Genomic DNA, 121,896 nt, shown 5'->3' on the forward strand with positions numbered 1-121,896 from the left:
CAATTCTTGGTGCATCTCATCTATGCAGTACTCTATCTCTTGAGGCTCACCTATTAGTGTGGCCAGATTGATGGCCAGATTGCACGGCCTTTCGATGTACTCGATCGCTGGCTCGTGTGGCTTTAGTTTCACCTCAAAAAGTTCTAAGAGTTGGAGTTTCCTATCTATGTCACAGAAGATCTTAAGGAACTCTTCCTCTATTTGTGCCCATGATGAGATTGATCCTAGTGGTAACTGAGAGTACCATTTGAATGCTGCTCCTGTAAGGGTTCCCACAAATTGCCGAAGAAATAAACGCTCATTGTTTCGCTGTATTGCCACTGGCTACAATGAAATGGGCTATGTGTTGCTGCGATGAGCTAGTACAGTCAAACTTGGGGAAGTCAAGTCTTTGATAGCCTGGCGAAAATGGAATTTGGTCAACATACGCTGGGTAAGGTTTTTGATAGCGATTTGGCTCTTCCATCTCTGGGATACCATACTTTTTCAATGCTTTGACTACCATGCCTTTCACTAATTCTTCGTTCCCAACCTGAGCTGATGGGGAGGAGAGCGGCAATGAGGGAGGTTAGGGTGGTAGTACCCTTTCTTCTGATGGTGTTGTTTGATGAACGGATACAGTGCTTGAGCGACGGTAAAGAGGGTTTGGTGCCTTGAGGGGGTACGCTTAGGCTTATGAGACACCAATACCTCTTGGCATAAAGTTTCCATCATTTCATCCTTTGATCTCATTTCAGCTTGTAACTGCCTCAATATGGCCTTAAGCTCCACAATCTCGTCTCCATAAAATTCTGGTACTTCATTGATCACCATGCTTGAGGGCTCTTCTTCTATTGGAGGATTGGGTTGCTCACCATTGGGAAGCAAAGGGATAACGGAGGCTTTGGGGCCGATTGCTTTGAAAGCTTCTTTTTCATTCGGGGCAGTACACTCTAATAAAGTTTGCTCACCATATGCCTCTTGCTTAATGGAGTTCTCAACCATAGGCTCAACCGCCACTACTTTGACAGCATTATTAATGAAGGTCAGTGAGCCTTTCTTCAGGTTCTCTTCATCTTCCGAGGCTTAGGTAGCCTCGTCATCTAAGGAGAATCTGAAACTCTCACAAGACGGTGAGGTCATTTGATCATCATTGGGGGAAAAGTTTTTGAGACACGGGGTGAACACATGATCAACCTCATAAGGAGTCATGACGTCTTCAAGACATGGAGGCCGTACGTAGTCAGCCCCGCAAAGAATCATGGTGTTTTTAGGAGCTAGAGGCATGATTTCATTGGGGTGGTCAGCGAAAGGAATGTTGTCCATCTCGTCCTCTATTAGGAAATGACTTTCCTTGAATGAGAGTGACGAGATCTCATCAGAGGTAGGAGTCATTGGATGCATGAGGACGAGGGATGTCGCCCCATCAGAATTGAGCTCTTCATCCCCGAACAGGAATGCGAAACCCTAATAGGACGAGGCCGTATTGTCTTTGTCGAGAGCGCACATGCAGCATGCATGACATGGGGGAAGCATGCAGCTGGCTTTGCGAGGAATCATGGTGCCTTCAGGGCATGGAGGATCCATTTCAGTAGGGCTGCCAATAGGGGGAGTGCGGCTTATCCCATCCAGTACTGGGGAGAGGCTTTCCTCGAATGAGAGTAACAAACTCTCATCAACGGTAAGAATATCTGGTTGAGAGAGACTAAGGGAGGCCACATCCTTAGAACCACCCAGAGGGGGCGGGAGTCCATCACTTATCTGAGATTCTAGGATGAATCCCGATGAAGGCTAGGAAAGGTGAACGACGGCAAAGTCCCATTCTTTTTTATGAGATCGATCTCAACAGTGAGCTTTTCAGCTCTTTGAAGTAGCTCAATAGTATCGGTTCTCTTTTTAGTTTCATCTTGGGAAGCTGGGATGTCGAGGTTGACCTTAGGAGTAGCAGGTGGATCATTCTCTTACATCATGGAAAGAAGACCAGTCCTTTCATAGTTCAAACTTTCCACCACCAAGGGATCATGGGCAATGCCCTCGGTGGGTTCGACTTCTGTCTCATTTGTGACATCGAGACTGCCCCGCAGGAGTACTTCTCGACTTAATAGTACTCTAAGGCAAACTGGTTCGGGGACATGAGTTGTCCCGAGTTCAGTCTGCTCAAAGATGCCTTTGCTCTCGGTGCCCCGACTTGAAAGGAGCTCAGGAGTTTGATCAGATGATGGCTGAACTGGTTAAGGATTGATGGGGTCACTAGGGTCAGAGTGGCTCTTTGCCCCATCTTGAGACTTGCCATTGCCCAGAGTCAAGCTTGGATCTTAATAGATAACATGCTTCATCATGCCTCGATCAATCTTTCTGGTGTTTACCTCACGCCATGCTTTTCCAGCGTCATCCGCATCAAGGGGAATGAGAGGGGAGAATGGGTTCTCCTCATTAGAAGGGAAGTCTTCAATCACTTTCTTTCCTTTGCCCCTAAGATGGGCCTTCAATATCTTGGTCTCCCGACCCCATTTTTGGGCCCGACCATGATTCCCCTTCATCATGGCCTGGGAGAACTTTCATCGAGCAAAGGCGAACTATTCTTCCAACCCATTCATGTGATTGCCCTTAGGACTGGGTGGAGTGCTAGATCCGTGTGTGAGTGCACAGTGCAAAGGTGTGCTTAGGGAGGGTGGGCAGATTAGCACGTGTGCACCCCTTGCAGAATAACTTCGGGTGACCTAGGGGTCAACCTAGGCTCGAGTACCGTGTCCAGCCTTAAGAGGCCAAATGCCGTGAGCCTGTGTGTGCGATGGAACGGCCGTATGACTATCCCTCATAGAGTGAACAGACATGTGCTGAGAGGGGGTACTAGGAGGTTCCCCTTCGTGTGCTCGGGCAGACGCAGCAACAAGGCTGCCCCGAGGGATGCAGTGCATATGTAAGGGGTGTGCAGGGTTAGGTTCAAGAAGACCCGAACCCTGACAGTGTCCCGAGGTAACCTGAGGGTTGCCTCGAGTGGTGCGATGTGCATGCAAAAGAGGTGCAGGGCTCAGTTCATGAAGACACAAACCCTGACAATGTCCCCAGATAACCTGAGGGTTGCCTCGAGTGGTAGCTAGAATGGAGTGGTAGCTAGAATGGATGGTCCACTAGCTTTGGTGAGTGTGTGTGCGGTGGTGGCTTCAGAGCTGCCTCCTCCTAGTGTCGAGCATCCCGTTACAGGGGCTCAAAGGGATAAAGAATGGGGGTAGCCTCGCGGCGACCCATAGGAGCAATGACAGATGGACAGCCAATCATGGGAGAGGGAAGGGCGGCCTTCAAGCTGCCCCGAGCAGTGGGATTGGCAAGTGAGTTGTTGCTAGTAGGGTGCATGCTGTGTGTGGTGGCATGTGTGCCACCAATGCAGGGTGCATTGGCAGAGGGTCCACCATTGCAAGGAAGTTAGGGAGAGAGGGACTTTCAAGTCCATCCTCACCTCTTTGCAGGTGATTACCTTGGAGCGCGACACAAGGTTGATCCTCAAGAGAAAGGTCGGGAATGAGGTTCGCATAACCTATTCCTGATGAAGACTCACGAGTACGGGGATTATGAAACCCCCGACTCGGATGAAGGGGTTAAGCAACCCCAAAGACAGGTGTGTGTATAGTGAGCAGGAATAAAAAGAAAGGAAGGTCAAACAAGAACGATCCAACGGTGGGGTAGTGTGTCCCCAGTCGAGTCGCCAAGCTGATTAGATGCCTCGATCTCGCCCTCCAGGTCAGGTTGACCTGGTGGCGTGGTTGGTTGCACAAACGGTGATGGGAAGGAAAGTTTTGGGAAATGGTGATCATAGAGCATGAGAGGGAAAAGGAGAATGTCAAGACATAATGGGGGGTAATATGAGGGTACACAACAAAAGAAGGGGAAGGGAGGTGGACTTGAGGGACTACCAGAGAAGAGAGGAAGTGGACCCGAGGGTGCACAGGGAACAGGTGGACATGCAGAAGATAAAAGACTCAGAAAAGAGAGAAATTGTGGCCATGCTGGACCACAAGGAGGGAAAGGAGAAAGTTATCGTCGTGAGGGACTGCACGAAAGAGGGAAGAGGAGGGTCGTGATCATACGAGACCACAACGGAAGGACAGAGAGAAGAAGAGAAGGAGAAAGAGTGAAACACGGACGGCGATGGGGTTCCACCATCTGTAAAAGAGGAGAGAGAAAGAGCAAGAAAGAGAGAGGAGAGAGAAAGAGAACAAAGAGAAAGAGAGAGAAAGAGAAGAGAGAAAGAGAACAGAAAGAAAGAGATTTATGTTAAGCCCAGGGGGGGCACTAACTCAAAAATTTATCTCTCCTTCCTCTCTCTCTCAAAACATGGCCCAACAATCGAAATTTTATTAAGCCAAGTGGTCCCCCCTGTACAATGATATAATGTGAGATATATAAACTTTTGCCAAAACATGGGTGGATTAATCAAAATCTACCCTAAATGCCAAAAACACAACTTTGTTTTAATTAAAGGAAAATATAAAAATAGGAACAAAATGATGATTTTTCCCCTGCCTAACAATACATGAAATTCCAAAACAGTTCCTGCTGCTGCTCTAGAACGTGCGTGATCTTCCATGACTGATTCGGGGTTACTCCGACATCCGTTTGGCCGAAAGATTTATTGCTTTCTTGTCGGGCTTGATATGACGATCTATTTGATACCAACTTCAAACTACAGATCCTATTTTTAGGCCACGATCACACAACTAGAAATTTGGATAAATCTTGAAAACTTCTGATCGATAGTGTGTTTCTTTTTTATGTTTTTCTTTGGTTTCTTTGCTAAATTGCACCGAGCATGCTGTCACGATTGTGTTGCAACAAACGCAGCTCCATTTCATCCTCGGACGAATATTTTGCAATCGTTGAGGTTTTACTGGAATCTAAAATCTGACAAACAGAATCTGTAGCAAATTTCTCAGCTTCACATGAGAAATCCAACCATTCATCACATACGGGGTTCAGACCAGACAAAGCCCTATACCTTACACACATGATGGAACTAGTCTCGTGTCGATCTGTTGTGCAAGCACCGTGATATGGCCACTCGAGCGAGACGTGTCACTGCTGAATTTTCGGCACCTTTTACCACGAATCACCAACTTCTCTCTAGTGTTTTCCCTTGCTCGGGCATCATCATGAGGAAAGCCATATTTTTTGGCGAGACGAACACGCTCAAAAAATTTGAGCAAGATCCGACTCAGAACGAGGGAGATGTTGCTCCCGGAAGTCACTACCCAAAACTATAAAAACAGTCACCATTAATGGTGATTTGGTGCATTAAGGCCCCAGAGAGATTCTCAGAAAGCTTTTCACTCCGCGCAGTGAACTAAAATAACTAAGTAAGGTAGTGAAACTTGCTTACAAAAATGAGTAAGGAACGAAGTTACTCGACTATAAAGGTAAGCAGCAAAGGCTTTCGCGCACCGCGCTCTCTCTCAAAGCTGCTTATGCGGCTTATGCTTCTTTCCGGCCGACGTTCTTGAATTCTAAAACCTTCCGACGAGTGGATGCTTTACTCTCTTTTTTTCCTATTTCCCGTGTTTTTTGGATGCAAGCCAATTTTCTTAAGGAAACAACTTCAAAACTTGATTTATTTCCAAAAACCCGTGTTTTTTGGATGCAAGCCCATTTACCTAAGGAAATGACTTCTTTATTTAGTTTTTTTCTTAAAACCCTTGTTTTTTGGATGCAAGCCCATTTTCCTTCCTAGAGTGGATGCTTTACTTGATTTATTTCCAAAAACCCGTGTTTTTTGGATGCAAGCCCATTTACTAAAGGAAATGACTTCAAAACTTGATTGATTTCCAAAAACCCGTGTTTTTTGGATGCAAGCCCATTTTCCTTCCTAGAGTGGATGCAACACTTTCTTTTTTCCCAAAAACCCCTGTTTTTTGGCTGCAAGTGCATTTTCCTTCCTAGAGTGGCTGAAAAACTTGATTGATTTCCTATTTCCCGTGTTTTTTGGATGCATTTTCCTATTTTCCGCGTTTATTGGACGCAAGCGTTCTTTAATGGTATTTATAAAACCTAAGGTCTGCGAAAGAAATCTAAAAATTCGTTAATTACTTCTTTACTTTCTTTTTTCAAATAAAATTGAGTTACAAGCTATATGCTTAACACTTCCAATCTGATTGGTGACATATGGGGATGGCAGTAAGAGAACAAGGTATCTCATATAGATTGCTTGGGTACCAAACTTGGGATTCTCGCTTCAATTTTATGCGGTCTCCTCATTAAGTCTTCCCTCTGCCGTCTGTGGTTAAAAGACTAGCAGCAGATTCTTCTTCAATTTGCGACAGTAGCTCATTCATTCTTCTTTCTTTCATCTGCACCTGACACCAGGAGCTTCGTCAAGAACAGTAACTGCAGTAAAGCAGTCAATCCAGTAGGCACTAATAAGAGCGGCTACTTAACAGCTGATTCGATAGCAGTAGCAGCGTAGAAGATCCCAACAACGACTATTTGAACACCGGTTACTGTACTAGCGGTTGCTGATTCAATTGGACCAACTATGAAAAGAACTGATTTTATACCAGCAGTTGATTTTGGGTGTATTCCTCTGCTACTATTATACTCGTCGAAAATCTGGACATGAAAAAGAAATGAATTGATAGAGTCAAGTCATCAGGTAAGGCATATCCTGCAAGTCCCAGAGCCTATTCGATGCCATCCTCATTCCCTTCCTTCTAGCCTTTGAAAGCTGTCCAATCTTTCTTCTCTTATGATTTCTCGAGTTACAGGGGCTTTAGCCTTACAACAAGCTTGATTTAAGGGGCAGACCGCTCGAGTGACTTTCTCTTATATAAGAGACACCAATGAGAAATGTAACACTAACCCAATTTGGAAAGTGGAGTACATACGATCGATGATCTTCTGCCCTTGAATCTAGCCTACAATCCTTTCGCAAGCTCATCAAGTGGGCTTGGAAGCCTCCTTTCTATCTTCTCTTAGGAAATTGATAGAAGAAGGGTTCGTATCAATATATGGCAATAGATGGGATTCCTGATTCAATTGAAAGTGGTACTTTTGATTGAATTCAACCAAACCAGGTTTTGAAATATCTGGTTCGAAAGGACCAAGAACTTCTTCTCTGACATCAACTATTAAGAAATATCTGATCCGCTCCACTTTTGCCTTTCAAGCAGGGTTCCTCCTCGTCTTTCTCATCTCATTCCTTAGCTTAGGTTTTCGAGTGAATAGGCAAAGTATCACAGTACAAGGATCGAACTTTCATCTTCCGAATCCGATGCTAGCTAGACTGACTCAAAGGATGGGATGGGAGCTAGTCAAGTTAGCCCAGTTCTGTTAGCCCTTACCCTGGGGACTCAATCAAGGGAGTGAGTAACCTAATAGGAGTGAAGTTTGCCCAGTTCTCTTTGCCTAAACCTATAGGGAATCGAATGAGCTAGAAGAGAAGGCAGAAAGCCTATAAGTGGTTCGTCCCTTGATTCAGTCAGCCTTGCTTGACCGAAGGAGATAGAAGGCTCATCAATCACTCATAGCCTTAACTGAGGCATTGGAGGGTTTTTTTTCCGAGAATTTCAAGTATGAATAAGGTGAGCAATCCGATTTGGTCAATCTCATATCTTTCTTCTTCAGGTAAAAGCCTAGAAGTAAGAAGGAAGTCAAGATTGAATTGGATAAGAACGGCATTCTGCTTTTGTTTGGATCAAACTCCAAGGGTTGCCATTCTATCGAACTCGCAGGTTAGTATTGTTGTGGCAAAGGTACGACATTCAATCAGCTTGGTGAAAGACTTTCTTTGTCTAATTCCACAGTGCTTTCAAGAGGAATAGTAAATAGACAGTACCATGGATCAAACGAGAAGGTTTTTTTGTCAAAATGATTGGAAATCTTCCACGTTTGCCCTTAGTCGATAATGATAGGTATAGGTCTAAAAGGAAGGCATGCTGGCAAGAAAGCATTCACCGAAGGTAACGTAGTTCAGAGAAGAGAGTGAATCTAGACTTGCATCTTCGAGTCTTATTAAAAGGAATAGATGATGTTAGGTTAGAAAAATCCCAAGATCAGCTTTGTTTTTATCGGCATATCCGCTAGTTAAATCACCCTAGAGCTAGAGGGTATTCCCCTCACTAGTGGTAGCTCTAATATGTCTAAACCTCAGGAAAACTTTCTAGGCGCAGTAAACGAATTTTGATGGGAATAAGTACGGTAAGCCTGAAGCGGTGGCATGGGAACTTCCTTTCAGAAGGACTGAGTCGGCAGTTTTTTTTTCTTTCCTGGGCTTTGGAATCGAACTCTCACTCTTATCTTCCGAACATTTTCCGAATCCACTGAAAGCGAATGCCTAAGTCATGGGACATTCCAGTCTGAAGAAAGGTTCTTCGGAGCGGGCAAGGCATGGTCTTTAGCCAATCGATATGTTTGTAAGTCAAGGCTGAATCCAGTAAAGTAAATCTGTACTTCCTCAGCTATTCATTCAAGTAGGGAATCAGAGTCAGCTTTGGCATAAAGGAATCTCTGTCTTGGGACTTGCCCAAATGAACTGCCTTAGGAATAGAAGCGATGCAGGATGGGAAATTCAAAAGTAAGAAGTAATCAGTGTAAGGCCGGTCCCAGTCTCAGTCGAAGGATAGGAGCCAGTGAAGTGATCCGTTATGGGAAAGGAAAGTCTAAAGTAGAGCGTGAAGTTGTGCCTCTAAGTCAGCTTGGCGAGTCAGACTGTTATCTTATATTACGTAATATCGAGTGTTAAAACGGATTCCCCTTTATTAGCTAGTCGAAGATGGTTCACCTGGACTTGCATCCTATGAAGTATTAAATGAAGGAAGCCAAAGCCAAGCATTGAATTACTTGTGAAGAGAAGCATGCCTAGCGCTTTCTATAAGAGTAAAAAAGAGAAAGAATCAACTGTCTTAGACTTGACTACAGAGATCGAACTCGAACTCTCTGGATTGGATCTAAACTTTCTCGAAAGCTTGCTAAAAGTGATTCCCTCGAGAGAGCTTGCAAGTCCAAGATCTGGTCTTCCCTTTCTCTGTCGGCGAATACGCTGCTAGCTGGACTTCCTTTTCTCGCATCAAAGCTTGACTTCCAGCTGCGGGAAATCGAACTCATTGGATTGGCATCTGGATTTGATTTGGATTTAAGTTGGTTCCATTCAAGCTAGAGTCACTTTTGGCAATAAAGCCCGGAAGAGGGAGGGGAAGCCATTCAGTCAGTAGGGTTTAGCATTGAATAAGCTGTTTGCATTGCGGCGAATCTGCTCTTAGTTAGAAAGAATAGGTTGGAACTCTTGTTGCATGGTACGGCGTTCTAGTCAGAGAATAAGCGTATGAAGAAGAGTTTCTAGTAACTTTCCAAAGGATCTCCTTCTTAGGATGGAAAGAAGTACGCAATAAAGTTAACTGTCCTTTCAAGGGAAGTCGAAAGCGCTGACCTTGGTCCAATTCACCCATAGGAGGACTGATTCGAAAGAAAGGAAAGATGGACTTGCAGCGTATTATAATATAAGGAAGAGTTGCTTCTCTAATTCAACTGGACTTGAAAGCAAAAGCAGTCATGCCCTCTCCCCTTTGGTCCTCTTTTGCTGTGTCCAAGTGAAATGAAACTCAGGAATGAAGCAGATAGGTCTCAGTCAAAGACATTCCGCGATGAGATTGAGAAGATATGGAAGAAGATTCAGTAATCCCAGCAGGGTCAATCTCATAGGGGAAGTCAACTAGTGCACTTAGCGGTTTTCAAACGACTTTATAAAGGAAGGAAAGCAAGATCACAGAGGTATGGACGCCTAAACGTTAAGAAGCTCCAATCATCCTACTTCAGCTATATGCTTAACAATCGATTTTCAATGGGATAACAAACCACTATTAGCAAAATGAATGGAAGTAGATCCGCTAGTTCATCCCGAGAGAAAGGGAGTGAGTAACCTATAACTTGTCAAGGAAGGCCTTAATTGTCCCTTATTTTCATACTTTTAGAGCCCCATTCTAAAAAGAAAAGTCTGTGTCTGTTCCCACCTATGACCAGACTGGGACCTGTTGAAGAGTCTAAAAAGCCTTACTAGCTTACTCGAATATATTATTTTCACTACACTAATCCGCGGAAAGAAGGCCCATTATAGTATTTGAGTTGACCTCTCCTACCATAATAATGTCTGCCAACTGGCCTCAGTCCACAGTCGGAGCTTGCTCCGGAATGAGAATGCTTTCGTCCCACTCTGAAACAGTGGACCACTCTCTGGCAGCCGACTTTCCGAACTAGTGGTCGAATTGCAGCAGCTAGGCGATAGGGGAGAAAAGTGATAGGTGAGAAGGGAGAAACCTTCTATCTAAGACATTTGATATGCTAATACTCGAATGGTCATTTGTCCGAGCCGCCACTAAAGAAGGCTTGAATCTCACACGAAAAAAGCAATTCCTCCAGTTGAAGCTGAAAGATTCTCATTTGTTACCATTCTAGCTCGTGTTACCTATTGAAAAGACAGATATGAAGCAAATTGCGCTTTCTGATTAGCTTGCTCTAGGTTTGAAATCTATAAGGGAAGAATGAAAGTAAGTTTGCCAAGTCAAGCCTCACCAATTCGGACTACTCTTGCTGATTTCGCAATGGGATTTCTTTCTTTTGTGTAATAGAATTCGCATAAGTGAGGAGAAGGACTTTTCGTCCTCTAGTCCTTGCGAAAGTACCACTAACCCTACTCACCTTAGAGAAGAGAAGCAAACTAGTTCTAGCTTTCTGCCTACAACAAAGAAGATTAGCTCAAAGGAAGCCAGCCTCATAGTATCATCGACTTTCATCAGGTTTTACCTTAAAGAAGGTTCCAGGCACCTCTTGTAGGTTGCCTGCTTCAAAGCCATCTCATCTCACACAAGAGGTCAATTCAAATCAAATGCTTGCAAAGCCTTTATTTCAGTTTCAGCCTATTTGTGAAAATCAAAGATTCGGGTAAGCTAGTCAGCCTTTTCTAAGATTCTAACCTTCCATTGATTGGCATACTCCTTCACACTGGAAGACGTGGACCTTTCTTTTATGTCTTATCCCCAGGCAAAGTCAGCCAGCATGCTTCACAACACTTCGATTCTAGCTTGGGAGTGAATTTTTTATTTTCAATGGCCAAATCAAAAATTGCAACTTAGTAATGATCAACACAAGGAGGAGGAAAGAGAGCTGAGCCTATACAGAAAGAGGAAATGGAATCAGTATCGCTAGAATCTCCGAAAGGGCCAGAAAGAGGTGTAGCAAAAGAATTCTTAATAGCGGATCCCCTTTGGATAGAACTATCTGATCCAGCCGGGTTGGGTTCTTATCAAACAAATAGGAGATAGTGGAATAGGAGAGACTTGTGCATGCATCTTAGATAAGCTTTTAGGGAAGAGGTGGTATCCATTTTATGCGCCTCCTTTCTCTGTGACTCTATGTATAGGTTCTTAGGTGGGATTCAAAATCTCTTTCACGCAAGCAAGCTCTGGACTTGCTAGTAAAAGCAAACCACTAAAGGAAGAGGATGTGCATCTTTCTTGGTTGAGATCTTTGATACCAATTTACTTCTTTGGTGGGTTCCCGGAAGGGATATTGAATGCCATACATTTTGGGTTATCTCGCTGCAACAGAATTTAGTTGAAAGCTAACCGTCCCTAAAGTACACGTGTGCGATCCATGCTTTCTTTTGAGTCAACTCAACAACACATTCCTCAGCCTGATCTGAAATCTTAGGGTGCTATCAGAGCCGCAGGGGTTGAGAATTCATCTATTGATTCCACATGCACCTGAATCTATCTATTGAGGGGATATTTTCAGTGAAAGCCGGGAGGGGGAACGCAGCAAGGTCATCCTCTCTTTTGAAACAACCATTTTGGTCTTATTTCCTTCCTAAGTGGGGTCAATTCCAAAGTAAAATCATAGTATTTGTTGCCTCGGTTGTCTACCTAAGTTGCTAGATTGGGCAGGCGGAATTGCTAAATACCAGATGAGTCCCATCGTGCTATCAGAGACGGAATGCCTTTCAATTACTAGAAAGAATCATGAAATGGGGCACTTTAGTAGACTTTTTTTGTCTTTCTGATTGATCGACTGAAGTGCGGGAATTGTCCTCTTCTTTGTAGTATGTGCTCGCTCTGACCTTCTCATTGGAGCTGGGGTCTTGAAAAGCATCCACTGCCATTACTATAGAATCCAACTCGCCAATGATCATCCCGGTAAAAAGAAAAAAGAACCTTCTCGAGACCATCTATAGCACCCCATAAGTGATTTGAAAAAGATCGAAACAACAAGGTCTTGGTTATTTCATTATTATGACCGTATGTCATTTGAGATTGAAAAGTAAAAAACCGTATGCTCGTATCAAGGTTTGGAACTGATGGAAATGACTCCTCAATCCGTCCCATCGTCGAAGAATTCCCGGCTATTCGTGCAGTTCTAGATCATCACCATTGGAAGTTACATCAACGGATAAGTTTTGAGATACTTATATAAGGTTCAATTTTATGATATATCGTCCGATGCACTTGGTGTCGGCTCTGATCTCCCTTTTCACTTGACAACGGGGAATACTTTCTCTCGACCAAACCTTCTTCTATCGATTTACAGAGTGAATCAAGTCGTGCTTGACACATCTATTTTGGAGGGAATTTCACTCCTTCTATTGGTTACGAGAGGCAATGTCTTTCATCCGAAGAAGGGAGTTAAAATGAATATCCCACGATGTGCATGGAATCAAGCTGTCGAAAAGGAACTGCCAAAGACTCCTAGCCGCTGTCATCAAAGATGGCTTTCAATTCCAAGGGGGTGAGGTCTCGGTCTACCCGCGCACTTCTTTCATAGCCCTTACTTAGCCCTTCAAAGAAAGGAAATGAGGCTTCTAAGCCCGGTTCCCGAAAGAAATCTAGAGCGGATTGCATTTACAGAATTGGGCCTTAGGCCTTCCTAACTAGGCGAATACGAAGCACATGGATACAGCTGGAAATGAAGCGAAATCAAGTAAGTCAACCCCCCGGCTCCCGCTTGTGCTACTAAGAACTAGAACTCAGAAGTTTTTTCACACTTACGAACTGCAGTTCTTCCTATCACAAGAACAAGAACTCAGGGGTCGAACTCGGAGCACACTTACTTGTTATTACTTGTTAGCTTCAAGTCCCATCCGTCCAGAACTCGAACTGCCAACTACAGCTACAGCTTAGTTTCCCTTCCCTAGTAGTCAGTGAAAGAAGGATTCGAAGGTTTGTAAGGAGTTGTCTCAGATCGCGGTAAGAAATCTTCAAGAGGCGAGTTCACCCGTTCTCTGTCGAGCCCCTTATTTCGGATGCAAGAAAGATAAGAAAAGAAGTTCTTCAAGATAAGGGAACGAAACTCCGATCGAGCTTCCTTTATTTTAGAACAAAGCGTAAACCAATGGATGGATGCCTATTCTCTTTAAGGAGTCTAACTCAGAGAGGGAAGAAGGAAAGGCGCCAGAAGGTTTATAAAGAAGGCAGGCCGATGGAAGGCATTGAGGGAATAGTGATTATCGACCGGTAGGGCTTTCGTCTTAGCTTACCATTCACTTGATCTGCCCTACTGAAGAAGCAAGGGACTGAGCGCATAAAGAAAAGGAACCCCATGATCTATCTAGCAATGAAGTTACCGGCCGCCTGTCTTGAGTCAGGAGTCGCAGATGCTTTACACTGTTCAAGGGAAGGTGACATAAGGAAGCCAAAAGAAAGGTTCGATGAAATTGAGTTACAAGCTATATGCTTAACAATCGAACCTGTAAATCAAAGACAAGTTCTACCAAGGCCAGGATCTGAAAGAGAAGATGAACTTTCCGGAATTCCAAGTGACATGATTCCTTCAGAAGCTAAAGTTGAATGATCGAAGTCTCCTTCAGGTTCAGTCGAAGAGATCGAAGCTTTGTCATCAATTCAACCATTCGCATGGTCTCCCCTAAGACTGACCTCTTTTCCAAATGAACCGAACCTTCTCCAGTGAACGCATTCAATGAAATTCAAGAACATGAATCGAAAATCCAAGATGGAAGAGGGGGTGGTAGACCTAATGAGTGTTCAAGTAAAAAAAAAGAGAAAGCAGATGAATAACAACGGAAGGACGGTATATTCAACGGGGATAAGGGACCCCCCATTGGAAGAAATTTCTTGATACATGTTAGATTTGAAAGTTCTTGATACATGTTAGATTTCTCTGGTCGACTCCGGATAGTTTGACAAATAAGAGAATTCATGTTCATGCTAACAGAAGAGCGGATCCAATACCAAGACGACTTCTTTTCTCATCTCAGGAAGTGCAGCAAGTTTAGGGATTTTTGAATCTCGTGCCCCTTTTTCTCTAATGAGTTGTCCAAGTGCCCCCTAGGAGGGTTTTTTTCGAGTTGGAGCCTGAAACCCCACAAAGATACGGAAAAGCGACGAGCTCCACTTTACGCAGCGAGAACAACAAAGTGATATAAGTAGCGCGCTGTTGTTTTTCAGCAGCATTGTAAAAAAACCATTTGAGTAGTGGCAGTTTCATAAAGTAAGCTAGAAGTTACTATAATGAAGAAAAAAAAGCTCCAATTTGCGAGCAAACTAGTAAGGGCCAAAGCAATTGATCAGTGCCAGCTTGCCTTCCATAGAATTCAAAAGTGCCTTCTAAATCCACCCAAGCGCCCACTCCAGGGCCGACCCCAGATTATGTATCTTTCAGTGAACGAGAACTCAATGGTAAATGGTCAACATGACGAGACAGGGAGAAAGGAGCGATCTATTACCTAAGCTAAGAAGTTCACAGATTACGAGTCTCGTTATTCATCTCTAGAGAAGACCGCTCTCACGTGGGCCACTCAGAGATTGCTTTCGCCACTACCTACTATACTAGCCTACCCGTTGATTCTAATTCTGATGTTCGAGAGGAAGAAGGTTTTTTTCTTAAAAAGCTAATGTTCGAAAAAAAGCTATCGCAAAGCTTGAAATAAGGAAGAACGAAGTGAAGCAGTTCCGGACCCATCATAGCCATTTCGATCAATCTGGTTGGGGATGTTGAGTATCGAATAGATTATTGACCCTTCGTCACCCTGACCTTTTTTGAGTAACCAGGACTCAGTACCGGGGGTAGTCCCGCTTCGAAGGCTAGGCTAGAAAAGCACTCCTGTCTATGAATGCTCAAGCACAAAGTCCTGAAATTACTAGCCACAACGAAACCTTGCGAATGAACAAGTGAGTGTCAGAAGCCTAGCACAACCATTGGATTCATGCTTTGTTTGCTGCCTGCTCATGTTTGCTAGTCCCCTGGAATCTTCTATGAATGGATGGGATCTATCAGCGGTGGAATTCGACCTTGAGTACTTTCTCTCGTTGAACCCATTTTCCATTTAAGTGTTGTTTTTTCCTCATCTGAGGAATGAACTGACCTATGGGAAGGCCGACTTTTTTCAGACTTAAAGAAGGCGACTGAAAGGAGTAGCGGGATAGGTACGCTAGTAGTCAAGCCAGCAGTATATAGAGTTCCCTTCGATTGGTTCCACCAGCGATCCCCTATAGATGGCCAAGGCTAGCATGAGTAGATCCAGATGGAACGAAATGAGTAGTTTCAGTAGCTACAGAGGACGAACCATTTGTTCCAATCGGGGAGAGCCATGTGGATGGTCATTATTCTATTCATGGATAGATGCCCGGGTGGATGGCCCAACGACTCGAAGCTTCGCTAGCCTCCTGAAGAAAAAAAACTGTCAGACAGTCACTTCGGTTTAGCAAGCGGAGCGGAGGAGCTGAACGAAGTGAAGGTGCTTTAGCTTTTTCAGTCATCGATAGTTAAGCAAGCGAAGCACCTCCTGAAGTTGCCCTTTGTCAAAGCTCCAGTATAGGCTTCCACTGGTTGCTATCCAATCCACTCATGACGTACCAATCTTTTTTTCTCTCCGTTGCGGAGTTACCTTTTGCAGTCTTGACAACATGGGTTCCGTACCCTTCGTTGCCCCCTCATTTCCTCCCGATGGACCTGAAGCGCCTCCCGCTCAACCCTGCGAACGTTCATTCTAAGGACAACACCATTCTCCCGTGCCTTGAGTGCCTGCCATTGGTGATTTCGTCCATTCTAGTAGGATTAGTAGCGGAAATCGAGGTAATCAGAGATTCTCATCAGAGGTGCGATTTGAATCAAAGAAGCTAATTCCCCTCTGACCGACAACTTTTTATGCAGAGGTATCCACTTTCCTAATTCCACGCCTAATCGTAGGAGATTTGCTATATGCATTACTGATCTAAAAAAGATCAAAGGATCTCTTGAGGAAAACGAAACTCTTTTGAGCCGATCAGTAAGCAAACTTCCAATACCCTCCGCCTGTAAGTCGCTCCTTTCCTTCAGCTACTGAACTGAGTTAACGAGCTAACTTATGAACTAACTTCCCAGGTCAACACCTCTTCCGTCAGAATGGCAAACAAAGTTCGTCCGTCGCCTCTATCGATAAAGCTAATCCCCGTCACTATTCCCTTTGTTTCTCTAGACTAAGCTTCTATCTTTTGTTTGAACAATAGGTAGGTTTGATTTCTTCTGCCGAAACGGATTTCTGAATCAAACCGAGTTGGGAGTTCTACAGTAAAGTAGAAAAAAAGAGCAGAGATCTAGCAACGCATTCTAGGCACAGATCATTTGTATTGGATGTATCGTTAGGTTGTGCCGAGTCAAATCTGCTCCGTTTTTTTCCGTTGCAGAAAAGAGCATAAATCCCTTACCCCAGCGAGAGAAGTGCGTAAGCACGGAACGAGAGAAGTGCGTAAGCATGGAACGAGAGAAGTGCGTAAGCACGGAGCGAGCCTAAATGCGAGCCTTTGAGCGAGCCAAAGAGTAAATGCGAGAGAAGTGCTTTCAAAAATGATGAAGATGAATATGAAGTCCGGGAGGCTGCAGGTACTATGGATCCTCTGACTCCCAATCGGGTTGCCTTCCCAGGTCTCGCCGGTGTTGCCTGTAGGTCGTGATGTGCCTCGAGATGGCCGTCTCCTGTCCCCCTTAGGTGGGGATCCGCTCCTTTTAAGCTGCGTCTTCCTCTAGGCACCTTTATGGAAGACAGGGAGTTTTGCCCTTTTTTTCGCTTCTCGTTCACCTTCTCATCAGTTGCAGGGTTTGGTGGCCTGAAATTGACTTGGCTTCGCCTTCCTTGAAGCCCCTCATCTCTAGAAGCCCGGCTCGCATCCATTCGTCGTTCGTTCGCTCCTTAGTCGCCCTTTTTTTAGCAGCCTCGTTCTTGTGACATGCTATGTTTCCCCTCTGCATTCCCAAGTCAAGGGTGAGTCCCATGCGTCAGTTTGTGGATCGCGGTCTCAGGCACTAATCCCTACAGGTGCCCGTAGTAGGCCGGCCGCCCTACCTAAACCAATCATCATATCGGTCCCTAAGCCCCATTAAAGGCTCGGCTTCAAAACCGTATGTGGAGCTTCCGCCTCATACGGCTCCTCTAAATGGAGATAGGCCTAGCCCAGGCTTGTGCGGTTAAGGTTGTTTTGTTGTACATGAAAGAAAAAACGTTTTCAAAAGGGATGATAGCCCTTACACTAACTACTATCTATAATCAGAAAGGATTTACTTATATTAGGGGATCGAACCTCCAGATGCTTAGACAAGTATCGACTTCTCTGCTTCTGCTGGTGAATAATTCGGCGAATTCTATCAACAGAACAAAATAGGGGATTTAGAGTCTTTTGTTGATCAGGCGACACCCGGATTTGAACTGGGGAAAAGGGATTTGCAGTCCCCCGCCTTACCACTCGGCCATGCTGCCAAAATGAGACAAAATAGATTGTTTTCCCCTTTTCCAAGAGTAGACAAGTTGGGATGCGGTAATAGGATCCGTTCCTTCGCTCCCAACTCCTTAACCTAAGCTCCAACTCAGTCGTCAATAGCTTAGAAAACTTTCAGACAGTCGCCCTACTTTTGCTTTTTCAAACAGTTGCTTCCCTTAGAAATGACTTCTTTTTCGATTAGGTAAAAGATATAGGGCTGCCCTTTTTAAGTTGCAAACTCTCGTTCTATCACAGTTTCTCAACTGTACATAAGGTAGGCTCAGGTAGTTATTAGGAAAGGCTCTTTGGAAGTCCCTTCGTTAGCCAACGAAGCTTCAGTCGCTTCCTTAGGTAAAAAAAAAAAGTAGGCCTATGGTCGGCCTACACTTGTAAAGCCCCTTAGTGAGGGAGGCGCTTTTTTTCAAAGGATCTGTACAGAACTAAGCTTTAGGGAAACGTCTGAGAAAGCTAAACCGACAACTGAGTTGGAGCTTTTGTAGGGAGCGAACGAAGTGAAGCTAGCAAAGAAAGTTATTCTCTATACAGCAACTCATTCTATGAACTGCTCAGGCCAACTTGAATTGGGAGCTAGCCCAGTTTCCTCTGATAAAAAAGACTAAGATCGATTTATTTATAGACAGATATCGTGTGTACTGATTGACTAGATGTGAGGGGAAAACTTTCTTGATGGGTCGACACAGGGCGACTGTAAGGCCGAGCAAAGTGACGGTTTTCAGACTTTAGGAGGCCGAAGCGACTGAAATAAAGTAAGGAGCGAAACGAAGTGAAGCTTTGCTTGCTCAGCTATCGCAAAGCTTGCTCAGTTATCACTTCGCTCGACTGATAAGGAGCAAAGCTCCTTTGATAGGAAGAAGGAAGTAGCGACGACGGCGCTCTGTCGATTTCATACCATTCAGCCTCTTAAACAGTTTCATCGATAATAGACTTTTCTCCCAATCCCCACAGGCAGCGGTGGCATCACGGCCCCAAGCCAACCCTTCACCAGCTCGATAAGTTGCTCCAACCGGCATATCGATTGAATCAGCCTTAGCAGGTTCATCTGGTTGCCAACTTCGGCTTGCTCAATCGCTCATTGTATAGACGCTGGGTTCTATCTTTATTTAGGAACCTAAGCCGTACCAGTTACACGTCAAGCATTATCCGCTCTCAAACCATCCTATTCCTGATCAACTGGAGTGCAACTAGAAGAGAGGCCTTTCAAACAAATTCGTTAAACTCGTTTGGTCCGATATTCTATAGGAACGAAGTAACGACGAGCGACTTTTTATAGGAAAGAAGTCATCTTCTTCAATGCCAACAAATGAAACAATCCTTATGGTTTTGCCTAATCTTTCCAACATCTGCTGATTTGCTACCAGAGATCTATTTTATTAACAGTCTCAAGCTCCCATAGGGAGAAAACCTGCCGGATGCGTTAAGGCTGCTTATTCTTTCGCGCTAGGTCCCCCTCGCTCCCCACTCCTTAACCTAAGCTCCAACTCAGTCTTCGCTCATCCCTACTTTATTTCAGTCGAGCTAGCTTCACTTTGTTCAGCCCTACATTAAGTCAGCCTAGGTTGTGAGGCGATAGTGGCTGCAGCAGATATGCCGTTTCTTGAAACATCCTGAACCAAAAGTCGTTGCCGTCTCCAAGCCCCGGATTCCAACAATAGGAACACCCCCGACGAACCCTTTTCTTTATTGTTCATTATGTAAACGCCTTCTAAAGAAGCCAACTACCCCCACCGGCCGTTCTCCGCCTGATTCGCTTTCTTTGGAATAGCACTTTCTAGTGAGTCACACTGAGCAAACCCTAGATCACTAATGCCAGCTTTTCATTCGATAACCAGCACCTCTGGGAAAAAACAAAAACCCAACCTCGACCTCCAAAATCCCTTAGCAAAAGCAAGTAAAAAACCTTAAGAGAGTTTCATTAGTCTTTTCAGATGAGATGTTACATCCTATCCCGTAATGAAATACTCTTTGTGCAACACTTCCTCTCTCATTCTAGTCGGCTCTATTCCAACTGGCTACTCTCACTCAAACCTATCTCATTATTACCATTATATTGTGTATGAATTGGGGAATTCCCCAGAAACTGGTTATCGGTTGGTTTTTTGTAAGTCTAACCCCAATATTAGTCATCCTCCCCAAACCTAAGACAATCGTTTTGATACCTGTTATTCTCTTTTTAGACTAAATAGACACTAAAAGGTTCCTGACGAGTACTGGAACTCCGGAACTTACAGCCAGGGATCCAATTCTCAAGCAGATTGGAGAGCTTCTCATACTTTTGGAGAACTTCCAGCTATCAAGGAGACAAAAAGCTATGTGAAGTCAAAGATGAGTTCTGAATGATTTTCAAGATGGACCCCAGGCAAGTGGTTTTATTTCATGGTGTTTCCAGTAGTGAAACGACCTAGGGTGAAGAGGGAGCTAGCGACTGTCTTGTTAGAAGCTTGCTACAGGGAAGGCGACTGTCTTGCAAGATTCGAGGTGAAGGATATCCTTTCATTGGGTGTGGAACCGGACGACATCTGGTCAGACAATGACTAATCTCCTATCGTTAGGACCTCTTCCGGATAGACAAAATCTATATGTCGTCGCTATTCTTATTTTGCAATGAGCTCTTCTAAACCGAATTCACCTTTCCAAAATCAAACGGCCGTACTCGTCTATGTATATCAGAGGTAACGACTCGAATGGTGTTTTCTATCTCTTTACTCGTTTCTCTCTAGCTCAGTGGTAGAGCGGTCGGCTGTGAACAACTCACCGGAAAAAAAAGGTTCGAATCCTGCTTGAGATTTCTATATAATACGGTATATAAAACGATATCTCAATCCAAATTCTTTATATACATAATATACGCTATTTTATAGAGCCTTTCTAAATCACAGCTACTAGTTTAAGGGTGAGGTGCTTATGGGTCCCCTCTACCTGAGTATCCCGGGTAAAGTGTTCAATCAGGAAATCCCTAGTCTTCGTCTTCGACCCAAAGAGTATTTCATTCCTACTAGAGTTCTCCTTGGAGACTAACCCTAGGCGCGGAATATGTTCTATCCATGCAAAACAAATCCAACTGAAATAAAGTAGGGAAGCTGAACGAAGTTCCGCTTGCTCAGCTATCGCTTCGCTCAGTCTCTTATCAAAGGCAAGCTTAGAAAAGTTGAGTCGATGAGAGACCGAAAGGAAGGAAGGGAACTAAACCAGGTCTCTAAGCGTGCGTTCTTTTTCTTAGGTTGAAAAAGGATCCCTCAGTACCTTAATTAAGGGGACTTGAGAAAAAAAGACAGCTTCACTTCCCTTCATTGAATGGTACTAGACTGGGATAAACCCTCCTTCCACTTGAGAACTTATTGAAAGGCAAGTCACAAAGCGGTTGTTGACATCGATGGGTTGAAGGCCCAATAAAGCCGTTAGTTGGTCATCAACAATCGTAGCTTCAACTCAAAAGAGATGTCGAACGGCCTTTCAGAAAGAGGGAGACCGACTTGTGATATTTGGTTCAGTGGTCCATAACCAGGAGGTCAAAAATGGCATGATACCTTCTACATCTTCTCAAAACTCCTGCTGATCCCAGTAGGCTACACTTGCGAGGGAACGAACGAAGTGAAGCGGGGAAGCTATGTCTTTCCTTTTTGTATTACACGCATGTTCCCTTGAACTCGCTGAAGGCGAATGCTCCATAAGGTGGAAGCCCACCTATACCTTTACCCGGTCATAGACATAGATGAAAAAAAAGGAGTGGTTGAGGAGAATTAGTTTGAGAGTGTTGGGAAGGACCCGAAGGGCATCTATTAGAGAAGTGAAATACCTGTAGTTAAGATACCGAAGCGTTAGGTCAATATCAACAGTGAGCTAGCCTATCGAGTGCAGGTCCTTTACCATGAATGGAACGGAACTTACAGATTTCAACAGTTAATACCGGTTAGGTAAACAGTAGGATATACTTTGAAAAGTGGAGTATGATCTTTTTTTAGCGTAAGCTAAGATTAGACGGGTATCGACATTTGGCTTCTTACAGTTAGTGACAAGACCTTGAAATCCAACTAGTGCATCATCGCTCTCTCGCTATCGCTCATTACTGATTGAGAGGTGCGCCAGCGGCGACGTAGATATATATGGGAGTAGGCTATGCGACCCCTTGAAGAACAATATCGATTAAAAGCAGTATTCGTTTTTCTTCCTTGGTGACGGATGGCTTTTTTGGATCGGACCTCTAGAAAAGTGGGAGACATTAACTTATCTATGAGGGGAACCTAGAGACTTATTTGAATTGCGAGAATAACTGGCAACTAGCGACTAGGACCTGCCAACTACAAACTGCCTCATTAGGTGAAGTCGAATAGCGCTTCCTCATTAGTCTCTATCTACTGACCTTCCCTAAGATTCAGAAGAACACTCGGGTGGTTGTTTTAAGCTAATAGGAACGACTTTTTTCAGACTGAAAGAGGCCGAGGCAAAGGAATGAAGACCATAGGGATTAAGGTGCGAACAAAGTGAAGCTAGGCGACTCATTATGAGTTAGATCCTATTATCACAATTTCCGGGTTATTGGGATTGTCGAGTTCTAAATAGTAAATAGTGGGAAGGCCCCATTCTCCTAGCTCATAATCAGAATCTAAGCCCAATAGTTCAAGCTCTTGTAATGAAATCACATGATATTACGTATATAAGGGTGAGTGCTCAATCTAATCCCATCTCGTTCACCCGCTCCCTAAAAAAGCTCCAACTCAGTCGTCGATAGCTTATTTCACTTGAAGACAGTCACTTTGTTCGTCGACTCTATGAACAGAAACCCGTTCAGCCTCATCAAGGTCAACTTACACTGACGGTGAAACCACTACTTAGTCAACCCACTTTTATGCCATTGGATTTACCGCTGGGTAAGCTGCTTCTTAAAGGAAACTTGCTCTTCTTATGAATAAGGCTTCTCGAACCAGCCCGACGTATAACGTATTAACATGTGAACCGGAATTCAAGAGGGCTTTAGAAGGCGAGGGAGGCCGAATTTACCAGCTTAGCCGCTCAACCTCATAAGCCAATGACTCGAGGAGCAGCTGATATACCAGTGCCATCACCGGTAGTAAGCCCGTTGACCCAGCTTCAGCAGCAGCTTAAGCGCCAATAGTTGGGAAAGTCAACTTTTCAGTGGACCGCAGCAGTAGATTCAGATGTCGATGAAGCAGTGGTTATGAAGGCATGGTGAATGAACAAAGTGAAGTTGGACTTAGCTGCAAGAGTTTAGTAAAGCTTCCTGTTCAAAAAGTGAGAGTTTTGAAAAGAAATAGTAGGGGAGGACTGTGAAATTGGCTTATGTTGACGGCACTTCCGATTCCATAATACGAGTTATTGCTCTTCTGCATTAGATCGATCACAAATGATATGGGCCGACCACTTAAACAGATGCCCTATCAATAGGATCGGTGGGCACCATTCAATATCTCCCGGATAGTTCAGATCTCAACCTTAGTTGTTCTGTACGATCACTACTAGTAACCGCTTTTCGGCCCAGGAAGCTAGTAAGATCCAATTTACCCCTTATGGACGCCGCATCGTCGGTACATAATCAGCCAAATCAGATCTCTAATGTCCAAGTTTGCTTCCCTCTCAACAAGTACAGTCGTCGATAGCTAAGCAAGCTTTGCCTTACTTTATTGAAGACTGTCGCTTCCCTTTGTGTCATCCTTAGGATAGCTATCAATCGGCCTTCTTTAATCGTCTGCAGGACCATACCCAAAATAATGATCACACCCATATAGTCCTTCCTAGACTTACCTATTAATCCATTTGATAGGAGAATCGATTCTATTGACCACTCTCATTGATTGCTCGCTGAACCTCTCTTCAATTCCCTGCCTCACCCCCTCGCCTTCCAAAGCTTTGCTCACCTATGGTCGGCTCACTTAAATAGAGGCAAACCTTTTTTTCCGCTCATTTCCACTTTGGAAAGGAGTGGCAGAAGTCATCAAGGGTGAGCAAAGCGAAGGGAAGCGACTGTCGCTTGCTAAACCGCTTGCTTCGCTTCGCTTAGGGGAACTCTAGACTCATTCGCTCCTTACGCTCGCTAGATCAGTGAAGTCTTGTATGATTAGACGGGGCCGAGCAAAGTGAAGGAGGGGGAAGGGAAGACCTAAGGGAAACGACTGTTTGAGCGAAGCTAGCTCGAAAGTAGTGCTCTTCGCTCGACTGTACTTATTGATAGCCTTTTGTCGCCCTTTGTCAAAGCTTGAAATAAGGAAGGCGAAGGAAGTTGTTTATAGATACAGATGTTTCTGAGTGTTAGCAGTTATGAGAGCATATTAAACTCCTAGCTCCTTATCAGTCGCTTCCCTTGAAAGAAGCACGAGCGAACAAAGTGAAGCTAGGGCCCGGTCTTTTTTCTATTCTTTTTTGAGTTAAGCAATGAGTGTCGGAGATAAACCTCTACTTAACAACTTAGACTTACTACTGCATGAGACTCTAATCCTTAGTCAGAGAGTAAGAGTAAGTAACCAGATAATAGAAGTTATTAATAAGTTAGTAGTTAATATAGATTATTAGAGTTAAGTTACGTGTGAGCAAGGGTAAATTAGTAGCAAGTTATAGAGAGTGGATTGAGTCAGAGTAGTTAGTAGTGTGTGTAGTAATGTTGTGAGCGTAGTATAATAAGTAATAGTAGTTTAAATAAGTAGTAGTAGTTTTAGTAGAATAAGAAGAAGTAGGGTTAGTAGTAAGTAAGTATGTATTATATAGTAGAGAGAAGCTGGAACAACCCCTTGTTCATAGAAGAAGCTAACTACAAGCTCTGTGTATAGTCGTCGTTCAAGCTAGTAAAGAGCACTATGTATGTGTGATACGCTAACGGGGAAGCACACACAACGTCGTCCATGGCGAGTAGTAAGTAAGTACATATGCGAATAATTCAAACGAGTTCCGTACAAGGAGAGGAAGAAGAACCTTGCGGGCTAGTATAGATGTTGGTTTACTACGTCTACTGTTGTTAGGAAACCTCGTCTCTCAGAACTGGACGGGCCAAGCAGCTGTTATATAGAAGCACAGGCATGGGGCAGCACCACTGACCACTAGAATTCATAGCTCACTTTATATACTAGTACACAACCAGACACTCGTTCCTACTGCTTCTAGTATAATCTTACCTTGTTGCTTATATAAGAAGTAGAGCTGGTTGGAGTTGTTGAATGATAGAGAGCTATCCAGGAGTGAAGAAGAAAAGGGAGAGAGCAAGAGGATAATAGTAGGTTGAGGTTGAGTCGGAGTCTGATCTTCTTTCCTTCGTTAGTCCGATACACAAGAAAGCAACAATTACATCTCTCCTACTACCTATACCCTATACGTATACACTATAAGACTATATACTACTTATTCTGGGTTGCTCACCTCGTTAACTACCTGACCTGCGTTCGTCACCTGTGTGCTGCTTCATCCATCTCTTACTAGTTGTTCACTACCTATTCTAACTGCTCTTGCCACTCCACCCACATCTTCTATCGTATCCTTCCCTTTATTATATAGTCTATAATATGTATGCACCAACAAGAGAGCTCATACTGAATGAACTAGTAGTATTATAAGTAGTAGTGTAGTACTTTGAGTACTAGTAGTTTTATAGTAAGAGAAGATATATGCTGACCCTTGCGGTGCTTCTTTGCTGTCCGAATGAAACAACTAGCACGACTGAACGAGATGATGAAAACGCCTACTACTATATTCTAAGATATACTAGACTTAACTTACTACACGGATAGGCTGCACATCCACTAGTGCGCGCTATAGCCAGCCAGACTAAGTAGGATATGGAGACAACAGCAGCCTCTCTGCTTCTGTCTCGACTGATCTTGGACACTGTAAGTACGAAGCACACTATTGTCTCTCCAGTACCAGTAGGAAAACATGCCTCTATCCGGAGCCAAGGGTTTCTAAACGAATGAAGAGTAGTGGTCTTCGTACGATATGCTACTACTTGTTGTTGTTTGCTGCTTACGATAGACACAACTATGGCTGCTTACCTTCCCAAGTGTGTTGTATAGTAGTGTTGCACACCAGTAATACTCTTGGCATCGATGATAGGTTGTTTTATTAGTACTAAGCCTGACTCCGATATAACTGCTTCACTCCTAGTTGCTAGCTATCCACTACTATTATAGTTTGTTTCTCCCCTACCTGATACCACATCATAATGTGCATGCTTCACTGTAGTTCTGTCCACTACTTATAATAGTGTTTGATAGTTCATCGACAGTTCCGTAGTGCTTTCGTAGTCTTGTCTGTGTTTTGCTGCTGTGTTGTTGATACCAACCATTGGATTAGCCATACTAAATAGTAGTAAGTAGTGGGACAAGAGCAGCTTACTAAGCACCAACAATGGAAGAAGCATAGACAACACATTCATGTACGTAACGTTACGACCTACTAGCAGCTAGTGGGTGGGTTCGAAACAGACCTATGGGCACATCTCGACGGGTCTCTGGCTTAGCGAGATACGAGACAACTACTAGAGACTGCATTCGAACTGCTCTATCCTTTTATTATACTAGTAGGAGAGGGGGGCTGCTTCATGGGCCTATACTGACATGGTAGGTTGTTGGAGGGCTGCTTGCTACTACACATAGCTTCTCTGGCTCTGGAGTTCTATTTGCTAGTAAGAGAGAGATCGGGCTCTTATGGCTGCTGCTAAACCAACACCTGCATGCAACCAGCTACTACACACTAGTTAACTATCGGACTAGTAGAGTTACTCGAATGACACTGGTGCTACTGCCCTTGCTTCCTCTCTCTATACTACTCCTATTATCCTTGTGCTACTACTCTCGTGCTATTTGTCTCTATGCGTTCAGCAACCCATTATAATACTACTTGTTAGTGTATACTACTTACAGCTTCTTGGCTTAGCTCTCCTCCACACACTCTACTCTGCTCGTGAAGAAGCAGCACAACAGCTGCTGATTTCCCTCACATCTTTGTGTCTTCACTCGTAGACGGCACACTGTTGTGTTCTATTATTTAGGTAGCAGAGCAACAGAAGAAGGAAGTTGTAGTTAGGGTAGTGAGTTGTCTCTCGGTCTGGCATAAGCACTAAGAAAAGGAGGCTGGTAGTTGTTGGCAGAGATATCTTGATGAAGGTAGGGTGGTAGTTGTTCCAGCACGAAGTAGAAGGTGTGTGATGCGGAGGAAGGAAGAAGAAGAGCAGCACCAAAAGCAAAGACTAGACTCTTAGCAACTATACTACTAACTAACCCTGCACCCACCATATAGTAGTAGGATATCAATAGCAACAACCTTTAACTTCGTCCACACTAGACTGCAACCCAACTTATGCACACGACTAGACTGCTCCATCCGCAGCTATACTATATTATTGGGCTGCTCCAAAGGAAGACGACTACTAGACTGTACTCTCGTCGATAACCTTCTTCCTCCTCCTCATATGGGCAGCACTACTAGCGCAACTAACCTCATCCACTATGTCTGAAATGAGGTGTGGTGAGGAGTGAGGAGTAGTACTGATGATTGCTATATGATGAACGATCCAAGCAAGAAGAATTCAGTAGTACTAGACTACCCTCCTCTACAACTGGCGGACCTGTGCAACTGGCATCGAAGCAACCCCACTACTACTATTATAGAGATCTGACCGAGCAACTACCGGTTTCTCTCAGATCCTCCACTACTGGGCAACTAGATGACTACTCTTGGAGCTACTTGCATCATGATGAAGGAAGCTACCACCACCTCCATATGCATCCAACTACTGTACCCACAACCTGCGAGATAACTGTTTTTTCTCAGATCCTACTAAAAGCTACTGAGATGCAACTACTAGGGCAACGACTACTAGCTACCCAGCGATAGAGTGTGTCATTGTATACACTACTAGTAGGTTATATAGGTATGTGAGGGATAGGATGGTGGTGAGAGACAGAGGTGGAAGAAAAGATGGGTAGGGCTTTCAAGAAGAGCGGTAGTACGCTGCAAAAGCTACTTCATGGACTAGACTGCAAGCACTATACGCGCACCTCTGCACACTGAGAGACTAATCACATAGCACTCTGTCCTGTGAACTACAAGTGGAAGAGAGGGGTAGAGCTTAGGGAAGGGTTAGCAGGAGGTAAAAGGCATACTTGGGTTGTGGACAGGTGGAGGGTAAGAGAGATAAGAGTAGTAGTTCACAACGACTCATGACTATAGTGTGATGCTTCTTCGAATGGGGTCAGAGAGTCAAGGTATCGATAGTGGTTTTTTCTCGAGGCAGGGACGAATGGATATGATATGAAAGTACCTACGAGTCACACTGCCCCACCTAAGCTAACTAACATGACTAGTCCCATCTTGCTAGAGAGGTTTGTTCCTCCAGTGAGAGTAGCAAAGGCTCAACCAAGAGACTACTATATATATACTCTTCCTCCATCAAGCAGAATCTTAAGAGATCGAAACCACCAACGTTGTTTTGTTCCCGTCTTCGCATCCGGCTATATATCTTTGTTCTAAACGTAGTTAGTAAAGAAAGCCATCTAATTTAATATATGATGATGGAGTAGTAAGGTTACTTAGATGCACTAAAACGGGAACACAAATATTATTTTAGAGTTAGTTGTTTATTTTCTCTCCTCTTACGACTGAACGATTATATCTATGAGAGCAGCAGGAGGAAGAAGCAATCCGAGGACGTCATGATGCTACCGAGAGATTACACAGTGCATCACACTTGTTTCGATTTTATGCTATTATCGTGCTGCTATAAACGAATGAGAGAGCATAGGGAAACGAATGGATGAAGATCAGTAGTCATATACGTTTTAGTAGTACTAGTAGTAGTTTTAGTAGTATAGTAGAGGGAACAACTGGAGGAGCTACACTACTTGCGTTATGTTCGTTGTGAGCCTCTATCTCATAGCAAAACTAGTAGTCAGTGGTTCTGTGATCAGTGGATAGGGAAAGAGAAACAAGCAGAGAAAATAGAAAGAGGAACAACACAACCGGTAGGGGAACTAGGATGCAGTCCTATAGCTAGTAGGTAGTAAGAGAAGCAAGGGTTAGTTAGTATAATAAGTAGTAGTAGTTTGAGGTAGTTGTTTTAGTATTAGTTTAATTAGTAACGGATAGTAGTTTCGCTGGTCCTACACTACTAATAAGAAGCCCTCCCATCAGACCCACACACTGTGAAACCAAGATGGAGTAACTAGATAGACTCACACTAGAGAAGAAGGTTAGGGGCATTGCTTCATAAGGGACAACAGTTCCTCATTCTATCTTCTCTACCTCTCCCCTCCGCTAAGACAGGAAGAAAGGTTAGTCAGTAAGCTATTATAATCGAAGAGTAGTGGCAGAGCAGGCATGAGAGGATGAGGTTGAGGCAGCGGAGCAGTAGCGAATGATGAGGTAGTAGAAGGGGAGAGAGGCAAAGGCATTGGAAGGTAGTCGAGAGTGCAACGTAACCCGTCCTATGTTGCTTCGCAGTGGAGCAGCCAAAGGTGGTAGCCTATAATAATAGATAATAGTAGTACTGCAGAGAGACAGACACAAAGAGAACGAGTGTCACCTGCATCATGGGTTACTACCTTCATCAATCAGAGTGGAAGCAGCAGCCAGTTCCATCAGTTGTGGACATTGGTATAGTAGATTTATGATGATGAGCTAGGATGGGATGATGAGAGAAGCCACCCATCATGGTATAACCAACCTCCAACAAGGACAAGCATCATTATAGTCGTGTAGCAGGAAGAAGCAGCAGCAGCCCACAACTACTACTAGTACTAAAACGTATACAACTACCTACTACTAACTAACTCATAGCAATTCATTGCCCCTCACCACAAATGATAGTCGCAAAGCTAAATAAAGTCTTGCACCCACTAGCAGCCAACAAAAGTGTACTAGCAACAAGCAGTATCGCAGTTCTCCAAGTTTATAGAGAGTGCTCTTGTTCGTATCTTCTTGCAGCCACACCCACCCTCGTCCATAGTGCTATAGTTCTCCTGCCGTTAGCATCACAAGAATTATGGGCAGACTCTATAATAGTAGTTTGAGTCGTGAGAGCAGAATGCAAGTGTAGTCGTGCTAGTCTTCTGGTTGCTCGGATGCTACACTGGCTGCAACCTGCATCGATGTGTTAGTGTGCTTCGTTGTGTTGCACTCCACCTATAATACAACAACATAGACTGAGTGAGTAGAAACTTTCATAGTTGTCTCACGGAGGGCCAGAGGGCAGCTCTATGACGGCTCTGCTGCTTGGTCGAGATGCGGTACGGAATGACACACTCATGAAGGAGGTTCATCAGTAGTAGAATAAACAACTACTGGATGTTTGTTGTTCCATGTGAGTCAGTATAACTAGTGGATGTGTTGTAGGTAGTATTCGGTTGTTTCTTCTACCATCCTTGTTTCCTGTCTAGTTGAAGTTAGCGCTCTCTAACCTCCATCATTCAGCTATCTAATATAATATAATATAGTAGTAGAGAACATGACAGCGTACCTACGTTGTGTGAGTGCTTGTGGTTGGGGTAGTGGGTTAGAGCATCCTTGGTAGCTCCACTCTCATACCTACTACCTGACTAGAGCAATGAGGTTACTGCATTGGAAGCTCCTCCCCATTCGATTCGTTCTGTCAGTATAAAAGATACACTACGACAGACCACCAGTAAGAGAGTCCTTGTCATACGTCATCATCTGCTGCTCTGTCCCTTTCTCTCTCCACCCGCAGGCATAATAAGGATAAAGAGGGGGTTGTTGACTTGTTACGACTACTACTACTACGAACTACTAATACTAATACTACACTCACTGAACGACTAGCTTGTTTCTCTTGTTGCTCTCTCTGAGATGTGAGTATCTTTTACGGAGTTGGCTATAGGGATGCTCTACCAGCGCAGAGTAGCTCATGAGGAATAGCCTTCGATCTACTAGTCATATTGCTGCTCCCCCCCGGTCTGATGCAACCATGCAGTCAAGTTGTCTCTAGTAGCACAAGGGCACTACTAATAATAGATAGATGGTACCACAAGCAAGAGTCCTACTAATAAGGATGGTGATCCCCACATGTAGCTAGCCCCATCGTAGTAGTAGTTGGTTTCAAGCATGACTCGTTGTATGCTTCTTCATCTTGTTACCGTGTACTCTTTTACCTTGGCACAGATCCTCCAACAACCTAGAGAAATGATCCACAATGTAGTAGTCGTTGTTGTCATCTGGAGAGTAGTTATTGATGATGGGGTTGTTGGTTAGTCTAGAATCACACTCTCTTTTCCACAACTTCAAGATATCGATGAGAAGAGAAAAGATGGATATTGTTTAGTTAGCAACTGATCTTCTTTCTTACACTACCTAATTATTAAACTGTATGCCTCATTGAACAACCACAACAACAACCCTCTCTCTTCTTACTTCTTGCTTCACTCCCCTTGACGATGCTAGTAGTTTTAGAGGTTGAGTAGTTAGTTTTTGTATATATCTCATGCTTCGTTTGAGAGTGAGCTCTATGAACTCAGTACTTATCTAGGTTGTTGTCTCATCCGTGACTCGGTGGAGGTCACCACAACAAGGAACAACTGGAAGCTAGTTCGATACACTACTATTATTATGTATGAGAGATGGGTGGAACGACTGGAGCAACCACCTTTATAAATAGTAGTATTGGACCTAGAGGATATAGACTAGTGTTGGTGTAGCATTCGAGTCTGAAGAAGCCGCCAGTTCAAGCTATTAGCTTAAGAGTATACTAAACCTCCTATAATAATAGTAGTATTAAAGGCGGGAAGTTTCATAGAGTCAAAGAGAAAAGGATATGCTTTCTTTGTTTCGTATGCATATTAGTAGTAGAATAGCACAACAACCTATATAATAGTACAACAGGTAGTAGTAGCAGCACCTCTTAGTCTACTCTCTTGAGTCATGAAACAACTAGAAGGAACCACACTGGCTTATTTCTCGTGTATAAGTAAAAAGAGGCTCAAGCTTTCAGTAGATCACTTCTTCTTATTACTAGTACTTACTGATGGTCAAACACCTCATTGTAGCATCATCTCGTACTCGCACAGCTATAACAAGTAAAGTACCGGAGGTCACATATGATCGGTTGCAAGGTTTGAAACAGCAGTAGAACGATGTAGTGGTGTATAAGTAAAAAAGTATGGTCATCTTTTAATAGTCGTTACAGAAGCTATATTAAGATATTCGTAGTCGAATGGGTTAGTTAGTTATAATAGTCGTTTTAGTTGTTTTAGTATTAGTACTAGTAGTAGTACTAGTTTGAGTCGTAGTACTAGTTTAAATAAGTACTAGTTTGAGTCGTAGTATAATTCTTATTATTAGTAGTAGTATAAGTAGTATAAGTAGTGTGGCATCGTTCATGGTGTTTGAGAGTGAACCGGGTAGTTGTATACGTAGTAGTAGTGTATAGCTAACTTGTCCGAAGGCAAGAGTAAACACGATGGGGAATCAGAAGTGGGGCATACACAAGTAGTGGGAGTTACTTCGCAGTCCCCGGGAGCAGTAGAGTAACACGTTTTAGGAGATAATGAGATAAAAATCAGAGGGCCTTCTAGATAGAGAGACTTATATGGTACTTGGGTGAGGACTGAAGCGACTCATCCGAGTATCGTATAACTTGTGCTAGTCAATACAAGTTGTCTCGAGTTGTAAAATACTCGGGCGAGTTTTTGCAGTACTTACTCTGTGCTGTCACCCTCCCCCCATTTTGTCCGAGACACTCGCTTCGGCACCTTGTCGAGGCCAAGTAACTCGGCCGGCTTGACTAAGTCTGAGTCAACTTGGCTGTGTTTTCAAACACTAGTTTTCCTCATACGAGCAATAATGTGGGATTTCTTACATAGATGCAGCATTTTTCTTTATTTATTTAGGGGCATTTTGTAGAGGTTGAGAAATGGATCTAGTGGAAAAAGTATCTAGTTTCTCATAAAGTTATTCCATAGACATAATAGGGGAGACCTGGGTGTGACTGTTGTTTGTGAAATTTTGAAGAAGAGCTATCATGCCTGGATGTGAATTTTTTAATGAACATATGCTAAACTAAGGACTGGTAAAGAGTAAAGATGAGAGGGAAACTGCGAGTTATTTATCCTGATGGAAAAGGGATGGTTAGTCCTTCTAGAGCTCTCAATGTGAGTCTATCTTGGGTTATCTTTTCAGAAATTCATTCTTTAGTGTGTTGTGAATGGAGAATATAGATTTTCCTTTTTGATCAAAGGAGAATGTTAAGAAGGTGAAGGATATAATTGGGTGTACGGAGTGACAGTTGTCGCTCCAATCACTTTAGGGAATATCTTTTGTGTTCTTTAGTGTGTTGAGAACGGAGAATATAGATTTTCCTTTGTTGATAAGAGGAGGATGTTAAGAAGGTTAAGGATATATGGAGTGACAGTTACTGCTCCAATCACTATAGGGAAGATTCTTCAGCATTGATGAGTATCCATTTAGTAGTTGAATTGGCATTTTATTATTTATTTTTACTGTTGATTTGTTGTCAAAAACTAACCTCTAGACCTTATCTGTTTGTTTATTGACGGTCGTATGTGAAGATGCTCCAATGTACATAAAATGCCATTTATTTGTGTGTCTGCATGTCTTTTTGACCCGACTCACTTTATAAACTTAAGTATAATGAAAATCTGTTCAAAGTCACAGTCCTAGGAAAAAAATTTCCTGTTTCTATAGCTCCACCTTATTTTCTGGAGATTTCACTCTGAACTTTAGATTGCTGTAACTATTGCTTTTTGTATTTGGCCTATGAACCTAGGTGTCATTTGGATGGTCTGTTCATAAGAAATATCGTTGTTTTCTTTCTTCACTCATTTAGGAGTGAAAAACGGTGCAGCTTGGTCCCTCCACTATTCCCTTGTGATGCCTTTCGCAATCCTGTTTACTAAGAAATGCCACGAAAATGTCTGTCACTCTAAGTAAAGAGAATGTTTTCCCTAATTTCAAATACCGCTCTTCATTAATTTTTTTGCCCATTGAAGCAGAGCCTTAAATTGCAAGTTGGCTTGGAAAATTGGTTATTCAGAACCCACTAGACGGAAAATAGAAAAACAATGGAAACTGTTGGCATAGGGCTGCAACTCAATTCTTGCCAGAAATTGCTGACACAGAACTGTAAAATGATCAAATTGATAACATTTACCTTGACAGTTATGGATTTGAAAGAAATAAAATGATTTGAAGCCCCGAAAATAACTTCTCATGACACATTACTCAAACTATCCATTTTTAAGTGTTCACAAATCCACCAGATCTGCGCCATTTTTGGAACTTCAAATTTCATAGTTAAGGGCCAATATAGATTTTTAGGCCATTGTAGGGGTTTCCAGTACCAAAGCTGCATTCAGGTGGGTGCAGCTTACTTCTTATTGTGAAGCCAAAGCCTTATGCTAACGGCACTTGGAAAAATTTGACTTTTGTTAATGATCATTGTTTAAATTTTTGTGTTCATAATTCTTTTGCTCCAATATCTTTTGTTTTTCTTTTGATCTACCTGATCTTAGATATGCCTATTTGTTATTTGAAGATTTGTCCTTTAGGAAATCTCTCTCAATTTAATTAGGGCTGCCATGGTCTGATTCTTTTATCTTTAGAAGGTGATTTCCAAACTTTTTGTTGTATTCAAGGGTTTTATTATGAACCTGCAACCATCTGAGGCTGAGGCAGGCTTTGATATCCGGGTCCCACCGAATGCTGATCCGCTTTCTCTTGAAAGGAGAATAGCAGAAGAATGGGCTCCTACGTCCCGTAATATGACATTTCAGGTATGTAACCCCAGAACAGATGTACTTTCCACTTTCCGGAAAAGGTAACACATGACTGGTTTTTACCTATTTTCTTTCTGATAATCATGAGACTGAAGTTTACTCCTACAGTTTAAGATTAAAGCATTGTGAACCCATGCTCTTGAAGGAGCTGAACTTGTCCTGCACATCTAAATATCTTAATTCCGAGCCCCTTCTAGGCAATGAAAGATATCATGCACATCCATAACATATGCATATACTCACTCTCTCTTTTCTAGCCTGTAACACATGCACATGCAATCTCTCTCTCCCTCTTTTTCTTCCAGATGCATAACACACAATCCCCTCTCTCTCTCTCTCTCTTCCAGATACATAACACAATCTCTCCCTTTTTTTCATAAAAACACAATCTCTCTCTCTCTCACACATACACACGCACACACACATTTATATATCTTTTCATTATTGGTTTGCACGGAAACTGTATTGAACTCCGGTGGTTCAAATGAAGTTTGCCACTTGTCTTTGACTGCTGACACCCACTCTCTCTCTATATATATATATATATATATATATGTGTGTGCACCCACAAATGGGAGGGAGGGGGCCCATGATTAATTGATTATCAGCACCCACAAATGGGAGGGAGGGGGCCCGTGATTAATTGATTATCACAAATGCTCCATACCACTTGTTCTCTGCTCGTAAACGGAGTTCATCTCATAAAATACAAAGTTCTGTCGATGAAGGTTGTTGCTTGGTGAATCTTACAGGGCGAGAGACTATTTTCAATGGATATAATCAAATGCTCCATACCACTTGTTCTCTGCTCGTAAACGGAGTTCATCTCATAAAATACAAAGTTCTGTCGATGAAGGTTGTTGCTTGGTGAATCTTACAGGGCGAGAGACTATTTTCAATGGATATGTGTGCCATTACTGGATCAATTTTTATTTTTATTTTTGGTTACTTTGTTTTGATGTCTGATTAGTGATGATTCATGTATGATTTTTGGACAGTTTAAGCAAAAGGTTCCAATTGATGACAATTTTGGCAACCCTGCTGTAACTGCAACTGATGCCTCAAACCCATGGTGGGGCCTTTTGGAGGGGGCCATAATGGTAATCTTGCAAAGCCTGAGCTCTTTCCAGCCTCAACCGATTCCCGCTATTTTAGACAGAGAGCCTTACCAGCTATCGGCTTTTCTCCTATGGCAAACACTCCTATACTGCTCCATGACCACAATGAGGTACACAGTCTTATTTTTGTTTCCTTTTGTTTTCTGTATCGGTCCATGACCATACCGTTTGTTGTTGTTTAGCCGTTCTGTCTTCTTTCTCCTCAGCAGTAAGTTCTTTTTTGGTGTTAAGTCTCTGCCTTTCCTTCTCCATCAATCCATGGATGGCTCCCACTTATGCATGTCTGTGTACTGGTAGATTATGCATGTCTTTTTTATGTTGGACAGAGAGAGAGTGAGAGAGAGAGAGAGACTCAGAGACTCATAATATGTATTACCTTGCAGTTTCTGAACCAGGATGAGTACTTGAAAGGTATCAAGGTTTACGAGTCCATCATCGAGGCTTTTGCCTCTTACGATGAGGCTATAAAAGAGGATGACACACAAGATGAGTTATAAGAGATCTGCAGATCAACCATGTCTTCCATTTTCTTTTCTTCATGTTGTATATATGCTTTGGTAAATAAAGCCGTTTTTTCCATATCTGAAATGGTTAGTCTGCTTGTACAAGAATTTTAGGAGCTTGTCTTCTCTTGATGATCTAAGAAATAGACTGGAGATTTAGGAAATGTTCAGTGGGATGAAACTGGTAATCATTCAGTCCTCTTGTGAAGGAATCAATTGTCCAGTAATTCATGATTTGATCTCTGTTCTTTAGCATGCATTTTATTGTTTTGGTAAATGGAAAACACGTGTTCACCTACACCCTCCCCTTCTCTATCTAATTGATAGACATGACAAACACACAGACATAACTCTCTTTCTCACTTAGGGTTCTAAAAAAATGCTGATTCAGAATCATAATCGCCCGATTCAGATTGAGAATCGGTGCGACCAGTCCGGTTTCCACCATATATCAAGAATCAGCTGGTTCCCGTCAGGAATTCACAGGTTCTTTAACATAACTGGTTGATTTTGTCAAGGACCTGGCCTATTCAGTCCCACTTTTTATTTTTATTATTTTTCAAAATTTTATTTTGTTCTCTAGTTTTAAAATTTTTTATTTACCAATCCAAACTGCCGATCCGGGCCAATTTTCTGGATGGGCGATCGGGTCACCAATTCATTTTTTTTTAATGCTGCTTGAAAGAGCAAAAATAGGAGGTTTGGTCCAGTCCCGCCATCTTGGAATAGGACTCATTACCCCATTGAGATTAGCACTTCATGTTACTTCAGCCTTCAGGTGATGTTTGGGTGGCCTTGAAAATGGGCGAGCCTGGCCTAACCTAGATCCTCTTATTTATATATATATATATCGTCGGGTTAAGTGGGGCTGCCATGAAATGCCTAACCTAGGCCTGACCTTACCGGCCACATGGTTTGGTCTACCTATATTCATAGAGATCATATAACACGGATATGTGCGTTGATGGATGTCACTTGAGATCCCACGCCTCTTTGTTTTTAAAAGGTGTACAGGTGTGTTGCGTCTGAAATAAAATGACAAATTTTGATATGAATGTTTCTTATGCTTGTTTTCGTGTCAAATACTAATACATGATTCCGTGTCTATGTATTTTATTATAGAAAATACTAATATGTTATTTTAAAATACTATCATTTTCGTGTTATAACGTTTTGAAAAAATATATTTTGTCTTATTTGAAGAGTGATAAGTAGGGGTTTATTTATCACAATGAAGAGAAATCATTCTTAATTATATGTTATCCTCTTCACTTGTTTGTTAGTGAATATTGCAGTGTATATAGTTATCCTCTTCGCTTGTTAGTGAATACGGGAGTGAGGTGCACTTTACACTTCACATAAACTAATTGCGGTAATTTGACACTAATTGCGGTAATTTGACACCTCACCTTTGAAGACGAGAGGTGACAAATCGCTCCTACTTTTACCACCGATGGAGGCTGAAGGACACTTCAATAGGATGGTGCGTTTTTGGGACTTCAGCTGTTGGGTATCAAGTTGCAACCGAATCAGTTTCAATGATTGTCATTAAGGATCAAAATGTCAAGTTGCAACCGAATCAGTTTCAATGATTGTGATTAAGGATCAAAATGTTCGTGATTTAAGGATCAAAGAGTTATAATTCTTCATCTAACCTGTGCATGGAACAATCACAACTTTTTCCTCTCGTTTTGCCCGATCCGATTTTAGTCCATTTTCGTGGCCAAGTTCCAAGATGTTGAAAAAAATTCAAAAAAAAAATTTTAAAAACCAAAAAACTAGGAAACTTATTTGTATTATATTTTCTAATATTTTTCATCAATTTTAAAGAAATAATTACGTACCTCTAATATTTTCTATCAATTTTAAAAAGTAATTACATACCTTAAGAAAAACAAGGTGAAGAACACCTCAAAAAATACTAAACATAAGTAATACAAAAAAGGAAAAAATACGACGACTACCTTCAATATGGAATTTGTTAAGTTTTATTCAATGATGGCAAATAATAACTGAAAACTTACTTTCAATATGGAGTTTGTTAAGCTTTATTTAATGATGGCAAATAATACCTGAAAATCACAAAATCCATGTGATAATATGAGAGAGAGGATATGAGATTTCTTTACAATTATCATTGCATTAATACTTTGTAATGTATAACTAACCAACCATTGCTATAAAGCATATTAAAAATTAAGATTAATAAAAACCAAAACGAATAAATGTTGAACCATAACAATGAAACCCACAAGCCCAAAGAGCATTATTGGTTGTATAGCAGATTCACATGCACTGCATGAAGACATATAAATATGCAACATAATATTAAGAGTTTGTGTCCACTCAAAGTTTGTGGATATGGAAACAATCTTTTAAATATGTATGCATATATTTCTCTATCTTGAATTTGAGTGGAGGATAGGTACAAATTTTAGGAAGTTTGAATATGAGAAAAAAAAGTGGGGCATGCATATATATGCATATCACTCTCTTGAACTTGAGTTGGGGATAGGTGTATAGATAATTTATTTATTTCATATGTGCATAATAAATTGTGTTTTTAAATTTTCGAAGGTGTGGGTAGGTGGTATAAGTAGAATTAAAAACCACGATAGTATGGAGGTGCTACCACCACGACCCAATCTCTTGCCAAAAATTATGTTTTGTTAAAATAAAATTTATGTGCTAGAAGGAGGTTAATTATGTTTGGTTTTTTTAAAAATAAAATTTGGGAGAAATATCTTCGTACTCCCTATTTTTTGTTTTCATATCTCAATAGATCCAAAGATTTAAAATATACCTCCTAACCCTTGATTAACTTTATCCACTTTTAGCTATTTTTTTAACCCTAACAAATATAGAAAAGACATGCTCATTCTAAACTATTATTCTCTCTACGTGATACATTCCCCCCAAATCTCTCTCTCTCTAACATTCACCCTCTTTGGCTCTCTAAGAGGGGAGAAAGAGTGTGAGAGACACGAGGGAGAGTGAAAAAATAGGTAGAGAGAGAGATTTAGGGAAAAATAATGTGAAGAGAGAAAAATGATGGTGTTTAGAAATGATTTTGTCTTTTTTATATTTGTTGAGGGCCAAAAAATAGGTTTAAAGGGAATAAAATTAGCTTAGAAAGTTAAAAAATATAAAACTTAGAATTTTTATGATTTAATATATGTTTTGAAACTTTGGGTCCATTGAGATATAAAACTTAAAAATGGAGAGTATGGAAATATTTTCCCTAAAATTTATGCTAGAAGGATATTAATTATGTTTTGTTTTTGTTAAAATAAAATTTATGTGCTAGAGGTTAATTATGTTATGTTAAAAATGGGGAGTATAGAGATATTTTCCCTAAATAAAATTTTAAATTTATGCTAGAGGGATGTTTTGCTTTTGTTAAAATAAAATTTATGTGGTTAATTATGTTATATGTTAAAACTGAATTTTTATATACGCTAGTAGGAGGGCTTGAACCTCCGACCAGGTGGTTAACAGCTACACGCTCTAGCCAACTGAGCTATTCGAGCATACAAGAAATTATGGGCCCGGTACTTAAATTCTTCTATCCAACACTGAAAGAAGCATTTGCTAGCTCTCAAAAAGGATTGCACAAAATCCAAGTCGCATTTACATACTTTCTCTTCTGTAAAAACATAGGTTGAATACTTCGACGGACCCATCTTTTCTGTCAATATAATGGATTGGATCCTTTAAGTGTGAAACATATATTTAACTCAAAGGAAATTTTGATTTGGCACTTCAAATGCTGAACCCACCCAGCAATTTTAGAAAATAATACGGCAAGAAAATAGGATTTGGGTTTGAGATAAAAAAAATGCAGGACTATATTTAACTTAAAAAATTATGTTAATTTCCCTCAGTTTTTGCATCAAGATTATTACTTTCAAAACATTCAAACTTTCAATAATTAGGCTTACTGAAATTAGTTTAACTTTCTGATCCTCCCAAATCCCCCTTTGTTTCACTTTCTTGGGCTTCATATGTTGATAAAACAGAGAGTGTTTGTTAAGGGTATTACAATTTAAGGTCTAGACTAGTGGATTTACTTGCATTGCTTCAACAATATAATTAAGTGATTTTCAAACAATGAGCATATGAGCATTGTCAAGCATAACGATTTTAATATGAATACCTGCATACCAAATTACTTAAAAATTTATGAGAATAGGAAAATCAATTAAGAAAGCTATAAAATAGATCGATGCGGAATCAAACAAAAATAACTAGTAAAAAATAAATAAAAAACGATAATGAATAATAAACATTAGAGAGATAGTGATGAGAAGGAAAACTTGAGATGAGGTGGAGGGGAGGACTGTATGAGGCTATAAGAAAGAAATTGCTTTCTCTGATGCTTTGAGGATATTTGAAGGGGAGAACTCTGTCTCTCTCTCAAAATCAATTTCTCTTCCCATATCACATCTCTTTTCAGCAATATCTTTTTAATTTTTATATCACTTGTCTATCAGTATCCTAACTCCTAACATCATCTAAATTGTTAATTGTTTTTTTGGTCTATGAAGAAAGGACTGGGGATATATTATATATGGGTGCAGTTTCTATATGGTTGCAACCTTAAACAATCCAATTAAGGTGCACCTTAAAATTTTATTATAACATGTAATTTTTTATAAAAAAATATTAGTATTATCTTAAAATCTATTTTCATATGTAATTAAAAAAATTTAAATTTCAAAAATGGTTAAAATTAAGTAGATCTATAAATATATGAAAAACTTGAAAATGAATGGTCTAGATAATGTGTTGCAAGATGCACTATCTTCGAGACTCAATTTTTTTTTTTTTTCATAGACAGATTTCGATGTCGAGATGATTGATTAAAGGGCTTTTTCAACATTAAAACGACATTTCCGATAGATTTATAAGGTGTATATGTGAGTCTACATTTTAAGGTTGCAACCTTATATAGACTTTTCCTATTATATATATATATATATATATATATATATATATATATATATATATATATATATATATATATATATATATATATACAATACATTATTAAACAAGAGTTAAGGGAAGGACACATGTCGTGTCGTCAAAATAAGAAGGGACCCTAATGTTATAGAGGTTATAGAGGTTGTAGGACCTATTCCCCACGTTTAGGGGAAGAGAGAGACTAAGTGTCGCGACAATAAGAAGGGACCCTAATGTTATAAAAGTTGTAGGACATATTTCTTATATTTAGAGGCAAAGAGAGAGACTAAAATTTTGTGTGTAGAATAGAGAGAGAAAGTAGAGATTATAAGAGAAGAGAAACATTGTTTCTATATCTTATTGAGAAATAGAAGAATTTTTTTTATCCAACATTTTCCTAAAATTTGTGCATGAAGAGTAGAGAAAAGAGGATCTCCATCCTTTCCTAATATTTTATGGGTAAAGAGTATATATTTTAGAAAGAGAGATAAAAAATAGTGATTTTAGGAAAAGAGAGAAAATGTAGAGATTTTAGGCAAGAGAGAGAGATTTTCATAGAAGCTTTTGAAAAGTAGATAAAGAAAGAATCTCTCAAAACATGATTTTAAGAAATCAAGGTTTCAGTAAAATTTATTTTCATAAAAATATTAAGTGGTTAAAAATTTCTTACAAGAGGTTATTTGGTATTTATCAAATTTTTTAATAATAAATTTATTTTGATGGTTGAATAATTAGTTAAAGTTAATCTGCTACAAGTAATTGCATACGTACAACCCACCTAATTATCACTCCCAAATGATCACATGTTTAACAACCCAAATGGGTTGAACTGGAACCGAAATCGGCCTTTTACCGATCCAATTTTAGTCGATTTTCATGGCCAAGTTCGAAGATGTTGAAATTTTTTCCCAAAAAAGTATTAAAAATCCAAAACAATAAAAAACTTATTTGTAATGTATTTTCTAATATTTTCCATCAATTTGTGAACTTAGGTGTTTGGGCCATGAATGCATATTTTTACATTTTCCTTCTTTTTTGGATTATTTGAAAAATACCCCTTGATTAAAAAATACCCTGTTCATAAATTGCCTTTTTCAATAAAATATTAAAAATCAGGAAAAAAAAAAAACTTATTTGTAATATATTGTATTTTCTAATGTTTTCCATCAATTTGTGAAGGGGATGTTTGGGCCAGGAATGCATATACTTACATTTTCTTTACATTTACTTTTTTTTTTTTTTAATTATTTCAAAAATGCCCCTTGATTGTTTTAAAAATACCCTCTTTTACCAGGTGAGCAAGCAATTCAGAAAAAATAATACACAGTTACATCACTACCGACTGATATAATGTTTGACAACCCAATCGGTTTGAACCGGAATCGGCCTTTGGCCAATCAGATTTTAGTCGATTTTCGTGGCCAAGTTCCATTATGTCTAAAAAATTCCAAACAAAGTATTAAAAATCCAAAAAAAAAAAAAAGAAACTTATTCAAATATTTTCCATCTATTTGTGAATGGGGTATTTAAGCTATGAATGCACGTTTTTTCATTTCTTTCTTTTTGGATTATTTCAAAAGTACCCTTTGATTATTTAACAATGGATGTGGTTTCTATAAGTTTGCAACCTTAAATAATCCAATTAAGGCACACTTCCGAAATTTATCGTGCAATTTTGGTGTAAAATTTCTTAGGATTATCTGAAAATCTATTTTTATATAGTCCAAATAATGTGTTGCAAGATGCAGTATTTTTTAGGCTCAAAATACTTTTTTCTTTAATATTCATGCATCTCGATGTCGTGATGATCAATGAGATAGTGTTTCAACATTAAAACAATATTTTCCGATGGATTTTTGAAGTGCATCTATAATTTAACAATTTTAAGGTTGCAACCTTTTATAAACTTTTTCCTTTAAAAATACCCTATTCATAAATTGCCTTTTTCAAAAAAAGTATTAAAAATCAGAAAAAAAAAAGAAAGATATTTATAATGTCTTTTCTAATGTTTTCCTTCAATTTGTGAAGGGGGTGTTTGGGCCATGAATGCATATTTTTACATTTTCCTTCTTTTCAAATTATTTCAAAAGTACCCCTTGATTGTTTTAAAAATACCCTCGTTTACAAGGTGAACAAGCAATTGAAAAAAAAAACGTAGTTCCTGAATAAAACTTTATTATCTACATATGAAATAAATACATTATTTTGATATTTATAGACACAAACTTTGAATAGATACAAAGTTTCAAAAAAAACTTCTGACTTCTGAGTGAGAATAATTGTGTCGTTTTTGTACAAAAGATATGGTCTCTTTATAAACAATCCCTATATTTTTTTAATGAAAAGAATATGAGTTTAACACTTAAAGCATGTGGTCATGTTTTACTCAAGGAAAGATATTTTGGTTGGGCACCTCAAGTTCTGTCTGAAGTGATATGGAATAAAATAAAATAAAATTAAACATTAAATATAAAATTACAAAAAATATTTTTTGTTACGAAAAGTAAGTAGGATTCTTACAAGAAAACAATGAAGAGATATGGAACATTAAAAAAAAGGAACTATTAATAAAACATTCAAAACACTTCAAAAAAAGTCAATGAGGCAGTTAAATTAGCTATTTGACGCCTGATTACAGCTTAAAAACATTTTATTTTAGTATATCATCAATTATTTTATTACAGAATATCCATATGTTTGGAGAACCTCTGTATGTGAGGACATTTTAATAATTTTTTTCTAAAAGTTATTTAAGTTAAATGGACAAATGGCCAAAACAACTACCTTAATATATTTTTTTAAAAAAATACAATACTACGACTTATATTTTGGTACATGAAGGTCACAAATGATCTCGACTATCGGACGTAAATTGGGGGGGACTTGCATATACTTCATTGAAAAGGCCCAATGTTCAAAATAAATTTTTTCAAACTCTATGATACACCAAAGGTATTGGATTTTGCATAGGATAAATTTTGAAAGGGTAGAATGTCAATTTGTTTTTATTTGTTTTGAGTATGTTCACGCCATCCAAACAGTCCAGCATAATAATAAAAAAAGATGACAATATTTTTTAAGAGTAATGACACTACGAGACCCTCTTACACCCATGGGAGTAGGACCCCAAATGATCACTATTAAATTTTGACATAAGTTTTTAGAAAAGTTATGACATGGGTGAATAGGTTTATTGATAACTTTTTTTAGAGATCTGTGTCAAATTTAATGGTGATATTTTGGGATCCTACACTATTGGTGTGGGAGGGACTCATAGTAATATTACTCATTTTGTAATTAAAAGTAAAAAACTTACAATTTTTTTGTTTTTTTATTTGACATCCAAACCGGCAAAATTTGCACTCTTGAGAGAGAGTGGACGTGTGCATGCAAAAAGAGGCTCTCTTTGTGTAGTTGCATGACTGAGAGAGGGAGAGTGTATTTTTCAAGAGAGAAAGGGGGAGAGAGTGGAAGTCTGCAAAAAAGAAGCTCTTTATGTAATTGCATGACTGAGAGAGGGAGAGAACTTTTCAAGAGAGAGATAATGAGGGGAGGTAAGTAGCCATTATACACAAGTGAAAATGATCTTTCAATATAATTTAATCTGTTCTAAGAGCATTAACAGATAATCAGCCCTTAAATTTCTTAAAACAGGCACAATAATCACCAAAGTATAATTCACCATCTTTTTCTTTGTCTCACTTTTTTTTTTTTTGTTCTTTTTTTTATGATATAAAAAAGTATCACTCACCCTCTTTTATGGGCTCATCGAAAGAAGCAAAAGTCTTGATGATCGACTCATAAACCTTGATTCCTTTCAAGTACTCTTCTTTGTTCAGAAACTGCAAGTCCAAAACACACATTAATGACTCTCTCTCTTCCCCTGCATGGCCAAAACACATCGACGGTCTCTCTCTCTCTGCGAGGACAAAACACATCGACGTTCTCCCTTTCTCTCTCTTCCAAAAAAATGAAGCAAAAAAAGAAAAACAAGAAAAAGAAAACGAGGCTAACTTCAAAAGGAAAAAGGGATTATTAAATATGAACTAATAATAATGAGCCTTGAAGTGCTAAGCATATTTTTGACTCAAAAGAAATTCTGATTTGGCACTTCAAATGCCGAACCACGGGCAATTTGTAAAAAAAATATGGCAAGAAAAAGGGATTTGGGTTTGGGATACAAAAATTATGATACTAATAATAATAATAATGAGAGGGCGTGAAAAGAGGGAATTCTATTTAGAATTTTTATATAAAATAATAATAATAATAATAATAATAATAATAATAATAATATTATTATTATTATTATTATTATTATAGAATCCAAACAAGTGGTTAATGAGGAGGAGAGAGAAGCGTAAGAGGGTGTATAATGTGGAGGAGAGAGAAGCGTAAGAGGGTGTACCTCATTGTGGTGATGGTGCAATATAGGTGTATTTGATATGGGAGAGAAGGCTATAACCGGTAAGTTTCTCTCTCTAAAATAGCGAGCATCACTCCCACCCAGGAAAATTTCGGGCTCTGCGAGGTTTCCATGGGCTTTCTTCACGGCCTCCTCAAAAAGGGTCCACCATGAGTTGGAGGCATCAGTTGCCGTGAAAGCAGGGTTACCAAACTTGTCAACAGTTGGAAACTTGTCCTTGAACTGTCCAATAATCAGGTCAACACAGCACTCGAAGCCGACTTGCAAATTTCATTGGAATTCACTTTAATTTTTATGCGCGGAGTTGAAAATTATTGTTCCCCAATAACCAACAAAACAACCATGAGAGTAGAGTAGCGGAGGGTAATTTTCGACTTCATCACTTTCGCACAGGAAAATACCAGTCGTGTGTTTAGTTATATGTTTTTAAAAACTAAGAAAGTAGTGTACGAAAAATCGACTCGACTGAGATACTTTGTTTGAGCTGAGTAACTTGGTCGAGTCCACCCCTACGAGTCACTGTACACAGGTGAAAGGCAAATCATAGCTCGATTTAAATACCTGAAATGTCATATTACGAGAAGCAGGAGCCCATTCTTCTTCAATTCTCCTTTCAAGAGAAGTAGAATCAGCATGTGGTGGCACCCGAATATCAAAACCCGCCTCAGCCTCAGATGGTTGTACGTTCATAACAAAACCCTAAAATGAAACAAAAACATCAGAATTTCCCTTCTAAAAGTACAAGAATCAGGCAATGAAAAACGGAATTCAATTAGGGCCTGTTTGGATCTTGAATTTTTCGATCTTGGAAAAAGTCAATCCTCGAATTGAGATTTACTGTAAATATGGTGTATGCTATTTGGATGGCATCCGGTAGAAGAAATCAAATAAACGCAAATTCTTTGTTTGGATTTCTTGGAATATCTTTTACTTGAAAATACAAATCCTTTTTTCTCACTCTTTCTAAAAATTTTGATATGGTTTCCCTCTCTAAAATTTTTATACAATCTCTTTCAAAAACTTAAAATTTGAAACAGTTTTTCTCTCTAAAAAGTTTGAGATAGTTTCTCTTTCTAAAAATTTTATATATTTTTCTCTTTTAAATTTGATATATTTTCTCTCTCTAAAATTTTAAGATACTTTCTCTCTTTAAAACTTAAAATTTGAGATAATTTCTCTCTCTAAACAATTCAAAAAGATATGATATAGTTTCTCTCTCTAAAATTTTAAGGTACACTCTCTATGTAAAACTTGAAATTTGATATGGTTTCTTTCTAAAAATATTAAGATAGTTTTTCTCTAATAAATTTTAGTTACTCTCTCTATAATTTTAAGATGCTTTCTCTCTCTAAAACTTTTAATATTCAAGTAGTTTATCTCTAAAATTTTCAAGTAGTTTATCTCTCTAAAATTTTAATATACTTTCTCTATCTACAATTTAAAATTTGAGATAGTTTCTTTATTTAAATTTTTTCAAATAGTTTCTCTCTCTAAAAATTTAAGTACTTTCTCTATCTAAAATTTAATATAGTTTCTCTCTCTATAGTTTTAAGGTATTTTCTCTCTACAACTTATAATTTGATATAGGTTCTCTCTCTAAAATTTTCAAGTAGTTTATCTCTCTAAAAGTTTAATATATTTTCTTGCTCTAAAACTGAAAAAAAAAAAACCTTAAAATTTGAGATAGTTTCTCTATCTAAAAAATTTTAAATGGTTTCTCTCTCTAAATATTTCAAATACTTTCTCCATCTAAAATTTGATATAGTTTCTCTCTCTAAAGTTTTAAGATATTTTCTCTCTCTAAAATTTAAAATTTGAGATAGTTTCTCTCTCTAAAAATTTCTTAGTAATTTATCTATCTAAAATTTGATATAGTTTTTAATCTCTAAAATTTTAATATGCCTTCTCTCTAAAAGTTAAACTTTTAGATAATTTTTCTCTTTAAATGTTTTCAGATATTTCTCTCTAAAAAAATTTTAAGTAGTTCCTCTCTCTAAAAATGTAATGTAGTTTCTCTCTCCAAAATTTTAAAATACTTTCTCTCTTTAAAATTTAAGATTTGAAATAGTTTCTCTCTCTAAAATTTTAATATGGTCTCTCAAAAAATTTAAATTTGAAATAGTTTCTCTCTCTAAAAATTTTAGAGATTTTATCTCTCTAGTTATATATATATATATATTCTCTCTCTAAAAAATTACATAATACTTTCTCTCTCTAAAATTTGATATAGTTTTCCTCTTTAAAATTTTAATATATTTTCTCTATTTAAAATTTGATATAGTTTCTCTCTCTAAAATTTTAATATTTTGTTTTGTTCTTTAGCAGCAAAATGATGAAATGTGAATTCTAAGTGGAAATGAAATTTCCAAAATTTAGGCTTAAAATGAGTCCCAATGGAAATATTAATTCTAAGCGAAAACACAATTGGCCCGGCTTTACCTGAAAATTTGAATACAATGACCCAAACTGGTCCTTCTTCGATTCAATTAAGAGAGAATTTTTTTTTTTTGGTTGCTCAACTGGGAAAGGAATCTATGCCCGTGGAAAACATGAAAACTTGCATTAAGAGGGATTTCCAAAACACAAACCTCAATTGACGAAAATGCATAACGAAGATTGCATGGATTGAAAATAAAAACAAGAAATTTTTTTACGAAAAAAATTATGAACATACGAGTTTAAAAAATGCTTATTTCTAAAAGAAAGTCGAGGGTGCAGTTTGTGTAATGCAAATCAAACATTCGGTGGCTACAAAATTTTAATTTTTCTTTAAAAATTTTATTTTTATAGATTGTTTAGACGTTTTATTTTTATTTATTAATGTTAGTTGTTAAAAATAGGATTTTTAATATATATATTGATTGAATATATTTTTTAGATCATAAGGTACAATATCTTAAGAAAAGTTGAACCATATTTTTGGTGGGATTTATTTAGGAAACTATTCGTATTTTTTAGTTGGGGGATTTACTTGGCCTTTATTTATAAAAGATAAGTACAGTATTATGGGTTGGTAGTTTAAAAGGAAGTTATTTCCTTAGTTTATGGGAGTAGATTAGGTTGTTAATAAAAAGATAGAGTTATATTAGGAAAGTTTGTGTTTTTAGTTGGAGGTTGTTTATTATTTGAAGATAAAGATAGTCATCTTTTTATTTATAGAAAGGAAATGCACATTCTTTTTGAAAAGTGACGTGGTAAGAGTTGACCAATAGTCTTTGTCAGTTATCATTTTTTAGTATTTATCTTTATGTTTATGACGGCAAACTCCTTTAAAACGTGAGTTGGAATACAGATTGACTTTTGGTTAATGAAAAATGATTGATCTTCATAGATGGTAGGGAGAGAGCGAGAGAGGCTTTTTTGTGAGTTTTTTTTTCTTATCTGTGTATATTGCCATGCCGGAATACTCACATTCACAAGTTAATGTTCTTTCTTTTTTTGATTTCCTTCTCTGTTTCTTCTTAAGTTAATGTTCTTTCTTTTTTGATTTCCTTCTCTGTTTCTTCTTAACTCTAGGTTGAGATGATCAATTGGTGGATTTTCTGTCAAAACGCACAGGTTGAGATGATCAATTGGTGGATTTTCTGTCAAAACAGCATTTTCATTCTGGATTTTTAAGGTGCGCTTTATTAGGATGAGACCTTATATAATTTTTTTTTTGAATTTCTACATTCAAATTATAAAGAATTAAAATAAATTGTGCAACAATCTTTCTAGCTCTTCCATCCTAACAAAAGCAACTGCAATTGTAAAAGAAGTAAATACAGTCTCGTGTACAAAAGAAGGAAATGCTGTCGAGAGAGTGAGTACCGTAGGTGAAGGCATGCCGGCCTTTAGGAATACCGGGTTCACTGAGATCACCTCCCACTCTTTCTTCAACCCAGATTTCACCAAATCAAACTGTGAAGCTCTGAAACTCCAAACACTCTCCAAACTCTTCTGCAAATTCTCCATTGCGCTCTTGTCGTAAAGTTTCGAACCATGACCAGGGCTCCCTACTGCCTTAATAACCAGCCACCATAGGCTTCTCTCCCCATAAGAAACCCTGTAATTCTCGTCGGGTGAAGCTACACCCTCATCCAGAACAACCCCAACATTCATTTCCTCGAAATTCTTCGAGTTTACGAGTGCTCCGGTTCCATCTTTTCCCCCGATCTCTTCATCTGGTACAAAAGAAAGATACACAGTTCGAACTGGTTCGAACCCATTTATTTTCAGCCTTTTAATGGCTTCCAAATATTGTAAACCCACACATTTCATGTCCTGTGAGCCCCTCGCATAAATATCTCCGTTATGATCGATGTGAGCCGATAATGGTGGGTGAACCCATTTCTGATTCTCTGATGGAACAATATCAGTGTGAGAGCTAAGGAGTATAGAGGACAGATGGGTTTTCTTCCCAGGCCATTTGAGGATGACTACTGGTTTTCCCTCAACGAATTCTAGGGTTTCAGACTCGAGACCAATGGCTTGGGCTAGAGAGAGAATAAAAGCTGTAGAGAGAGAGTAATTAGGGTTTGGGTGTGCTGTGTCTATCTGAAGATATTGTTGAAACCTAGAGATAATGGCGACTGTTTCTTTCTCTGATAAGAATGAAGATGTTGTGTTTAGATATTGTTGAAACCTAAAGACAATGGCGACCGGTTCTTCCTCCGATAACAATGAAGATGCTATGTTTGTGAAGAGGAAGAAGATGAGAAGGTAGGGAGCCATTGGAGTTATCGATTTGGAGGTGGTTTACTCAGGGAAGCTCTTGTCCTCAGGGTAGAGAGAGAGAGAGAGGTGCTAATGGAGCTTTCTCTCTCTAAAATGATAAAAAGACTTTCTCTCTCTAGATTAGTGAGGCTGAACATGCTTAAGGGGTTTATTTATATAAGAAAGTATAAGGACGGACGTTACGAATTCGGAAAAAAAAGACAAGTTAACAGGGTATATTCCGCATATAGAACGGTCAATAGGTTTGTTCCCACGTGGCGATCAGAAAATAACTTCACAGCTCCGGCGTCTGCTGCGGTAATAGGGTTAGCTTCGGATAAAGATATAGAACCTCTTGACCTCTCTCGGCACATACATATAAAAATCTAGTTGCTATATAATTTTAACTTTGTCTTTTGTTAATTTTCTTTTTAAAAATTGAGTAGATTTTTTACTTTTATTTATTAGGGTTAATAGTTAAAAATAGATTTTTTTAGTTTAGTTTGATTAAATTTATTTTTTTAAACAAGTTTTTTTTTATCTTAAGGTATAATTTCTTTAGAAAAGTTGAAACCATATTTTTGGTGTGATTTATTTAAAAAAATATCCGTATTTTCTAGATAGGATATATTTAGGCAAGTTATAGTATTTCTTTTTGGAGTCTTGTTTTAAAACAAAAGATAAATACAATAGTTTGGCATAAGGGTAATTGTTGGTGCGTGAGAATAAGAGATAAATGGTATAGTTTTTTTTAGTTGCTAAGATAAGTATTTTTAGAGAGGAAGTAAATTTTTCAAAAACAGAATATTCTAGGGAAGGGGGAAAAAACTAATGGGCAGAAAATATTGGATAATACTTTCATAGTCCATTTAGTGTTTTAAAACTCTGGTCTATCGATGGGTTGGCTCTTAAAACCATAAAACTTCTTCCTCTTTAAGTCGTACCCTCCATCCCTACTGTTAACTTGTCAAAAACAAATAAAAATCATCCTCCCTGACTCCCTTTTTAATAATATTATATATTGTGACCAATTTAACATCGGTTAGCTGATCCAAATCATTGATTCGGTAAAGTGGATGGGCAATCCAAACCAGGAAAATTTTAAAATGAACTCCTGTATTACAATTTTACATTATTTTTCCATTTGGGATGTTTACATAAAGGAAAAAATTATATAAGGTTGACACCTTCAAATCTACAGGTGCACACCTAAAATCTTTCGAAAAAGGCTATTTTGTTACTAAAAAATGACTAATTGACTATCTCGACATCGAGATGTGCAAATATAGAGAATAAATGAAATTTTATATCCTAAAAATAGTACATCTTGCAAAACATTATATAGATCATCCATTTTCAAGCTTTTTATGCCCTTGTAGATCTCCTTGTTTTGAATCATGTTTTTAGTTTAAAATTTTATAATGAGAGATAAAACAGATATTTTCGCACTATTCTAAGAATCTTTGACACCAAAATTGCATCTCATGACAAAGTTTGGAGGTGCATATTACTTTGATTGTTTAATATTGCAACCTTATGCAAACCACACCCATATAGAAAAGCCATAGCACTAATTTATCTATGGGAATATTAATAAAAGGCAAAGTATACAAAGAGACCATTTACTTAGCACAAGAAGATTACAATCAGTCTTGTCCTTTATATTTTAAAGTTGTGAGCATGCCATTAACTAAATTCAAAGTAAAAAAAATAAAAAATCTAATCGATCAACTCAGCATGTAAAATCCTTAGAAAAAGGATATTTTGATACTCAGAAAATGTCTAATCGATCATTTCAACATCAAAATGTATAGATATAGAGAAAAAAAAATTAGATTTTAAGGCCTACAAATAGTACATCTTGCAGCACATTATCTCAATCGTTGATTTTTTAGATTTTCTTGCATTTATAGATCTGTTTGGTTTGAAATTTTTTTTAGTTTAAATTTTTTTAATTAGAGATCAAATAGATATTCTTGCACGTGCGTTTGGTTCCATGCGTGCACGTGCGTATCGCACGCGTGCGACACGTGTGAAGTTACCCTAATATTTCTACACAAACATTTTAATCTATATTACATAGGTATTAATATACCAAAGTGGAATACCCATCTTTCGATGTGGGACAATTCCCAAACATCATTAAATGAAAAGGGAATTTAAATATATTCTATTAATCATCAAGTTATAACCACATATGGTGAGGTGGCGTGGTGGTTAGGACCTTTGTTTTTTTACCTTGACCTCTCAAGGTCGAGTCCTCCTGTGGGCGTTCTTTTTTTGTGTTGTATAGTTTTTGTTGTATATATTATATAAATATTTTTGTAAACAATATAAAAAGCATAGAAAAATGAAAAATAAAAAAGTTAATTTTTTGTATAGCAATTAATTTTTGTTGTATATAGTGGTATAATTATTTTTTTAAAAGCATATGGATATCGTAAAAAAACATTTCAAGTTCTAAAAATAATATATTTTGTAAATATATTATCTGCACTGATAACTATTAAAGTTTTTTAGTATTTATGGATCTGTTCATTCTTAACATTTTTTTAACTTCAAATTTTATAGTTAAGGGTAAAAATAGATTTCTAGGTTGTCCTAATATCTTTGGCACCCTATACCACATCTTCTAAGAGGGTTTAGAGATGTGCATTGCTTTGATTGTTTATATTTGCTGTAAGGTAAATGGTCTTATTGTATAACTTTTCTTATATAAAAGGTGTGGTTTAACATTAAACAATTAACGTGAGGCACACCTCCAAACTTTATCATTAGATGCAATTTTAGTGTTCAAAATGATATGGCCCGGGAATATGTTTTTATCTTTAATTATGTAATTTTAAACTGTAAAAGTAATTTAAATCAAGCAGATCTATAGCCTGGAAATCTTGAATATGGATAGTCCAATTAATGTGTTGCAAGATGTACTATTTTTGGGACTTGAAATCTTTTTTTTCTCCATATCCATTCATCTTGTTCTTGAAATGATCAATTTAAATGGTTTTTCAATGGAAAAATAACATTTTCTTTATGGATTTTTGAAGTGCACCTAATTATACGATTTAAGATGTTAATCTTATATAAACTTTTTTCATATATAAACTACTGCCATTTCTGGTTTAAAAAAGATGATTCATGCATCATGGATAGAAGCGGCGAATAATTATGAAGTGAAGACCTTGTGTTCTTCAACCAAAAGAGATCCGGTGGGCACACAAAACATACAAAAAAAAACCCTTATTTGATATTGTAAAATTAGAAAACGAATTTATTTAGTACAGAAGATGCCAGCGTTTCAATAGTGACCATATTCTCTCTTTTGCATTATACCATCAATTGTAGATGGAAGGTGGATGATAAGCAACAGAGTCATAGTAACTGCTATGTTGCGTTTAGGAATCTGGACTTGGGTCAAAACTTGGTAAGGCTTGAACCCAAGTCATATTGTCCGACTGGATCGAGTTTGTAGAAGATTCGACTGAGTCTACAACATATTAATATAGGAATGCCAAAATGGATAAAGACTCGGGGGAGTCCATGGCTACTAGGTCAGATTGGAGTCCGAGCCGAGTCATAAGTTGACTTTGTGAGTTTTGAAACACTTGGTATTTTTTGTACTTAAAATGATCGAAAATTGACTTGAAAAAAGAAAAACGGTTGGCCTATTTATGATAATTTGCGGGTTGAATTTTGGCCGGATTTCAGATTTAAATTTGGATTGGAAGGATAATTAAATTTTGAATAAAAAAATACTTTTTATTATGCTGTCAAAAAAAGCCTTGTCATAAGGCCTTTAAAGGCCACATAAACCTAACATAAGCTACTGCATATAATTTGATTTTCAGAAGGGATTTATCAAAGGACACGGTTAGCATGCGGCCAACCCGCATATTATAGAAATGCGGGCTTGGCAATAAATATATTTTTAAAATATAATTTGATATTAATTTTTAGAGTATATATAATTTGATATTAATATATTAACCAAAAATCTGATGTCCCAATAAATTAATAAATTAGTAAATTAATAATATCGAAACATTAAAGTAAACTATTTAACATTTTTATTTATATTTTTTATTTAATTTTAAAATACCCATAAAAATATACATCATCATGAGTCAGGATAGTTATAAAAGTGTAAATTGTATACAAGGTTGGCGCTTTAAAACGTAGATTTAAGGTGCACCCCTAAAATCGTTTGAAAACTGTTGTTTTGATGTTCAAAATTTATCTAATTGATAACTTGATATCGAGATTTATAGATATGGAGAGAAATAGATTTCAAGTTTTTAAAATAATACATCTTGCAAGTCATTATTTGGAACATCTGTGTTTTAAGATTTTAAAGTGTTTTATAGATCTACTTGATTTGAACTATTTTTTGCATTTAAAATTTCTAATTTGAGATAAATATATATTGTCAAAAAAAATTGACACTTAATTTGCACATGATGTTAAAATTTAGGGGTACGCATGAATTTGATTATTTAAGGTTGCATCTTTATGCAAACCACGCCCTTTGACAAAAAAGCGCGGTTTATATAAGACTAAGGCTTTAAACAATCAAGGTAAGTTGCACCTTCAAATAGTGTCAAAATATGCTCTTTTAGTAATGAAAAAACTTATGATAACATGAAAATTTATTCATCTCTAATTATAAAGTTTGTTTATTTACTTTTTAAATATCATCATCATTTTAGCTTTTTTTCAATTAATTGGGGTCGGCTACATGAGTCATAGTTCTCCATTTTGCTCTATTAAAGGTCATCTCCTTAGTGAGGTCATAAGTCCCTATATTTTTTTGGACTATTTAAAACCACGTTATTTTGGGTCTATCCATTGCTCGTTTCAGTCCTTTCACTTGAACTAACTTGCACATTGTTACCAGTGTTGTGCTTGGTCGTTGCCATACATGACTATCTCATCTAAGTCTACTATCTCTCATTTTATCGCCTATTGGTATCATGCCTAAATTCTCCAAAAAATATTCATTTTGAATTCTATGCATTCTTATTTTATCACTCATCCATCTCAATATCCTCATCTCCGCTACATTCATTTTATAGGTACATTATTTTTTATTCGCCCAACATTCCACCCCACAGAGCAAAGCGGGTCTTCCCATTGTGCTATATAATTTTTCTTTCAGCTTCATTGGTATGCGGCGATCACATAAAATTCTAGTTGCACATCTCCACTTTGCCCAACCAGCTCTAATATGGACAACATCTTCCTTGATCTCTCTATTTTTCTGAATTATTGACCCAAGATATCGAAAGTACTATCTTTTTTGTACTTCCTGGCTGTCAATATTAACTACTTCCTTGTCTCTATTCTTATTATTATTAAATTTACATTTCATATATTCTATCTTAGTCCGACTAATTTTAAAATCTTTAGATTATAGTTGTTTAATTTTTACATATTTTTAAAATATTTAAAATATTATTTCTATTATAACTTTCTTATTAAAATAGTATTTTTGAGATTTCGAAACTGTAAATAATATATGGAGGACCAAAGATCAAGCCCACATATGTATGTCTCCTACCACTCATAAGGAGCTGATGTTCATGTTGAGTTTTAGAGGCAGGGTAGAGTGTGGCCACGTGCCCCCATAGGGACCACACACGTTTCTTAAACAAAAAAGGCTCCGCCATTTTATTGAATTGAGGGGAGGACAGGGGAGAAGAGGGGAGGGGAGGGGAGGCGGACGCCCTTATTTTAATTTTAAAGGAGGTGGACGGCCCTTATTTTAATTTTAAAATAATATTAATGTGGCACACTACTTTTTGTGCTAAAAAACAAAAAAAAAAAAAAAAAAACAAGAAAAGAAAAAAGAAAAAGAGGCCATCCCACTACTCAAAAAAAAGGGCACACCTCATATTTTGGTTCTTATGTTTAAAATAAGTTAAAATAGGAAATTTAATTTAAATTAAATTTAGTTTAATAAAATCTAGTTTAAATTAGATTTAATTTTAAAAAATCTAATTCAAGTTAGATTTAGTACTGAATCCACATTTCCAAAACTATTTGAATGTAGGTTCTAATTTGATTGTTTAGAGCCTAGGCTCTATACAAGCCACAACCCGATAGATTAATCTAATTTATTTTATTAAGAAATGATATAAATTGGATATATTTCAATTTTAAATAAAAATAAATTGTATTAAAATATAAAAATAAATAAGATTCTTATTTCTTAACCCACTCCACAGCTAATGGTATGAATCTTAAAAGGGTACACCACATTTGGTGTAAAGCCTTACTTTGCACAACAAATAGTTGACCAAAATATACAAAAGATCGAATAATTTCTATATTATTTGTGAAGACATTTTAGTCCGTTATAACTATTATAATTTTAAGTTCAAATTTTTCTCCCAAATCTCGCTCTTCCCAACTTCCCACATAGTGTGTATGTCCCAAAAGTATTCTCCACAGCCTTTGCCCACACCCCATTTGCAATGGCCCTACAATACCTGACCAAAGGTGCGAAATCATATCTCAAGGTCACTTATTTCTCGCTCTAGAGAACCTGTTAGTTGCTCTCTCTATATATGATGGTTTTTCCCTCTACACCATTGTTTAACCAATGCTTGGATTCAATTGTGTAACATTAATAGATTATTTGTACAAAATTTTTTGAATTACGATTTGTTTTTGCTCATATTACTTATGAAAATATTGGTCTCCCGCTTTATTGGGGGCTCTTTTTGTAACCTTTTTTATTGTGTAAAAGTTTTACATAGAGATAAGAGTTCACCTGTTTGGCTGATTTTTGGATTTTGTCAGATGCAATAGAGAGGAGGGCAAGGGGAGTAAAAAGCGATCTTGAGAGAAGAGAGATTCTTGGAATAAAGATAGAGTGAGAGTCCAAAAGTGTTGTTGAAATGTAGAGCTTCACATTAAACCTGGTGTCGCCCAACAAAACCCTAAAAAGGTTTTGAAGAGAAGTTTATTTTTGGAAGTTGGCCAAAGATATATAAGTAAGAAATGATCCTATAGTACTTTACCCGAGAATGTTTGATTTTTTAAAAAAACCCGAGAATGTTTGATTTTTTAAAAATTCACCTATAAATTTGACAGGGGTTTATAAAAAAGTAAAATCCTCGACCTTTACAATAACTATTTTAGATCCATGCTAGTTTTAACGGTGATCAAGTCCTATATACAAGGGGGAGAAGGTCCTATAAATACCCAGTTCGAACTCTTTCTCTTTTAACGTCTCTCCCTCTCCCGAGACAGGATACTCACCCTCACCTCGCGCGACTTCAGTTAAAGTCAAGGTATTAAAATGCAACTCCCGTTTTCTCTCTGCTATCTCTTCGGCTCTCTCTTTCTAAGTCTCAAGGAAGCAGCAATGGCGTCACTCAACACCCCTCACTCTCTCCTCCTCCAAAAACCCACCAAAGATCTCAGCACTCTTTCTCTCTCTGAGAGATCCTCCTACTCTTTCAATGGCTCTGTACCGCCATTTCCCCATCTTCTCTCTGTGAAATCCCAGAAACCCCTTTCCATCACCTGTACCGCCATTTCCCCATTTTCTCTCTGTACCCCACTTGGGCTTTCCAAACTGAGAAAGAAAGGGTCTTCAACTTCGCTCCTGCAACTCTTCCCCCCAATGTTCTCAAGAAGGCCCAATCTGAGCTCTATATATGGGGAAACACGGGCATGAGTGTAATGGAGATGAGCCATAGAGGTAAGGATTTCCTCTCCATTATTCAAAAAGCCGAATCGGATCTTAGGGAGCTCTTGAAAACTACCAGAGAACTATGAAGTTTTGTTCTTACAAGGTGGAGCAACTAGCTAATTCTCTGCCATCCCATTGAATCTCTGCAAACCTGGCGATAGTGTCGATTTTATAGTTAATGGTTCTTGGGCTTACAAGGAAGCTCAAAAGTATTGCAAAGCTAATCTGATCTGGTGAAATCTGAGAAATGCGAAAAGATCCCATCTTTTGATGAAATTGAACAAAACTCTTATGCCAAATACCTCCATGGTTGTGCTAATGAGACCATTCATGGGGTTGAGTACAAGAATTACCCAGAACCCAAAGGGAAGGACACTGTCTTGGTGGCTGATATGTCCTCAAATTTTTGCTCAAAACCAGTCGACATTTCCAAATTTGGGGTCATTTATGCAGGGGCTCAGAAGAATGTGGGTCCATCTGGTGAATGTGGGTCCATTGTTATCATAAGGAAGGATCTTCTTGGAAATGCACAGGAAATCACGCCTGTTATGCTTGATTACAAGATCCATGCTGATAACAAATCTCTCTATAACACTCCCCCATGTTATGCAATTTACATTTGTGGATTGGTTTTTGAAGATCTTGTTGCTCAAGGTGGTTTGGAGGCCATTGCGAAGAAGAATTTGGAGAAAGCTTGGATTCTTTATGATGCTATTGATGAGAGTGGTGGATTTTACGGGTGCCCAGTCTCGAAATCAGTTCGTTCTCTAATGAATGTTCCCTTTACTCTGGAGAAATCTGAGTTAGAAGCAGACTTTATTAAGCGGGCAGCTAGTCAGGGCATGGTTTCACTCAAGGGTCATCGATCGGTGGGAGGGGTTCGAGCTTCGATCTATAATGCGATGCCTCTGGCTGGGGTAGAGACATTGGTCCCTTTTATGAGGGAATTCAAGGCAAAACATGCTTGATCTTATCGTTTGAATTATATAGTCTGTCAGATTTAATTTTGTTTTTGTACTCTTCTTTTATTCGGGTTTCTTTTTTGGGTGCAGTTGGCATACGGATGCATCCGTAGCTGTAGAGGTAAGGTGCAACTTCAAATTTTATCATGATATATAATTTTGATGTCAAATCTACTTAGGATTATCTCAAAATCTATTTTTATATCTAATTATAAAATTTTAAATTTCAAAAATGGTTAAAATGAAGTAGGTCTATAAACATATGAAAATCTTGAAAATGGACGGTGTAGATAATATGTTGTAAAATGCACTATTTCTGAGACTTAAAATCTTTTTATTTTTCATGGTCATACATTTCGATGTTGAGATGATCAATCAAAGGGTTTTTCAACATTAAAACTACCTTTTCCGATGGATTTTTGAGGTGCATCCGTAGTTCTACATTATAAGGTTGCATCCTCATATCAACTTTTTTCTTTTTTTTTAGTATTTTGATTGATGCGAAATTGGGAATGTGTTATCTATGTCTTGTTGGATTTTGATCTGGTCGTAGTTTTGCTTAATATTAGTAAAGAAGAAAAACAAGGAAAGTTGTGATTCTGTGTACTGAGGGTTGTTCTCCTCTTATTTTGCTTGTTGGGATTCAATAAAATTGAGTAGTTCAGATCATCGCCATGAATACCTTGTTTTCATCATAGTCATACCTGTTTTCGACATATTATTTACTTCCTTATTATGGTTTTATCATGAATTCAATTATTATTGAATAACACTCTGCAATCTGTGGATAACTCTTATCCTTGAATTGAATTTCAATTTTCCATGTCTCCCTGCAATTTCCTATTTCACTCTTCTCTAAGTTGCATATATGTTTTAGCTTCTCTGTTCTCATCGTTCCCATTCTGTCAACGGTGCTTATATGTATAACTACAAAAAAACTGTGCTATATGTATAACTGTCAAAAAAATAAAGAGTGGGCAATTTACTGTAAGCAGTGTTAAAAAACAGGGACACGTGTTGAAACTCGCTAGGGTTCCAAGCCCAGACAACCAAATCTGGCAGTGACTTGGCGAGTCCCAAAAGAAATTGGGAACTGGCCTGGCCACTTCCCCTGTGTTTGGTTCTGGGCTTGGTTGGAGCCTGCTGAGTCAAAGTAACTCTGACAAGTCCGATTTGGACTTGCTGAGTTTTCCAATAGTGCTGCTAGATTAACAATTTTAAATTTTGATGAAGTGGATATTTTATATTTTTCATTTTCTTGAGCTAGTGGATTGTTATTTTTTTCAGGTAAATCAATGGGGATTTTGGGCCCTGCCCATGGTCATTGATGAGAAGAGAAACGAAAAACTTATGTTATAAGGACTTCTTGCAGCATAATAAAGAGATATGGATAGGAAATCTGGGGGCGAGTCCTCCAAATAGTGGCTTCTGAGAGTGCTACCACTCTCTTAGTCAAACAATAGGCAGAAGCTATGTTTGATTCTTGATGTGCATGTAAAATCTCCCACTTTTTTCATGTTGAAGATAGCATGTGTGGCAATTGATGGTCAGAGTGTGTAGGCTCCATGGGGTTTAGGAATGGCCTTGAGTAGACTCCACCAAGACATTGGGAATCGCTTTCAATGAGCAATGAGAAGCACTGTCTCTTGAGTGGATCATTATGTTCTCTTTGATTTTTTCTTATTTCCTTCAAGTGATTCAATAAAATTGAGTAGTTCAGAGCGTTCTCTGAGTGGAACATTATGTTCTCTTTGATTTTTTCTTATTTTTCTCTAGTGATCCAATAAAATTTAGTAGTTCAGAGCATTACCATGGTTCACTTATTTTTCTATCATATTATTTATTTTCTTGGTATTGCAGTATGGTGTATTTTTTAATTCCATTCAGTTGAATAACTTTCCTGAGTTTGACTTGATTCCTGGAAATTGGGCTTGGGCTTTATTGGTTAGCTGTTGGCTATTGCAGCACAACGTCCCAATATTAATTCTTACTGCTAAAACTACCCAAAAGGACTTCAGTCTTACTGGTTTATAATGAGGGAAAAAAAAATTGAAATTTGACCATAGGTGGGAACCCCATTTCCTTGAAATATGATTTGGATTCTAATATTTTTCTGATTATCCATTTGTTTCACCTAATTTTCCATGTTTTCCCTACATTTATTGATGCCACTTCCCTCTAAGTCGCTTAGAAGTTTCAACTTCTTTGCTCCCTTGCTCAACCATTATCAGGAATAACTCTGCATATGAGCATGCTCCTTTGAGCAACTATTTACATTTCATAATTATAAAGAGATGAACTGTGCTGTAATTTGAACATGAAGTGAAACCTTTTACATTCTTTTTGGTTTTTTTTTTTCCTGGGTTTCTATTGTGAGGGATATCCTTTTGGTTCAATTGTTTGCAGTGCACATGAACATGGACTGGATTATTTTGTTTCCAACACTTTCGATAGAGACTCCAAGTAAACCATCTTACCATTTGGTTTCTTTTGAATGATATTCTGATCTGGGTTTTGTGCTTTTGCCTAAAGTGGATCTCACGATCGGAGACAAAAGAGGCTAAAAAATTAAAAGAAAAAAAAAACCAAATACATCAATGGCTAAAAAATGAAAAAAATATAAAATACATGTTATATAGAAAAGCAAAAAGTGAATTCTTGCCTCTGCTGGCAATTTGCAAAAATCAATCACTTTGCCTCTATTTAACTGGTTAGTATCTAATTCTTCATCATTTCTCTCTTTTTTATTGTTTTTTACATTTGATATTTTGTGCAACTACTTTTGATCTGAGCTGATCTGAGCTTCTCTAATGGAAAGCTAGGGTTTGTTACTTTTTCTCTCTGAATTATTTGGATCGGAGCCCTTTTAGTGGCGTTCTAGTTTTTTTTTTCTTTTTATTTTGACTTATAAGTGTTTTTTTTTTATTAACTATGATCTCTCGTATTAGTTATGGGATTGTGCATTTACTGTCCTTTGCATAATTCTCCAAACAATTTGCCATTTTTTCAGCTTTTAAAGTATATTATTCTTTTTCTGTTCTCGTTTGAGCTTCCATATTGGAATTTTAGGATTCTCTTGTGAACTATTCAAGTATTGGTAAATCAACAGATGTTGGAATCATCTTTGATCATTTTACCTTTATCCAATTCTACAGTATAAATGTATTACGATTAGAGACTCTTTGATGCGGATGCAGCGATGCCTTACAATCCATTGAAGCATCAGAACCCATTTCAACAGTTTATCATATAAAATTTTCAGAATTTAACCTTTTTTGTTTTGGCTACTTGTGAGGTTATATTTGTATTTTAGTTGGAGCTTCACTGATGAAAATCCATCTTTTCCATGGAAGCTATGAGAGTATAGAGCATTTATTAGCAGATCTCCATATCGACATTTTTATAGTTCACATTGCTCCTGAAAATCACATATTCTTGATTTTACGTGTTTTACCATTATTTTGACTTGGGTTTGATGCTTCGAATATTCAGTGGTCAAATTTGGTTCTTGTTGAAAATATATAGTTGCCTCAAGATCTCAATATTAGAAAATATAATTGTCCTCGGCACCAGTGTTCGAATTTGCCTCTTTTTGCAATGCTATTTTTCCCTTGGGTTTATGATGATATTTTAGGGTTGGCATTTTTGTATTGAACCATTGATGTTTGTCTAGGCATGTTGTGAAGAATTAGCGTTAGGTTTTTCTCTGTTCAGGACTCTGATTTGTGTTTTTCTTCTCTCTGAACTGATCTAGTTTGCATAATTGGTCTCAATTTGAAGTATTTTGAGGTTTTTTTTTTTACATGTCATCAATGTATATTTCTTATATTGTTCACAATTTATGGTTTTATTTCATTCCTTGCAATTTGTGGAGGATGTTGCTTCAAGTGTCGATTTTCCAAATTGAGATTGCCTTTCTGTTGAAATGTAGTTCATTTTTTTTTTTTTATATATATATTTCAATTGTTTCAGATTCAGTAATTGTTAAATGCAATTGTATTATCACTAAATGAATATGTTTGAGAATCTCAGACTTTTTTACTGAACTTTCCGATGATTCTTTGAGAATATGACAGATTTCCTTTATTTCTTCATGCTTAATTCTGAGTTCCTTTCTTTTTTTTTGTATGTTAAAATTTAAAATGTATTTAGCTTTTAGGATCACATTTTTATGTTGTATACTTTCATCTTTCTGTTTATGATTTTCTTTCCGGATAGTTATTTGTTATTCTGGAATTTCTTGAACTTGGAAACTCTTTACGTCAAACAATGTTATGACAGTCATTCAATGTGTCATATTTACATTCACCGCTTTCTTGACGTTTCCTTTTGGCTTCTGCAGTACATCTTTTTTATTTCTCTTTCTTGCAATTTCATTTCAGATCCATTATAAAATGATTTTCATTTTTTATGGTTACTCTTAGTTCACAATTTGAACTCTTCTTTCAAAATTTGAATTTTTTTTTTTTTTTTTCAAAATATTATGGCTAGTTTCTTTGATCATGGTTGAAACCACTCATGAATCTCTTTTTTGGTTGGTAGGAAATTAGTTTAGCTTGGTGGACTTCACAATCATTTTGAGAAGGCATTCACTTTGTGTTCTAAGTTGCCCTTTCATCTTTGTTATCAGAGTGCGGTTCCTCTATGTGGGTTTCAACTCTAACAAAGACCTTAGGTTCAATTTATCTGTTTTCTTTGTTATTGTTTCTCTGGGTTGTAGCACTTACAAAGTAGCTTACCTTACCATTTCTGCTCTATAAAATTGAATAAGTAACATAAAATTGTGAATGAATCAAGGTAAAACTCATTTTTATTTATTTATTGTGATAAATCTCTTCTATTGATGATCTAAAGTATAGCACAAGAGCTGCAAATTTAACTCAAACTTTGTAAATGCTTGTGATCCATAATGCACAGCTCTCACATCTATACATTCTTTTGCTGCATTCATATTTTGTCCTGATTTACTTTCACTTGTTGAATTCATCAAATTTCTTTAAGAGAATGTGATGGATTGAGGGCTTTGTTGTAGGTTTCATAATATTCTTCGTACCATTTCCTCATTACTGCTGTCCCAGGTAAAGGTTTGAACTTCACTTTGAAGGTTAAGGAGTTGCAGAACTTAGAAAGTCAATTACTGGACTGTTAAAACATTTTACTTGCTAAAGGCCATCAATCTAATTATACATGAAAACATGAACCTATAAAATGCCAAAAAAGATATCTATCCACTTATCTTTATTTGTTTATTTTCTTATTTTTCTTGCTAGTTATATCAAATCATGCTAGCCTTAGCCTTAGGTTGATTAGGATTGCAGTGCAAAACTTGGGGTATTTTTATCATTAAGTAGTTGTGTTCTCAACGCTGAACAATTATGTGTTCCTAACCCCGAGCAACAAGAAGTATTTGTATTTGGTAATGAATTTGGTGATCTTACTCGATCCACACACAAAGCTGTGCTAAAATTACCAAAATACCCCTATTTTTTCTAGTTCCAACCATAATTAGCAAATCACTGTTTAATCGGCGATTTTTTTTCAAAAAATCGGTGTTTTATGGAAATAGTCTTAAACAACGATTTTTTAAAAGGTAAGCAAAAATCGCGTAGTTTTCATGAAACCGTTTAAAACGTGTTTTTTTTTCATAATACGATTTAAATCAGGCCAAAAAATCGTATCTTTTTATACCTATAATTTGTTTTTTGAAAGATTTTTTTTTCCATGTCTTGTGTATTGCAGCCATTGCTACTGTCATGCTTTTGAAAAAAATATTATTATCCACTGAGTTCTTCAAAGCCACAATTGTATGATTTTTTTTTCCCTTTTTTTAAAAAAACTTAAACAAATAGATACAAATTTCAGTTGTTATTATGGAAAATCATTGTGCAAATGAAATACTGTTTATAGCAAATCGTTTTGTAAAGAAAATCAATGTGTAAAGAAATTCATATACATGCACATTTCTATGATTATTTGTGATAATTGTTTTTATGAAAACACTGTTTATGACTCAAATTAGAGCTCAAAACATAGTCTTTTATTGATGAATGAGAAGCAGAGAGTGTGACTATAGGACCAAGTAATTAGTAATTTGTTTTCGACTATGTGATAACAAAGATAAACAATATAATGTAAATTTACATGACAAGCAATTGTACATATAGGATTAGTTCCCCAACCTAAACCTTCAGCTATGCTTGCTGTTTCCCCAAGAAAATGAAAAACCCTCTTCCTTTCCTCTTTCTAAAAATCAGATAGAGCCTCTTCATAAATTTCATGTTCTCTTTATAAAAATCAGTTAGAGCCTCTTCATAAATTTCCTTTTCTCTTTCTAAAAATCAGTTAGATCCTCTTCATAAATCAAGATAGTTAGGGATTTTTCTCAAACAACATCCCGAGCCTCTTCATGCTTTCTCTCAAATAACATCCCAAATCAGATAGAAAAACCCTCTTCAAACTATCCCAAATCAGCATCCCATCGTCTTATTCTTTCTCTAAAAATCTAAAAATCAGTTAGTACCTCTTCCATTAGGGTTTGTGAAGCCAATGATCACTTCCTTCTTTCTTCTCTCTCTATAAACCCTAATGGCTGTAAGCCCAGCCCTATTTTCTTCTCTTCCTTCTTCTGTCTCTATACCGTAAACACTGAGATGTGAAACCCAATTTTCTACGAGTCTCTTTTCAATTAAAGAAATGTATAAAACTTTAATCGAGAGACCATGGTCACCATCCATAGTTAAATCACTCTAATAAGAAATAAAAAATCGTGTATTTTTTTTGGTACCTGCTAAGTAGGTGTGATGTTTAAGTATTTAATGAAAAATTTATATAGTAGTTAAAGTATTTATTGAATAAATTTATATAGTATATTTGTTTTTGGTATGTAATAAGTAAGTATGATGTTTCTTAAAGTATTTAATTGGTAGATTTTATATGATACATTATTTTGGTATATACTAGTTAATTATGTATTTAATATTGGATGATTGGATGAGAGTTATGAGGCATAAAAGTTAATTAACTTAATTATAGTAGTCTAGTAAAGTTTTTATGGATGAATTAGTTATTGATGACTTTGACCAAATTTTTATTTTTTAGAATTTCAAAATTTCTAATATGATAAATTTATTTGATTTTTTTACTTTGACTTTTGAGCCTAATCCGATATATTAGCGATTTTTTTATATGAAGTATTTTTGCCGATGCGTATTTTTTGCCCACTTTTTTCATCTGACTTTTTAAAATAAAAACGATTTGTTTCCGATTTTATGGTGAGCCGATTTATTGATAGTCCCCGGCTAACTATGGTTCCAATAGTTTGGAAGTTTTTTGCACATATTTTTTAGGGAGGTATCTTAATGAAGTTCAACTTAAAAAATAAACTTTGTTCTGGTAAATGGGATGTTTTGAGTCCTTGATTTTGTAATATAACTTGACCTCTTTGATGATACTTCTGATCTATTTTTAGTAATTGCTGCCAAACAAAATAATTCAGATGCCAATTTCCCAATTCTAAATCTTATATGAGTTACAAAATTTTTAAAAGAAATCAAAATAAAAATTCCTCTTTCTTCCATTTGGCTTCAAAAATTTAGGATGTACATTCTTATGACAATGAAGAACAAGAAAAGAGCGTACAAAACGCAAAAAGTATGACAAGTACCTTCCATGTGGAAATAGAAAAGAAACTGACCTTGGATACGTAATGGATCTTGAAGTACTATTTCTGCATACCCCTGACCAAATCTACCCACCCACATTGGGATTACTCATTAATGGTTGATCTAAGTTTGATTGATTCACCTTCGGAAACAAGAAGTTCCGGTCCTGGAGGTATAATATCAACCACTTGATGCCCATCGGATGCATTAGCAATGGTTCTTTTTTAATATCCACCCTTTTCTTTACGTATTTTTATACTTATTATCCCTGATGCTGAGGCATAATAAACTGTATTGTTACTCTTGCTCCCATCGGGAGAAATCTAACCCCTTCCTCTATTCCCACCTACATATATGGGATATTTCAAGAAGTGAACTTCTTTCTTAGTAGCGGGATCCGGGGAAAGGATCAGAAAGAGAATTTCATTATATTTCTAACCAGGTTATCACAAGAATCGTTTTTTTAGTAGGGCAATAACTTTGGAAAGAAAGAGAAATTACCTATCTCTTCTTTCATCTCTAGAGAAAGATGATCAGGAGGAGCTAATTCAAATCCATTGGGTAAAATGAGAACAGCTCCTACATTCAAACCTCCTTTTTTACCATTAGTAAGAACTTGTTTCAGTTGCATTTCATAGGGGATTCTAACAACTGCTTCAAATACAGTATCAGGAAGCACAGCTTGTGGAACCTCAATATCCACGGGCTTATTAGCTAAATGACAATTGGTACATACAATACGTCTAGTTGCTTCTCGCGGATTTTCATAACCCTGCTGCGCAAAAATAGGATATGCATTTCACATAGATGCCCGAGTTCTGACATATATCATCATCAATACAGAAATTAATCGAGTCATGGCCCGAAAATTTCTATTTCCTATTTCCCCGTGTTTTTTGGATGCAAGCCAATTTACCTAAGGAAATGACTTCTTTATTTACTTTATTTCCAAAAACCCGTGTTTTTTGGATGCAAGCCAATTTACCTAAGGAAATGACTTCTTTATTTACTTTATTTCCAAAAACCCGTGTTTTTTGGATGCAAGCCAATTTACCTAAGGAAACAACTTCAAAACTCTCTTTATTTCCTATTTCACGTGTTTTTTCATTGATTTTTCCCTGAAAACCAAAAAAGGTTTTCTTTTCTTATAGCTTTTGACGTAAAATTGCAAAAAAATTCATGCCACCTACCGGCAAATTGATCTCTTTTCTTGCCCTATCAAACTCAAAGGGATGCTGCGGGCTTGGATGCCTCTGCTCTAGCTGGCTCCGTTCCTGTATATCCCACCCAGGTTGCTCTCATCTCTACCATCAGACGCGGTTATGGGTGCATTTGACCAAGATGGAGATCCAGATTCTGCGGTTGATTATGCAAAAGGTGATTCAATATATTGGATAGATGCAGCAGTTGGAGCAGCAGGAAAGGCATAGTAAATTAATGTTATAGCATGTTGGTTCATGCGTTATCCAGGTAGGGTTCCATTCACCTGGGTGGTAAACTGGCTCTACTGAGGCTGACTATGGAGCTATATCTTCATCGATTTGCTCTGGATCAAGTGCATCCGGAGCCATGGTGCAAGGGGAAGCTGGTACTGGCACAGGCAAGGATGTTTACTCTTCAATTGGTGCTGCTACTCCAGGTAAAGGGAAACTCGATCCGCATTTAGACCTGCTTCAAGCTAAAAAGCTGGAACTGTTGCTTTTACTCGGTCAACCGGATATGATTCTGCTGGAACGGGATCCATAATGAATGGATCCATATATGCTTCTGTATCTGGATATGCACCTAGATATGGAACAGGAAGTGCTTATGGATCCGCATCTGCTGTTAGGTCTGACTCTGCAACCAGGGACTCTACTACTGAATAATACGCTACTTTGTCCACCCGATTACCCGGTCATTCAATGGGATACGGAACTACTAGCTTTGGATCTGGGGATGAACCCTAAACTCGATCTCCATTTTAAGGAAGAGATACTGGTCCTGAGTCAAGATCATCATCTTTATCAACTGAATATGGAACCTTACTCAGAAGCGAAACCTAAAGGCTTTCATCAGCTACCAATGCTTTTACTCGGTCAAATACAAATGCTGGTGGATTAGCTGCTGCTTCTAGTGCTGGATCCACTTCTGGATATACAGCTCAATCACCTGCTGGGTCATTTGCTGGATCGACTTTTGCTTCACACACAGCTACTGGTGCTGGTGGTGGGTTTACCGCTGCGGCGCTCTGCTGCTGATGGGACTGCTTGCTTCCATGCCGATAGAACCCAGAATGGGAGGATGAAGTATTGGACGTTCAGCCCTTCAAATCATGAGTGCAGGTCCCTCTATACGCATTAAAGCATGTCATGGATAGGGCCATCCCATACGTATGGGGTGAAGATATTCCATGGGGGGGAGTCGAGCGAGCCAGAAAAAGGCAACGATCCGCCCTTCATCTATGAGTAAGGGGAAAGATCTCCGGGAAGGAGACACACCCCCAGTTATTATTAAGCTGGATCTTCTCCTTGAAGATAATCCCAAGGAGGAAATACCCAGGGAGACGCCCACCCCCTTATTAAATAATATAAGCCGGTCGAGCGAGGACGACAAGCATCGAAAGTGACTTAAAGCCGTCTATAAGATTGTCGATACTGTCAACGAGATGGATCTTCGTTTATGGGCCACTAAGAATCGCGTGGGAACAGCCGAGACCGACATTTCCACGCATCACTATGAGTTTCATGTCGTCAACGAACGGCTCGATCACACCAGGAAAAGGATTGATGACTTTGAGGCCAGATTCGATCAGTTAGACGCCCACCATAGGGAGAGGATTGAGGCCTTGGAGGCAGAGAATGACGTGTTGGAGAAGCAGAATGCTTATTTCAAGAAAGAGCTTTATCTCCCTCCTTAAGGAACAGCTAATCTCTCTTTCCTTTACTTCGGTTTCTACCTTTAGACGTTTATCGCTCTGGTCTTACTTCAGTGGTTCCTCTTCTCTACCTTAGAGCTCCTATCGGGTAAGAGAAGGTGTACTTGAGGAATAGGAAGTCAGTCTTGTTGAAATGGTTAACGGGCCCTTATTAAAGTCCCTCCTAAACTCGGGAATTGCGGGCCGCTCACTCCTTAACTTGGAATTGAAAAAAAGATTCTCCTTCTGGCAAGCTTAGTGTTAATGGACAGGTATCGTGTTCTATAATCTGGTGGTAAGCGAGTGATATCCCTGCTTTTCTTGTGCTTCTCCTTTAGGCAAAGCTATCCTTCATTCAGAGAAAACAACTTTATCTAACCTTCGGAACTAGGAAAGTCTATTTCTCAAAGAGAAGGTGTAAGGAACGACCTTAATGAGATTCTTTATGTCATATCCTCTCAGTAAAGAAAGCTTATTTAAGTCAAGTAATATGTCATTAAAAAAAAAGGATATGTCATCAATTAGGTTCCTTAATCACGGAAGGAGGGAAGGCCCTAGCCCTAGGCGGAGGTAGTTACTAATGCTATTGATTTAATCCTTCCTAAAAAAACCCTTAGAAAACCTATCTGGTCATAGAAGGAATACTTGAGGTTAAGGTAGAGTATCTATTCAGAAGGCTAGGAACCAAAGTATTGATTCTGTTGATTGATTCTTTTCAAACTCATTCCTCTACCTAGATCAGCTAAAAGAGGTAGAAGCCTTCTTTTTAGAAGGAGGAAGAGCTGGCTCATCCCTATCTTAGTCATCTGTATCTGACTCATCACTACTAATATAAATAGAATTGAGTGCTAATAGAGGGAGAAAAGAATCTTAACCCCAACTTCCGTTTCTTTTGGATAATTCTCAATGGTTGGTTGGCAGAGGCTCTATTCCATTTTGGGATACCAACTGGTGTAGTGTTCGGATTCCTTATATTGCAGGCATGGAGCAGCTCTCGGTTCAGCAAGCCTTATCCAATCCACATTTTCTCACTGATTTGCAGCAACACACTAATCCGAAAACAGTGGCAGCTATTAGTCGTCTTGGTCTTGATCCTTCTGTTGATGACTCCCTTGTTTGGACGTTATCTCCCTAAGGCAAATTAAGCTCAAAGAATTTCTTGGAAAATACTAGAATCAGAGGCCCACTCTTTCAATGGCATGCTAAAGTGTGGCATAGTTTGATTCCTTTGAAAATGAGTTTCTTCATATGGAAGGTCTGTCACAATGCTCTTCCCGTCGATGACAACTTTAGTCTTTCTTTGGTATTTCGCTGTCTATGCTATCCCCAGTCTCAATGTGAATCTCTGAAGCATCTCTTTGTAAACAGCCATCTCGCATCAGTAGTTTGGTCGCATTTTGGTTCTCAACTCAATGTGAACAGCCATTTCTCCTCCTTATCATCGCATGTCTCTGATTCTATTTGTCTTCAAAAGCTTTAGGAAAGGTATTTAGTCGCTCAAGAGGACGAGCCAAAACCTAGGAAGGGCGGGGATCGTGCAAGAACACTTTTCTCTTATATGATTGCATCCACTTGATGTGATGGGCTAGAGGGTCCGCAGATACTGGTTGAATCAAGTCAAAAGAATGGCTTCCCCGAAGACTTTCGAAAGAGGTTGGTCCAAAGAAGTTGTGGTTCATTGGGGTTCAGAAGAGGTAGTCTCCGACTTACAATTATGTGCTCTACCATCGGCGGAGGGATTTCCCTTTTCCTCTTGTGAGGTTAAGGGCATGGTCAATCATATTACAAATCTCTTCTCTGCAGTACTATAATTGGGCGGTGAATATGAACAGATCCACTCTTCGGATACGTTAATAAGATTCGACTTCTAGAACTGGTCTCTAGGAATAGGCATTTCTGGGTCTAATTGCTTTTGATGGACCCCCGGTTCACCACCTTTCTTAGCTTTCAAAAAGTGGCTACATCCGAGGTTCAAAAAGTCACGATTCGAATAAAGGTTTAGGCGGGGATTGGAGATCAGTGCTTGCCTCCGGTGGCTCCCTTTTTCTGTTGCTTCGACCCCAACTCCTGACAAGGTATTGGGCATATAGATTCATTATTACTAGATAGTCAGTCTTTGCTTTTGCCCTCTAGAATAGCATACTCGAGGAATGGGATAAAGAAGTGACAATCAAATCAAAAAAAGGGAAAAGGCTTTGAATTCCATTACCTTATCTTATTTGGTCGGGTAAGACAATTCCCCCAATTGGGACATCAGAAGCTGAAAGCTTCAACTTCTTGTAGAGGAATTTCTCGGGTGAGATTAAAGCCTCTTCCTTTGAATGGGCTAAACCAAAGGCCAAATGAACCGACCTGCAGGGGACTAGACGTTAGCTCTTGTTCCCATCTTAAAATGACCTAAAGATAGGGAATACGAAGGGCTATTCCATTTTTGATACAGGAACCTCTTTGATTTGGTCTCTGACCTCGACAACGAACCCGAGAACAGACTGCTTTGATTCCCGGAGGAAACATGGCTTTATCAACTACTTTTATTAGGGCAATACTGAAGACTGACTTCCAACCTCAGCTGAGCCATCTCGTTGGCTTCATCATTTCCCTGCCTCGGGATGTGCTTTCTGGTCCTCGGAGAAGTCATTCAGAATACACCAGACAGAAGCTCTCTTATGGGGCAACTGGAAATTTGTGCACTAATATTCTGTCAGGATTTCTTTCAAACCTAATTGGGAATCCCCTATAATCTGTACCGAGGTGGACTACCGATGAAAGTTGTGGATCCTAACATAGATCTTAGGCTTTTTGGTCTTTGGATCAAAGAAGAGGTTCATCTTAACTGATCAAGCCTATCTCCCTTATCATTTTCATTTCATATACCGAAATGAAAGAAATGGCATTCATGCTATGATGCTTATGAGAGAACAGTTTACTACATCAGTAGACAAGTGAGAGGAGCCAAATAGTTGAAGGGCAGTAAAAATATGGTTGTTGGGGGCCGAGGCAGAAAGACTTTTTGGTTGCTAAAATCCAAAGTTGATAGGCAATGGCAGGAAAGATCTTCAGAAAGAAGTCCATGTTGAAAATAGAGGGACCGTGACTGAGTCTTATGCAGAGCTCAGTTCCTTATGAACCATCCACCATCACCACTATCACAGCGATTTACGATCTCAGTCCGATCTTTCTTATTTTTTTATGTCGGACTGCCTTTCATTCAGGCTTGACTAAAGAACTCTGAATCGATTACCCGAAAATTCAGTATCAAAGGAAAGAGTCAAAAAGAGAAGGTCTTCAAATCTCATGCTGCTGATATTCTGCCGCTGCGCTTGCCGCTGCTATGAATATTCATGAAGTTTCCTTGACTTCGGTCTACATCTACAGACTTTAGGGCCCATTTTCGCTCAGGTTACAAAAGAAAGAGAAAGAAAGAATAGAAAAAAAAGAGAGAAAGCAGGCACTAGAACACTTGTGTCTAGGAGTAAGATATGCTGTAAGAGAAGAAAGAAAAGTCCACAAGCCAAATGAGCCCATGCCCACTGAAGGAAATGTCAATAGGTGTATCGATCCATTTCAGAATAAGTATCGAGAAATTAAGTGCGAGTTGGGTCAAGTGTTCCGTTCGATAAGTCGCCTAGTGTCACATAAGACATTCCCACGTCCTTCGCTGGAAAAACCGGCACAACCAAAGGCCCTCTTCCGATAGCATAAACCATGGAAAACCACTATTAGCAAAATGAATGGAAGTAGATAGCCAAGCGCTGGCCGGGTGAAATTCCTGCTTGATTTTCATTTTTCATTGAAAGAGTAGTCTCGAGCCGCACTCTTCTGCCACGCGAAGGGAAGATCGGATTGAACGGCTAGCGAACTCAACCCTTGCGGCAGGAAAACGACGAAATAGCTCATAGCCCGGGTTTGGCTCCCCTTTCTGACTTCTCTGACTTATTATTTATGGGATCCCCCTTCCTTGGCCCCCTTTGGTCCGAAATAGCAGTACGCACTCCTCCATATCCCACTCTGGAGGTAGGGCCCAAGAATCCTATCTTTTTTGTTGAGTGGAAGTAGAAATGGACATGCTAGACTGGAGAGATCATACTTATCGGCTAGCTCAATTGCAAATCGGACATCCCCATTATATATTCAGCCAGATTTTCTCCCTCGGGACTCGCCATTCTCACTTATATAGGATTCCATTTCGTCTCCACAAGTTAGCCTGTCTGCCTGCAAGGCCCAATCGAAAAGCAAATTGTCCCCGACCTTAAGGGTTCCGGATAGCGCCCCTTCACTTGTAGTTTCCTAGTAAGATCAATACAAGAAGGCTCTAATAAGAGAAGTTGATTTTCATTTCATAAGAGAAGTCGGAAGCTCCGCGCTATAGACTATAGACTCAAACGAGGTGACCTATGGGAGAGCGATAGCAGCCTTCGGGCTTTGCCTGCCCTTTCTAATCTAATAAAGAATTCCGGCTCGGCCTAGGAAAGTTCACTACCTCGAAGGATAAAAGATCGGAACCAGACTCTCTAAGAAGGGCCTCCTACCGATAAACTACAGTCGCCCCCTCTCCCACATCAACCCTCGTAAGTAGCAAGGTCCCGCCCCTTTCATTCTGAGTTTTGTAAGCCTATCAATAGCAGGTGCAATGTCCAGTTCAACTGAAACTACTGCTGCATAAAGGGCAGGTCCAACGGCACCACACCTCCTATTGAGAAAAGAAAAGGTAAAGACAGAATCTAGCTTCCTAATAAGCTTTCAAGAGAACAACGTGTTCAAACCAAGAAAGAAGGTCAAAGGCATAACTTGGGTCTACTGGTCTTACATCGCTCCGCCGAATTGGATCTGATCGTAGCCTAGCTTCAAATAAGTCGTTACGTGAGAAGGTGTAGGTGCTGCTCGATCGAGCCAAGTAGTCCCTTTCTGCTCATAGTAGCCTTGACTACTCATAATGGCCAATACCCCTTCAACTAGAGTTGCGGATTAGACTCTTGAAGTGAGTGACTCAAGATCTGCAAGGACTAAACCTAGCTTCGCTTCCTCCTCCACTGGATCGACTTCCTTTCCCTTCTTCATCTCAAGGTTTTTGAACTTATTCTATTTTAAGAAGCTCCCACGTTGGTTGGCTAGGTTGAATTATGGGTCTGAAGCCCTGCCCTTCTATTTTTCCCAAGAGCAAATGATTTTCCGACATATCTCTGTTCGAATCGAAAGTTCCTCTCTTTGTTGGAAAAAAGTAAGCTCTTCGGTCATCTACTCGGTCTACTATATAAGATAGAAGCGATGAAAAAACTGCAGACAGGACTTAGGGGTAGGCAGGAGAGGCTGGAGACACGGAACTATCAGCATTGTAAGCAAAAAGGACTAGAGCTTCACAGAGGGGTCATCGAGCTAGGTCAGAATCCTCAACTCAAGGCTGATGAAAAGAGAGTCTAATTCTGTCAATAAAGGTATAAAAAGGAACCAGCTCCTCATAAAGCAATTAAGAGCAAGACAAACTTAATAGTGGCGGCTTGGTTAAGGCTCGGCCTCGGCCTGTTCTTCATGTATTAAAGTGTCAGTCTCCAGTTGACTTCTTTTCTCTTTTGCTTCCACGGGCTGAATTCAGATTTCAGTAGAACCCGGGAGAGCTATTACTATGACAACTCTTCGTCCTTTCTTACATCTACTTAGTTCTCATGACACCCTTCCTACACTCTCATGTACTGATACACCTGAACAAAATGGTCCTCTTTTTTGAAAAACTGCTGATGGTCCTACCTCTGCTCATAGCTTCGCAGTCCTATGGCTTCAGGAAACTACTCCAGTCTCATTCCTTGACTACAAAACCGTTTTGGACTAAAAAGTCTCATTTCACAATTATATGAGAAGGAAAGTTTGAGACAATCTGCCCCTTTTTTCGAACTTGCATTTTTCGCTCACAAGACAAGAAAGACCGGCCTTGCTTTCTTCTTCAGCAAAGTGGAAATAAGATCATCAAAAGGAAGTTGGTTTAGAAAGATTTCTCTGGGCCGAATCCTGATTTGATGGAATATACCAATTCGTCCTTTGAGAAAGATGAGTTGAGTTCTTTTTTAGTATAAGGTGATGTCAACATCGCTATTGATGTAGCAGGGATTGGCAATTAATGTAGAGAAGAGAATCGACAGTCTCTCCTCGCCCCCAGGAATGAGCAAAACCCAATTTTTCTAGAACGTTCACCAAGAAAGACCAGTCCCATCCTAGCACACCAAGAGCAGCTCCTTTTGTCGCCCCTCCCTATCATAGGTTTCTCTTATTCGAGTGACTAGCGATCGCAAGGCATCTATAGATCGACTAGTAGAAAAAACCACCTAATAAAGATTAAAAGCAAATCCATCCATTACAGGGATATCTCTACTACTAGGGGGACCGGGTGGCCAGTCAACTACCGATCCAAGCATTAGTCAGAAGGAATCTGATTTACGAATCCATCCATTACATATGAAAGGAAAATGGAAGGTCAGGTGAATAAGCCCATTTTAGCTATTAATTTAAGCATCCGACTACCATTAGAAAGCAGCGCCACTAATAGACAGATAGCGTATGCTAGTTACTAACTAAAGGAGCGAGTCATCTGATGCAAAAAAAAGGCTATTAGCATTAGAGGTTTTGGAAAAAACCGCTCATCTTAATCGTAGCACCAAGAAGGTGAAATGGGGTAACCTTGATCGAGGGGTCATAAACAATTTCAAAGTTTGGGTGCTGAATCAGATAAAGGGCTCCAAAATGCGTATGGGATCTATCTCCCAGGGAATTCCTCACATGCAACCTCCTTCAGACAAGCGTTGGTTGGGGAAACGGAGGGGCTTTATAGCTCCTATGATTCTGAAGGCGAAGAGATGGTGGAAGAATAAATAGAAGAAGATGATGACACGCCAATTGAAGTTGTTGCTTCACCAGAGGTATAGACAACTGAAGCAACTGACGGATTGGTACTAGCCAATTGCATAGACTCAAGTTGAGCAAGACGTGAAATATTAGCAAAAACAGAAGGCTCACAAGTGGAAGTAACATGAGGAGCAGCACCTTCAGGTACACTTTGGACTTGATGGGTTCTTGATTCTGGTGCTTGTCATCATATGACTTTTGATGCCTCTATTCTTGAACATTGCTCTGAAGCAGCAGCCTCGCATACCACCGTACTAAAAGTGTACCTATTTCTGCCTATTCGCCTTTCTCGATTGCAAGAGGAAGACCAATCGCTCTACCCATCATGTTCAGTGCCCAAACATGGATATGCCCACAATTTCATTGCCTTTCTTTTCCACCTTTAGCCCTTTTCATGGCCTGAACCCTTGTTTCTTTATCCCCGATCGATCCCTGGTAAGAAGATCCCCCTGACCCGTCAACCTAGAATCGAATGAGTTTGCTAAGATGTTATTTTACCCCCCCGACCTTAGTTCTCCTGTGCCCTAGCTGAGCCTTGTTGCTTAGCAAGGCTTTGGTAAGGTAATGGCAATTCGCTACCTGACTTATGATTGGTGGAATAGCCTGCTACCCTATTGGAAGAGGCTACTCTATCTATATATAGATATCTTCTCATTCGGTTGGTTATTGTTTCAAATAACTCAGATTTAGCTCTCGCCCCTGCTTCCGAATCATATTATTCCTTTGTTTATGCTACTTTTCTTCTTCAGGCTGGAAAGCCTTTCGTTATCTTATTTAAACATTAACTTAATATACTGCAGGCCATCACTCAGCCGAACAAGACAGATCTCATCGTTCTGAAAGCGCTTGTCTGCAAAAGCAATTGCATTTTTTTCCAGTTGGAATCTCTCCGGATCAATGGGTCGATTCAGGTGCAGATACAGTGCTTTATGCCCCTCTATTACATCCACAGCGTGACCGGTAAGGGATTGGGAGGTGGTACTAAAGAAATAATGATGATGCAGAGTTTCCATTACCTATTCCATATTTGAGAAATGTTTCATTCAAGCATGTCCTCGATCGCTTCGTTCCGTATCAGTAATCCCGGCAAAAAGGGACATGGAAGAGCAGGGGGAGCTGCTGGTCATCCATGGAATTGGGATCCATGATATGGGGCATTGAAAATGAAGAGCGGAATAGGGAGAAGATGCATGAGTTCAGCAGCTTCACTAATTGTTGAGGGCGAGAAAGGGGGGTGACGCGACGACATGACCAAGATTTGATCCAGCCTATTAAGTAAGTGAATAGGTCAGATTTGGATACAATTGTTCGGCCTCTAACAGCATGTTCCCCATTTCCAATCCCCATCCCAGTTCCGCCATACCATATCCATATGTCTGAACCTCGGGCATACCACTGAATTAATGAAATACGAATTGATCAAAGATTTCGTGTATCCTTCATTAAGAAATGGGGCGCTAGTGAGACTATTAGAATAAAAAAAGTAGGAAAAAGAATTCAGATAAGAAAAGTTCACATTGGTCAGAGACCGGTGAAATTCAGTATAGAAAGAAAATCTTTTTATGAAATTGTTCTAGTGGATCAAGACGAGAAAGCAGCGCCCAATGTGCCACGCAAAAGAGGAACGAAAGTTTCCCGCTCGGCCGGTCAACGTATGCCTAAGATCGATCCGTTATTGCTTTTTTTTTAAGAGACGAGGAGAGTTTGAGTCAATGCTTAACACATGCAAGTCGAAGGTTGTTTCGGGGAGCTGAGCAGAAGGAAAAGAAGGCTATCTTCTCCTACTACTGATTAACCTGTTCTATAGATGTCAGATGCTTAAGCCTATTCTTGCAAGAGACGTGGCATAATTGCTAAATAAGTTCTCTCACAACCTAGTCTGCTCGTGGTCACGGAAAGCCGCCCTTCTTTTTGGCTCTGGAAGCTCCTTCTGTAAGACCTTGGTCAATCAGTTCTTTTTACTAATATTCATGTGCTGCGGATTCTCGAACAAGAACAGCAAATTCAATAGAAACGGAGTCGCGAAAGGAGCCAGCCTCTCTTTTTGGAAGCTATCTTGTTCAAGATTAGTAGGAAAGATAGTTTGAAAGTCTACAGAAAAGGCCTAGGCGTAGGCGCTTTATTCCCTCAACCCTGAAACCAGCATATATTGTATGATCGCATCCATTGGTGAAGTCGCCCCAAAGGACTATATCGATTGTATTCCCTTTTCTCTCATGCCCGCTTAGTTGCTATACCAGGTCCAGTCGCTACACGTATACCATGTGCGGACCGGCTCTCTTGTTAAGAGGAGTTCAAACCTGGTCTCGAGAATCCAATATTTTGGATAGTTCTCTCTTTCGCCTCTTCAAGTAGTACTCTGACTTCAACCTACGAAAGTAAGTAGTTTGTCTACAGAACGTTATCTAATCTCCGAAAGCTTTCTTTCCCCAAAAAAACATACAATAATCACTATCAGATCAGTGCTCTGATTCTACTTATGAGATTTTTAGAATCTATTATACCACTAGCCAAGTCGAGACAAATGTGAAATAGGTCTCCACAGGGCTTTCTCTGCTAGTTGTTAGCTCGTCTGGTCAAAGCTCGCTTACGAACCTAGGACGTAGAAGGAGACTAATATGATAGTAGATCCTCTGTCACAAGCAGAAGTTGTGGTCATTTATGTAACCTGATCTCCCTTTTTCTATGTCCGATTAGACGCACCACTGGCGCAAAGACCTATGGGAAGGAACTGAAGCAGCACCCTCCCTCTGGTTCAACCTTAGTTCAATCCTCGTTGGAGAATTCTTCCTATTTGACTGAGCGGATTCCACTTCTTCTTAATCACTCTATAATATAATGGAAAGCTTTTCTTTAGAAAGTTATCCTTAATGTATGGATAGTCAGATTATGAGGCCTTGAAAAGCGATAGGGGGAAGATGCTCTTTCTTTATATAGGCGAAAACTTGGCTTAGCACTTGAATCTTGATACGCCGATACGCCTTTCGGGATATACGTTCGAACTGGTTGCTTTCAGCTGACAATCAACAGGATAGTCTGATGGAAAGAATCACCCTTCCCAATCTTTGTCTTAGAACAATCTTTAGCTGGGGAACAAGGTCAGTTTGCATCTTTAATCTGATGTTTCCAATCCCTCGTGAGTTATTTTCCTATTTAGGGCGATTTAGGCCCTTCTTTTCTTGCCCGCAATGGGACTTCTTTCCCACTCTACATGCCTACATGCTGGGCTAAATGTTTCGATTCTTCCTGTTTTTATACGATGATTGAGGAGCTCTATCCCTATCTTTTCTTTGTTATTCGATGATGCCACAAATGCCACACTAGAATGGATATTCATGAATGGAGGTTTATTCCCAGGTTTTCGAGCTAGAGAGTAAACCCTTAAACCAGTTTATGGACTAGACCATCTTTTTTCTACCATTCAAGTCTTGATTCCACTGGCCTATTGTATGTAATTGCCCTTGTAGTTCTTGGATGAAGACTGAAAAGCGTGACTAGACTATCCCGAATGAATAGGTTGGGTAGTTCCGGGAATGTGAGCTTGAGTTGAGTGAGAAAATAGATGTAATTGAAAAGGTATCGAGTTCGGAAGAGTAGTTGAAGCTTTAACCGAGAACTGAGGGTTTCTTCCTTGAGAACCGCTTTACCCTGAATGGGAGAATGGGGATCGATCGACCCTCCCTTTCTCATACGTCTTTATGAAAGCCTTTCGCCTTTCGAGATCCGACCCATCATCAACTTCCTTTCCCCTTCGTCTATTCTCGAGAGGTCTTGACGATACCCTTCTTCCGAACTGCCTAGGCTCAGCCCAGTTACAGGATCATATGAGAACGTCATGCAGATGCTCAGGTGCCGTAGGCTGGCTGGTAAAATAACCAGGAAGTAGAATGCCTCTAGTGACTTCAAGCTCTGCCGTCACTGACTTTTCCTTCTCTCTCTGGCGGCCGTGTGACAATCTGTCTTCATTACGTTATGCAAGGCGAAAGAACACCGGGCTGGGCTGGAATTCAAAAAGGAAAAAATTACTCAAAGGCGAGTACCAATTGATCTTTAGAAAGCGATTGATGCTCAGCTCTAAAGGACTACCATTGATGATCTCAGGGGGGATGTTTTAAACATCGTCTTCGGCCATTGCCTTCTTTCCCTACACTTAGTTCGAGCCACTACCACTAGGTCACTTGCGGTCAGCTTTGATTCGATCCACATCCACGCTTGTTCTGCGATCCGGACCATCCAATCTGGAATTCTACCTATCAATGGAAGCGGCTTCACTTTTCATGCTAAAGGGTGGCTGCTTCCACTCGCCGATTGAGATAACAGATCGGGACTAGAAAGCCTAAGAGATTGATTGAGTTCAGTTCCCCTTCTTTGGAGAAGAGATCGGTACTTTACGCTGCTAAGAGAATTCTCGTTCTACATTAAACAACAAGACATTCAGGCGCTTGCATAGACTCCTTTTTTTTCTGTAACATCAGCAGTCCATCGGTCAGTCAGTCCTTCGTGGAAGTAATCATGCCCTCCTTTCTTTACGTAGCGTGGTATGGGAAGGGGAAGCATAAGATAAGCATATCGCGCTTTATCGCCGCTTTCTGATTAAGACCCACCACGATCTTTACCTTCTTATTTCAATTCTCATCTTGTGGGACGCCGTGCGGTCATAAAACTACTCCACGTGGGCCTTAATCTGCGCATACTTTGAAATAAGAACATGTTTTCAAAGACCTCTGAAATTGCCTGTTTTGTCTACTTAACATATGGGACGAGCTAAGCTATATACCGGCTTGGAGCTTTCTTCACCAGTTCCCATAGCCTCTTCTCTTTCATCTTTTCCTAAAGCAGGGTTGGCATGGATAAGGCTTAATGGGTAGTCTAAAAACCAAATAGGCTTCTCCTCAAAGGAAGTCCTATGCTCTTTTCTTAAGTGTGGTGTCTTCAATACAACCTTCCCTAAAAGTGGAGGTAGGAGATCCAGTTAACGAATACGCTACGGCTGTAGCTGCAATGAGTAATGAATTCCCGGAAGCTCTTTCTTAATCTAATAGAAAGTGGTTCCTTATTCTCGGCACCTATCAAAGTCATGTAATCCCTCTGCATTATGAAGCACCACCCTTGTTTTCAATTCTCTGAGAGTAGCAATCGATCCAATGTGGATTGGCGACTCATTATCCGCCCGACCAGCCAGAACCTTTATGTCTATAGGGGCTCTGTTCCACACACATATCTGTCCGGATGCTTTGATCGGATTGGAAGAGAATCAGGCCTTGCTTGATAAGTGGATTGCAGAGTTGTCTTTATCCGGCAGCCTGCAAACGAAGGCTGAAAAACTACAGGGACCCCACCTATTTATTGGATTAAGAAAAAGGGGAGCGAAAAGCCAAAATGAGAAAAGATATTCAGCGAGCATTAGCCCACATTCTACCAAAGTCTTGTGATAAGTACTTTTCTACTAGTTTGGCAGCAGCCGCTGGGGCAGCACCAGATGAAGCAGCAACAGCAAGAACCTTTTTATATGCATTGGCAAACATGTGGGGGTTACGAGGGTTGGATAGGACAGGGAAAGAGCAGTAACCAAAGAGACATCAAAAGAATCGATGTTCAGTCAGGTCAAGAACCTTAGCTTCAGAAACGGATTCAACCCCAACATAGCCTTCTTCTCCAGGGGTGGATGGTAGGGGGGATGGCCTTTCACCTTCCATTTATGGATGCCTTTTCACTAGCCACTGGGGTGGTCATTCTTTTCATCGCCATGAGGTTGTCGATAAGCAGGTGGTGGTCCCATTAGCCATAGGTATTGGGAGACTCAGTGTTGAAAGAGCTGACTGAGCTACTTTCTCTTTCTTTTAGGCGTTCCCTGACGCTTGCCCAGATGGATAGAAGATTGCTTGAATCACTCACGTATACGCATATATAAGTTAATCTCATGTGCGTGTCGGTTTTCCGAGATATCTTGATTGAGGGCGAAAGTCAATGAGAAAGCATGCTTCGGGGAACAGGCAATGAAGAGTGAACTCTAGCTCGGACCTATAGCACCTAAGGTAGTGTCGGTCAGTGAAAGAGAAACTCCTCATTCGATTGATTACATAATGTAGTGGTTTGGTCTTCAGTCTACAAAGCAAATCTCTTAAGAGCGACCTAAGCTAAGACGATCATCACTTTCTGCCTTGGGAATAGCCGGTGCAGGTAGCAGCGACGAAGCCAGTCCCAGTTGCTTGACGTAATGTCAGCTTGGTCGGGAAGAAGAAGAGAAATCAATTGTACTTTCCTCCTACTCCTAAGAAGAGGGTGCCTTTCTCGGTCGCCTAAGGAACAACTTCCTTTCGATCAATTAATCAAGCAATGTGGTCGAACAAGAGCCCAGACGCTTATGGTAATGCTTTCGATCTCCCCTTCCGCAGTGAATCCATGAATGAACGAGAGCCCAGAACCGCCCATATAGCAGTACGTACAGCTACACCTACCATCTGCATTCGAGAGGAATCCTCATAGACCAACAGGCACTGGATCGACACCTTACTAAGCCCAGAAAGTCTCTAAATTCGATATCTTTTTCATCTTCCAGAAAGGTGTAAATCCTGCACAGAATCAGAATCGATCGTAGTTTGCTAAGAAGAGACTTGAGATATTCGAAGTGATTCCCTGTGGCTTAATGGTAGAGCAAGCGACTTAGTTCCAGAGACTAGTCGTTCTTATGCAAGTTCGACTCTTGCCGAGAAAGTCAGGAATGAAGCGGATTCCATTTAGGTTCCCAAAAGGGCTGCAAGCTTGAGTGCTATCGATCCTTTGTGAATGAAGAAGCATCAGAACTTGTTCCCATCCTTGTCTCGTACGGTTGGTCAGCGAGAGATATCAAATTCATCATTCGAAAGGACTTCTTTCCAAGGAGGGCGAAATGAGGGAAATGCCAAAGGGACTACCAGCTAGAGTTCTTGTCATGACTAGCGAGGAAGCCAATCCATTGACTAAGAGAATCCCTTTCTCGACAGTGAATCTAGCGGACTATCTACCTATTTCAGTGCGTCTCTCTTGCCCAGTTGTTTCACTTCACCCATCCACATCCCTCTTGGTAAGCAATCCATCAAGGACTACAAGCTCGGGTGGCTCTCTCTCTCAAGCAATTAAACCTATCCCAGTCAATGACCAGCCAATCCTTCTATCATCGAGTTGTTTCAATTTCGCATTCCAGAGTGATATCCTCAAGAGCTCTACAAGCGGCATTGTCAGTTATATTCGTCTTTCTACTTCAGTTCGGCAATCCCTTTTCCTAAAGAGCCAGATGGAATACCAGCGAGAAAAGAACGAACCTTCTATTATATTAGTACTTGTGAAAAAGAGGAAGGTCGCTAATTACAGGCAGTGTACTTATGAGAAGCTCAATGAAACTGGCTTCTGGCTTAAATTCAAAAGCATATAAACAACATACTAAGCAGAAGCGCATAGACTCAAAAGAAGGGAAAAGGGCAGAAGCTTCCTCTTCTATTCAGCAAGGAAAGTCATATACTCTACCAAGGCAAGAATCGAAGACTACAGCTTATTAGAACTCAACGACTTTCTCAACTATCAGTCTCCTACTCATGTTTGAGGGAGATATCACTTACTTAAAAAGAAAAAGGATCTCGTTAAAAGAAGTCCAACTAGAAATCCTGTTACAGGCAATAGTGTATGTATTTTCAATGTATTTGAACTTATTCGAGGGAAAAAACCTCTGGTTTAAGAAAAAAGATGGACATATAAACTAAACGACATCCAACAAAAGCCTAGGCTCGAAAGAAGGAGAAAGAAAAGGCCTCTGACTCATAAGCTACTAGCATGAAAGCCTTGCCAACTACGTCTACGTTACTTACTAGCTAGCCTAACAAGAAAAGTACTGGCCAATGGAAGTACTTACTTAGCCTACCGGGCCTATCAATAATAGAGAGGCAGGCAGAGAGCTAGCTAAGCCATATTTACCAAATTGAATGAATGTGTGTGGATTGGACAGCAAATCAAGGCAAGTTAAAGAGCATGTGAAAGCAGAACTAGTACTAGTACAAAGACCCATAAGAGAGCTTGAACTAGCAAGATAGGCTCAAAAATCGGCGATTGAATTTAGAAGGTTTTACGCAGTTGACCGGGAAGGGCTAGCAGAAGAGGGAAAGGCTAGAGGGCAGATTCACCGATGAAAGAAGCCAGGCCACATAAGACTCTCTAGGAATGGACAGAAGAGGCTACGGGATTCGCACACCAGCAAGGCCAATCAGCGAGACTTTGACAACAAGACTAAAAAAGGAATTGACTGAATCGGAAGTGAAGAGCCTATGTGACCAATGCACTTATGCTGCCAAAACTCAAAAGAAAGCACTTTCAAAGAAGCGTAAGCAGCAAAGGGAGAGCGCACGGCACGCGAAAGCCGTTGTTGCGGCTTATTCTCTTTCCAGCCGATAAAGGTAAAAGAAAAAAGAATAAAAAAGAAGAAATACCATTACTTCTTTAATTCGTTTAAAAAAGCAAAAAATCAAGTTGAAATTAGGCTTTTTTATATTTCTTTCGCATAAAGAAAACAAGTGAACGAAACTACCGCATCTCCACTGCCTTGTCTGCTTTGTGCCGCCCTTCCTTCATTGCTACCCGGGAGATTGAAAGAAGCATCGATCGGAACGCCTAGCAGTTGCCCCTCTTCCTTTCGCTTTGCCACCTTGATCTAGCCCTCTCGCTTGACTGACATCTTGACTGACACATGGAACTAGAAGCTTCAAGTGCAACGTCCATCTCAGTCAAACATCTCTCTGTCAGCTACCTGTGATACGAGAAAGAAAGCTTCATTGAGTAGTCTGTGTGGGATATTCTTCGCTAGGTCTGGTATGGCTCGTTCTCTTCATCTGTTGGGTGGCGGGTGGGGTAGGTTAAAGCAGTAGAGAAGATAGGGCATCTGAAGAAGCAGAGGCTGACGGTGGGTGGGGTAGGGCCAAACAAGCGGCAGCGCGAGGAGCAAAGCTAAGTAAGCAATAGCGCGAGATAGCAGAGTGAAGGGCGGGGATGGTTGGGATGAATTAGACGTAAAGTTCATTTCTATCAGAAGCATGGCTGAACAGACACGGTAGAGAATGGGCCATAAACTACATCTTCTTTACCCATGGTTGCTTACACATCCAAGTCCGGAGAAATCCTCTCTCAGATGATCAACCTCCCAACGTCCATCTCTGACATCTTCTTCACCATCCTCTCTACTGCACTCATCTGTATTGGCCTCACTGACCGAGTCAACCAATGGTTGACGGCCTCGATGATAGGTCTGTAACTCTGCTTTACATTTTCCCTTTCTTCTTTGGATTGGTTAGCGCGCTCCTGCACATCTCCACCACACGCATGGCACAAGTTTGTAGCTGATCAGGACCATGAAATTTGAGGTCGCGCTGTGCATGGGACTAGCCTTGAGCTGAACCAGTCAGACAATTCTAATCGCCTTGTCGATCGGTTTTTGCCTACTGAGTACTGTCGGTTGCCCGAATTTCTTAATCATCTTTTTGCAAGACTGCCAATGTGCAGCTCAGTCTAGTGGGTCTTGACTCGGGTCGGGGCTTGAAAAAGACTCGTGCATTGCTCGGTCCTGGGTACAGAAGTCTGAAAACGGGGCCTAAGGTAGTTGGTCTAAGTCCAGATAATAATTCAAATGTTCTAAAATGCAGTAAGAAAGCCGAAACCATAAGCAGCTTTGAGAGAGCGCGCGGCGTGCTATTATTTATTCGCTCCTTAATAGCAGCGGCTTTCTTGCTCGGCTTTCGCGCTAGCGCGCTCACTTTTTATCGGCCAATTTTTGTAGTAAGCCGCTGTTATTAAGGAGCGAATAAATAATAGTGCTAGCGCGTTCACTTTTTAGAAGCCAATTTTTGTAGTAAGCCGCTGCTATTAAGGAGCGAATAAATAATAACGCTAGCGCGCTCTCTCTTTGCTGCTTACTGAGCAAGAAAGCCGCTTAGGCTTTCGCGCGCCTCGCGCTCTCCCTGTTGCTTCTTATGCTGCTTACCCGAGCAAGAAAGCCGCTTAGACTTTCGCGCGCCGCGCGCTCTCCCTGTTGCTGCTTATGCTGCTTACCCGAGCAAGAAAGCCACTGCTATTAAGGAGCGAATAAATAATAGCGCTAGCGCGCTCTCTTTTTGCTGCTTACGCTGCTTCTGCTTATGCTGCTTACCCCAGCAAGAAAGCCGCTGCTATTAAGGAGTGAATAAAGAATAGCGCTAGCGCGCTCTCTCTTTGCTGCTTACGCTGCTTATGCTGCTTCTAGTACAACTACAACTTTTTCAAACCGGGCTATGGCTTGGGCTTTCAAATGTAAGTTGGTGCTATTCCTGGGCCTGAGGTAGTTGGTCTAGGCTTGGGTAAGGTTCGGTCTGCTGTACAGCTGCATTTGTTTGTCACTTTGCTAATCGGATGGGTAGAAATTAGAGAAGGGGCGTCAGCAATTAGGATGGCATTTAAACATTCTTAATCACTTGATGCTGCTGTATTTGTTGTAATTCATCCGTTGCAATCTGGTGTGTGCAGGTCTATTAGCAGCAATTGAGGTGATGGCCTCTTTATCTAGAGGGTGGTCAGGGTTGACTTCAACAGCTGCTTGGGATAGAGCAGTGTCCATCTATCGGTAATTGAGGATCGAACATCAGTGGCTGAGGGGATTGATCCATCGGTCGAGGGAAGACTAACAAAAAATGAAAAATGGATTGTTTGAAGTGCTTCCTTCCCCAGCCCTTCCCCGCCCTAAGCTAAGGGATGGCAGCCTCATTTGAATACAGTTGCCTCTATAGGTGTCAAACCAACAGAATGAGACCCAGTACCCAAAACTTTCTATTCTAAGACCGCGTTGTTCATTGTGATTGGTCATGGGTATGTATGGTCGAACATCTATTGAGTGAAGTTCTCGCTGCCCTCCCCTCTTGTTGGCCGAAAGCTACAGGACACGGACATCTTCCTTCCACACCGGCCTCGCTTCCTTCCCCACCAGCTGCTCTATGCTCCGATTCTATAGTATACCCATATACCTACCTTGAAAGGGAGGAAATCCTATTATTCATTTGCTGAAAGAACAATAGATGTCTCTGCGTCAGTGTCGGCTTACATACCTTTAACTGACCCCACCGACCATTCTCAATGTGGCTTAAAAGCTCTTCTATTTCCCTTCTCGAGGGAGTTTCGTTTAGCCCCGTTCCCAACCCTTCTTGCCGGGACCTTTCATACACTGATTTTAGGGCTAGCCCATATCTCCGCTCTTTCTACCTTATTATCCCCGAGGAGCCTCCAAAGGAAGCTCTAATTCCTTTAGTTTAGAGCGGGCAACAAGCCCTTTTTATTAGTTAGTTGGGTACTAAATCCCGGTTGGCAACCTCTATCCAGCCCTAGATTCTGCTGGCAGACTTTCTTGGTTGGACTTGAAACTACATCCTCAGCCCTTGCTCCACCAGCTAGAGCTTGCCTAGTTGTCCACCTCTGATCACCATCTGTTTCGACTCGTTTGTTACCTAGTGATGAGCTTGACTGGTGCTCTAAGAAGAACGCGGTCCGATCTGGCAAAGCTGGCTCAACGTATGCCCTAGCTCCAAGATGAAAGTTTGAGTTTGGCCCCAGGGGCCCCTCTCTTAAGCAAAAAGCGTTGTTTCCGGGTCGAATAGGTCATTCAGAACGGGCCTCAAGCCGCCGCCCATGCTTCAACATCTAAGTTTTCACCAGAAGAACCCAATTTGTCTTATGGAAAAAGAGTTGGTAGGGCAGAAAGATTAGATTCAGTTCAGAGAAACCACACAAAGAAAGCCAATCGGAAATGATTTTCTCACTACGCGAATCCAAAATCAAACTCGGAGCGAGAATCAACATCCTTACTTAGGGCTAGGCTAGGTCGCTTGGGGCTTATGGCGCTTCCTCTGCGGCTTCTCCCGGTTGGCTGCTTTCCGCGCTTAAAGAAGAGGCGCGTGTCGCGCTTAAAGAAGGCAAAAAGCGCAAAAACCTGTCAACAAAGGCAGTACCGGGGGAAGGAAGCAGATGGAATCCAGCCGGCCAAGCACTGGCTTTCGGCAGACTAGCTCGCTGCTCCAGATAACTTTTACAAAGAAAGAAGAATAAGAATGAATGTCACATACGGCGCTGCCGAAGGTTTCCAAGTGAATGGTTTACCACCTCGGATACTAAAGAAAGGAGTGGCTAGATAGGCAACCAAAGGATGAGGAGGTAGGCAGGTAAAAAGAATAAAGAAAGTAACATTAACCAGAATATACGTTGCTTACAGCACGGCAGAGCCAACTCAAGAGCTAACTCGGATAAGCTACCTTTTAAAAACACTAGTCAAAGGCAACTCACCAAAAGACCGCTTCGCTACTCCTTTAGGGATCTCTAACAAGTAGCATCTGTATCATTCTTCCACCCCCTCGGTAGACTAGGGACGCTCACTGCTCCGGCAAAGGAAATGAAGAGACTATAGAATCATCAATACATAGTCACACGAGCGGACGAGACAGCTACTCACAGCTCGTATACAAAAGAGAGGAATGGTTCGCTTTAATCACCGGGCATAAATCTTGCCATGACTTCCATGTATGACTGCATTCAGTCAACACGTCCGTAATACCACCTCAGCGGATTTTGTCAGCACATCAGTAATGCTATCTCAGCAACGGCATAGGAACAAATCCTCGACCAGCCCTCCAGTCAGTCAGACCAGAGGTAGGCCCCAGTCATACAGGCAGCTAGCAACACATGCAAGTCGGTCTACCAACACAGTCTTTTTAGGCAGCGACCCCCCAAGTCAATTCAGCCAGAGGCAAGCGATAGCAAAGGACTTCCTCAAAAGAAGTCTGTTTTATATAGTTTTTGAAAAGAACAGCAACTCTTGTAATGAGCCTTGCGACGTAAAGAGCAAATCAAAACCACACGGAGAAGCCAATCACTAAGCAGAAGGTCACCAAGATAGGTGAAGGTTTGCAACCTGGCTTGACTTGAGCTTTTTATCTTGTTCTAATACACCTGCAGCGCGTCTCGTACTTCATGGAAGGCAGGCTCTTTACCAACACACCACTCTAGCGGATTAGACTGTTAAGCCACTAAGAAGAATAGCGTACTTATTTTAGACTTCACTCGTGACCTCGTGAGGCGCATTAGATATCATTCATGAAGCGCACCTGTTATATAGAACATCCTTCGCTCCTGACTAAGCGAGACGTCTTTTTCTCTTATGCCTTCGCACTGTTGCGCTTCTATTGCGAGAGCTGCTCGCTACTGATACACCGTACTCATATCTTGCCCTCGTGTTGGTTGCTCTTCCCCTTCATCAAAGTAGTGCGCTTCCTAGTCGAGAGATCGAGTGTGATAATCGAGAGTGCGTGAGGCAAGTTGGAGTGCGCACATCGAGTGTATCAACAATTCGTTCAACCAAAAAATCCAGCGGGCGAACTTGACTCTATAAGGATCGAGATGCGCAGGCAAGTCAGCGAGTTGAAAATCGTAGGCAGGTGTATCAGTTGTAAGCGAGATGCGCGGGTGAGGGTCGAGCGCGCAAGTTTACATTGAAGTAAAAAAGAAACGAGAGCGAGAGATGCCGGCAGATGCGAGTAGTGGAGTGAACGTGCAAGTGAAGCGAGCATTAACAAGTCGAGTTTCCGAATCGAGATGTGCGAGTCGAGTCATCAAGTTTTCGAATCGAGATGTGCATTTAGTCAACAAGGCAGTCATCAATCCAAAACGACTACTGAATTTAATTCACTCATTCAGGTGCATCTACGAATAGAATCATTCTCCAAGCCTTTCGTATAATAGAAAAGTCTTATATGAGAATGATTCGGGCGGTCTTTCTCGTCGCCCTAACTGATGTTTGCTTCTTTATTTAATCTAGAAAGAAATGGAAGAACCGGCCGTTGCCGAAGGGCTGAGAAGGAAAACAACTTCAAATGAAAAGAAGACTGCCCTGTTGGTTGGTGAGCTGACGGGAAAAGAAATGATAGGTGAGATCCGCCCCTTTTCCAGATTGGGTCATTGTTCAGTAAAACTACCCTCTTTTCCAATGAAAATGAAAGAGGACAACAGCCTGTAACGGTTAGATTGCGAACGAAACCTCCCATCCGTGGGCCGGCTTCCCCTTCGATCGCATTCAGCCCAGCTCACTGGTTAATGAAAGAAGACAAAGGGAGATCAATGGCTTCTTTCCCTTCATTACAAGTCCTCCTCTTCATTAGACGGGATTCGAACTCCTCCCGAAGGACCATAGATGCCCAAGTCTTCTACCTCCAAAAGGCACATTCTTCTTCTTGTTCATTTATTGACTATCTCATAGAATTATTGAATTATTCGTGTTTGTTTTCTTATCATCTTGTAGAACAGCCCATTACCATCCCCTTCGCTCTCTAGTGATTGCAGCCTTTCTCCTATCTTCTCTGTTTGAACCTATTCTCCTCAATTGGCCCTCCATACACCTCTCACTTAATTCCAATAAACACTCTCCTTCTTTCCTATAACATTCTCCACACCTTGATCGCTCACCAGTTCCTCCGGGACCACCTGAACCCGTGTAACTTTTTCAATCGGATGATAATAATTAGTATGTCGGATAGACTACTACATCAGTTGCCACACACGTGCCTCATACCGAGTTCCATATCCACTTAATGGGATGTTTTGGATATAGTTTTTCATTCCAATCAGCTAGCTCTTTTTGCCTTTGTTTTTATTGTTGAGTCAATAAACAAGGGCTTTTTGCGAGCTAGCTGGCTGTGCAACATTACTAGTGGAAAGCTTGCCCATATTTATAGTACTTTACATGATACAAAACTCGCTCTTTGACATGAAACGGATCACAGAAGAAGACGTATCCGATGAATGAATGAATCAATCCCCTCCCACTCACACGGGTTCTTCTATTGAAGAGGTTGCCCTTCTTCTATGTGAGGTGGGGCGTATGTAAGAGCGGAACCTAGATAGAACGCGGAGCGCCGGCCCGGCCGCCCATACTGTTACCATGCTTACCAGCTACTATCATTTCCTCCTATAGATATAGATGGGAGGGAGGTAGGCGAGGGTAGCTTGCTTCTCTTCTCCTAGGCTACCTGCACATGTTATTCGCTAAGAAAAGGCAGCGAGCGCAATTTACGAAGCGAGCCAAGAAAAGCAGAGGAAAGACTTTTTCGAGCCAACCTATATGCCGACGAAAAGAAGAGAACACCGATGGAACGAAGGGATTCTTTAAGAGAAGCCCCAGTGGAGTGGTAAGCTTTAGACCCTGAATGTTATAGTGATGAAGAGAGAAGTTAACCATTGGCAGTGGAAGAAAGGCTTACACAAACGAGACTGGGGCGAAGGGAAGGCTATGAAACTCTTCCTCTTGCCTTTGGAAAGCTACGGACTTTCTTATATATATCTTTTATAGGTTGGAATGGGTCTAGGGGGGTTTCATACGAGGGTTCTAGGATTCTAGGTTTGATGGGAGGAGATGGCTATCAATAAATATCCCTTCTATGGCTTCTCTGTCCCTGGGGTTGGGGTCCCGAGGTCTATAGGTTCTAGGCTCTAGGGATTTGGTCTATTGGTCTGATGGAAGGATGGGTGATAGGGATTGGGATTGGCTGGCGTGCAGCTTCCACAACCTGCTCTGATACCAATGCTGACAAACTTGAGGGAAGAGATAGACCCACTCCTAGGATTAGGGGCAGTGTCTTGAGACTATCTATCGCAAAGATGAGGCTTTTACAATAACTGTCTATAAATTTCAAACAGTTAGATGACGACACTTTCTCTCTCTAAAAACCTCTTTTTTTAGTGATAAAGATTAAATTATAAGAGAAAAAAATATTACATGTTTAAAGGCCCAAGGCCACACACACATACCAAAAAATCAATAATAGTGGGGTTGGGTTCATGCGAGAAAAGAGAGAGTGAGGGAGAGTGGTTCAATAAGGTGGTAAGCATTGAGATGAGGCAGGGAGGTAAAACTGCATGAGCACCCAAAGGAGAGCCATGAAAACAGATCCATTGAGAAGAGAGAGAGAGAGAGAGAGAGAGAGAGAGAGATGGTGGTGCGTTTTGGGGTGATGGACGAGTAACTTATTGCGGAGAGGCTTTAGAGCGTGAGATGAACGAATTTTATAGAAGTTGGAGGTGACGTAGATAAATTTCAATGGGGAGCACATTGATGACCAAAATTTGAAAGCAAGTAGGATGACGACTGTAGAGATTAAGAGAAAGGAATGTGTTAGAGACTGAGATTATGCATTTGCAAGAATCAAAGAAGTTGGAGGATGATGTGGCAACATTTCATTCGGAGCGGTAAGGAAAATTTGATGATGAATGAGTTTAATTTCGAAAACAATTCGATATAGGCTCCATGAGTTCAGAACAAAGCATCAATAGCAAGAAATCAGAAGATAAATAATAGCCAAAAGATTTTGTACTCCGTCGGGCAAAACTCATGTTACAGATAATTTTTATATCCCAAAAGGTGCTGTTTGGCTTGCTCAGAAGTAGCTCTAGGCTTCCACTAACACTGCCCACATTTCGGCCATAACACTATCATTGATTTCCTTGCTTTGGAAGCGGCATGATCATTGAGGACCCTATATGCTTTTCTAAGGGCGATTTTACTTACCGCCTTTGTGAACGTCTCCAACATACGAACAAGTTCAATTTATCCAAGGGTTTGGTTTCTAGCCTTGGTCACATTGAATAAAACGTCTGGCCGCTAGCTTAGTCTTGTTCAGTCGGGCTCAAGAGGTGACCTTTATGAGATGTAGGTTGAGGTGGGTTAGACTCAAGAGGAGACTTGACTGCCGGCCTGTGAATATAAGTTGTAAGTCGAGGCGAGTTGGCTCAAGAGGAGACCTGACAGTCAACCGATGAATATAATTTGTAGGTCGAGGCAAATTAGGCTCAAGAGGATACCTGGCCGCCAACCTATGAATATAAGATGTGGGTCCAGGCAAGTTAGGCTCAAAGGGAAATCTGATCGTCAGCCTATGAATATAAGATGTGGGTCCAGACGAGTTAGGCTCAAGAGGAGACCTGAATGCCTCACCTATGAATATAAAATGCAGGTTAAGCTCAAGATGATACTTGGCCACCGACCTATAGATATGATGTGTTTTCTGTATGACCCAATGCTTGTCTCAAATTGAGATGTTCGGATAGTCTTTTATAACTGGTTGTTTGCCAAGATGCACATATTTGACTGACGATAGGTTTGAAGGTGTATCATACTGTATCCAAACTCTTCCAATATTCTATGGAAATACATATTGTGGCCCGATGATACATGACCCAGAGCTTATCTCAAATTGAAATGGCTTGATACCCTTTGCTATCATTAACCATTAGTCAAGTTATATGATTTGACCAATGATAAGGACTCTAAAGGCATATAGGGGCCCTCACATGACGAGTCATAGGCACATCGTATTCCACTATCATACCAGGAGCAAGCCTCGCAAATATTTTCCAAGAATCATATCTATTGGGTTTATATAGTGACCCATCGGCTATCAAGGTATATAGATTTGACATCTGTTCAATACTTATCCTATGCATTATACCTTCGGGATTGTATATAAATTTCTCTAATTGTACTTAGTCATGTATTATGACTAAAAATACACCCAATAGTCACCCATTCACTTTTTACTCAACCTCACTCCTCTTTCTCTCTTGTACTTTCCTCCTCTCCCTCTCTCTCTCCCACTCACTCACACACCCACACCCACTTGATCTTTTCTACCTACACTTCATTACACACACCAATACCTTCAACCTATCCCCTATTTATAATGTAATATTGGAGTAATATTGGTGCTTTTGCACCAAGAAGATGAGGGCGAGGCACTTTTTTGTTTTACATAGAGATATAGATGTGTTCTAATCCTATCATTGTGCAGCTTAAATATTATAAAACCTCATCTTTGCCCTTATCATTATACAAGCACCCCCAGGGGTCTTTCTAATGTCGCCACTTATAGGATGAGTGGTCTGTTGGGTATAGGTGTTGTAAGAACACGGGGGATTGAGAAAGTATTATTTATTGCAATCGAAAGCCTTCTAACATGTCGCATCGCACACAAAGCACGCACGTTCTTCTGTATTTCCAATGAGAAAGGTTAGCATCTTCTTGACAGGTTTGATATGAACCTTCAAATGTACACAAGTCTCCTTTGAAGTGATTTGAGCTCGCGAAGATTTTTATGTTTTGGAAGCCAGAATTTCTTGGATTGTTTTTATTTTGACTAGGTCGTTCTCAATGATAAGATGCCTCACCATATAAACTTCCTAATCTCATGCTAAAAGAGCACTTAAGGTTCAATTGGACTTGAAGTTTCTGGATTATTATTTCGAGATGATCTTGATGAGTGCTACAACCTTTTGACTTGACCCCCCAAATCATCTATATAGCATTCAATTAAGCCTTACAAGATATCGTCAAAGATGATAGTCCTTGCACCTTGATATGTTGCGCCAGTATTCTTGCGTTATAATGGAATCACGTTACAACTGTAGATGCCTTTGTATGTCTTAAAGACAGTAAGCTCCCCATCCTCGAGGGCTATTCTAATTCGGTTGTATCCCAAGTATCCATCCATGAGTAAAAAAGCCTTACATGCCACTGTGAAGTTCGTCATGACTTTCGTTATTACGAGAGAAAAGTCATGCTTAGGGCATGCCACATTGCATAAAGCAACCCGAACTTTCCAAATGGAGGAGGAGGAGGTGGTCTCATCTCTCTTGCCAACGTGGTCCACATAATATATGCAGTCATGAAGATCATCACCATCTACTCGATGTGTGATAGGTTGGACCATGATGAAAAGACAATGGCATCCAAACGTGATGTGATTTAATTATACGGCCCAAAAACTGCACATCACCATTAAATCCAATTATCATAAAATAATAAACCTTATGTCATGCATTTTGTAAACCAGTTTGATTCTATCGGCCATTCTTCCCAACAACATCCAACCGATTGACCGAAGGGTAGGCATTCTTCCCAACAACATCCAACTGATTGACCGGAGGGTAATGAGAGTTCTCATCATATATTGTAGGGAAAATTATGTAAATATCCGTTATAGTTTGTGCTATTACCAAAATATCAAATAGCTTATGTTATTATTGACATATCCGGTTTTTCACTTCATAACGATTTTTTAAAAAACAAAATGGTTTTACCATTTTTAGGTTTTTTAAAAACCAAAATGGTTGGAATTTTTGTTTTTCAAAAATCAAATTTTTTTTAGTTTCGGTTTTTTCAAAAACCAAAAATTTTCGCTCGAAAAAACCCAATTTAAATCCATCATACAAGCATATAGGAGCATTTTTCTTGATATTTTAGGGTTCCAAAAAATTTGTGGTCCCCCAATATAGTATCCTACAAACTTTTCTGTCCACTAATACAGTATCCCACAAACTTGAAGAGATTGGCTCTTAGTCTGGTCGTGATTGGTACCTTTCTTACTCTTGTTGATTAATTTGTCATAATTAATATAATATTTTATTTTAGTATTACTATTTGTTGTATATTATTGAAGTGGACTTTTTTTGGGTAAATATTGTTGAAGTTTATTTGTATAATTATTTGTTGTTCATTTTGTGTTTGCATTGATATTTGTTGTTTTGGGTAGTCTATTGAACAATCGATTTATTTAGTAGTACATTATGTTGATATATATAATCGTACACTATATTGTATTTGTTGTTTTGAGTAAATATTGTTCAATTTGTTTGTTTATAGTAATATTTGTTGTTTATTGTTTATTTGTTATTTATTTTATGTTTGTATTAATATTTGTTTTTTTTGTTGTTTATTGAATAATTGACTTTTTTAGTAAAAGACTATTTTGATCTATTATATAAAACTCACATTTTATGAACCTTAAATTAGTGAGATATATCCAAATTTTTTGTAAACACGAATTTTGGTATTCATTTAATACAATAGCATTGACGATGGTTACTGAAGGAGTGCAACTGGTATTTTGATATGGGGCTTCATTTGAGTCGAATCCATACAACATACGTATTGTTAATAAAGGGGGGAATTGAAGGTTACGAAGTATAATGGAAATAGTTCCTTGGAAGAACTAAAAAGTCATTTTGGGCATTTAATATCGTGCGATCCAAACAAATTGACCATTATGTACCACAACAAAAGTCTATCTAGTGACCTTGAAATGATTGATGTAAATGATGATATAAATGTATCATTTATGTTGGGTGGGGGAGCCTTCGAGTATTATTGTATACATTGCCTCTGCAATAGAGCTGGAACGGAGATCTATGGAATTTTGAACGGTAGAACATGTTGGTGATAGCCCATCTGCAAGGAATAGGTACACCTACAATTTACATTTTCATCTCTATTTTACTTTATTTAAATCTTTTATGTGCACAAATTATTGCTTCATCTTACACTTTATCTTTGGTCATCAGTCGGCGTAATGCTCCTTTACCTATCAACATGAGAACATTCAAGTGGCGCCCGAGCAAGAGCTTGTACCAAATCGTGATAAGGAGGACATTGAACTAATTGAGAGCCCATGCAGAAGAGTTGGTGGCGAGGTTCAATTGAAAATTGGCCATTTTTTGAAAATGTCAATGAATGCTCACATCATCTGGTTGATTTTGTTGTCCACAATAATTTTGTTTTGAAGTTTTACAAAAGTGAAGGGGGGAGGGTGTGGGCAAGTTGTAAGTTAGAGGGATACACATGGCAAGTGCGATGTTTACGAGTTGGCAGTACGGCGTACTTCAAAGTGAAGTCCATGGTTAAGGAGCGCACATGTAGTGGTCAAATTGAGAGAGTCCATCAACCACTAGCTTGTAGTGATTGGGTAGCAAAAACAATTAAAGCCCGCGTTCATGACCAACCAAAAATAAAGCAAAATATATTATAAAAGATGTCCAACACGATCACGGTGTCAGGCTTTCCTAAATGCAAGCTTGATCAAGAAAAGAGGTTGCTAGGAGATGATAGATAGATCAAATGACTAACAATATAATGACCTTCCCTTATATATGAAGAAGCTCCAAAGAACCAACCCAAGAACTGAAGTCGCATCCACATAGACGAAGGCAGGTTCAAACAACTATTTATTGCTTTTCATTATGGGTTTTATTAATAGATGCAGGCCACTAATAGGTATTGATGGGACATTCTTAAAAGAAAAATATTAAGGAATATTATTGTGCATCATTGTCGTAGATGCAAATAATGAGCTCTTCTCAATGGCATTTACAGTGGTCGAGAGGGAAAACTACTAGAGTTGGTATTGGTTCTTGGGAATACTTAGTGAACTATTGAATGAACATGTCAATCTGCCTGCCTCAACAATTGTATCAGATCATCAGAAAAGCCTACCGAAGCAATAGAAAAAGATTTTCCTACATGTTTTCCAACATTCTGCATGTAACACATGGGAGAAAACTTCAAGAGCTTTATGAAGAAGTCAGCTAATGCCGAAGTATTGCTGCTGTTGTTTTGGAAGGATGTCGGCAAAGCCGCCATTTGTGGGTTAAACAAAATAATATTTGATATACATTGTGCTGACCCATAAGCATATGAGTGGAATAAGAATATCCCTCCCATATTTTATGCAGATGCCTATTTTTCAGGGGCTAGATACAATCATCTTACCTCTAACATAGTCGAGTCATTCAATGCATGGATTTTCTTTGTTCGAGAGAAGCCCATCATTGCAATGTGCGAAGAATTAAAGGTACAGTTGATGATTATATTTGAAGAGAAGAGGTAGTTAGTTAATAGTTGGAGCGACGTGCTAGTACCAAAAGCCTAAAAATTACTCAACTTGCGAAAGATGACGATACACAGTTTGAGATCTACTATATAGGGAAGAAGTACACTATCGATTTAACTCATTGGACGTACAGTTGTAGGAAATGGCAACTCTGTGGCATACCGTGTAGATATGTCATTGCGGCTATTAACCATATGCACTTGGATCTCACTACATACTGCAATCAGTATTTCACAGTGGAATACTTTAAAAGGGCCTTCTAAACTCCCTTTCGGCCTATCCCAAATGACATTGAGTTTACTGGTATGTTCAACTGGATAATGTTGCCACCAAGGACAACACGTCTTCGCGGTAGGTCGAAAAAGCAACAAATAATATTTGAGACTAAACACTCCACCAGGACTTTAAAGTGCAAGCGATGCGGCGCAGTGGGTAATAATAAGAGGACTTGTAGAGAACTGATGGCCATTAGGGAATGAATCATAAGTTCATAATGTTGTTCGGAAATCATTTTATATCAAATTTTGTGTTATCATTTTGATGAATTAATGAAGATCTTGAATTCTGTGTTATCAATCTAGTGTTTTTGTACTTGGTATTATGCGTGCATCATGACATACATTATACTTTGGTGATATATTTGTGACTACGAATGCAATAAACCTTAATATCAAACTTTGGTGCTAATTCTAGATGACAAGCGTTTCCAAGTGTCGGCAATAAACTTTACTATCAAACAAGCCCAAAAGAAATGGTCAATTTCAAAATTTATTATCATTTGGTTTACAAGTGTAGAAATGATGGGCTATAAGTGTGGGATTGTAGTAATATTAAACAATCAAAGGCAATGACCTCAAACAAATTGCTCTTCGAATCGTGAGTTATTAAAAAACAAAAAAATTATAATTTTTGGTTGTTCATTTCTTTAGGTCAATTTCTTTAGGGCTTGTTTGATAAATAAACAATCGAAAACAAATGCTCAGAAATAACCAAACTTATGGAATTTGCAAACGTGTTATCGGTTGTTCAACAACCAAAAATCCCAAATTTTCCGCTTTTCAAAAACAGAAAATTCTTCATTTTCGATTGTTCAACAATAAAAAATGAACAACCAAAAATGCCAAATATTTAGCTTTTCAAAAACCGAAAATTCTTCATTTTCCGTTGTTGAACAACCGAAAACAGATGTTTAAAATCATTATTCTTCTGGAATTTGCACAAGTGTTTTCGGTTGTTCAACATCAAGTTGTGTGAACGGGGTCATGTCTTCTGCATCACAACTACTTTCACCTACTACCCCACTTCTGGGCGTGTCATGTGCGGCTTCTTCATTAACTTGATGTTGTAAATATTACATCCTAGCTTCTATTTCATCCACGTCTAATGTATAAATTTAGACAACATTTCAAAAGTGTTGTTGCATAAATTTAGACAACATTTCAAACGCGTTGTTAACACAATTATAAACTTCAGGATACCATTTTTGTCTAAGTGCAAGTGCCTCTGCTAACATGACTGTACTAGCCTGAACTGCATTAATCTGCAAAAACGAGATACGTAAATGTAATATTAAAATAATTTCATAGAACTAATAGGTAAATACAAAATTAAAACAATTTTCAGAATAATATAAACATATCAATTGGTCCTCATAACCTCGAGGTCTCATTATATACTGTGGTTTATGTGTAGGAGTCACCTCTTCTTCTTTCTGGTTGACAGGTTGTATTTATGTCTTCTTGTAGGTTAGTAACATTATGGATGATACGATGGGTCACTCGGATGTACCAAGCCATGTACCCCTCAGAGGACAACTCATTGTTAGTATCCACTTCAATGCATAGCATCATGTGCTCATGTCCAATGATGAATTTTGTCAGAATTAATATTTCTGCAATCTTGCTGCCCACCTTATCTACTAAACCTCTTATGGGATTTCTTGGAATGCCATGTTTAGCTCTAAACTACCAACACACACGATCAGGCATATATGGCTCGATAATATCATCAAATATCAGGGTCGTTATGCACATTGCGGTTTCGAATGCCTACCGTCTATCATATGAAATGACATCATTAGGTTTGAAATAGGGATTCCATATTACCTGTCATATTATATGAAATCACACATACGACAATCAGTCAACAAACAATTACAAATACTTAAAAACAATCAAAATTAGTCCATAATAAACCTTGTATTATCAAAATTAACACTAACCTCATTAGATTGGCGGTCATTGAATTCTTATCTAATGGGAGGCATCAGGTTATATGGATTGCCGTCATGATTATTTGGTGGCTCCCATCTTTTTGCTCTAGGCATATTTGGAGAGATACTATGTGGTATGGACCTTATATGCATAATAAGCTCATAAGACCATCACTGCATTGTATCAAGATATGATAAACAATAATTATTTTTGGAAAGTTGTCTAAACTATTATGTTTATGTTAGATACGAAAATATAATTTACCTGCATAAGAGCGACTGAACCGCTAAAATATCTTCAGTTGACAGTACAAGTATTTCCAAGGGAATGATATAGATATGTGAGGGTTGCAGCACCCCAAGCATATCTGTCGGCTTCCTCAATATCCTCAAAAAATTATAAATACCTCGTTGGTACATTTACCGGCGATGGATATGAGAAAATGGTGACACTTATGAGGAAGAGCATGTAGGCTCAGGTATACATAAGAACCAGGTAGCAATTGATGAAAGTTGGCCTTCAATCATGAGTGCTTGATACTGCCAAGTTGCCTCCAATGGGGACTATACCGAAATTGTTTTTTATAACTCTCGGAGGTCAATAATTGGAGGATATGTAACAGGGTCGTCATCCATAGCCAATCCCAATATCTCATAAGCATCAAATAATGTAGGTGTCATCTCACCAATTTCAATGTTATATTGAAAAGAATTAGTCTCAGAACACCACCTCTCTGCATTGGCTGTGACCAAGCGATGATCTATTTGACCTGGTCGAATAATAGATAGAGCACCCAACTCAGACACGTTCACTAATTGAACTTGCTCATTGGTTAAATCCAATCGTTTAATTGAAGTGTTTTTTCATCAATTCTTATTTCTTGTTTTTCTTAGAATACAGCAAATAGACAACATATAGGTCACAATACTTGTACATGTACTTCTCGTATGATGTTTAAATATACTACAATTTATTAAAAAATAACAAACTAATGGAAAGAGCAGATGAATATATGCATGTACATGTCCTTTTCAAATGTAATATGATGAATGTTCTGGTTGCAGCAGTAGTAAACTAGCGTCTTGAGGACCTCCTGGATATCCCCTATCTAGATGGACACGATTTATATTTACTGAAACACCATATGGTAATCATGTTAATCATAAAATTACATATGTAAAACTTAACTGAATAACTGATAAACAATAATGACATGCTATTATTATACGGAAAAGATGGTCAGTTTTAGACCATAACCTAGTGTTATGGAGCTTTTCAACTCAACCTATATGTTCTAATATAAGTCTCATACTTGGCTTATCATTATTTTCCTCTCTTTATTATTAACCATTATAATAACAAGCACTAACTTATAAACATAATGATACAAATGAATGAATATAGAGATACCATAACTCATCACGCATTTGCATATAGAATCAATGAAACAATGCTAAATCACATATTAAACCTCCAACAAGGTGATCACAAATTTACATATCGAATGAGCTCTCAAATAAATCGTATCTGAAATATTGAAGCATAAAGCATAAATTTATTTATTTCCTATGTACTTCTAAAACCACAAGCATTTGCAAAATGTTCAAGGAAAATTTGTACTTGAATCATAAATCACATACAAATTTTTATTTTTAAGGTAAACAAATATGTATTTAAAACTATTTAAGAGTATCAAAGTTAACACACAATACAATATAATGTAAAATCTGCCCAGCATTCAAAACAAAGCAACATATCAAATTTCGAGTTCTGAAAACAAAGGATTCAAAACAAAACATTCAATCACTCAATACAACCTTGTGTAAAAATTTCAAGTTCTAAAAAAAACCCCAAATTTCTAGTTCTCAAAAACCCCAAATTTATAAAATCTTACACAATAAAAATCGACCCACAAATTAACTGAAACTAAATCAATTTCACTAGAAAGAACTAGTGTGCTTGACTATAAACCCCAAATCAAAATCTTATACAATCTAAATTCCTAAAATGCTGTCAAAATTTGAAATAAATCATGAGCTTCACAAAGCTATAGAGTTAGGTTGATTGTGAGAGAGTCGCTAGCTTCCTTTTTTTAGCATTCACAGACCATAGACGTAAAGAGTTTTTAGCATTCACATAGCATAGACGCAGAGAGCAGAGAAGACAAATCGTTAAACGATCAGCGCTATTTTCGATTTTTGAAAAACCAAAATCATGGCCATTTCTGTTGTTCAAAAACTTAAAAAGGGTAAAACTATCTTTTTAAAAAAGAATTGTTATGAAGTGAAAAAAACAGACTGAGAGTAATAACAAAAAGTATTTGATATTTTAGTAATAATGAAAAGTATAATAGATATTTATGGAATTTTCCCTATATTGTAAACTATTTTGGCTTTTTAGCGTCTTCCTTTCTTCTTCTTCTTTTCTTTTTTGAGTGGGTGAATTTTCTAATTCCCTTATCAAATATTCGGACTTCAAGGAATAAACAAGGTTTGTACCTCAAACGTTGGGAATAGAAGTATGTAGCATATAAAGAAGGGTTTTGCTAGGTTACACCACTTGGTGGTGTAGACCCTTAAAGTGCTCAATATTTTTTGATGCTAAAATACCCATGAATTATAATACAAATTTTTTTAAATAGGGGCATTTTTGGTCATTTAAAAAGGTAGAATGGATATTTTTATAATAATGCATCTTGAGGGTGATGTCACACACAATATCGGTGATGTCATTGTCCACTACTATTAATAAATGTTTTTGTTTCTATTAGGAATTTCTAATTTACCCTTGACTAATTACTTAAAATGAAACATTTCTATACTTCCCCTACAACATATAAGATCTATGCTTCCCCTATCATCCAGTCGTCCAATTTTAACCAAGAGAGTCACTCACCGTTTGATCTTAGATCCAATGTCTTAAAGTATTTTATTTTTAGTTTTTTCTATACATATTGTATGAATATGAAATTTTGTACGTGTCATCTTCTCATTGGGGTGCACATATAAAAAATATTAAAAATAATTTTTCGATAAAATATAATGACTAAAATAGCGTTTGAAACTTTCAGGGGTATTTTGATCATTTTATTTTATTGAAAATATTTGTTTTATATTTTTCGGTAGTGCGAGATTAATAGAGAATTGGACATCCAAATTTTGGTGTCAAAATAGTTTATAGAAAAAAACTAAAATTAAAATAGTGTAAAGACATGACATTGTGATTGGGGCAATCTTAGCCCTCTATTCTGAATGGATGGTTGGATAAGGGGAAGTATATAACTTTTATGTTATAGGGAAAGCATAGAAAGCTTACCCTTACTTAAAATACCCCTAAACAAAAAGTCACTATACTATAGGGTATGGGTATCTAAATATCTAAAATTGTTGAACACTTTTAAGGGTTTACACCACAAGTGGTGTAGCCTAACAAAACCCTATAAAGAAAAGAAAATTTGGCTATTAAAGAAAAAAAAAAAAGACAAAAAAATCATGTGCTTTGTACCTCAAACATTGGGAGTAGAAGTGTGCAGCATGTAAAGAAAGGAAAATTTGGCCATTAAAAAAAAGAAAAGCCAAATCATGTGCTCCTGCGGGAGCATATTATCACTGACTTCCTTCGTTAAACTCTCTTTAGGACTACTCTTGGGAGAGAACTTTTGGGGATGGAACCTTCCCATGTCGCTTTTCCATTCAATCCTCCTAAGGGTGACAACAGGTAGCTAGGCATTTTTTTATTTATTTATAGAAATTCCACTATTCCATTAAACTAAAACAAGATTACAGAGTCAGAGACAAGAGTCTCAGTAAAGGGAGAACCCCCTTTAACAAGAGAATCAGCCATAACATTCGCTTCCCTATAGACATATTCAAAAGAAAATGAAAAGGTACTAGAGAGGTCTAAGATTTGAAGAAGCAGAGATTTGAACTCCCAAGGCAACTTGTGCTCCCTTTTACACCGTTTGATGATGTTCATGGAATCACCTTCTAGGACACAGTAATGCCGCAATGTTCTTGCCACAAAGATACGTAAGCCATAGAAAAGTGCATGTAATTCAGCATAATGAGCAGTACGCACCCCAAGAGGACCAGCATATGAAAGATAACATTCCCCAGTGAATCCCTTAGCACACCACCAAATCCCACAGGACCCGGATTTCCTAACGAACTGCCATCGAAATTTAGCTTGAAGACCCCAAAGACCGAGGCCACCCATCTTCCTTTTGGTCTGCACTTTAAAAAACCCAGCTGTAACAAAAGCTTTAAATTTCTCCTAACGTCCAATTTCGAAATATCTTAGTCAACTTTGGTAATCGAAAGATATCGCCAAATAGCATGCAAAATCTTTTCCCATATTATCTCAAAGGCCAAGCTAATCTCATCAAACACTATATTATTCTTCTCTTTCCAGATTTCCCATAAAATTACGCCTCTAGTGATTTGTCAAATAATCACGCCAATCCGAGGTAAGCATATCGTCAAATTTTGTAAAATACCTACTTGGCGGCATTACCATCGTAATCCCAATCAGGTCAAAGAACCTACTCCAAATGCGATAAGTAAAAGAACAATGCAGAAAAAAGTGATCTCCAGATTCCCCATCCTCCTAACACAGAAGGCATACATTTGGCAATATTTTCCCTCTCTTGATAAGATTATCTACCGTCAGCACCTTCTTTTGAACAGCCAGCCATAAAAAACCTTGTACCGTAAGAGGTAAGGATCACCTCCAAACGATGGCAAATTCAGACCTAGACCACCGCCACCTATCGTGGAAGAGCAATTGGTACATAGACTTCAACGAATAATCCCCATCCTTATCGATCTCCCAAACGACCTCATCCATAGCATTATGACGGGTATAAACATCATCCAGTAATCTGAGCAAATCAAAGAGTTCATAAAAGAGAGCATCGAGAATTCTATTATAAGGAAGGTTGATCTTCTAAAGAATATGATCACCCCTATGCTCATAGAAGTCAGAGAATACATCATTAAGGTTAGCCATTCTTTGATAAATCAAAGAAAAAAACTAGTTTCAAAAGAGCATCCCCCCAACCACTTATGATGCTAAAATGAAATATTGGTGCCATTGTCAACGGTCCAACGAATGTCTCTATGAATCAAGGCTTTACAATTATAAATCGATCTCCAGCATGAAGACATTCCCCTAACCCTATTTCTTGTACCCACCCACATACCAAATATGTCCTCTCCATACTTCGAAGCAATAATTTTGTACTAGAGATGATCTTTGCAAGTTAAACTCCTCCACCACCATTTACAGAGCAAGGCTTGATTAACAGCAATAATTTTCCTAACCCCAAGACCAACCTCCCTTTTGGGCATGTACACTCTATCCCATCGAAGAAGATGGAATTTCCTCGTCTCCGTAGAGGACCCCCATAGAAAGTTCATCATCATCAATTCAATTCTCCTAGCCACCTAAGAAGGGATCTGTAGGATTGACATTTGATATATAGGTAAGTTCAATAAACATGTCTTAATCAGAGTAATCCTACCCCCAAAAGAGAGATATTTAAACTTCCACAAGTCAAGCTTCACTTGGATTCGTTGAAGACTTTTGTCCCATACTGCAATTGGTAGTCGGCCCTCCGAGATTGGCATTCCCAAATACATGATCGGAAACTTCTCTACCTTGCACCCTAGAACCTGTGTCATTGAACTTATCACTTCATCACTGCAATTTAAGCCAACAACTGTTGTTTTCCCAAAGTTAACCTTAAGTCCTAAGGCAACTTCATAGCATCTTAAGAAAGTTGCAATATTGCTAACCTGAGCAATATGAGCTTCATAGAATAACAGTGTGTCATCAGCATATTGCAAGTGGGAAATACAAGGTTCTCCGTTAGGCAGCTGAAAACCCGAAAAATATCCACTCTTTGCAACATTAGACAACATTAAACTGAAACATTCAGCATAAAGAGTGAAGAGGAAATGAGAGAGAGAGGGTCACCTTGGCGAAGACCCCGAGTAGCCTTAAATAACCTAATCTGACTTCCTTTATGCAGAATAGAAAAATGGGTTGAAGATAGGCATCCAAAGATCCATTGTCTCCACTTATTGCTAAAACCCATGTTCTTTATTATCTCTAATGGAATATTCCACTCCACCCTATATATTCTTCATTATCTCTAATGGAATATTCCACTCTACCTTATTATAAGTCTTTTCCATCAACCAGTCCAGGGCCTCTACAAAGAATTTGTGAATGGATACACTCTTGTAACTTGGTATTGGCCCAACCTTTTTCCCCATAGGGCCAATAAATCAAGAAAATAAAAGAAACAAGGTAAAAAATAGGGTCGGGCCAAGCCAAGCAGGGCTGAACCAGATTGGCATTGGACCTAGCCAAACTATCAGGCCAAAATTTGTGGCCCAGACTCTACATTTTTAGGTCCAAGGCGACCGGATATTGCCAACCCTAAATCCTATAGATAAAACCCCATGAATGACTACCATTAAGATACCAAAATTTGTGGATAAAAGCTTGTGACTTTATATGTGGGTGAAAAGCTAAGATTATGGTATTGATAATTGAAAAGAGATCGGTCGATATTTCGAGAGTCAAATCTAAGTTTGACTACTCTTTAATAGAGACCCTCCAATTTTTGGAAAGTGAGACATAATATAAGGCATTTAAGACTCAATTCTAATTTTTTTTAATTGGAAATCCTTGTACTAAAGTGGATCGTGAAAATTTGGACAGGACAAATGCTCCTTTATGGCTCTTCAGCTTCAGTCGTATATAGTGTGCTCCTGTAGGAGTACGGTATACACTATTGAAGTAAAAACAAGAAAAAGGTCATTAGGGGGCTTGAATTCCATTATAAAAGAGTCAAGGTAACCCATTTATTAATTTTAATGCGGGGTTTATTTATTAAAATTTCATAGAAGTAACAACTCAATAATTGGTTAAAAAATTCTCAAGTTACCCTATTGAAGAATATGAGTCATGATTAACTAAGGGCATTTTTTGTAATTTTGCGAGACTTGAGGGTGGTTATTTAGGGTTGGAAAAATGGAAGCCCAAAATGACCAAAATACCACTAGTTGTTAAAGTTAGCAACAACAAACTATAATTAAGTAGTTATGTGTAACCAATCCTAAACAATTAAACTTCCCCTTTTTATAATTTAGCTTGAGCCGCTATGTAATTCAGCTACCAAAATCCCTAAATTATTTAGGATTCCCAACGAGGGTGATTTGAGAGAATTGGAAAATTTATCAAAATATACTTAAGAGATCAACTATTAGTACTTTACTCATTTCTTTTTATTTCATTTCAAAATGCTCATCGAAATAAGATGATGGAGATCAACTATTTAGTATTTTACCCATTTCTTTGTATTTCATTTCAAAATGCTCGTCGAAATAAGATGATAAGTTTGAATAGTTGAAAATGGGTAAAATATTAAATAGTTAATATTATTGATATATTATGATAAACTCCATTGATAATTTTTGGATTAAAATTTTTTAAGTACTTTTGTGAAATGAAACTTAAAAGGTAAACCTTACAATGAGCTTTTAATGATTTTGTAAAACAATTTAATCCCTTTAATTATAGTTTAGAGAAAATTTATGCATATATGCCCTTAAATAAACGTTAATTAAAAAATACCCTCTAATATTAGTTTATATATTTCCTTGATTTTGCTATTTTCCCAAAAGGATTGTGTACTATCAGACCATTTATCTTTAGTATAAATAAGTCACAATTAACCCTAGCTATTAGATGTCAAATTGAATGGCTTGAGATATATCACGAAGTTAAAAAAAAAAAATGTTAGGCTTTCAATTTAGTCACAAGTACACTTACAACCATTTCCTATGAAATTTGATAAACAAAAATAGTTACGGCCTCCTCTTTGTACTAAAAGTAAATGGTCTCTTTGTATACTTTTTCTTTCCGAAATTATGTATTTTCCTAACTTCAAGGTCCCAAATTTTTTTTTTCACCCAACACAAGATCTTTAAGGTCCCAAGTTGCAAAGATTTCAAGTTGAAAACAAAAAATTAACTTTAGTAATTTCAGACCTTGAAGAAATGAAGGTTTGGCGTTTTCGTCATTATCATCATCCTCCAAGCCTTATCTCAATTTTTGGAATCGGCTAAAGGTTTGAAGTTTTAAAGTAATAAAAAAAAGTTCACTAGCTTCGCTAACTTCATATCTTTAACGTCTAAAATAAACTCATGTTGAAAAAATAATTTTGGACCTCGAAGGTTTTGACCTTTTGAAGTTTGGACTTTCAAGGTTTGGAATTTAGAACTTTGGACTTCTCAAATTTTGGACCTTCAAGTTCAAAAACAGGCCGGATTTTTGGGGGAAAAAATCGAAAAATGGATCTGAAAGTAATATAGTTTGGAATGCAGATTTCTTAAAGTAGGATGAAGGTATATAGTATTGGAGGGGTAGTGAAGAATTTAGATGAGGCAATTATCTTTTGCTGGCGTTATGGAAGTGAGACAGCAAATAGAGTTGAAATGAGGGTATTTCTTCATGGTCTTATCGGAATTCTGAGCGGCTACAGTCTAGCTCTTGTAAAGTTGATAATGATTCCGCTAAGGAAAAGGTTTATATAAAGTCGACGCCTTAAATAATCAAATCAAATTTAAGGCGCACCTTAAAAATTTCATTAGAAATGGTCGTTTCAATGCTCAAAATCTTTAAATCGGTCATCTCGACCACAAGAGGCATGAACATGAGAACAAATAGATTTTAAGTCTTAAAAATAATATATCTTGTAGTACATTTTCGAACCATCAATTTTTAAGATTTTGAAGTATTCAATTTGACCTATATTATTTTTTAAGCTTTAAATTTTACAATAAGATAAAAAAAATTGAGGTCTTTACCAATATTTTCGGTATTGAAGGCATCTTTCTAACACTATTTAAAGGTCTACTTTACTTGACACTATTTAAGGGTCAACTTACTTTGATTGTTTAGAAACCACACCCTTCTGTTATTAGATTCCCTGTTAGTGGGATTTCATTTTGTAATCTTAAGATTATACTAATAAAATGAAGTAATATTATCAAATAAAATAAAATAAACGGCCCTGGCCATTTTAACGTGACGTGAATCATCGTCTCTCTTGTCAATGTCATCTTCAGTAAAGCCTTGAGCTTAGTTCTAGAGAGAGAAGCAGACTCAACCCTCGGCAACCTCACCTGTATAGCGAGTTGATCATCCAGAAAGGTTAGAGAGAGAGAGAGAGAGGGGTGGTACTGAAATGGACGAAAAAGGAGGTGGGAAATGCATTGGAGAAGTTGGGTTCAACGATATTGTGGGAACGGGGCTTCCTGTTGCAGAGGCTCTTTCCTTTTACCAGGTATTGAAAGATGCGATTGCAGAAGCAGGGGGCAGTGAGACAGAGGTGTGGAGGAAGCTTTCTACTCGTCTCCTCCGCCCTTCTCACTCCCACCAACTTCATCAGTTGCTCTACTACTCTGTTTACAGGCAATGGAATTCTTCGACTCGAGGACCTCCGCCTTATTGGTTCCCCACACTGTAAATACTTCTCTCTTTCTCTCTCATTTTTATGAACTGCATCAACTATTTGGGATTTACCAAACTTAACTCAGTGTTTAACTTTGAATTTATTCTTGAACATGGATTTATGGTCTTTGAGACATAATATAAATCTATCACATTTTGTGTCAATTGCTTGGAACAATTAGCATAAGAACAGAGAATTTAGTATGCAATTGTTGCTCTTCTCCTCTTCATATTGTAGTTTTATCAGATTTTGGAAACCCATGTTGATCGGTAGCGAGAAACTGTCTTTTTGTTGGGTTCATGTGGCCTTTAAAGGTCATATGAGTGTTTGTACAATGAAATGATAGAGTGGAACATAAACTTAATGTGGTCCCTCGTGGGCCATACTAAGCAAACGGTGTTTGTATATACCGGACTTTGCTTGACGATCTAGGCCAGTCGATTGGGAAAAAACCATGTTACCTAGGTATAAAGAACAAATCAAAAACCATGTTACCTAGGTATAAAGAACAAATCGAGAAGGGTTCTAATGGGTTAGCTCTTGATGAGGTCGGAGAATATGCTCTGATGAGTGAGCCGAGGGACTGTGTGCCCTTCTGTGTGATGGTGGCCTATAGAGACGGGGGCCAAAGCCTCATCCATGTGCCATCACATGGCATGTATATCGTTAGATCGTTCAAGAAAGCCAAAAATTCACCTTTTATGGTAAAGCATATGTATGTGCGAGAGATACCCTTATGCACTATAGGAGCTGTGGTCACATCAGGTTTAGGTGACATTGACTCGTCTTTAGGGGAGGACCTGAAATCTACATACTGGGATTATGATCCCTTAGTTCATCGACCGGACTTTGGTGACCCGCTAATAAGCCTCTGCTTGGACTGTGGGTCATAGAAAACACTAGGTCGGTCTGATAAAGCAAGTGTGGTCTGTATTCCACAGTTGAAAGTAGAGTGCCCCATGATTGTTGATTTTTAAACAATATGGATCTTTTTCCTATCAAATTAATTTAATTGTATTTGTTTTATGATGGAAATTATTTTAAAATTATTATTTGAATTTTTATAAACCCCTGGATATTTTATTTATAATTTTTGGATTTATAAAATTAAAGATATTGATTTTATAATTGTTTAAATATTCAAATAATATTCTAAAATATTTTTATTAATTTTAAATATAAAAAAATATCATGGGGGGCCATTGTGCACATGGACGCGCCATATTTTTAGAAGGTGGGGCGCATGAGTGCCTCCCTTGGGTGGCACGCCCCACCCTTATTCTCTTTCCTATTTTTTTGGTGATATGGCATGTGGCCATATGGTTGGAAGATATTGACTTGATATATCTTTGAAAGAATTTGTGGAAAGATTGAGTAGATTTGTGCTATTTTATAGTATGCACAATATTTTGATTAGATTTAATTTATTTAATTTCTATTGATGAGAAAATAGTTTAGAAAAGGGGGATAATGGTTCATGCACCTTCCATAATGTTGATAGCCTATTTATGGAATGGATGGCTCAGATCTCTCATCCCACAAGTCACCTTTGATCGACGGTCTATATTCAATCTCACAAGAAGAGGCAAGCCAAAGAAAACCCTAAGAAACCCTAATCTTATTCAAACCTATAAAAAGATATTGTCTCTACCAAAAAATCTCTACACCTTATCTTTTTATCTCTCTCTTAAGAAAGTTTATCTCTCTCATGTTTGATCTCTCTCCCACATGGTAAAAGAACCTAAGGTTTAGGTTATAGAGTTCTTCTCTCCTATTTCTCAAATATGGATTTATGGATGAAAGAGAATTCATCTCTCTCAAACTAGGTTGCTAATAGAATTCACCTAGGGTTAGAGTTTGTGATAAAGGGGTTCATGTTCCATTGGTGTGGCTTGGCCGAAATTTGTTTTCTCGGTTCGAGATTGAAGCTAGACCATTGATCCTACGTCATCGGGTGGTGGTGACTCGGTGTGGGGTGTAATAAGCTCGGTTGAGGTAATCTCCGGCACTCGTCCTTTTGTTTCTTGCAATCTTATCTTTTATTCTCAAACATAGTGCATAGTTGTTTCAATGGCATCAAGTTGTTAAGATCTTGGTTTTATTGTTATGTTAATTTTATTTTGAAATTTATCTTATTATAATAAAGACCACATGTAAGTGATCTTTTGCCAAAAGAAAGGGGTGAAGAAAAAAAAAAAAAAAATGTATTCCCTGGTAAAAGATCACATAGGTCTTTCATTCAGTTTTAGCCTGAATGTGTTCTTTTATTGAATTGTGAAGATATTTGAATGGTGCTTTATAATGATCATGGTAAGCATGAAACAATAAATTTTATGCTGGACTTATCTCACAAGTTACATATTTGAAGAGTCATTAAATAGCATAGTCTTTTGTCAAGCCCATGGATTTGTTCCTTCTATACTTAGCTTCCTGCATCCTTGATGCTTTTCATTCTCTTCCTATTCAGTAAATGGGTGATCGAATAAGACCATCATAGTATTAGCAGCGAAGGTATCATAGCGACCTTAGAAACCACGGGGACTATGATGCTGAAATAGCCTGATATCCATGGCATCCCTGCTTTAAGGTCTTTGTGTGTTTAAATAACGATAAATACAGGTGAAATGTTTTGTATTATTAACTTGTGACATTATTTGACTTGTGCCATAATGTCAACAGCAAGTTTACTTTACCCATACTCTATACATCCCCTGCCACCAGCCCCCTTGTTTGATGAGTGCTCAGAGCTGGTTCATAGCCTTGTAATTCGTTGCATGACCTTCAATTAGCAGTACTGTCTCCTTCATAGTTAGAACACTAGTAATTGCTCTGGCCTTATCTTCCAAATATGGGAACATAACCTCGGGACTAATACCTAGGATGTGAAACCAAACTAGATGAACTTGTTTGGCTGTAGTTTCTGAACATTATGCCTTTCCCTTGTATTAGGACTTAAGCAATGGGTGGAGGATTCTTAATCAGTTTATGAAGGATGCTACAAGATGCCGAAGAGACTCTTATCCAGCACTATTTGCATATGCTTCCAGTCAAAATTTCTTATTTGAATGTAAAATGCACTTCTTGATAATTCAGTTACCATGTGGTCATCCACCTTGATTTTTCAGTAGACTTACATCAATGACCATTGGCTTCTTGCCATTAACTTCCGCATATCTTTTGTCCCCCCACCATGTCTTTGTTGGCTTCCATTGATCTGTAATTGCAGCCTCCTCTAGTGGTGACATCAGCAAGATGACCAATGACTCTGCAGATGACCTCAGGTTTCAAATTGCCAATTCAAACTGTTAAGGAAAAAAATAAAATTGCTCACCACAAATACCAATGGAGATTGCTGGGATAATTGTGATTTGGGAAAATGCATTAGGTTCTAATTGTTATAAACCGATATGATTTGGAATTTTCAAAAGAATGTGGCCATAGTTACCTACAAATAATTGATGTAACAAAATGTTACATTGTAATGTGTCTATAGTTACCTACAAATAATTGATGTAATAAAATGTTACATCGTATATTACCTGAGATGACAAGAGCCCAATGAAGGGCTGGACAAAATCTGTTGGGCACAGTAATGCACACAATGGCATAATTTTACACTGCACAATGGAACTATTATGGAATCTGGACAAGATTTTGAAAAAGGGTGATAAATTGATTCATGTCTCAAAATTCAGAATTTCAAATTTATTTACATGGCCATCTTATCCTCTTTATTCCATGGAATAGCCATTGGAGAAGATGAACCCAGCTCTATATAGAACAACTTTATGTTCACTTTCTGTTGCAGTTCTCTGTGGTTTAGACTGCTTTACCATGCATGCGTGCAAATCACCATTAATTTGTTTTATATTTTACTTTGTAGACAGCTGGACTGTATACAATGTAATCACCCACTTCCTTTGAAATTTCTGAATTAGTTGCAACCATGGCCACTCTTGAATGCTATATAGCATGCACAGAAACGATTACTGGGATCCTAATTCCAGTATAACAATGCACCAACAACAACCTACTGTTTATGCTTAGGTTCTGCCAATAGATACACTGGAATGTTCACTGGCCAATTATTTTTGAAGCTTAGAATAGTTCTGATACTCTTGAACAAACCTGGATGGACATTAATCCTGGAGGGCAGCTTTTGCTTCTCTCTGTCTATTCTACCAGTCAATAGCCCATAAATTTGGACATTAAGACAAACCTGGCATTATAATTGAACTAATTTGTGCATTACAATGAACTTCTGAATATTCTCCTGTAATCGTCATGAACCAATTGATCAAGCTTACAGGTCATCTGCCAAAATGACAAAATTGGGGCGGATAATGGATACTCATGGGCCAAAACTTCTAGGACACTCATATTGTGATCCCATTACAAGTTATCATGAGTTTCACCAGTTCTCAGTCCATCATCCAGAGGTAAAGAAACAATCCATTTAATCATTTTGTTTCTTGTGTTCGTGGAGCCAAAAGACAGTTACTTTAGGGTTTTTACTTTAATGATAGTAGTAGATATCATCTTTCTAATAAAGGTATCTTCTGTGAGTTGTTTTTTCTATTGATGGTTATTTATTTTGTCAAATGTTTGACTGCAGATTTATTGGTCCATTGCTTTAAGAGAACTTTCACTCGCATTTCATAGAGATCCAGAGTGTATTCTCAATACTGGAGACAGATCAAGGCATGGGGGCATTTGGTTGCAAGGTTCTGTCCTGAATGTTGCTGAGTGTTGTCTCTTGCCAATGAAAAATCTGAACAAGCATGATGATAGTGTAGCTGTTTTATGGAGAGACGAGAATCTTGATGACTTCCCCATAAATCATATGACTTTGGGAGAACTGCGAGGTCAAGTAATGTAAGTTTGGACTATGGAATATGAAATGTTACAGTAGATATATAAGTTCAAATGCATTTAAAAGCGTCCCTGCTTCATTACAACTCTGAATTTCCACATGGTTATGTGCACCTTGAGATGCTTATCTTTCGTTTTACAGGAGGGTGGCAAATTCACTTGATGCCATGTTCTCCAAGGGTGATGCAATTGCCATAGATATGCCAATGACAGTAAATGCAGTTGTCATATACCTTGCAATTGTTCTAGCGGGATTTGTTGTCGTGTCCATTGCAGACAGTTTTGCAGCAAAGGAAATTTCAACACGCCTGCATGTGTCTAAAGCAAAGGGCATCTTCACACAGGTATTATTTTTCTAATGAGATTTTTTAAGTAATGGAACATAAAACACCATCTTGATCATATTCATTACTGTTCAAGCATGCAGTTACCAAGTCATTGTATCACAAAAGAGTTATAGGCAATGTGATTTTTCCAATTATTGTTTACACATGGCTGGTACTTAAGAAATCATTCGCTACTTGCCAATAAAAGAAATCTTTGATTACTTGGAGTCTTCCATTTTGTTGATTATGTTGCACATCTAGAATAGATTCTAGGGCGTCCACCTCGACTTTCACATCCATGTATCTGTAGATTTCCAGCATTAGCAGAAGGAAAAATTTATACAAAAAAATCCCAGAATTCTATAATATTAAGCTTAGATAATCTTTGCAGCTCAAAGGAAACAAGGGCTTTGATGAGTTTGAGTGCCGAAAATAATTGCATGGCACAATCTTGATCATTGTCAACCAGAGACATGGAAATTATGCAGCTGACAATATTTATTCTCATGAATCCCTTTTTCCAAATTGTACAGCTTGTGTAGCACTTGTAGAGATTTCTAGAATAACCATTAACAAATCTCCTGAGCATAGAAATCAATATTATTTTTGTACCTAGTGTTTGAAAATAGGTGTTAAGATGATCCAGCTTATATGTTTCTTATACCAGAGATAACAAGACGAGTCAATGCCAATATGATGATCGGATAGCTGTGGTTAACTTGCATGGATATTAATGAGACCCACGAAATCAAAGGCTATATGCTCAACACCCTTTACATAATTGTTTGCTCTCATGTATTCGGTGCTTGCTTTTGCTTGGAAATACTTTCAAATTTTAAAAATTCTATATTTTCACTTCATGTAGAGTCTTAAAAATTCTTGAATAATGCAACCTTGTCATTTTCTTTATGTGCTTTTCAGGACTATATCTTGAGGGGACAAAGGAAATTTCCCTTATATAGGTAAGAGCACCTTACAGAAGCAAAAACATTCTTCAAATGTTAACTTACCTTTTTCTTGTAATACTGTTCAAAGACTGGCTGTATACTGAATATATCAAAATAATCTCCACTATTGACATCAACATCGTACTTAGAAAAAACATATGATTGGAGCAGCTTTATTACCAATGAAGTTGAACTGCATTTGATGCACCGTATGGGCAAATTTGCATATTTAAATCAGTCTGTAGCTATGTAACTTAATCAGGCATTTAACCCCCTCAACTTTGCTTTTTCGTATTAATTGATAGTCGGGTCATGGAAGCTAGTCCCTGCAAGGCTATTGTAATTCCTGCTATGGGCAAGGAGGTGGACATTAAGTTGAGGGAGCAAGATATGACATGGCATAACTTTCTCTCTCTTGCCTGTCACTGTCCAAGGTATGTGATCTATGTGAGGTATTTGTGCAGTTTCTAATATTTTATTGAAGGCTCATAAGCAAAACTCATCTTCTTACCTCATATGCAATGACCGAAAGTTCTCTTTCAATCGACATATCTAAAGTTCTCTTTCAATCGACATATCTAGCCCAAAAATATTGCTTTTTCTTTAACCCCTTTGGATGTTCTTGTTTTAAAATCCCACCCAGAGTTCAAGCTCTTTGCCAAACTACTGATATAAACTTCTTATCTTGGCAGGCCAGATTATTATTCTCCAGTTTATAGTTCCATTGAATCTCTGACAAATATTCTTTTCTCATCGGGAACCACTGGTAACAAATATATCAATTTACTACTTCTAGTGTTGGTAAAATTATTACATTTTCATCAATTTCAGTTTGTGTGGTCCACTTTGCCTTGTACAGGGGAGCCAAAGGCTATTCCGTGGACACAGCTCTCTCCTATTAGATGCGCAGCCGATTCATGGGCGCATATTGATCTCCAATCAGGTGACATATTTTGCTGGCCAACAAATTTGGGATGGGTTATGGGTCCAATACTATTATACTCATGCTTTCTAAATGGTGCCACCCTTGCCCTCTACCATGGATCCCCTCTTGGCTTTGGCTTTTGCAAATTTATTCAGGTAGCGTTTAGCTTGAGCAGTACTTGTTTGGCCTTTTATATCTTGAAAACGTTACTTTTTCTATACTTCAGAAATTATTTAGGGCGCTTTTTCTCCTTAAATATTGTTAGGATGCGGGTGTCACTATACTGGGTACTGTGCCAAGTTTAGTGAAATTCTGGAAGAATACTCAATGCACAGAAGGCCTTGACTGGACAAAAATAAAGTAAGCCTGAATTGTATTGTTCATGTCGGGACTAGTCTTCAGAAACAATAATATGAGAAATCTTGATAAAATTAATGAAATTTATTCTGCAGGGCATTTGCTTCTACTGGAGAAGCCTCTAATGTTGATGATGATCTATGGTTATCATCCCGGGCTTGTTACAGACCTGTTATTGAATGCTGTGGAGGAACTGAACTTGCTTCTTCTTACATTCAAGGGAGCATGCTGCAACCACAAGCTTTGGCAACATTTAGCACTCCATCAATGTCCACAGGGTTTGTCATCCTTGATGAGCACGGGATTCCTTATGTAAGAATTTAATATTTCAAGTACTGGTTAGATGGTTTCCAATTGTGTTTCTTTGTTATCTTCTTCTCACAAACACACTTCCCTGATTTCCTTTCCTGTGAACTGACAGCCAGCTGATCAACCATGTGAGGGTGAAGTGGGCTTATATCCTGTGTACATGGGAGCTACTGATAGGTTGCTCAATGCTGATCATGAGGACATTTACTTCAAAGGAATGCCATTTTATAAAGGAATGGTATGGATGTCTCTGTTCTCTTATTACTCTTATATTGTTGATGTCAGATGTTTAATTCAAGTTTTTCCCTTGGTTTCTTCTAGAATAAATCACGGGAATCTAATCATAAAAGCAAGGATTGCGAATATTATCTTCTACTGTTAAATTTAGGCAAGTCTTGTAAAAACTAAAGTTCATAGGTCTATGTTCTGTTTCTGGCCAAATCCAGAACAAAAATGATTTAATGAAGCCAATTCAGTATGCAACTTTCAATCATTGGCTTAACTTTCTGGATTTGAATGCCTATGAAAATTCCTTATGAGTGATGTCCCAGTTGGGATTGAAATTGAAGATGATCAGTGCGTATAACTTAAATTTTAATAGTTCATAACCTATGCAAGGTCGAGTATTTTCAAAACCAACATGATGCTTGATTCTAGTAAATGTAAAGTCAAGACAATCATTGTCAAGCAAGAGGTCGATAGATTGCATGGTGGAAAATATGACATCAATTTTCCTGCAAAAACCTTTCGTATATTTTTTGTTTTTTTCTCTTCTTCTTTTTTTTTTTTTTTTGGGGGGGCCAAATCAGTGGGGAAGTGGTCCCCTATCCAATTTACATAGAGAAGACTGAGAATTACAACAGCTATGGGCCCCTTTGAGTTGTACAAAAGGACATATCACAAAATAGATTAAGAGTAGAAAATCATGTTACCAAGCAAGGCCAAAACATTTCTGAAGTTCCAACATCAACTCAGTTCCCTAATTTAAATAGAACATATGGATGTACAATCATAAATGACAAAAACATAGGGGAAAGTCTATCTGTGGGAAGTGGAGCTGTTGCAATTATGAGCTATTTCAAACTTGCAAGTTGGAAGGTCCCACACTTCATCCAAAATTAGATGAAACACAGAAAAAATAGAGAATCTCTCTAGCGGTATGTTGTATTACTGGAGCACTTGTATCAGATATAGGGCACAGGTAATTGCTACACTTAAACTCCACAACAAGAAAATGACAATAGATAGCAGTCATATTGAAACGTTACATATTGTCACTTGTGTGCCTTGTGTGACATGTATGGTCATTGCTGTGCCTTTTAGTATGTAAGGGTATGATCCTGCTATAAGTTGCAAACTAAGGGAAATTTTTAGTTCTGAACCTAGGAGTCTTGCCTGTTATGAACTCATGATATTGTGCCTTTTAAATGGAAGTTTTTTGTTTTGCCTTTAGTGACGAGAATCATCTTATTGAGATTCCTTTGATAATGGTCTCTTTCTGGAAGAACGTCTGCCGAATTTTTAGTTATGTTTTTCCTACAGGGAATTTGGAACTTATAATTGGTTTTGTCTTTCTCAATGGCTATGTTAATTTTTTGTTCTTCTGGTAGATTATCTTTGATTTCAATTTTGAGAATAGTGTTGTATCCATTGGTGATCTAAAATGTGGGAAGATTAATGAACCAGAGAATCATTTTGAGAATGATGCTGTTTTTGTCACTTTGTTTCTTCTATTACACATCACTTTCACTTGCATGACCAAACTCGAGATGAACGTCGCCAGAGAATGATCAGAAGAGGCTAACAGAGAGCGTGTTTCAAGGTTAGGCGATCGGATAAAGGTCTTAGCATATTCACATCTGATGTAACCATTCCTAGCCTTGAACAAGAATTTGGAGAAAAATATAACGGTAGTTGGTGGTTGGCTATGGGACCATCTTGCTATCATTGGAAATAAACCATCTTGCTACAACTCGAAATAAAGTACGTTACTATAATGAAACCCTATGGAACCAGATTCACTTTAAATTGAATATGTAAAATGACGTAGGAAGCTGGTAAAGATTAATGATTAGCCACTGCCCATGTTTTTTATGCGAAAATATAGCTGATGGTGTGTTTGATAGATGGGAGCAGCGGCTTTCAGTTACGGTAGCATTTCATGTGTTTGTTAATGGGAAATGCTGTTTTGGAAGCCGCGAGAATGGGCTTAAACAGGAAGCCACAATTCTCATAAAAAAAGTTATTATGTATGTTTGAGATGAAGTGGTTGTAACTATGCAAAATTAAGTAGGACTCTTTTAATTTTATAAGGAGCTGGAGCAAAATCATAATGCCTAATAAGGGCGAGGAGCATAAACCTTCCTTTAACCTGTCCCAAGCCCAAGTAAAAGAGGTGGATTGCGTTAGTTTGGCAGTCAATATAAAACTTTGCCACATCTTATCATGAATTCTGAACACATAGCTGACCCTAAATCCTTGAGATAAGGCTTGGATGATGATGATCATTGTATCCTAGCTACTAGGCCAAGAGGACAAACTCAAAAGCAGGGCCATATTCTCTTTCTTACTCTGGCGTCAGATTCCAAATATTTTCATCGCCATTAATTGAGGATTATATTTTACCTATGGGAGTAATTTATTGTCCTATAAGTTGCTGGAAATCAAAACATAAATGGTCCTATGATCCAGTAGGCTTCCAAGTACTCCCAATCTTTACCTATCTTTACATCTATATTCGCAATATCCTCGTTTTATCACTTTTGCTGAATTGTTTGCTCTTGCCTTTTCCATGTTCTTGTGCATTAAATTTTTGTTGTATCTAGGTGACCATATATTGTGAAAGACTTTATGAAGTAGGATTATGGAATCAAAGTCCTCCCTCCCTCCCTCTCTCTCTCAAAAACATTTCAAGCATATCCATCCCTTTATAATGGCCATAGGAAGCTGCACATAACTCACTCAACTATATGATATTCATTTCCAGCAACTTAGGAGGCATGGAGATATAATAAAAAGAACTGTTGGGGGGTATTACATAGTGCAGGGTAGAGCTGATGATACTATGAATCTTGGTGGCATAAAGGTACTCATGCCTCTTCCTCACTTTCCTTATGAATGCACTTCCATGGAGACATAATGTGTTTAAGTTACTATGATGGTTGGTTTTCTGTCTGTGTATCTAGACTAGTTCAGTTGAAATTGAGCATGCGTGTGAGGGAGCCGATGACAATGTATTGGAGACTGCAGCGATAAGTTTTTCAGCTGGGGGACCCGAACAGTTAGTTATATTAGCTGTTCTGAAGAAAGGAAGAAGTGCAGATGTCAAGGTGTTGAAAGAAAACTTTTCGAGGGCCATCCATAGAAACCTCAATCCTTTGTTTAAGGTACACAATTGTTATTGCTTCCCCCTTTTAAATTTCTTATTACATCTCCTTAACTTGGTTTGCAAAGGCATCTTACATGAATGGTGGGCCCACTCTAACTTTTCATAGTAACTTTGTGACTGTTTATAGCTTGCAAATTGAATTCTTATGTGTATAGGTGAGTTTTGTTAAAGTCGTTCCGGAATTCCCTCGAACTGCTTCTAACAAATTGATGAGAAGAGTTTTGAGAGATCAAATTAAGAAAGAGCTTGCTATTCAAAGAAGTAAGTTATGACTGGAACAGTGTCCGTCCTCTTATTCATCCACTCGATTTCGTCACTTTCTGATGAAGAATGTAGCATTGTTCATGTGGATAAGATCAATTTGTGAACCTCAATAATTTATTCCTGCATTGAACACTTTATTGTCCTTTTCCTTTTAACTTTTTCTGAGCAATATGTAATGCTTTATTATTTGGAAATCGATGAATTTCCAGTGGGCACACCCTAGCATTTGTATTTCTCATAAAACCTCATGGTATTATTATTATTACCAGTGAGTGAGATAAAGACACCATTGTTCAAATTATTTAATTTTCTTGCGTTTAAGAGGTCTGCCCCTCATGGGCAGAGGACTTTTATGAGATTTGAAACATTTTTAGTCGTAGAAGAAATAGAAAGAGAATCTTAAAACCAAATCTCAAAATTACATAAACATTTATATAAAATGGGAATTAATCAAAAATAAAGAATCTTTGAACAATAGTTGGGATAAGGCTCGGATGATGAGAGAATCTTTGAGCAATATTCAATGAGATTAAGGGAGAGACAGGACCTTAGGGAAGTACAAACTCCTAGGATAATCCCTCTCCCTGCATTCTCTCTCATAACCCCATGAAGTTCCCCTTACTTGTAATTCATTATCCTCCCTCAAGAAAAGGGGCTCTATCCCATGTTATGTGCTAGCTAGGATGATCCCTCTCCCTCCATTCTCTCTCATAACCCCATGAAGTTCCCCTTACTTGTAATTCATTCTCCT

The 121,896-nt window shown here is 38.8% G+C and overlaps 3 protein-coding genes, 1 long non-coding RNA gene and 1 other non-coding gene across 12 annotated transcripts; 3 read left to right on the forward strand and 2 right to left on the reverse strand.

Annotated features, from left to right (window-relative positions):
- Positions 1–17,627: 17,627 nt before the first annotated feature.
- TRNAC-GCA (transfer RNA cysteine (anticodon GCA)) lies at positions 17,628–17,698 on the reverse strand. The gene has a single exon. It is a non-coding gene; the product is annotated as a tRNA-Cys (tRNA).
- A 26,912-nt stretch (positions 17,699–44,610) lies between these two features.
- Positions 44,611–50,312, reverse strand: LOC18425845 (uncharacterized). Of its 2 annotated transcripts, XM_006830378.3 has the most exons (4): positions 49,282–50,312; positions 46,033–46,170; positions 45,454–45,693; positions 44,611–44,887 (listed from the first exon to the last, which is right to left on the reverse strand). In XM_006830378.3, exons 1-4 carry the CDS (start codon positions 50,182–50,184, stop codon positions 44,789–44,791), a joined length of 1,380 nt encoding a protein of 459 aa, XP_006830441.3. In that variant the 5' UTR covers positions 50,185–50,312; the 3' UTR covers positions 44,611–44,788. The 2 variants fall into 2 exon arrangements, with proteins under 2 accessions (XP_006830441.3, XP_088719530.1); XM_088863404.1 differs by lacking the exon at positions 45,454–45,693 and having other exon boundaries at positions 49,282–50,306.
- Positions 50,313–57,395: 7,083 nt separating this feature from the next.
- Positions 57,396–99,934, forward strand: LOC18443570 (phosphoserine aminotransferase, chloroplastic-like). 4 transcript variants are annotated; one of them, XM_088863406.1, is made up of 3 exons: positions 57,396–58,818; positions 58,918–58,948; positions 60,115–60,633. In XM_088863406.1, exons 1-3 carry the CDS (start codon positions 58,258–58,260, stop codon positions 60,153–60,155), a joined length of 633 nt encoding a protein of 210 aa, XP_088719532.1. In that variant the 5' UTR covers positions 57,396–58,257; the 3' UTR covers positions 60,156–60,633. The 4 variants fall into 4 exon arrangements, 3 of the variants coding, with proteins under 3 accessions (XP_088719532.1, XP_088719533.1, XP_088719531.1); XM_088863407.1 differs by lacking the exon at positions 60,115–60,633 and adding an exon at positions 99,764–99,934 and having other exon boundaries at positions 57,402–58,818; XM_088863405.1 differs by having other exon boundaries at positions 57,402–58,818; positions 58,918–58,953.
- On the forward strand, positions 86,447–96,881 carry LOC148782750 (uncharacterized). The gene is made up of 2 exons (XR_016053041.1): positions 86,447–96,593; positions 96,694–96,881. It is a non-coding gene; the product is annotated as an uncharacterized LOC148782750 (long non-coding RNA).
- A 9,423-nt stretch (positions 99,935–109,357) lies between the features above and the next one.
- On the forward strand, positions 109,358–121,443 carry LOC18432620 (putative CoA ligase CCL12). Of its 4 annotated transcripts, none has more exons than XR_016053042.1 (14): positions 109,358–109,768; positions 114,067–114,196; positions 114,373–114,632; positions 114,772–114,973; positions 115,877–115,917; positions 116,208–116,336; positions 116,595–116,668; positions 116,762–116,845; positions 117,093–117,187; positions 117,280–117,496; positions 117,606–117,731; positions 120,480–120,578; positions 120,679–120,879; positions 121,037–121,443. XR_016053042.1 is itself a non-coding variant. In XM_006842721.4 (14 exons), the coding sequence occupies exons 1-14, from the start codon at positions 109,491–109,493 to the stop codon at positions 121,151–121,153; spliced, it is 2,190 nt and encodes a 729-aa protein (XP_006842784.1). In that variant the 5' UTR covers positions 109,358–109,490; the 3' UTR covers positions 121,154–121,443. The 4 variants fall into 4 exon arrangements, 3 of the variants coding, with proteins under 3 accessions (XP_006842784.1, XP_088719534.1, XP_020521933.1); XM_006842721.4 differs by having other exon boundaries at positions 116,762–116,982; XM_088863408.1 differs by having other exon boundaries at positions 116,595–116,982.
- Positions 121,444–121,896: the final 453 nt, after the last annotated feature.

The sequence above is a fragment of the Amborella trichopoda genome, chromosome 3 (assembly GCF_054954075.1).
Source record: "Amborella trichopoda isolate Santa Cruz 75 chromosome 3, AtrichopodaSantaCruz75HAP2 v2.0, whole genome shotgun sequence".
Classification (NCBI taxonomy): domain Eukaryota; kingdom Viridiplantae; phylum Streptophyta; class Magnoliopsida; order Amborellales; family Amborellaceae; genus Amborella; species Amborella trichopoda.

Excerpts from the sequence above, each read along its gene's own strand:
- LOC18425845 (XM_006830378.3), bottom strand. The coding sequence starts at position 50,184 with ATGGCTCCCTACCTTCTCATCTTCTTCCTCTTCACAAACATAGCATCT. Across the intron at positions 46,171-49,281 it reads CCGGCATGCCTTCACCTACG|GGTTTTGTTATGAACGTACA; the intron begins GTACTCACTCTC and ends GTTTCATTTTAG. Across the intron at positions 44,888-45,453 it reads TGCACCATCACCACAATGAG|TTTCTGAACAAAGAAGAGTA; the intron begins GTACACCCTCTT and ends TTGGACTTGCAG.
- LOC18443570 (XM_088863405.1), top strand. The coding sequence starts at position 58,258 with ATGTCCTCAAATTTTTGCTCAAAACCAGTCGACATTTCCAAATTTGGG. Across the intron at positions 58,819-58,917 it reads CTTTTATGAGGGAATTCAAG|TTGGCATACGGATGCATCCG; the intron begins GCAAAACATGCT and ends TTTTGGGTGCAG. Across the intron at positions 58,954-60,114 it reads TCCGTAGCTGTAGAGGTAAG|GTAAATCAATGGGGATTTTG; the intron begins GTGCAACTTCAA and ends TATTTTTTTCAG.
- LOC18432620 (XM_088863408.1), top strand. The coding sequence starts at position 109,491 with ATGGACGAAAAAGGAGGTGGGAAATGCATTGGAGAAGTTGGGTTCAAC. Across the intron at positions 115,918-116,207 it reads AGGAAATTTCCCTTATATAG|TCGGGTCATGGAAGCTAGTC; the intron begins GTAAGAGCACCT and ends ATTAATTGATAG. Across the intron at positions 116,337-116,594 it reads CTTGCCTGTCACTGTCCAAG|GCCAGATTATTATTCTCCAG; the intron begins GTATGTGATCTA and ends TTATCTTGGCAG.